The following is a 144,179-nucleotide window of genomic DNA, read 5'->3' on the forward strand; positions in this document are numbered from 1 at the left end:
AACGCCAATTCAATGCGTTAGAACTTTACATGGAAGCCAATGGCTTAAAGATCAATCTAAATCAATCTAGAATTCTGACCTTGGGTGGAAGGTGGGGAAGGAAAAATAACCGCAATGCCTGGTGTCTGGAAGGCGAGAAGATCTTGGAGGTCGCATCTTTGATCTACCGTGGCATGAACCTTAGCAATAGTGGGACGGATGTGTATCACAAGAACATCTTGCGTAGCAAGGTGAAGAACTTGGCTGAGCAGACTTGAGTGATCATGAAACGATACTGTAAATTCACACTGTTACCTGTGATCGACTTCTATCGCAGAAAGGTAACGCCAAATTTGATTTATGGTTCGGAAGCAGAGTTGGCGTTACCCCCACAATCTTTGGCCAAAACTTGAAAGGCTTTTCTGGAGGCATGTTCTTTCTTTGCCTAAATCCACACCAATCCAGGCCATTAGAATAGAGCTTGGCCTTAATTCCCTTTACATGGTTGTGGTTTGGAAGTCCTTGGCCTTCCTCAGTAAATGCCTGAGTGCTCAAAGAGACAGAGGATTCGCTATTTTGAAAAAAAGCCCTAGTTGAAAAAACAGAGCCCCTTCTAGAACAATGCAGCATGGTTTGTACCTCACACTTGTCGAGTGTTAATGCTACCTAAGACGACCTGCTAAAAAAAAAAAAAACACATTGGTGAAGCGAAAATGGATGGACCTAGATTGGATCACGTCACTGGAGGCGAAGGGCAAATGTAAAATATATGGCAAGCCTATTCCAGAAGTAAGGGCGAGGGGCAGACTCCCAGCCCACTTGGTCAAATGTTCTAGTAACCACCTTCGTAGCCAGTTCATGCCCTTCCAACTGAACCTATATCCAACAAAGGAAGTCACAGAAGAAAGGAAGCCGCGGGCAGAGCAAAATCCCTTATGCAGGCTGTGTGGCTGCAGCAATGAAACTCTCGTTCACCTAGTTTTACTCCGCCGAGCATTAAGGGATTGGACTACTGGTAAAATTCTTTTGGGATTTCAGAACATTGGATGTTGATGCTTGGTGCAATTTGTTGACTGACTTTGGGTGTAAAATTGTCCTGGGCACTCGCCTTTCTAGCCTTCCTAAAAACTGCGTTTGAAGCTTTGGAGGGTTGAACAGTCTGATGTGGGCCCTATGGGAGGCTTTATGAATGCCGGGCAGAGGCAATAGTGCTTTGGTGGGGAGTCGGCTCGTAGCCAAGTGAAGGCTGGCGCTCCCACTCAAAGTTAACCATAAGTGGAACATCTTCTGCCCTGGCAAGAATGACAGTGTTATTTTATGTTTTCTCTTTCTTTTCTGATACTGTATTTTTTCAGATTGGATGGCTTTTCTTATTCCTTTGGTAGAAAGGTTTGATTGTTAAACCACGTGCCTAATAAAATAATAAAAATAAAACCAAATTGCTGCCTTGTACATAATTAGGCCCTGTTTTGCTGGCTGTGTGGCAATACTTAATACGTGCTCCAGGGGGTGAGAAATAGAGTGACGCTTGAAATAGCAGACTTCCTCACGAGAGCTCTGCTGTGTGGGGCTAAGATTCCCTCACGTCACTGAAACATTTCATTTCCCCTCTGAGGTCCTCCTCTGGGAAAATACTGGGCTGTAGTTTGCAAATGGTGGCAAATTAGCCATGAAAGGCTCGGCATCGCGTCTATCCTCTCCAAACTTTGAAAAAGCACACAGTGAACAGCCGGTCCAATCGGAAGTCCATCCTTTTGGTGTCGCTCACAAGCAAGCGTTTCGTACTACATGTGACCAGTGGTTAGGGGGGAATGCAGTCTTATCAGTGTCCCAGCATGCATTGTGCTCCTAGAAATACAACACTTTAAAATACATGACTACCAAAGACCAGTCAATTAAGCTGCTAAATCCCCACTAATGTTGTGCAATCAGTATTAATAACTTGAATTAAAAAAAACATAAATCAACATTTAATATATTATTCATTTATTTTATTTAAAGTGCATTTGGTTAACTTGCAACCTTTTCACACTATTAAAAACACAAAGTAAAAAATATAAAAGGAGACTTCTAAAACCATTAAAACATACAGTTGCATGAGGCGACAGAATATTTAGAAAACCCTAAAGGCTTTAACTGTGCATCTTTGCCACAGAGTGTGACTGGTACCAAACAGGTTTCTTACTAATATTGTACTTGGGAGCGACTTTTGTACAAACAGCTATTTTTTAATCATCAGAACAGTGCACCAAGCAACACATAATACCACTATTTTGGGCCAACCCATCTCCAATATGACAAAAAGCCTTCTGAGACGCTATTCAGCAGTTAACCACAAGGTGGCGCGGTGTCATTCACACCCTAATGCGCTGGCCCTATCCACAAATACATTACAAAGAGCGGAAAACGTGTGCCATAGTCCTCGTTTCAAGAACATATGGGTTACGTCCCCCATTGTTCTCCATATCATTGGTGGTTTACGGGGTTCAGCCCCTACCTAATTTACCTGTGCTGCGTGGAACTGGCCCATTTCAGCCGCAGGCCCCTTTTCTGCCTTTTATTAAACACATTTCGCCGCAAATATAGATGGGGGATTAGGTTTAGGTATTTATTAAGGTGGAGGGGATGTGGAGGAGGGGGTCGCCGAGGTCTCGCCCTACATTTTCGTTCCAGTGAAATGTGTTAAAAAAAATGTATTCGAGCAAATGGACCAGAACACATCTCCTCGAGGAAAGAGTATGGATAGGGAACCGGATTTCGAGCTGGGGGTGTGCCTTGTCAACTGGGAGGCCCCTACATTTATACCCACCCCTCCAATGTACATTTGTATGTGGTCAGTAAGCACTAGTTTTCCCACATGGGTTATTTGTTAATGTATTCATTTTTTATTTATCTCTGCTTTTTATTTTATGTGATTTTATCCATTGCAATAATATTTTGGGTGCAAGGGGCGGCATTTAATTTACTGCTGTTTTTAGACTTTTCATTGACAGCCAAAACTACGAATCACTATTATCTCTGCATTTACTGTGCAGTACATTCAATAAAAGACAGAGGGGAACACGCAGAGCTAGAGAAGGGGTACTGTACATTACTGTCTGAAATGCCTGCGGCCACTGGGAGATAGGGACAGCCAGGGGGGTCAGAACCGTGTGTCTCGGGGCAGTTCTTCAGTAAAGGTATAACACATACATTTCTTTTTTCGGTTACAGATGTAGGACTACATGCCCCATAATGCATCGGGCATATACTCATGTACCACAATATACACAGAAACAATCTGCACTTCACAATGAGGACCTTCCTCCACAGCACTTCTTGAAAATCGCTTTTGAAATGAACATGTTGTTGTGCTCTGGGGAAGCCCTGTGGTGGTGCGCGGGCCTCCCAGGGTCGGGACACCAGCGCGCGTAGGCGGCGCGCAAGAACACACACCGGAGACGTCTGCTCGTTCCGGTGCTCCGGCGCGAACTGCCCGGGCACCGCCTTTATTAACTAGCGCGCATGCGCCGGCCCGCTGGGCCGCGCATGCGCGCTTCGTGTACCACGTACACAACATCCCTCCTTTTCCCACCAAACAACAAACACATTAAACAGGGGAGCCAACGTGGCTCAAATCAAACTGTACTTAACAGACTTCGTTACTCAGGCTGCTGAGTCCATGATGAAATCTTGGAACCTTTGCGGCGGACGGCGTCCTTCCCTGCGCGGGTACCTGGGCGAGCCTCTCTCGAGGTTCTCTGGTCCCCCAGGGTCCTTGAGCGGTTCACCGCCTTCCTGCGGCGCCTCTGCTGCTTGTCCTTGGGCAGGATTGGCTTCGTCCTCCGTTGCCACGGGTCCTATGCGCTTGAAGAAGGACACGTTTCTGGTTACCGTTCCTCGCGCGTTCGCAGCTGTGACCATTGAACCTTTGACATGAGTTACTCCCATTGGTTGGGTTTCGTAAGTCATCAAGAGTTTTCCTTCCGGTTTCCTGTTCCGGACTAGGACGGTGTCTCCTACTGCTATCTCTTTTCCCAGCAGCCTCCGCCTTGTTGTTTCGCTCTCGTTTCTCGCTGCTCTGTCTGCTGTCACCCATGCGCTATCGATCACTCCTGGGCGTCGGTCTCCCACTTCGGGTATCAGCCCTCTGGGTATTCGCCTGAACAGCGCCTCGGCGGGTGCGATTCCGGTGGATCGATGTGGGGTGGACCGGTACTCACGGAGAAAGTCGATTAGGTTGTGTCGCAGGTCCTCCCCTCCATTGACAGAAATACGAAAAAGTTTGTTTAGTGTCCGCATGAAGCGCTCAACCTCTCCATTGGCCCTTGGCCATAGCGGGGTCACCTTCCGGTGCTTGATGCCTCGTTCCGCGCAGTATCTGGCAAACCGCTGTCCTTGGAACGGCGCTCCATTATCTGAGCAGATCTCAAATGGGAACCCATGGGTGGCGAAGATTTTGTCCATCGCCAGGATGGTGTGATCGCTGGCGGTGGATTCCACGAGTTCCACTTCCGGATACCTCGACCACTGGTCTGTGACCACCAGGAAATATAGGCCTCTTCCGGTCGAGCCGAAATCTGCGTGCACCGTTCCCCATGGCACGTCGCTCCGTTCCATGGCCTGAATGGGTGGGCCCCTGTCCACAGGACTTGTGGCCTGGCAGGGAATGCAGGTCCTCACAAACTCGGCTACTCTGTGCTCCAGATCGGGGAACCAGACCTTCAGCCTGAGGCGTGCCTTCATCTTGGCCATGCCTTGGTGCCCTGTGTGGTCCAACTGGAGGACTCTCATGACCAACGACCTGGGGATCACGATCTGGTTCCCTCGCAGCAACAGGCCGTCCGTGGACACCGAGAGCTTGTGTCGAACTTTCCACAGCAGTTGTAGGTCCCTTTGTACCTCTGGGTTCCTCCTGGCATTGTTTAGAAGGATGTCCCGCCACTCTCCTATGGCCACCGCCCTTTTCACTCTTAGGAACGCCTCGTCGGAGTTCGAGTCGTCCGCAATGTCCTCTCTCGACAAGGCTACTGGCAGGGCTGATTCAATGACGAGATGCACGGCGTCCCCAGCGTCTGTTATCTCTACGGGACTCTGGGTGTCCCTCGTGCCTGGGTGGCGAGAAAGGTAGTCGGCTGGGTTATGGGTGCCTGGGCGGTATACTAGCTTGACGCCGTATTCAATGAGGGATAGCATCCATCTTTCGATGCGGGGAGGTGGCTTGGATGACGTTCCTGACAGGATAGGAATCAGGGGTTTATGGTCCGTAATCACGACGACGGGTTTGCCGAGGATGTAAATTCTAAAGTGTTTGCACCCCCACAGGATGGCGAGGGCTTCCCTTTCTATCTGGGAGTACCGCCTTTCCGTGTCGGTGAGGGCTTTGCTGGCATATGCTATGGGCCTCATGACCCCTAGTTCGTCTGCCTGCATGAGGACTGCCCCCAGTCCCACCGGGCTGGCATCGACCACAATCTCCGATTCCCGGCTGGGGTTGAAATAGGCCATTGTCTCCTGCTCTGACAGGGCTTCTTTGATGGCTTTGAAGGATCGTTGTTCAATCTCAGTCCACTGCCAAGCCACGTCATTCCTCGTAAGTGCCCTCAGTGGTTCCGACAGAGAGGCTAGGTCTTTGATGAAACGGCCGCAGTAGTTGACCATCCCCAAGAAGCTCCGAACCTCCGCCGGTGATGTGGGTGGAGGCGCATCCCTTATGTCTTTCACTTTTCCAGGGTCCGGGGATATGCCCCCCGCATGGAAGGTGAACCCAAAGAATTCCAGTCGGTCTTTGAGGAATTCGCACTTTTCTTGGTGCAGGGTCAGGCCCACCGCCCGTAGTCTCTCAAAAGTGTTCTCTAGCCGTTTAAGGTGTTCAATTTCCGACCTGGCGAAGACTAAGATGTCGTCGGACATGTTAATGACACCTTTCAGTCCGGACAGGGCTCCTCTGATGGCATTCTGGAAGACCTCTGCCGCGGACGAGATTCCAAAGTTTAGTCTCTTGTACTGGTACAACCCCTCGTGAGTAGTGAATGTCGTAATGTACCTCGACTCGGGGTGTAGCTCTAACTGGTGGTACCCAGACCTGAGGTCCAGTTTGGAGAAGACTTTGGCACCTTGGAGTTCTCCGACGATGTCGTCTAGAGTGGGTGTGAGGTGACGCTCCCTCTTGATGACGGTGTTTGGGAGCCTCATGTCCACGCAGATGCGTACTGCCCCCGGCTGTTTCGGCTTTGGGGCTACTACGATGGGCGAAACCCAAGGGGTGGGGCCTTCCACTCTTTCAATGATGTCCCGGTCGACCAGCTGTTGCAACTCCTCCTCCACTTGGGCTCTTAAGTGAAAAGGAATCCGGCGATGTTTGAGGGCTGTTGGCCTAACGGACTTGTCGATGTGTAGGCGAATGGGCTCTGCGTTCAGTTTACCAATGCCCTTGAAGAGAGTTTCAAACCTGTGTAGCATGCTTTTCAGATCGGCGTGGTATACCCCAAACGTGAAGTGGACAATATCGAGTGCTTCTGACGCCGCACAGCTCAACAGGGAATGTGGGCTGACGCTGGTGACAAAGAACCTTGCTTTGATGGTGTTTTGTCCATGAGAAACCGGGGCAACGAACACACCTTGGATGGGTAGGGGTGTTTCCCCACCGAATGCATATATTCGCGCCATGGACACTGACAGCTCTGGTGGGCCTGGCAGGGCCTCATAATGTTTGGTGGCTAGCACGCAGACCGAAGCCCCAGTGTCAATGAGAATGGGGGTGGGGACGTCATCGATGTTGACAGTGCATGTGGGTTGGCGCCTCGTGCCAGGACCTTTTACGATGCTGGAGATGAAGAAAACCTCTTCCTCCTCCTCTTCTTCTTCCGCGATGTCCAGGTCCTGCAGGCCCTGGTCGATCGAAGAGATGCCTCTCACTCTGCGAGCGCCTCCTCGTCCAACTCTCTCCGGTCCTCTTCCTGCCGCAACAGGGGAGGCAGCCCGGCACATCCTGGCATAGTGCCCCGGTGTGCCACACCGGCCGCATGTTCTCGACTTTGCCGGGCAATCACCACTGTGGGGGAGGTCATACCCACAGTAGGAGCACGATGAGGCGTTGCCTGGCGTGGGCGGGGTATCAGGCCTTCTCGACGCCCACCTTGACCTACCCGCTGCTGACCGTCCCACAGCAAATGCATCCTCGTCATTCTTCAGTCGCGTGGCAGCGTCCATTTTCGCACCCCTGGCTTCCGCCAGCTCATGTGCTCTTCCCAGGTCCAAAATTTGCTGGAGGGTCAGGCCAGGTTCTCTCAGTACCTGCCTTTGAAGTTTGCCGGAGCTGCACCCCTGCAGTAGTTGGTTGCGGACCATTTCTTCCTCATTGACCCATCTGCAGGAGGTCGCCAGGTGTCTCAGACGGGCACAAAATTTGTCTAGGGGCTCGTCGTCCAGTTGTCTTTCAGCACCCATGACAAATCTATCAAAATCCACGTTAGCCATGGGGAGAAAATGGTCTTTGAGTGCCTGCTTGACTGCGTCATACGTGACCACGGGGATGACGAGGGAGTCGTAGATCTTGTGAACTTCTGCCCCTGCCGAGTAGATCATAGTCGCAATTTTGGTGTCATCATCGTTCACCCCAGATGCCCTGAAGAACATATCTAGCCTCTTGACCCACAATAGCCACTTTGGGCCCAGCTTGGAAGGGGGGCCAGTAGTATCGAATTCAGGCATGGGGGCTAGGGAGCTGCAAGATCTGCGGGGGATTGGGGCAGCGGCACCCTCATCGTCAGTCTCTTCACCCATTTCTGCGTCACGTACTCACAGTTGTCTTTCTTGAGAGAAGGGCGGCTTGTCCTGGTCTCGTGGTAGTATTGGGGTGTAGAAACCCACTTCTTTCTTCTTAAATGCCACAGCCCTGCGCCTGCAGGACTGTGGGCTTTCCAAAAATTGTCTGTATCCTTCAAACCCAGCTGGTGGGTGGCGCACGAGCACCCTTTCGGGCCGCAACCACTGCCGCCACGTGTGAAGAGGGGAGCGAGTGAAATCAAAATGGCCGCCGGCGCTCCGCGGGTCCGTAATACGGAAGACTTTCCGTCTCTCCGAGGCTGTCGGAGCACGGAAGCAGTCCGTACCTCCTCGTCGCCAGTGTTGTGCTCTGGGGAAGCCCTGTGGTGGTGCGCGGGCCTCCCAGGGTTGGGACACCAGCGCGCGTAGGCGGTGCGCAAGAACACACGCCGGAGACGTCTGCTCGTTCCGATGCTCCGGCGCGAACTGCCCGGGCACCGCCTTTATTAACTAGCGCGCATGCGATGGCCCGCTGGGCCGCGCATGCGCGCTTCGTGTACCACGTACACAACACATGTAATCCCCTTACTTCACTCCTCTGCCCATAAGGGATGGCTCCTGCCTAACACCCGGGTTCACACAGCCTCCGCTCTCCACCATACCCGAGACTGGGTCATCTGATCTCCACTGTTTCCTCCCTGATTACTGCTAGATCCTTTGCAGACACATTGCCTGCCCTGCCCCTCCCCTCATTTCCTTGTTTCTCGGCATCACTCAATATGTTCTTCCCCCTATGATTGTAAAGCGCTCAGTTGCTTCCTTAAGGCAGGTTGGCGCTCAATGAGCACTCTAATAATAATAATAATAATCATTCACAGCTGCCAAGGGGCCCAGTACAGAGGTCTGCAGTTTATGGCCCGTAAGTGGCCATTAAGAGGACTTGGCATAGTAGTACTGCAATGAGGCAATGTGCCCCTCGCTGGCGGGTCAACGTTGTAGGCAATGGCCCGCCGTCCAAGTTAAGTGCCCGAGCATAGCGAGGGTCCCTTAACGAGGGTGGCGGCCCACCACCGAGGGGCATATCACCGTTAGCACCAATGTAAAGTACGCGGGTGCTAATGGTGTCTTTTAAAAAAACAAAATACACTTACCTTGCTTGCGCGTCCCGGTGCTACACGGGTGCTAAGGTGAAGGGGGGAAAGGCACCAATGAAAAAGCTCAGAATGTGGGAATTCCTTAGTGAATACAGCATGCGTTCCGAGCATTCTCATTGGTTGATGGTTCCTCCCAGGGTGCTGGTGCTCTTTGTGGCGAGTGTGAATTTGCCTTACTTTCTGCCTCTTTCACTTTAGCAGCAACACCTCCACCAGTGCTATTCAACATCTTAGAGGAGGCGTGGCCACTGAAATACACCATCAAGTGGCGCAAAGATCAGGGGCCCTACCAACCTGCCATTAATTAACCCATGGAGTCGGAAAAGGATCAGGGGCCCTACCAACCTGCCATTAATTAACCCATGGAGTCGGAAAAGGATCAGGGGCCCTACCAACCTGCCATTAATTAACCCACTGAGTTGGGAAAAGGATCAGGGGCCCTACCAACCTGCCATTAATTCACCCATGGAGTGGGAAAAGATCAGGGGCCCTACCAACCTGCCATTAATTAACTCATGGAGTGGGGAAAAGGATCAGGGGCCCTACCAATCTGCCATTAATTAACCCATGGAGTGAGGAAAAGGATCAAGGACCCTACCAACCTGCCATTAATTAACCCATGAAGTGAGGAAAAGGATCAGGGGCCCTACCAACCTGCCATTAATTAACCCATGGAGTGAGGAAAAGGACCAGGGGCCCTACCAACCTGCCATTAATTAACACATGGAGTGAGGAAAAGGACCAGGGGCCCTACCAACCTGCCATTAATTAACCCATGGAGTGGGGAAAAGGATCACGGGCCCTACCAACCTGCCATTAACTAACCCATTAAATGGGAAAAGGATCAGAGATCAGAACCTGCCTATGATCACAACAATGGGGTTAAGGTGCCAACACTGCACCATTGCCTAGGAAAGGAGCAGGCGGTGGAGGTGCGGGGAATAGGTTGGGATGATGAGGCAAGTACAGGAATGGAGGCATATTTCAAGACAGGCTGACATTATTAAAAGCCCCGCAGCTACGTGTCTGCACATGCACTCTACGCTCCTGAATGCAGACTATGGGCCTCATTACGACCCAGGCGGTAGAGGGTTCACGGCGCCGGTAGAGCTGCCGGCGCCATTAACCCTCTACGGCCTCATTACGAGGTCTGCTCGCGGGTCCCGCTAAGGATGTCTGGTAAAACCAGACGTCCTTAGCGGGTCCCGCGAGCAGACCAGGATGCTAACAACGGGCCCGTCATTAACAGGCCCGTTGTTAGCATCCTCCCCATTTCCATTGCGCCATATGGGGGCTCGAATGGGAATGGGGATGTACTGGGTCCGGGTTCCCTGAATGGGGAAATACCAGGCCCTCCAAGGTGGGAATGGCCTGATATTTTCCCATTCAGGGAACCCGGACCCGGTACCCGGTATGGAGGTAGCCATGCCGCTAAAAGCTTAACTACTTAATAAAAGCTAAAAGGCTTGTATTAAGTAGTTCAGGAGGATCCATGACCTACAGACTTGTGACCAGAGAGCCAAGCACCAGCCAGCTATGTTGGCACTTGCCAGCTATGCTGGCACTGCCAATCTGTCTGCTCCTTTTCCAATTCTCCCAGCACCCTAGAACCCTCATTCTCTCATCCACACCGACCAACCTAACTTAATTATTGCCCTCCTGTTTACACTCCTCATGCCAGTCTCAAAAGACTGATGCCACCAATCGGGTCAACGTTGATCGCTTCACCCACAGCACGCTAAACATGTCTACTGGAAATCAGGAGCCGGTAATGCTCTTTCTTGCTTATGAACCCCCATGAAGACATCGCTTCTCGTCAGCACATATCCCCCACACAAAGCTCTGAAGAAGAGTCCTGTTGTCCCCCACCCACCCTCTCATTGACCACACATTGTGAGCCCTGATCCCGGACGATGTTCAAGTCCTCAATAGAGTCTCCAGGCATTCTCTGGCCGAGTTCATAAACACACTGTTCCCCACCCCCAACATATATAATAGAACTAAAATAAAGGTAAAGGGCAATTGTGCAGAAGGTCAATTAGGACCACTATTATTAGGTCAATTAGGACAAAAGGTCCATTTGGGTAATATCGTGGAATTTCTAAACATTATCAGGAATGGTCAAGGAAAGTCAACTGTGAGGGTTGAAAAAAACAAGGCATCCTTGACTCTTGTTGTGAGGACCACCTTACAGAGCCTACTACTTCATGGGGATCGCTTCCGGCCTAATAAAAACGATAAACAAATTCACGTGAATGCTCCACCCAGCATGTCTGGAAGCTTTTGCACCCCCACTCAGGCCCACCCCCTTCCAAAATCCCCTTTAATCAGGAAAGTGCCTCTCACATCATCTTTGAGCAATCCCACTACAACTCTTTTTGACTCGCCACAAACCGCTCTCCACATAGTACTCCTCTCAGATCCATTTTTATTTCAGTTTCTGCAATATCTTCATGAGTCAACATCAAGGAATAAAGAGCACAGAAAACAAACTGTTCATTACTGTGTTTAGTTTAGTTTATTAGTTATATAGCGCCGCCTGGCCCTGGGGCATCCAGGCGCTTGGCATGGTTACAATGTAGCCAATATATTACAAGCAAGGTCAGTAGGTAAGCAATACAGGTAGTCTAGGCAATAAAAAACAGTTACTGATAATATACACATTATGACATATTTACAAGATTTGAAATTGTACAGATTATGCAGGCATCAAGTACATTTGTGTAGTAATAAATTGGCGTTTTAAGCCAGGTGTCGGGCTGCAGAGCAATGGAACAAGTGTTTATCAACTGACATTATTAAACATTACTTAACACATCATGTTTCTGGGAATCCAAGCCAAGCCTAATCTGCACCGAGAATTTGCTGCGAGTTTTGGCCAACAGTAAACGTTTTTGAGTGCCTGGTAACTTTACTGAAGTTAAAACACTATATGATTGCACCTTTGTGCATTAGACTACCTATGGCCTATACCACCATGTAAGGCTCTTTTAGCGTGTAGCTCTATATTAGATACGTTATGTGTTATTTCACTTGTATATTGTCACTTGCTCCATTATATGAATTGGATGTCTTACATGCTCATTGATCTCAATAAAAATACTTAAACAAAACAAAAACACTATATGATGCCTGCCTTTCTGTTAGTGTTGGCGGCACAGGCAGCCTTCTTCGCCTTCAAATGTATACAATTTTCGTTGCTCTCCTATGCACTTTCTGCCAAATGATACCATTTCTTGTGGTGTGCATGTGTACCTTTGTAATGTGTGCTGGAGCCTGTGAACGTCCACATGTCCTGTGCCAGGATGGGTTTTCTATGATAATTTAGCAGCCTGAGATAGAGGCGCCATGTCTGAATTTATGCAGCAATTTGCTCCTGCACGTGAAAGCACAACAATGTTAACTAATTTCAAAGAAATACACTTTGAATGGTTCATGGAGACAGGAGTGAGGAATGATAACAATATCTATTTCTTATGCAGCGCTACACACCCCTGGGTCTCTCAGAGCACTGCAATAACAGAGGACATTATTAACCCTCAGAGTGGTACTCAATTTTTCAACCTCGGAAGGAAGTCAGGCTGAGTTGACCTTGCCGGGGTTCATACCTGCCACAGCAGGCTGCGCACAGATATCAGGGGCGAGCGCCCAACTCGCTGTGCTATCTAAACATCTAGGAATACAGAATCTGTATCAAAAAAATCATTTTCCATTACTGTTTAAGGGCATTTAATCAATTTCACATCGGCCCCTTTAACATGTTTTGTGTAACAGGCTTCCTGGTAGAGTTGTTTGGAATCTGCCATTGTGGCAAACAGCGCTTCCAGTGGGGCCTCTAATAAACAGACAATGAATTCCACCTGAACATGGTACGGGCCATTTGGTGGTGTTTCAGAAGGGTTTTCTGCACTGCACCAGACATTCTGCACATTTTTCACTTTGCATTCTTTGTGATGCACCCTCGTATGCACGATGAGCCTTTGTATTGATGCTCCGACTCAACTTCACTTTTCCAATGTCTACTTACACTCAAATGAGCAGCATCAACGCCTTGATGCATCTGGGTTTTGTGCGCTTAATACATGCAAAAATAAATAAATAAATCATACACCTTCTAAGCTGCATCTTCAGTGCACACCGTGTGCGGTGGAGGTCTCATAGCGTCAGGTCGAGGGCAGACGACGAAGGCTTTTCTTTGTTATTGCCTAGCAGTACTCTGGAATCTGGCACAGGGAAACCCCTTTCTGCTCAAATGGCTCTCACGAGCATCTGTCGCTTCTGCCAGTTGATTTCTTTTAATTCGACCTGCGGTTTATCAAGAATACCTTTGTGTGAGCACCTCATAGAAAAAGACAGGTGCCGCAGCGAATGCAGATGTTTTTTCTTTCTTCTGCAGCTGTATTTTCAAAGTTTTCTGCAAGATGGTTATAATCACTGTCTTCGCACTCATTTCAAATTCTTGCAGTCTCAAGACGTTTTTCAGTAGAATTTGAGTTTTGAACTAAAACCTCCTTGTGTTGGCATTGATCCAATGAACACACATTTGAAGGTCTGTAGCACATGAGTGCTTGCATTTGGATGACATGGGTTGATCCACCTGCAATGCATCTTCTGTAACTTCAATCAAATGGATGTACCTGAAACAGTAAAAATATTAGAAATCAAAATCCCTCTAAAAATAACAGCGGTATTGGATATGTCACAATTTATTACACGGCACATGCAAGTCAGGGACCTCCTTCCCCAACTAGAAATGTGGCGCACAGTAAAAACGCGTGTCACAATGGACTAGGAATCAGGCCGGGGCGTATCAATAAGATATTTATTAATTTATTTATTTAATGTCAAACTAGAACCGACAAATTAGAACAGCCACCAATGTTGTGGCAACACAAAATGCAATGACTTCTATAAAGCTACCAGGTTAAGATATACTGTCACAAATCTTTCCTTTTTAATGACAAAACCGAAGAAGAACAATTCAACACACAATGACAGCACAATAGTTACGGACTCTCCCTGCGACACTCCAACATCAATTGGACTTGATTCTTTTGAGTGGAAGGCTGTGTCAGGGAGTAGGAATACAAAGGGAAGATCATAATTTGGGATATAGTTCACAGAAACAATATGGGTAGCAAGCAAAGAATGTGAACATTCGCTTTTAGAGCACAATGGAATATTCTGGGTTTTAATGATTTATTACAACTGCAAGGGGAAAGAATAGAAATACAGGGAAATCATTTTGCTTAAAGACAGGCGGGGCTTTTAGAGAATAGTAGTCAGCACACAAGGGGAAAATCGGTTTTAGGATATTCAACACATAGACAATGTGAAAGAAAATGCAAATAGAAATTCATTTTGACCTCACAATGGGGAAATGTTGAGCACAATTTCAATGGGAAAGAAAACACGAATGGAATTCGTATTTACTGATGCTTAAAATGACAAGCAAGCTTTGGGAAATGGGGTAGCTCACAAGAGGAAAATTGGTTTTGGATAACATATGCATACATAAAATACAGTTGCAGATGGAAATTCGTTTTATCAGGGCACAATTAAAACACAGGGACACATTCTATCTCAGATCACAATGGGATTAATTCTTTTGGGCAGCACTTTATGACTATACCAATTCACAAGACACTGGGAAAAGACGATTGATTTCGAATACACATCCCATGACATAAATACACTAAGGATTTACACAGGCAAATGGGGATTCTTCAATGGGGCAATGGCTGAAATACACAGGAAAACAGGGGAGCGGATTTTCAATCGGAAAAACTCTAATACAATGTTGAAAGAATATAGGGTGTACACAATCTATGGCTTGGGGTATTTCTACTTACAGGAAAGGTCTGGACTGGACATCAGGGAGCGTCAGGACGCTGCTGGGTCAGCACACGGAGGTCAGTCAAGGTCCCTGCTGAGTCCTCCAAGGGGTCCCAAGTCAGCTTCTCATCTCCTGGCTCCTCTGCAAGATTTGGACCGCTCACTGCTGGGATGTTTTTCCCAACTTCAACAGGAGATCACCTCCGGGTTCGTGGAAAGAGTCCTGATCTGAGGCGGGTTACGTAGTTATTGGGTAAATGACATTGATAATGTGTCATAGTTACCACAGAAGGGATTGGTGGAGTGTCACTAGTCCACTCCCATCTGCGTGCTGATAGGTCCATAAAATGTGGGAGTGTTTTGGGACACCAGGGGAGGGAAGACCCCTCCATCATCTTCCGTCGACAAGGGGGCTTGGTCCAGTTCAGGGACATCTCACTGCATGACAAGTGCCTTTATTCTCCATATTTTTACACATATGAAGGTATTTATTAACACTATATTTTTTGATGAATCACAGAAGCCTCGTCCAGTGTCTGTGCGATGTACTACTGCAAAGATACAGTTTTTCTTAATTTACTCCAGAATGATATCAGTGAAAAATATGGCCCTTCGTGGGAGGCATATGAATCATATTTTGCATGTATTAATCAACTTTTCATAGTTCTCAAATTCACACGAAGGGCCACATGACGTTTTTATTAATAACCTTTGGTATGTTGGGCCCACAAAAATTGTTTTTAGATGACCAGAAGTGGCTAGCTGACACCTTTTCAGAAATCCTACCATGACGATTGTGCGACAAATATTACCAATTAAAAAAAATGGTAAAACAGTTCTCTCATTTTATACAATGGACAGTCAAACCACTCCTTAAACCTGGTCCCCACCCTTGCTGGAGCAGATGACATCAGCAGATGGGTCTGTGTTTAGATACGCTCAGCCCTTGAAGAGCTAATGCATGTTCTATTGCGGCTTGTGTGATCTGGAGTCATAAAGGCTAGGGAGCAGACCTCCATTATCTAGTCATCCACCGCAAATCTGATCTCTAATGGAATTTAAAGTTGTATTTTTAAAGGAAGGCAGAGCTTGACAATGACATTTGTGGACTCTACTTACCTACTCACCTGAGTGGGAAAAGAAGCTCTATGTATGAATTCCAGCACATGCGCCAAAAGAGTAGAAACTAAAACCAAGCTCCCAGGACAGACATATTAGGCACTACGGGGACAGGACTTTCAGTTTCTACTTACTGGCTGCCAGTGCACTTGAGATTTGTAATAAAAGGCGCAGCAGCCCACAGTTGCTAGTGCTCAACAAACCCTGTATAGAGCTTGACTAAGGTTTGAAGTTACAGGCCGCTCTAGTTTCCAAGACAACTAAAGGAATGTAGTTTCACATTTGAAGAAATCACAAGCAGGGAGAATTGAAACCAATGGCGAGCAACCCACTTAGCCAATATTACCTTTTAACTCACATTTTCACTTTAAAATGACTCTTGAAAGGTACACAATTTTAACATGGATAAATCTCTGTGCACAGTTGTTCCCTGCATACAGTGGTTAAATGAGGGCATCATAATTACACTTTTAGGGACTTTTGATGCACATCTGGCTGTGCAGAGTGTCACTTCAGAGGCAAAATCGAAATGTCATTTTGGTTGATTTCAACTGTGAAAGGCCTTCATTTTACTGCAGTTCAATATCGCCTTATAGATTCTGTACACTGTCGTTTCCTGTGTGATGGGCTCATGATGGACAGAAATCAAATTCATATTTGAAAGTCTTGCAGACATTTTGCTGAGCATATTTTTAGTTTTAAGGGAAAAAACAGAAATCTCATTTTATGTAATGGTCATGACAGAAAGTGATCTCCTTCACTGCAACTGCTGGACACGATGCTGATATCCCATTAAGGGTTCTGTGGACTGTTGTTTCTGAGAATATTATTTCAGCTCTCCAAGAATTTGTCAAACATTGCAATGTGTCTTTCCCTTATGCAAGGCAGTTGACATCTTTAAATATCTTGATGCTTTGATGCAAAATGTAATTCCTTTTTACCATCCTTCCATAAGCCTCATGTCCCACATTATCTCAGCGCAGGCCTTTTACTTAGGGGCATGTTCCCCACTGAGTCAGGCCTTTTATTTATGGCATGCAGGGGGTGTTTCACCCCACAGATATTTAATGTAATTCATTGATTTTGATCTTGATGATGTCATTAAATCTACACGCCAAGTACCACAGAGTGATGTCACGGAAATGAAGCATTTATAGCTAGTTACTGATGACACAAAACCAGTCCCACATTTTTCTAACTTAATCTGGCACAGATCATGTTTTTCTACATATGCTTCAGTACTAAAACATTGTCTTTCAGTTGAACAATTACTCTACTCTACCTAACTAAAAACCTATGTGTGTAAGGTAGCCCAATCTATACAACATACAGGGCTTTAAGTAGGATGACAATTTAAGGTGGGGTCTAGCAAGGAGACATGGCAATAGAGGTTGCTGGCATGCTCTAGTGCTGGTCATGACCAAAGTTGGGTGGCGGGAAGTTTAGGCAATAGCTCACTGTAACAAACAATATATATAACTTTGTTTTGGAGTGGGATTTGTTAACAGTCACCAAGTCAAAAACGACAAGGTGTTGCATTTCGCAACAATCAATTATCAGCACACAGACGACTGGTTCCTCTTTCTACACCCGGTTGCAAGTTTTTTTGCAGAGCTTCTTGGCACCAGGCAGGGCTACAAATAAAGAAATGTGTTTCAGTCATCCTGGCAAATTCTTAGCAACGAAGCAGCAGGTCTTCATTGCTGAAGTCCTATTTCCAATTCCACAAATTTATATTTCTGCTCTGTGTGCTTTGGTCTTTGATGCAGATTATTCCATGACACTGGCTTTAAGTTTTCATCAAAGTGTCAGGGATGACCTCAGATCTCTGTTCCTCCTAAGAAGTGAATACACGTTGTCATTAAACTAAGTTTATTTCACAACGGCCACTTGAAGAGAGACTAGGCGACTCCTTGGAAATTGAACTAACCTGAATCTATCACTTACCCACCGAACAGAGATAGTATATATACATTTCCAGAACACTTAGACTCCCAAGTCATTACCAAAAATACAAATGGGTTGGCTCCAACACAAGGAAATCTAATCACCACAATCTCATTGGCTGCCTTCTACTGTGGCACGGTTCTTTTGGACATACAATTTTCGGGACATTGCAAATACAAACCCAACCCTCTTCTTTGGTTTCTTCCTGCAAGACACACAACCCTTAACATTGCATACAATACATTGTTAGTACAGCTTCCACTTGGTCATGGATCTGCAATGCTAAATCTGACATTTGCGTTTATGTATGGACACTTTATGAGGCTATAGGAAGCTAACGAAAGTCTCCTTTGATCAGGCACTAACTCATTTCTCCAAGCACTTCAACACTCTGGATATTTATTCTTGGCGCCCTCTCACCTTTTCATTGTGCACGACCACCAATTCAATCCACCTGGCCTCTGTTCCCATTATAATGTTTTTCCTGCTAATCCATTTATCCTTCTAATAGGCCAGCGGTCATCTCCTCCCCCAGTCACCCTGTTACACATGTAACCATAGAAAGCTTTTCCTTTTCCTTTCTGAAGCAACCGAAATTGAGTTGCTCTTATTGTTCCTGTTCTTCCACTTTTACTTAGAACTGCCACGCAGTGACCATGGCATCTCCTAATACCCCACGGTGTGGATTCTGTGATTGCAGCTGCAGGGAATGCCGGAGCTGCTACACACTGAGCTCCCTCTCTAGTCACATCTTCAAAATTCTCAAATTCCTCCTCTATTGCTGCATCCCTCTTTCTCCCTTCTTGTTCAAATCTTAGATCTAAAGTAGCACTATTCTCATCAAGGTCTACCCGAACATCCTATAAGTACTTGTCTGTATCTCCATTTCTCCAACCCAAACTCTCTTTTCTACCTGCTCCCTTCTTCCATTCCTGGCTGTTGTAGTCCCAGGACTCTGTGCGACTCTGTTTCATCCTAATCTCTTCACCTATGGTTTTTAAGTTCCCTTCTCATCTGTGGGGTAAAAAGACAGTCCAAGAGCAGAAGGGATGGAGAGGCCATGCTAGGCCCCATTGTGAGAATGAAGCTGGCTAAGTGTGTAGTTCCATTGAAATATAAAAGCCAGTACAAGACAGTGATTTCAACATGAGGCCTAGTGATTGAGTGAGAATGGGCCTCCCTCCCTTTTGTTAGAATGTATAGGTATTCAGCCAAAAACGAGTGAGACTGGAATATTGGAATATTGTTAACTGCATCCACTGGATTCCAAGGACATGTGGCATTGCAGATGCTGACTTTTAAAAAATGTTTTTTTTATTGTTTATGGTTAAAAGAAAACCTTTACATTTACAATATATTTAAATCTAGCAATTGACATATCAAAGAAGAAAAGGAAAAGATCATAAAAAAACAAATTAATTAACAACCATCTCAATACATAGCGATAATCAATTCATAGACACACAATTCATAAAAGGAGATTAAACCACAAGTTTACAAGTCACAATACATTTTACCATTAATAGATAGAGAACCTATTTACAATCACAACCATGTTCTATCACCAAAATTAAAAAGCATAGCAGCGAGTCAGCTCGAGACAGACAAAAGTAACACATATTTTGCATCAATGACAGCTTATAATAGACACATTCATGGTCGTTATTCGCTTCATACCAATTCGGACACCGGGACAACCACTGACTTTTCAAATAATTTCCTTTCTAGGACTGTCAAGAAATTGGTTAATTTTACAGGAAGAATACATGCCTCTTTCCATTCTTCATCAAGATCCAATAGATATAGATTAAACAGTACAGCCGCAAGATTGCATCCCTGCTTAAGACCTATTTCCGTAGGGATGAAATCAATTAGGGCACCAGCTTTTGTCAGTCGAACTCTGTAAGTTGTTTGTTTATGTAAGGCGGCAATCGTTGCAACCAATTGGGGAGAAAAACTATATTTGATCAATTTCGCCCACAATAACACTCTAATCACTGAGTCGAAGGCCGCCGTCAAATCAAGGGCTGCCATGTAAATTGGCCCAGAACTAGAAGACCTAGTCAGCTGATGTAAATGAGCAATTACCATAGAATTTAATTGGCAGCCCATATGATGGCGAAAACCGATCTGAAATTTAGGCAGAAGATTATAGATACTGATGTGTTGATGAATGAATTGTAGTAATAAACCAGTGAAGATTTTTGCAGCCGAGTACAAAAGGGCAATGGGCCTAAAATTTGCTGGCTCATTCATAGGCCCCTTTTTGTATACCGATATAATGATTGCAGAACACCAAGAATACGGAATTTTACCTAAGTAATGAATAGCATCAAATTTGATTTTAAAAATCGACGCCAACAGTTCTGGATTAAGTTTAATTAAACATGGTGGAATACCGTCAGGACCGGATGCTCTTGAGCCATTTCATTTGACAATAGCCATACGTATATCCTCAATATCCCAAACACAGACACCAGCAATAGGATCAGACCAATTTGTATAGGAGGGAGATAGAAGACCTTGTGGCATAGCTAACTTAGATTTAATATAACAGACCCATGTGGATGCGGCAATAGAAGGTTCTTCAATAATTTCTGACTTGCCAATCAGAGTGCGCAAGGTACCCCACACCTGTCTTGTTTTGTTCTTTAATAGTAATGCAAGGAGATTCTGGTTATCAGTGTTGATCAGCTCATATCTCATGATTTTTATTTGTCTACTATATGTCAAACTAATATGTGCTTTCAAAACATGATACTCATTTTCTGTATATACACCCAAGCCAAGTTGTCTAAGCTTGTACCATTTCTCTTTACGCAAGTTAACCACCTTCTGATTATAAAGATATCGATGGTTTGGCAAAGAATTGATTTCATTAGTGCTCATAATGCATGCCACATGTACAGCAATTCTTGTTAAGTTCTGAATCTCAGCAAACACACAAGCCTGTCCTCCCAAGTTCGTCCCCAGTATAAGTAAGTGATTATCTTGCATATTCACAATAACCTTTTTACATTTCTTTGAAGTCCACTTTACAGATAACCGATTACGATCAAATTCTATAGTAGAAAGTATGGGATCAAGTTCAAGGCTACCAATTTTGACTCTGAGTTAGTAATCATTATCAGGTCAATGGACTGCATCAACTTAGAAGAGGAAAATATATAATCAATCAAGGAGGACCATGAGCCTCTAATCCAAGTATAATTATACATTCCTAATCTAAACGGAAACATTTGGATATCCCAAGTCAGGAAATATTGTAACCACTTTTTGCCATTCACTATAGATTTTTTTATTCTGGTCATGCTGACCGGGTTTCCCCTCATTGTCCAACACTAGACAAATGGAATTAAAATCTCCCCCAATAATAACATTCAAACTTGGGTTAACTGAAAAAGCCTGTTCAAAGATAAGGTCCAGTTGGGTAGTAATTGTTACAAAAGAGGATTTAGCTGGATTCCAACAAAGGTTGATTACGAGAAAACCTTGATCTAACACATCTTTGTAATTAATTTCAACCACCAGCAATGAATCATCAGCCCACTTCACCAAGGACTCTAACCGCAAATTTTTTTCAATTAAGATAGCAAGTCCCCCTGAGGGTCGACCCAAGACTCCCCTGACAGCAGGCTGCTGGTGAATATAAAATCCATCCAAATCCAATACACCTACTGCCATGGTTTCTTGGATCAAGCATATCCCTGGCCCCGTATTATTGTCAAGTGATGAGATCCATGCCCTCAGATTGGAACTACCACAGGAATTCCATGTCACTAAAGTCAGCGCCTTAATCTCATCCTACTGTCTATTAATTGTTTTAGGCACAGCAGTTGGATTTATAGGCCCCATGCCCATCATACCCGAAAAGGAAGCTGCGAAATTCATAAATTGTTTCAGAAAATCCTCATTAATCAATGGAAAGGTTCCAGCCCCACTTGAAATTACAGGAAGTTCTGGGAGAGTGGCTATAAAAATTTCAGCGAGTTCATCAGAACTAAATAAACATGGAGTTAGACCTAATGATTCAAAATCCTCGCGTTCTTCCCAGATTAGTCTTGTGATGATATGTGAGTGGTAGCCACAGATCATTCGTGTCGGATTATTATGTGATAATCTTACCCAAACAATATCATCGCTTCTAATAGCACGCATGGCAGGGATGGCTTGTAAAGCCTTGAGCATAGCCGAATGATTTAGACTCATTTTTATGCTGGTTGAAGATTTGGATTCCCAGCCCATTACAGCTGGCATATCAGAGGTTAAAATCATGACATCAGTTTTAGGCATAGACTCATATGCACTTGAATTAAGTTCTTGTGCATGAACATGAGGCTCTGTAAAAGATCTATCCGCTGGCCTATTTGACTCATTTTTGCAATGATTTCTCTCTTGTAATTCAACCCTTGTGCCATCATCATTAGGCAAGGGCATTTCAGGTCCTTTTCCCCTATTATTGGATTGCATTTGCTGTGGTGAAGAAGTTTTTGGTAGCTCACATTCCTGAGTAGTTTGTGACTGCCTTGTCTACCTTGTTTAGGTTTACTGACTGAAGCGTTGTTCGACAATTTGACCGGACCAGCTACTTTAATTTTATTCAATGCCTTTTTTCTATACAAGGCTGGGAAGAAAGTTAGCAAGTCAGATTGTTTTTGTTTGCCAATGTAACGCTCACCTGATTCCCGTAGAGGCGCCGGTCTTGACTGGGCATATACCGTATCTTCAAAGGTGATGTGTAACACACGGCTGGCTCTTTGGGCTGGACCTCTGTGCACTGTATGTCTGACTCTAAGGGTTAGATGTCTGCAGATAGAAAATATGGGATTAAGGAACTGGGTTATTGAATGTCTCTCTCTTCTTCCCTTTCTCTTCTCCTGTAGAACCCCAAAGGTTAACGCTCTCACCTTAGGTAAGTGAACGCCGTGCTCTCCATCTGCCTCGGGGCAGGGTGCTGTAACCAGTTTCTTCACTGGATAAGGGGAGCAGGCCTCTTGACTTCAGAGGACTGCTGTCCGTCGTTTACTGCACGAACGGTAAGTTTCGAGTAATTCTAATGTCTTTAAAGTCTTTAGTAATGATGTTTCTTGTTTTGCAGGGTTCCGGCGATGGCGGATGATGGGCTGAAGTGAGTTGAAGATGGAGCCCGTGTGATGAATAGAAGCGCCTGGAAGCACGTAAGTAAGCGCTTGTTGCCTGCTTCACGATGCGCTCTAACTGTCTTTTTATTTTGCAGGTACAAGTTCGGAGCGGCTGCAGGGTGCCGGAATACCCACTGGGTTAGATGTGGAAAGGAGTAATGGCACGTGAGTATTAAAGTTCCCCAATGTCTTTAAACACACCTTGTTTTGTCTTTCAGATGCGGGATGCAGCGCCGAAGGCCTCCGGAGCGTGCAAAGAGTTGGTAAGCTTTTGTCTTTCAGATGCCGGAATGCAGTGTGAAGACCTCCGGAGCGCACGAAGAGTAGGTAAGCCTTTGTCTTTCAGATGCCGGAATGCAGCGTGAGGCCTTGGTGACAGCCGATGGACCAGGTAAGTGAAGAGCTGTCACTGAAGACCGTAATGCTAACCTGTTCTTTCTTGTCTTTATAGGTGTTGCTGAAGACTGGATTCAGGATGGTAAGCCTTTTTCCTTAGGCCTAGGATCAGATGCAGAAGACACGATGAGCGTTCTGCTGCAGAGGATGCAGAATAACGCAAAGCAAGATTCATCCATCGGGTGTGGTTTAAATAGCCTCCTGTAGTGCTTAGGTGTCTCCTTCCACAGCCACGCCTAGGTAAGAAAAGAGTTCCTGCTTTCCAGAAGAGTTCCAGTGTTCTGAATCTAGGGAGTGGCTCCTGCCCCACCCAACAGGAAAAGTAGTTCCAAACAGAAGAGGATCAGAGGCTCAACTGGCAGGCAAGTAAGCAGCATGGTCTTCTCCGGGGGTTTTGGCTTGTCAGGAAATGTTCGGTGAAATCTTTTGATTAGGCGAGGAGCGTGGACATATTCAGCAGGTTCCCAGGATCTCTCTTGGGGGCCGTAGCCTTTCCAGTCAATTAGGTAAAATAGTTTAGATTTGGAGATCTTGGAGTCCAGAATGCTTTTGACTTCAACCTCGAGTTCTCCATCAACTAGGATAGGTTTTGTAGATTTAGTTAGTCGGGTTTGAGGTTGCACGGGTTTTAATAGAGAGACGTGGAAGACCGGATGTATCTTCATGTGCGGGGGCAAGTCCAACTTGACCGCTACTGGGTTTACTATGGTAGTGATGGAATAGGGACCAAGGTATCTTGGGTTGAATGTGCGTGGCCCTTTTAGAGGTAGATATTTGGTGGATAACCAGACTTGATCCCCTACTTGATATTGAGGGGCTTCCTTCCGATGTTGATCTGCTCCTTTCTTGTATTGTTCTTTAGCCCTTTGAAGGTGAGAAACAGCTTCCTTAAAGGCGTGGGTGATTGTAGAATGCAGGTAGTCTACTGCTGGTGTTTCAAGATCTTGGAGGGGATCCAACTCCGAGGTTCGAGGGTGACTGCCGTACAAAAGAAAAAACGGTGTTTTCCCAGTTCCCGAATGGACAGAGTTATTGTAGGCATATTCGGCTATCCAAAGGATGTCTTTCCAAGTTTTTTCAGTTTGTTGCAGCATGCAGCGTAAATACTGTTCCAGAGTTTGATTGGTCCTCTCGGTTTGTCCGTCGGTCTGAGGGTGGTGACTGGTCGATAGTCTCACATCAATTTGAGCCGACTGACAGCAACTTCGCCAAAAATGAGAAATAAATTGACTACCTCGATACGAAATTAGAACCGAAGGAAAACCGTGCAGTCGGACGATGTTTTCGAGAAATTCTCGGGCCAGAGTTGCTGCTGTTGGCAAGCCTTTGAGCGGAATGAAATGCGCCATCTTGGAGAATAAGTCCACCATTACTAGAATCGTATTGTATCCGGAGCATGGAGGTAGATCGGTGATGAAGTCCATAGAAAGCGTATGCCAAGGGCGAGGTGGGATGTCAATAGGGCGAAAGAGGCCTGCTGGTCTTTCCTTTTGACTCTTGTTTTGGGCGCATACTCCACAGGACATTATAAAGTCTCTGATATCTTTTTTCCAAGACGGCCACCAGAAGTAGCGCTTGATCTTTTCTGAGGTCTTGGCCATACCGGGATGTCCTTCCATTAAAGAATCGTGATAACAAGAGATTACTTTTTTCTGTAAATCTGTGCTGGGTAGGTATAATCGTTCTTGGAAATACAATAAGTTGTCCTTTACTGCAAAGTCCTTTCCCTGCAGATGCCAATTCTGTATGTCTGCTGGAGTTACAAGTTGCCTGGCTTTATCCTTAACTTCCTCTATGGATTCTGTGGCGATTACACCCAGAATTCTTTGTTCGGGAATGATTGGTATAGGTTTAGGGTTGATCAAGTGTTCTTCCACTCCCATCCGAGAAAGGGCATCAGCTTTACCGTTCTTTGTACCAGGTCGATAGGTAATTATGAAGTCAAACTCGGCAAAGAATAATGCCCAACAGAGTTGTCTAGAGGATTGGGCTTTTGCAGTTTTCAAATATTGCAGGTTTCGGTGATCCGTAATCACAGTAACGGTGTGTCGGGCCCCCAGCAGATAATGCCGCCAAGCCTTAAAGGCAGACTTGATAGCCAGAAGTTCCTTGTCAGTAATCATGTAATTGATTTCAGGAGGTGAGAATTTGCGGGACCAAAATGCCACGGGTTGCAACTGATTGGTTACCGGGTCCTTTTGTGATAGAACTGCCCCCATGGCAAGGCTTGAAGGATCAGTTTCCACGATGTAGGGGAGTTCGGGGCGAGGGTGTTTTAAGATTGGTGCAGAGATAAATTTAGTCTTCAAATCCTGGAAAGCTTGTTCCGCCTCGGTAGACCATTCAAAACGTTTGTTTTTCTTTAACAAGGCAGTGATGGGCTGGACTATTCGAGAGAATTCGGGGATAAACCTGCAGTAAAAGTTAGCGAAGCCTAACATGCTTTGCACACCTTTTATGGAGGATGGTGATGGCCATTTGAGAACTGCATCGACCTTCTTTGAATCCATACGCACTCCGCCAGGTGATAATATGAATCCCAAGAATTCAACTTCAGTCACGTTGAAAACACATTTTTCCAACTTAGCAAAAAGTTTGTGTTGACGCAATCTTTCGAGGACCATTTTCACGTGTTTCTGATGTTCAGATTCCGATGAAGAATAAACGAGGATGTCGTCAATGTAAACAACAACACACACATCTATGAGCTCTCTGAGGACATTGTTCATAAAATATTGAAAGGCGGCCGGGGCATTGCAAAGTCCGAAGGGCATGACCTGATATTCAAATAGCCCATACATGGTGCGGAAGGCCGTCTTCCATTCATCGCCCTCTTTTACTCGTACCAAGTGGTAAGCTCCTCTAAGATCCAGCTTTGTATATATGCATGCTTTTCTGACTTGGTCCAGGAGTTCAGGGATCAAAGGTAACGGATATCTATTCTTAACGGTGATCTGGTTCAGGGAGCGATAATCTATAGAAGTTCTAAGGTCTCCTTCCTTTTTTGGAACGAAGAACAAAGCTGAAGAAGCAGGGGACTTGGAAGGACGAATATACCCATTTGCCAGGTATTGATCCAGGTATTGTCGAAGGTGAAGGTTCTCAGGCTCGGTGAGGGCATAAATTCTACTACAAGGAGGAGTAGATCCAGGTATCAGGTCTATCTGGCAGTCATAAGACCTATGAGGAGGTAGAGAGTTAGCCTGATCCTTCCGGAAAACATCTTGGTATTCTAGGTATTCGGGAGGTAACTGGGGAGTCTCTGAAGAAATTGCTGCCAGTGCAACACCAGGTGGAGGGTGACAAGTAGAGACACATTCTGGAAACTGGACCGTTCTTGCTCGCCAATCGATCAGAGGATTGTGTTTCTCTAACCAAGGTATTCCTAGAATAATTTGAAACTGAGGGGCCTTGATCACATCGAACACAATCTTCTCATGGTGTCCATCTTGACTTACTAGCGTCACCTCTTGAGTGGTATGCGTTACTGGCCCGGAGGCTATCTCTGTACTATCCACCGTAGTAATGACGTCCTTTACAGCCTTGGGACAAAGAGTTAGATTCATCCTCAAAACCATTTCATGATCCACATAATTGCAGATGGCTTCAATTGCATGTAATCGATCCGGATTATCAGGGCTAATGAGGACCATAGGTATCACGAAATGCAAGGTCACGGAACTGGTTTTCACGCTCGGCAAGAGGACCTCTATTCTTGTCGGGCGAGGTTGTTTCCCTGCTCAGAGTTTGTAACTTTGGTAACTGCAGCTCCTACTGCCTTCTTGGCAGGTTTCACCAGACAGTCTCGAAGAAAGTGCCCTGAGTTTCCGCAATAGAGGCATAATTGCAACTGTTTTCTCCTTTCCCGCTCCTTTTGTGTTAGAAGACCTTTCAGACCCCCTATTTGTATGGGTTCCCCGGAGTCTACTCCTTTGGAAGGAGTTGGCGGTTTGGAAAATACTCGAGCATCAAACTTGGAACGATCGGCCTTCCTGTTCTGCAGTCTATGATCGATTTGAACAACTAAGTCTATATAGTCCGAACAATCTTGTGGGGGATTCACTACTTGGGCTAACACATCTTTAAGCTCTCCACGTAGCCCTCTATAAAACAGCGTAATCCTTTTGTCCTCAGGCCATTAAGTTTCCACTATCAGTCTGTTGAAAGTCGCAATTTTGGCCAAAAGGTCTTGATTACCTTGTCGCAACGAAAGAAGCTCATTGTCCAAGGCCTGCCCCTGTGAATTTCTTGCGAACAGTTTTTCCATACTGAGCTGAAAAGCTTGAAAATCATGGAGGACCGGATCATCTTGATTTACTAGAGGGATCGACCAGTCTGCCGCATTGCCACTACGGTACGAAAGCACGAAAGCTACTTTAGCTTGATCAGTTGGAAAGGCTGCTGGCCATCATAAGAAATGCAACCGGAACTGATTGATAAATACTGCAAACCTCTTTGGGTCACCAGAAAATCGTTCGGGCGGAGCCAGAGGTACATTCCCAGGTAGGTTGATCTGCACTGGATTCATAGAGGATGTAGAAGGAAGATTTCCCCCAGATGCGGGTAACGGGGTCTGTCCGGCTTGTGACTGTAGCAATTGTCTAGCGAGATCATCTGTTCGCTCCTTGGACATAATCAGTTCCCTTCTTAGAGCGTTCGTTTCCTGACGGGCTGCATGCACTTCTGCCCTTAGTTCCCCAAGTAACTGGGCTAGCTGGTCGGTATCCGAGGTTTCCATAGTGCCTGGACGGGAGTTTTGTGGTAGGCTTTGCGTTCTGTAACGCTCACCTGATTCCCGTAGAGGCGCCGGTCTTGACTGGGCATATACCGTATCTTCAAAGGTAATGTGTAACACACGGCTGGCTCTTTGGGCTGGACCTCTGTGCACTGTATGTCTGACTCGAAGGGTAAGATGTCTGCAGATAGAAAATATGGGATTAAGGAACTGGGTTATTGAATGTCTCTCTCTTCTTCCCTTTCTCTTCTCCTGTAGAACCCCAAAGGTTAACGCTCTCACCTTAGGTAAGTGAACGCCGTGCTCTCCATCTGCCTTGGGGCAGGGTGCTGTAACCAGTTTCTTCACTGGATAAGGGGAGCAGGCCTCTTGACTTCAGAGGACTGCTGTCTGTCGTTTACTGCACGAACGGTAAGTTTCGAGTAATTCTAATGTCTTTAAAGTCTTTAGTAATGATGTTTCTTGTTTTGCAGGGTTCCGGCGATGGCGGATGACGGGCTGAAGTGAGTTGAAGATGGAGCCCGTGTGATGAATAGAAGCGCCTGGAAGCACGTAAGTAAGCGCTTGTTGCCTGCTTCACGATGCGCTCTAACTGTCTTTTTATTTTGCAGGTACAAGTTTGGAGCGACTGCAGGGTGCCGGAATACCCACTGGGTTAGATGTGGAAAGGAGTAATGGCACGTGAGTATTAAAGTTCCCCAATGTCTTTAAACGCACCTTGTTTTGTCTTTCAGATGCGGGATGCAGCGCCGAAGGCCTCCGAAGCATGCGAAGAGTTGGTAAGCTTTTGTCTTTCAGATGCCGAAATGCAGTGTGAAGACCTCCGGAGCGCACGAAGAGTAGGTAAGCCTTTGTCTTTCAGATGCCGGAATGCAGCGCGAGGCGTTGGTGACAGCCGATGGACCAGGTAAGTGAAGAGCTGTCACTGAAGACCGTAATGCTAACCTGTTCTTTCTTGTCTTTATAGGTGTTGCTGAAGACTGGATTCAGGATGGTAAGCCTTTTTCCTTAGGCCCAGGATCAGATGCAGAAGACACGATGAGCGTTCTGCTGCAGAAGATGCAGAATAACGCAAAGCAAGATTCATCCATCGGGTGTGGTTTAAATAGCCTCCTGTAGTGCTTAGGTGTCTCCTTTCACAGCCACGCCTAGTTAAGAAAAGAGTTCCTGCTTTCCAAAGAGTTCCAGTGTTCTGAATCTAGGGAGTGGCTCCTGCCCCACCCAACAGGAAAAGTAGTTCCAAACAGAAGAGGATCAGAGGCTCAACTGGCAGGCAAGTAAGCAGCATGGTCTGCTGCAGGTAAGTCCACCCAAGCATTATGAGCCCGGCGCTTCCAACGCTGGGACTGGGCATATTTATGAGCCTGGTGCCACTGGCGCCAGGACTGGGTCCAAAAGGTCCCAATTGGGACTGGTTGGCACTCAGAACCTGGGTTATGGATCTGCTTCCAAGGGAGTTGGGAAAACCCTGACCTTTTGGAAGCAGAGATCATGACAGCCAACCCCTACCATTTTGTCATACATTGGTTCTCTTTTTTCTTTCACAATCGATTGTTTCTCTAACACTTTCATCTTAACTGCAGAGTCCTGAGAGGCTTCGATGTTTAGTAATGCTCTGGACTCTTGATTCAGTTGCTGGAGATCAATCTTCTCCTCTTCGATTGACGTGTTTTTAGTCTCAACTTTAAACAGCTGGTTGCCATCTATTATTCCATTTTTCTTTTCATCATTTTTAAATTTTTTGCTTGCTGCACCTTACGTTTAGCCTCTCTTACCAGAAGTCTTTTTTGTTTTCTGGATAGTACCGGTTCATAAACCTGGTCCTCCACTTTCTCTGCCTTCTGTAAACCTATTAAACCATGAGTTTTCTGGGACTCATCTTCAAGATCAATTAAATTGGTTAGCGTAGATGGACTATCTGGATGTTCTTTCATACATCCACCTATCGGGTCTGGTACTGTCTCAATCTTTTCTTGTGCAATAGGCTGAGTTTCTTGAGCCAACTGCACATTAGGGGTATTCATTGTAGTCCCTAACAAGATCTGTTGGACTGCTACAGCATTTGCTGATGCCATCATTATCAACTGATCCAATAGCTTGGCTGATGGATTAGGTTAATCTTTTTTGTCATTAATAGCTGTAACAGCGGCAAAGGTTGTCATTGGTTTTGGTCCCACTGTTGAGCCAACTCGGGTTTGCGTATCTTTGTCAATCATTTGAGTATGCAGATTTTGTTTTCCTACTGTTAAGGCAGCCACAGCATCACAAGTGAATAAGAGACCTTCAATCCTATTTACCTTAGATAAAACCTCCATTAACAAACTCTGAGAATAGATAATTTGTGCATGTGTTTGTTCATGGCCTTTATCTGAAAGGTTTAAGATTCCAGTCAAAACCGGGAAATCCACTCCCAGGGCAGAAGTCCCCAATAAATTGCATTCAACTTCTTCCTGCAATTCACAGATGCTTGCCCGTTGTTGAACAGGAACATTAGAATTCTCAGGTTCAGACCCCATATGCGCACCGCCAGAATCGATGCTATTTCTAATCTCAGAAGGGGAGCTAGTCTCAACATTTTTATACCCACTTGTGGCTCGTCAAAGTACGCATGTACCTGTGCTTGGCTAGTTATCAGATTACAGGGAGCAATATGCACATGCACATCTTCCATGCCATATCTGCTTACTTTCACAGGAGTTGACGGCCCTCTTGAGAACCGCATCCTTTTATCTAATAGTGCCTCTATCGCAGGAGCGATTATAGATACATCAGAAAATCTTGGTTTAGTTGTAGTAATACCCATCTGCATTAACAAATCCCCATTAGCCGGCACTTCCCCTTGCCCACTCCCAAGACCAGCACCTTCATCCTGCTTCATCTCTTTGAGCTCACACATTTCAGGTGCAATTGAAGGGTCAGAATTCACCAGGGTTTGAATAGGCGGAATTGGAGGGGTAAACTCATTTACAGAGACTACTTCCTGTTGTGATAGTAGCCTACTAGATTCCCCTTGTAATTCTACATATATAGAGGTGCCTACATCATTGGAGAAATTAATTTCATTGTTTACTAGTAAGCTAGTATTTTCCACAATAGTATGGTTAATTGCAGTAGCATTTCTCATCTCAGCATTAGAATCATGAATCTTACATCCAATCCGTAGACCATTCACCATTTTGATTACCCGTTCTGTAAAGATCTGAGCTGTGCATATACCGCGTGCTCAAAAAATAAACCAACAATAAAACATCCCTGGTACCTGCTGGCCGCCGCTCGCCGCGCACCGTGAAAAGTCAACAGTACTTTCAAGTACTTACACAGTGCGCGCGCGAGTGCGCGGGCTGCTGGATATTGTAGAGGCAACAGGGGCGTAGCGCCCGAGGGGCGGAGTCCAAGTAATTAAGTACTTAAAGTAGAAAACAAATTTCAGCAAGTGATGGAAACGTCTACAATCACTTAGACAGCGTACACGCTTAACCCAGCGTACATGCAGCAATCACCTCACTTTGTTCCCACACGTCAGGCACAATAGGTGTTCTGATTAAATACGTCCTCCACACGTAGCTGCACGTTGCAGGATAACTTCTCTGAAGCAAAATCAGCCACGGTGAAAGTGACGAACGACCACCGGAGCTCCGTGACAGTCAACAGTACTTTCAAGTACTTACACGGTACATGCACGAGTGCGCGGGTTGCTGGGATATTGTAGAGGCAACAGGGGGTGTAGCGCCCGAGGGGCGGAGTCCAAGTAGTTAAGTCCTCTCTTTGTTTCCACACGTCAGGCACAATAGGTGTTCTGATTAAATACGTCCTCCACACGTAGCTGCACGTTGCAGGATAACTTCTCTAAAGCAAAATCAGCCACGGTGAAAGTGACGAACGACCAGCGGAGCTCCGTGACAGTCAACAGTACTTTCAAGTACTTACAGATGCTGACTTTGTCTAAAGTGTACATGGAAGGAAATAAATATGAATCGGGACAGCCGACCCAGCCCTTTAAGACGAGATAGCAATACTTTGAGATGAATGGGGATGCAGAAGATACTTAAACATCAATAATCAAAACAACTCAGGAAGTTGGCAAAGTTGACTGTTTTAATGTCAATTATCTAAAACAGGGAGTACAACAGAAATCAACTGATGTCTCATAGCATTATCTCAACAAAATTCATAAAAAACATCATCTTTATAGCAAAAACTCATCATTGCTGACGTTTAACCTACATGGTTGCCAACACCATCTTACGTGGCAAACTACAAAAACCTAGTGGCAAATGTGATAGGCTTAGAGGGAACTTCTAAGTATATGTTCCATACTAGTCTAAGAAAGTGATAGGGTGTCTAACATCAGGTGGGGCAACTAAGCCCTCCCCCAAAACAGGTCACTATGAACATCACTAAATACACAACATCCCATTGGTTACACAAACTATAGGGCCCTTAACTACACGGCCCCTTATATTTCGCTGGCACTCTTACATCCGTCAGTACTTTGCCACCCACATTAGCAGCACACAGGCTGGACTTCAAGGTGCTGGTGGGTTGGTCATAACCATAGCTTCCCACCAATTAGCATATCATCTATCATCACCTCAGTGGTCTGCACATCAATTAAGGCTTTGAACTTGGCCTTGGAAATGTTCCTTGCTCTGGAGAATACGAGGGAGTGTAGGCACGCTCTGTCTCCTTGCGTAGGTGTGGTTCATCATTTTTGTCCAGTTCCATCCCTCCATGTGACTGAAGACCACACATTTGAGCTCCGGTACATTTAAAATATCATTATTTAATGAACCTCTGACGTCTTCCTTGTTTTCGTTCATATCTTCTGAACAGGAGTTTAGTTCTTTCACACAATTATAACTATTGTCAGATCCCCCCAGCCCGACACAACCTTGGCTTCTTGGGGCTGGTCCAGCCTCGCCTTTCTGAGATTCACTTCTGTAATTCAATTGCTTTTCTTAACTGTGACACACTGGAAAAAGCCTTCCTTTCCTGGTCCAGCTCTACTGTAATACGTAGTGTAGTGGAATCACCCATACTTTACTTACTCCTATATATATATATATACTTGCTGCAGTCTATTCACTACTTAGCTAGCCTCAAGAATACTTTGTCTGCTTGCGCTTCTTTGCATCTGTACACCGGTAAATTAATGTGATATCTTTAATGTTTCTGCAGCATAAGCCTCTTCATCTCGAGCCTGAGATGTTGCTTATCTTTGATACTTATTTGATGCCTTATCGAATATCTACATCCTCTAATCTCTGCACTCGTCTAGGTGTGTCAGTATTACTTTGTGTGGCGTCACCAATCTGCTCTCTTGCTCATTTCTGACTCTTCTTCTGGGATTTCATTCAAATGCCCATCATACTGTCTTGTATGCAGGTATGGCTTTCTCAATGGGAACCTTGCCTCCAAGATTCTCCTTGGTATCAGTATTTTCACTGGTATTGCACATGTTTCACACTATGGCTTCCAACATATAGGCAATATGGGCGAGATGCTTGAGTGGAGGCTAATTGGCTCCTTCTCTGCACTCCCCCCTCTGGGCGATTCATCGAGCACTCTCCATTTCATTCTTCACATCTAGACATCCTCTGCTGAAGAAATGCTTTTTTGGGACTCATATCTTTATGACTCCTTTCAGGCATCCAGCTGATTTCAAATGCTCATCATTGTTCCAAGTTATGAGCATGCACTGTCCACTTGGACTGCAATAGATACATTTTCCCACATATTTGTCATGGTTCTTTGGGTTCCCTCAGGTGCATGGATGCTGGCTCTCACAAAATATCTGATTTCTTCATCTGTCAACTCTTTAGTTTTCCAACCGGATTCAACATCAATCATGATTTTCCTCCCTATGGCTTTCTTTGCAGTCTTCTTGCATTGTGAGATTATTATCTTGATTATACAAATTCCGAGCATGATCCTCACCAACAGGGCTCCAAGGAATTCAAACATATCTGCCATCCATTGTGGAACCCATGAAAAGAGCGATCCAAACCAGCTATCATCAGCAATGTCTTCCACTTCATCTATCGTCTGGACGTGCAGCTTCGTCAGCATCTCTATGGCCTCTGTCAGGGTACCATTTTTGTCATCATGAAAAGGTATGAATGTGCAACATGATTCTCCAATTTTGGCACAAGCACCTCCATCCATAGCTGTGATCATGTCAAGGGTCATTAGTCGTATGGCTCTCAGCTCTTTCCTGGTAGCATTGAATCCCTTTATGGTAGCGTTGATTGTCTGCCACAACTCTGATCTGGTAAACTGCAGCCACTTAGTATTTGCTGCAGTTTGAATCCTTGGCATAAAAATCAATGTGAATATCAACAAAGTCTGACTGAACAATCTGTGCTCATATGGGATAGAGTCAAAGATTTCTATTGACTTAACTGAGAAATAGTTCTCTCTTTTCCTTCGATTTATCAGCTCTACAGATCTCTTCTTTCCCAGGTGAGCATCTGCTTTTGGAAAGCTACCAATGTCCAAGTCACAATTAGGAATCACCAATGCTGGAACATGAACGTTTACTATGGAACATCGTCCTCCCCAATCTTTGGGCAGCTTCATATATGCTCTGCATCCACAAGCCCAGTAGTGATCCATGATCATTGCTGTCCCAATGTTCATTCCTGGTGCATCAAAGATTCGACCACAGTTCTGGCTCTCTCCAACTTTTCTTGTGCCATTGTTTCTGAAGCACAGCTTGGCACTTTCCAAAGGCACTATCTGGAAAGGTCATCTTTTATCCTCGACCTGTCAGTCTAGAAAAATGGATACCTCTCATGATTGACGACAAACTTATTTTGGTGGCCGAAGGCCAACCGTCTCATGCACGAAACGATAGAAATACAGGTTTCCGAGTTTACCAATGAACGGCCATTTTGATGTAACAAGGATCGCCATTTTGTTTTCTTTCAACTGCTCATTGCTTTCTGTTCAAATTGCTTTGCAGCACATTTTCTGCTTACACTGCTCGACTGTTAACATTGTTGTCTGAACGTGAAAGGACAAGGCCGCAGGGCCGCGAGGCTAATAAGAGTTCGTTGAAACACAACGTAGGCAGCGCTGAGAAGGAATGCCCGGCTCCCTCCCGAATATAGCCTTGAAGCAGAGCCACAGGGCATTTAATCATTTCACAGCTGCCAGCCAGTCTCGTTATATGGTAGAATATGTTAGAATAAAGCAGCTAAAGGCTTGAATTATGCTCTTCTTACGGCCCCCCTTTTCCGAGCCCTATAGAGCATGTCGGCTCCCAGGACACGAATAGCACCTCATAGATAGCAAGGTCTGGAATGTGACTCTTCCCCCGTATGTAACTTGCTTCCAAGAACAGAAGCACTGTGTTCTTTTCAACAAAGAAAGATGTCTCCGCACTTGCAAAGTTGCATATTGTTGCTAGAATAGACATTTGAAGGTGTCATATTTGTCGAAAGTGTCCATCATCAAACCGAGTTCAAGAAACCCAATAAAGGGGGTGGTGTTAAACATGTCACAGCTGATTGTATGATATGCATTTTGTATATATGTAACTGATGTACGTAATTTGCTCTCTTGCGTCCCTCGAGGTCTAGAGATACACGTCGCGGGGCATGAGACTGAGTTGGCCAACTGAGACTATTTGCTTTGTAATAAACCCTAGCTGGTGTATCTATCGTGTGTGGTGACTTGCCTTGTTTCAATAGACGTGAGGGACCCCTGGGGATCCCTTTCAAGATGGCGCCCGAATAGGGACCCTCCCCCACTTGTTCCATCGTGTACGTTGTAATTGAGTAAAGGCGGTGAACGACGAGGACGGGACGATCGAGCCGGGATCAAAAAGTGTTTGGGGCGCCCTGTTGAAGTGATGAGAGATTCCTTTGCAAATCTGCACACACCTAATCCCTGATTGACATATCTGGCTAGAGAACAGGGAGCCGAGGGTCCTGAAATGAGGCGGAAGCCAAGGAACGCAGACACAACGTCATTGGTTTTGTCAGTATACAGACGAATTGTGTCCTGGAGGACAAATTGATTTATCAGGTGAGTCATTCCCCGATTCAAAGTAATCCTGATATTGGTTGAGAGTTGACTTTGCAAAATCAAACGCCCTAGGTAAGGTTGATTAACCAGGGGGAAGGTTGAAACATGACTGGGGTATTGTCCACCCTAGCAGGGTTTTTCCGCTATGATAGACAATCTTTGGAAGATTGCCAAATTGCACCACCTCGGGGAACGCCGGCGTATGAGATGTATGTAAAGTATGGTGTGGGAGCGATAATTTTTTGTGAGACTTGGGATAGGCAAACCAGAAAGCAACAAGACCATCAGTGGCCAATAAATGGTAGTTTTTAAATAGCGAGAAACGATCATTTGGAAAGAGTGTTGATGAGAAAGAAAGCAAATACCGCAGCATTTGATATTGTTAAGGACTGGAGAAGGGAAGCAATGCTCTGATTTAAAAGTAGAGTGAAGCATGCGCGCAGGCATAAATCAAAAGGTGAAGTAGCGGAAGAAAAGGAGGAGAAGGAGTGGACTGAGAGTCTAAGAAGGTCAGGTAGACGTGACCAGTTAAACATAGAAAAAATAAATCCACAACGAGAATTGAACATAGCAGATGAAGTAATGGAAAACATATTGATCCATACAAAACAAGTCCCAAGATTAGAAACGAGGCCAAACACGCCAGTAACTATTGCCTAAACCCCTCCCGTAGCTCAAACTCTCCCTCCCGCAGCTCAAGCCCTCCCACAGCCACAGACCGCGCACGTAACACTTCCTATTAGCCAACCAGGCCCACAGCAGACACTCCCTGTTCCTATTGTCCCATCGCACCTCCCGCCTTCGATACAGACTCGGTACCGTCCGTTCCTCCAGGGGTGAAGTTGAAACCGCGGGGGCGAGAGGCGGGACTGAACAAAGTGGATGCACGAGGGTAACTCGCAGTGCGATCAGCAAAGAAAGGAAAGTGGAATTGCAGCAACAGGCAGAAATGTATATAGACGGGAATGATGAGACGTCAGCATTGGCTTCGATGTATGACTTCCGAAGAAGCAATGAAAGACAGGTAGTGTTGGAATGCCTGGGTGAATATTTGGTGGAGGGATGGAAACAGTTAATTGGGATATTACCGCCACAGCGATTGTTACACTTGAATACATTAGCACGTTGTAGACAAAGAGATGAAGAAGTGAGGGAACATGTGTATGAACTTTTTGAACTTAAAAATGAATTGGATAATGAATATGCTGAAATGTTTACTGCACCTGGGTACAGGGGTAAGGATATCGGGAGAAATAGAAAGGAGGCGGTGGAGCCATATATACAGCAACGACATTCGATGTCGTCAGTACAGAGGGGCGACAAATTGAAAGTATGTATACGAGAAGCATTCAGACGGATGTCGGATCCCAGTATCCCCACAATGGAGATACATGAGATATTTGATGAATATTCCATGCCCATGAAAAGAAAAGCACTGCAGTCGATGGCTGAACATATACTAGACAAAGATATAAAAAAAGCAAGGCCAGCCCACCCAAAATAATGGCAGTATATAAGAGAGCAATAGAGCGAGGGACAGGAGAGACAGCCCTATCGCTTGATCTGGGAATATTATTGCACATGAGAGAAGGGGGAGGGACAGTAAGTGGGGCATTTCCTATGAGGGAGGTCCCACCTACCTTTGTGCCAAAAACAGAGGTTCCCGCAGCGGGCAACGTAGCGGCGCAGGTAACGCCAGCCCATTATACCGCCCAGTACGTGCATGGCCCCTTTTCTAGACAGGAGGTGAACAACATAAAGCAGACGATTCCCGATATAAGAAGGAATCCTGCAGGATTTTACAAGGAAGTAGAGTCCTGCCTGCAATCATCCGTGCTTACCATGGGTGACATAGACCTAATATTCCCAGTGATCCTGCCAACAGACATATGGAAGCAAATAAGAAAGGTGGATGACGTAACGACCTATGGCGCCACATGGGCAGACTTGGTAATAGAAGACAGGAATAAAGCGGTTGGAGGGACACCAGGAGCGAACATGGTAGCATTACCAGCACGCATAATACAGAAATTAAAAGAAATTGTCCCAGAGAAAAGAATTCAATGGGACAAGTTGACTGCATGTGTGCAAGGCAAGGATAAGTTAGCAACAGATTATTTCAATAGGTTCAAGGAAGTATTCGCAGACTTCAGTGGGCAGGATGTAAGCTCGGAAGCAGGGAAGAGGCTATTTGTTGATAAATATGTGAGGGGGTTGAGACTTCCAATTCAGAACCTAATAATGACATCAGAAAGTGCATGGCAAGCAAAAACACTAGGTGAAGTATTGCACATGGCCCAATATTATGAGACGAGAGTGAATGCGGGAAAGAACCAGGAGGAGAGAGATAGAGTAAATCTCGGTGTTACTGCAGCAAGTAGAAGGACATAATAGAGGAAGAGGGAACGGACCTGGGAGGAGTAATTTGAATATGCATGGGGGGGCATTGGGACCAAATCAGTGTGCATACTGTAAGGAGGAAAGACACTGGCGAGCGCAATGTCCACATTTACAGAATAGAAATGGATCTGGTCAGAGAAGACAGCACAGAGGGCACCAAGGAGCGAATGGACCAAATAGGAATAGTATGCAGCAGCACCACAATAATGAAGGTAATCAAAACCAAGGCCAAAACCAAAGTGCTCCTAACCAGAGTCAGGGTCAGCAGAACCAACAGTATGGGAATCAGAGCGGGGGAAATAGAGGAAAGAATGGGAACATTTTCAATACGCAGCCAAATACGTATTACAGTAATAGTAGTGACTACACATCGGACGATGTGCTATTTCCCCAATAGGACAGCCCAGGGCAGGGGACGGAACCAGTGTCTATTCCCATGAATCAGAGAGGACCCTACATAGAAATAGGAGTCGGGAATAAGGAGGACCGCTTTCTTATAGATACAGGAGCGCAAAAGTGTTCAATAGACCATCACTTGGTTCCGGATATACCACTGTCAGGGCAAAATAATGTTTCCGTAGGGTTCGCAGGTACACCAGTCATAAACCCAGTGTCCCAACCAGTCCCAGTTAGTATAGGACCATTCACTGAACATTGTCCTTTCCTTTTAACAGACAATTGTGGGGAGAACTTGTTGGGATTGAACTTGTTGAAAAAGCTAGGTGCGATTATACATTGTACGTCAGACGGGGTGTTTCTAACGATTTGGCCACAAGATGCCCCTGTGTCAGAATTCATGTCAGAAACCTTGCCAGGAGAGTTAAGAGAAGTGCCAACCTGTATATGGGTGATGCATGACAACGATGTAGGATGCTTGAAGATAGAGCCAGTGAGGATCATTTTGAAAGGAGTTACACTGCCAAGAATTCCCCAGTATAAAATTTCAGCTAACGGAGAGAAAGGATTGAAAAGTATTGTTACAGATTTGGTGAAATTAGGGGTAATTGAAGAAATTACAGGCAGTACATGTAACAGCCCGATTCTTCCAGTGTTTAAGAAAGGAGGCAATGAAGTACCATATTGTTTCATAATTGATTTGCGCGCGCTAAACAAAGTAGTAGATCCACAATTTCCTTTGGTCCCAGACGTCAATACAATATTGACAATGATACCTGCCTCAGCAGAATAGTTTAGCGTCATTGATGTAAAAAATGCTTTCTTTAGCATTCCGGTGGACAAGGACAGTAGATATTTGTTCGCGTTCACATTAGGGGGACGATCATTTACATTCACGTGCATTCCACAAGGATATACGGAAAGTCTGAGTATTTACAGTAGAGCGTTAAAAGAGCAGCTAGACATGTTAGAATTACTAGTGGGGTGTGTACTATTCCAATATATAGATGATCTGTTGATCGCTGCTGATACAGAAGAGATTTGTAAAAAGAGCACCGTATTACTACTGTTACACCTAGCGGCACATGGCTACAAAGCTAGTTTGGAGAAGTTTCAATATAATCGAAAGGAGGTAGCTTATTTGGGCTACCTACTTTCGAAAGAGGGGAGAAGGCTAACGCCAGAACGCATAGAAAGTATTTCTTGTATACCTATTCCAAAGACACAGAAAGGAGTCAGAGCCATAATAGGCATGGCCTTTATTGCCGGCAGTGGATCGGTAATTTTGCGTTAATTGGGAAGCCGATGGTGCTATTAACTAAGAAGGATGCGGTGATGCCTTTGCAATGGAATGAAGAATGCCAGAGAACATTTGATCAATTGAAAACTGCATTATGTTCTGCTCCAGTTTTGGGCACGCCAAATTATGAAAAAGTTTTTCATGCGAGAATGAAAGATGTGCATTAGCTGTTTTGACACAGGAACAAGGTGGAAGAAATAGGCTGTGCGGCTATTTTTCTTCTGCGCTGGACCCTGTAGCGCGCGCACTACCACAATCTTTGTGTCGCGCCGGCTGCTGCATCAGTGAAACAAACGGAAGGGATGGTATTGGGGCATACATTAATTCTGATGGTGCCACATGCCATAGATATCCTATTTAATAGGACACAGACGCAACAGCTCACCTCCCCTAGACTGACAAGATATGAGATTATCTTGTTCGCGCACAATATCCAAATTATGAGGTGTAGCGCTTTGAATCCTGCAGAATTAATGGCACTGCCCATAAAAGAAATTGGTGACAACGAATCACCACCCCATGATTGCTTACTGGTCACTGAGGAAGAAACGAAGGGGAGAGTTGATTTAAGTGATATCCCACAAAAGGATCCAGATGGAGAGTTATTTTGTGACGGCTCTTGTTTCAAACTACCTGGTGGCACGACAACTGCCGCTTACGCTATCACTACCGTAGAGAACGTTGTAGAAAGCAAAAGAATTCCCTACAACTCGGCACAAGCCGCAGAAATAATAGCATTGACCAGAGCCTGTGAGATTTTTGAAAATTTGAACGTGAATATCTATAATGATAGTCAGTATGCTTTTGGGGTGGTTCATAACTTTGGTCGACTCTGGGCTGAGAGAGGTTTCTTGACATCACATGGTGCCAGAATTCAGCATGGCCCTTTGATTGTACGATTGCTGTCTGCACTCACGTTTCCAAAGCACCTAGCAATAGTGAAATGCGAGGCACATAAAAAGGTAACATGCAAAGTGGGAAAGGGAAATGCATTTGCAGACAGAATTGCGAAACAAACTGCCACTGATTTGAATAATAAAATGATGACAGTTCAGACTGAGGAAGTACCCTGTATGATAGAAGATGGAAGTGTCACTGTGAAAGAGATGCAGGCAGAAGTCACGGCCGATGAGATACAAGGATGGGCAGAGGGCTCCGCTAAGTTAGATTTAGAGGGTTGTTGGGTGGACAAGAAAACTAAAAACTGGATGTTGCCAAATTCTTTTGTGACTGCAATGGTCACAATGGCTCACAGCCCTACTCACATCTGTGTGAAAAAAATAATCCAGCACCTATCTACGGTATGGCAGAATGTAAACATAAAGAAGAATGCAGAGAGGTTGGTGCAGAACTGTATCATGTGTTTACAAAAGGGAACAGTGACTCCAATAGGCAGTTTTGGCCCGCCCTCTATGCCCTTTGAGGTAATCCATTTTGATTTCATAGAGATGGAGAGGTGCCAAAACTTGAAATATGTCTTAGTGGTGATCTGTGCATTCAGCAAATGGGTGGAGGCATATCCCTTAAAAGACTGCACGGCAATGAGTACAGAATACTTTTCCCGTTTTGTTTTGCCCCGTGTTATATGGTAAGATAATGGTTCACATTTTGTGGGTGCAGTGGTGTTACAGATATGTGCGGGTCTCCAGCTCCAGATTGATAAAAGATTTTATAGTTTAAGGCATCCGAGTTCGGCCGGTCTTGTTGAGAGGCACAACGGAATCCTCAAGTCAAAAATTAGCAAGATATGTGCGTGGAGCAAGTTGAGTTGGGTGGATGCATTACCGATAGCGCTATTGTGCATGCGTACATCTGTACAGGCTAGGACTGGGCTCTCCCCATGTGAGATTGTGATGGGGAGGCCGGCGAATGTTTGGTGCGCACCTTAGCCAAAGCGACTGAGTGAAGTGGAACATCCTGTACTTAGCACTTATTGTGGCCTTTTAATGCAGAAATTGCGTTTGATTCATCAGCAGGTGCAGGAGGCTCTACCCGTGAGATATACTGGTCCAGGGCACGCGCTGGAGCCAGGCAACTGGGTACTGCTAAAAAACTTTGAGAGAAAATCGTCGTTAGCACCCAGGTGGCGCAGCCCCTATCAAGTGCTTCTGCCAACGCAGACGGCAATACGGGTGGATGGGAGGAGGTTGTGGATCCATGCCACCCATGCCAAAAAGATCCCATCTCTACTGAAAGATTTGCCCAATCCAGACGACCAGAAAGAGACAGCGGTCCCAGAAACGAAAGAAACTGCTGCCAGTCCACTGCCACTAAATCTGTCCGAGTGGAAAGTGAAAATCGAAACAAAGCCTGAAGAGATCGCCAAAAAGGGGGAAGGGCAAAGAGTGCCCCAACGTTGCCCAGCAGAACCTACATCACTGCTGGCCGACACGAAATCTGCATTGCAAATAACGTCAGATACAAAACATGTACCCCTTTGGCGCCCACCAGCACTTGCCATTGCGCCAGAGCGAAAGATTGAATCCACATCACTGTTGCGGCGCCCACCAGCATCTGTCATTGCACCGCAGGCTGAAGCTGAGCCTGGATTTGGAAGTGCATCGGCACTGTTCATGGATCACACAATACCAGGAGTGAGGCGATATGATTTGCGGCCTCGAAAGACAGAGTGATCCACAGTTCTTTGGTGTTTATGTTAACCTCTGGTTCCGCTCATGGACGGAGAAGGAACTAGAGGTGGAGAGGAGAGAAGCGTGAGAATTGTGCAAATCGGACAATTCAAGACTTGCGGCTCCTTGGTGCGATCATAAAAAGTACATGTGTCCTGAACCAGAGCGGACAAGCTGGGCGCACATGGTACTAAGGCAATAGAGAACTGTTCAGAAGTCCTCTGAGCAGTATGAGAGGGAATACGTGATCTTGCCTAGAATGAATAAGCAAACCAGACTGCAAAGGGCTGGCAGACTAAACTGTTGACAATTCCTTTGAACTTATTGACATCCGGACAAGTGCGACAAAGAGAGATATCCACGATGAACGTTGTCAGGAAGAAGGACGGTGAGAAAAATGTCAGAACCGGTTTCAGCATCCTCCTGCACCACGGCTGAGAATGAGTTAGTTATAAAGACTGTAAACTTAGGGAAAACGCATGGTAAAAAAAATTGTATGCTGGCTTTGACGATAATAATGTGCTTCATGAGTGTGGTAGCACCAATAACGACAGCGTTGGTGTTATGGTATGTGGAATCTATACACCCATTGGGAATGTTTTTACCAATAGTTAATACTACTGAGAGCCCGGTTCAGGTGATTACTTATACCTTGTCCCCAATGGAAGAGAGGCACAGAGAAGGGTATGGGAACATGAATATGACGCATGCAATTCTAAAGAAAAATAATTGTTGGGTATGCGCCCATTTACCGCAGCATGCGGGGAAAGGAATAGGGTGGTATGTACAACCATTACCATTGAGTTCTGCATGCAGTGCATCTTTAAGTGCAATGTTCTATGGAAAGTGGAATAAGAGTAGTACGGGTCAATTAGACAGAACATACATGAATGAGTTTGAGGAAATAGTTATGAGGCCTGTGGGTTGTTCCATATTCCATAAAGCACAAGTGATGACCCCAGAACCTACAGAAAAAAGTACACGTAAAATAACGCGACAAAATAGACAAGATAGATTGTCCCCACCAGTTAAAATATCTGTGATGACGTTTCGTGTAAGAACCGACGGGAATGAAGATGAAATTCCCCCTTTTTACACGGTAAATTACAACCGGAGAACTGTCCCTTTTTGTCTAAAAAAGAAAGGCTCCTATTCAGTAGGAACATTTACTGTATGCATGAATACAGTGGTATTAAAATGGGAAATAGAACCAGTATATGTGGGAGATCCAGTCTATGTTGTATGTGGAGAGAAAGCATATCCTTGGTTGCCCAGAAACTGGGGAGGTACATGTTACCTGGGTCTACTGTTCCTGGGAGTATTCCTCTTAGAAACAGCAGACATTGACAGGTTATCTAGATCTAGAACTAAAAGGAGTAGCGAAGGTGTTTTGATAGTGACTGACGTAGAAAAATCATTCATTCCATTCTTGTCCCAGATAGTGAACTCCTATAACATAAGGCAGCTGTCCAGAATACTAACAGATACAATAAACACAACGACAGATATACTATTTAACATGATGTTGGAAGAAAAAGGAATCAGGTTAATGATGCTGCAAAATAGAATGGTTCTCGATGTAATCCTGGTTGATCGTGGGGGAATTTGCAAGATTGTGGGATCGGCGTGCTGTGTATTCGTAGATGACTATTCCCCCACAATTTTTGAAGCAATAAAGAAAATGCACGTCCTTAACTCTGAACTCCCTACTGGAGAAGGGGGCTGGGGAATAGAGTCCTGGTTTTGGGGGATACTGCGTTCTGTGGGATGGAAGTTGATCTCGATATTAGTAGTGGTGTTTGGAATATTCATAACGTGCTGTTGTTGCATACACTGCCTACCGTTAGTTTGCACTGAGGTAACTGAGGGATGTACGAAGGGTTGTATGCATATGATAACAGAAAGAAAACAAACCTATGGCCGGGATGACAGAGACACAAATGAAATGAAAACAGTGAAAGAATTAATGGCTATAGATATTAATGAAGATGATTATGCTTATAATAGCATGCAAGATTCAGAAATAAGTGCTTCAGACTTATCGTCATCAGAGGAGAATACAATAAATGAATGAGACGTTTAGCATACGGCCAAAGGAGGGTTTGTCAGTCTAGAAAATTGGATACCTCTCATGTTTGACGACAAACGTATTTTGGTGGCCGAAGGCCAACCGTCTCATGCACGAAACGATAGAAATACAGGTTTCCGAGTTTACCAATGAACGGCCATTTTGATGTAACAAGGATCGCCATTTTGTTTTCTTTCAATTGCTCATTGCTTTCTGTTCAAATTGCTTCGCAGCACATTTTCTGCTTACACTGCTCGACTGTTAATATTGTTGTCTGAACGTGAAAGGACAAGGCCGCAGGGCCGCGAGGCTAATAAGAGTTTGTTGAAACACAACGTAGGCAGCGCCAGGAAGGAATGCCCGGCTCCCTCCCGAATGTAGCCTTAAAGCAGAGCCACAGGGAATTTAATCATTTCACAGCTGCCAGCCAATCTTGTTATATGGTAGAATATGTTAGAATAAAGCAGCTAAAGGCTTGAATTATGCTCTTCTTACAGCACCCCTTTTCCGAGCCCTTTAGAGCATGTCGGCTCCCAGGACACGAATAGCACCTCATAGATAGCAAGGTCTGGAATGTGACTCTTCCCCCGTATGTAGCTTGCTTCCAAGAACAGAAGCACTGTTTTCTCTTCAACAAAGAAAGATGTCTCCGCACTTGCAAAGTTGCATATTGTTGCTAGAATAGACATTTGAAGGTGTCATATTCATCGAAAGTGTCCATCATCAAACCGAGTTCAAGAAACCCAATAAAGGGGGGGTGTTAAACATGTCACAGCTGATTGTATGATATGCATTTTGTATATATGTAACTGATGTACGTAATTCGATCTCTCTTGCGTCCCTCGAGGTCTAGAGATACACGTCGTGGGGCGTGAGACCGAGTTGGCCAACTGAGACTATTTGCTTTGCAATAAACCCTAGCTTTGGGAGTACACCCTTGTGTCTGGCGTATCTATCGTGTGTGGTGACTTGCCTTGTTTCCATAGATGTGAGGGACCCTTACGGGCCCCTTTCAGACCCATGTCAGTAGTTCAGCAAGTTTCGACCATACAGGTTTACACAGCCTTTCCACATTGTCAATGGTCGGCTGGTAGTCTCCCATTACTACCCAAGCTCTGCATATTATCACACCCTCTTCCCAACCGTCTGGAGATAATACTGAACCACAGATCTGCATCTGACCTCTTTCCTTCCATCTTCAGATCTCCAGTCTTCTATTGACTTCCAAATCTGATTCCAGCTCCTTTTACTCCAAGCTTGTTATATCTGATTGCGTGATTTTTGGTATGCATCTTTAGCCTTGCCTTTGTGTCCTGAACATAACCATCTTTCTCTGGAACTGTCCATTCAGTTGGCCATTTGAGATAGGCTGTTCGGCCCATGAACTGAGCCCTTGTACGGCTGAACGCTATGTGTAATAGAAAATGTACTGCCTGGACATCTATTTCAATTGCTATGAAGATTTTACACTTCTCCATGCTATAAGGCATAATTCCTCCTTCAGGTCCTCCTTCCTACTTCTTTCATATGCTGATACCATATGTTATTCCCCAAGTGTGGTGTGCTATCCAGATAATTATTCAGTTCATGATGATCCTCCCTAGCATTTCTCTTAGGTCTCCTTCTTTTCTCATGAGCTCCTGTAATCATCTCATGAAGTATGTCAGCATAATTCCTTCTTACTGGGAAAATCATAGGAACATTTGTCAGTAAAGCTGGTGTTTTTACATGTGCTACCTTTGTAGGAGAAATCTCCAGAAGCCTCATCCTATTGACATAATATGAAGGTATCAGAGAGTCCCGTATAACTTCAATACATGTCCTCCACCCAAAAGGAAACCTATATTTATCTATCATAGGACTAGGTGCCTTTGAATGTACCTCTAGAGTAGGGACAGTCGCATAAGGTCTCGACTGCCTGGTAGTTTCCACATCTGTACCCTCCTTCTGCATAGGAAGATACACAGGGATCCTGGCTTTATTTGGATCGAAATAGTAAGCAGCACGTATTGTAAGAGAGAGAAGGATCACAACAAACAAGATACATGTATAGATAACATATAGATAGGCCCATTTGACATAGCCGTAGCTTCTTGCCCGTCGTGGTGGCCTCTCGTAGTTAGCGACATTATTGTTGCTGTCGATGTTACCAATTCTGAATCATTTTTAAGGAAGGAAAAACAACCTTTATTCGGGTAACATCATGCAATATTCTGGTAATATCTGAATCTGCTCCACAGGTTCTTCAAAAGGCTGGCTGATTACAGGACAATTAAGAGGGTTCCTGATGTACAGAAAGGAGTCGTCCTTTTGCCAGACAAAATCTGGGTGCTTCTACAGTAAGAAATAGAATACTATAGACAACAGGCTCTGGATCTCTTCCCTCAAAATTCTCATTCAGGATGTTCTCAATGTTCTCTCAGAATATAGATTAACTTGTTTGATTATGTCTCGTAGTAATTCGTTAAGTGCCACTGTATTCCTCAGATCTCTCAAGAAAGTGTGAAAGTCAATTTGTCTTCAAACAAGATGTGGGAATACCTCCACTAAGTAGTAAAAGACCATCCCAACCAGTCTATGAGAGTTGTCATCAGATAGGGGCATTTGTGTTTTGCCCAATGTACTCAGGATACTGGAGCATTTGCTCTATTACGGCTGCAAGCAATCTTCTTACAATTGGGCCATTCTTAGGATCTTGCAGGAACAGATGAACGCTAGTAGTTCTCCCCACAAGTGCAGGGTATGCACAAAGAATAAAGAGAAAAACTGTAAGAACAATCCGACAAATGTGGCCATTAGACACTACCATGGGTGCCTCTGAAAAGAAACTCAGTGAGAAAGAAATTGGGGAACTGTTCCCTCTTCCAGTCATCGAAAAGGAACTCCAGATCTGGCATCTTTCCTTCTCGATCAAGACTTAAATGTGTCTTAGTCCAATTTTAACATGCTCTGTTGGCTCAAAAACAAATAACCTTCTTTCACTCCTTTTTTAGCAATTTTAAAAGATTGTCCCGAAAGAACCACAGTCCAATATACTCTTTATCTGTCTATCGAACAGTTTCTGCTCTGCATCCTTCTTCCTCGTCATGGATCTAGTCTGCATATGCTGATGCTCTTCCCCGATGCTTGCTTCCAACTGGTGTGAGGGTTAAGGGTGTTCTCCAGAGTAGATCTTTATGTCTCTGAGAAATATCCACATGTGTCTTCCTAGTACTTTCACTGCTGATGGTGTTACGTCCTCCATGATAAATGGACCGTTAAAGTGTGGCACATGCCACTTGTACAGTTCCTAATTACGATCTCATCACCGGGGAAAAGTTTGGAAAGACGTAATTCTTCAGATCTGGTTGTTTTATGGTCTCCATCTGTGTTCTGAGCCCTGCACCCCTTCCGCCTGAGCTGATCTGAAATGACAGAGATACTTGTAGTCATATATGTTAAATAAGCATGTAACTCCTTTCCTAACAATTCTGCCGTCGTCTGGGCATCACTTCTAGTTCTGGATGGAGGTGTGAGGGGTGTCCTCATCTGTCTCCCTGTCACTATTTCATGGGGTGTAAGATGGGGTTCGGAACCTGGTTGATTTCTCAACACATAAAATTCCAGTGGTAGGCAATGCAACCATCCTTTGTTCAATGTGAGCTTCAATTTGGCTATCCTTTCTTTAAGCAGGCTGTTGAGTCTCTCACAGTTTCTGTTCACTTGCAGGTGATAAGCTGATTAAAACTTGTGCTTTATAATAAGCAACAGGCTAATTTGTTCAAAGACTTCATTAACAAAAGGAGGGCCATTATCAGATCTTAATACTTCACATATTCCCCATCTAGGAAACACTTCTCGTACTAAACACTTCCCAGCGCAGGTGGAATCTGGGTGTGTATACGAACCAGCTTCAATCCACCACGAAAAGGGACATACTACTACTATCATATATCTGTATTCATTACAGACCTGCAGCATATCGACATAGTCGATGTGTAAATGCTGAAATGGACCATTAGGTCTCGAGATGATTCCTCTAATTGTAAGCAGTGTGTGCCCAGCGGTCTTATGCAGCGGTACACTTTTGACATACCATGCAGTTCACTACATAAAATGCGATGTGTTCTAGCAAGTTTGGACTGAACCAGTCCTCCGCAATAGCTGCTGCAAGGCTTTCTCTAGTGACATGCGCAGGGTAGTGCAGCTGTTCCAACACCACCCATAATAAGGCTACATGCATCACCGGTTTACCAGTACTTTCCTGTTGCCACAATGATTCAGAAGGGGATAAAGAACACACCCTCCATATCCACAGATCTTTCTCATCCTGCTGTGCTTCCGCTTGAATTTCCATTATCTGAGTCTTAGACAAGTCATTAAAACTATTGTGCACACTCATCATCACCACCATACTTTCATTCATATCCGGCGTATCAAAATTCATAATCACTTCAGAACATGCAACTCGTTTTGCTTCCTTGTCTGTGGCTTGGTTTACTCGTGAGATAAAGTCTGTTCTCTTAGTGTGAGCTGCGCATTTAATGACTGCGATGGCTACTGGGAGTTGTAGTGCTCAAATAAGTCTCTCTAATAAGGCAGCATGTTGCACTGTGGAGTGCCATCTGCTCGGTGGTAGCCCCTCCTTTTCCAATGTGCTAGCCCTGCATGTACCGTCAACGTCACATAGGTGGAGTCACTGTACACAGTCACTTCCTGGTCTGTGTTTTTCTCGAGCATGACAATCAGCACCACTAATTCTGCAGCCTGTGCCGACTAGTGAGACGGTAGTCGTGCACTATCAATACTTCAAATTCTCCATTGGCTCTGTGCTTTATCACAGTGGTACCTCTATATCTTTGTCTATCATTCTGATCGATTCTAGAAGAACCATCAATAAAGAGACTCTCCCCAGCTGCCAAAGCATTTTCTTTCACCTTCGGGATGTCACCATAGAATTCCTCATAGTTCGAGCAATCATGTGCATGCTCGTCTTCTGCCAGTGGTTCTGCTATAAACATGGCAGGGTTCACTATTCTGCATCAAATTATTTTAATCGCTGGATTCAATATGACCACCTTGTAGGCCGAAGCCCTTTGAGAAGTCAACGTACCCTTAGGTTTTTCCAAAATGGCAAACAAAGCATGTTAAAAAAATAACGTCATGGAGCATCCCATTACTATGCTGGCAGCCTTCTCAATGGCGAATGCGACAGTTTCCAAAGATTGTTTGCAGGGAAAGTGACCTCTCATTACTGGGTCTAAAATCCCACTGTAATATGCTAGGGGCTTGTACCCCAACGTAGTTCTCTGCGTGAGTACTGCTGTCATGACTGTGCCATTCGTGTGCGAAAATAAGAAGATCTCCTCAGCATAATTGGGAATCCCTAGAACTGGAGCTGTGCAAATTGCCTTTTTCAACTCATCAAACCCTTCCTCCATGTCCTCAGTCCAGACACATTTTTCTTGAGTTGCCTGTGCTTTTTTCAGAGCCTGCAATAAGGGCCTTATATATGAACTGTAATCGAAGACCCATGTTTCTCACATAATTGCATAGTCCCAAAAATCTTTGCATGTGCTTTATCGTATGTGGCTTTGCTGTTTTCAAAATAGCCTAAGCTCTTTCAGGTGTAACTTTCTTTCCCTCATGCAAAATTATCTGCCCTATGTATAACACCTCTTCTTGACAATACTGCAATTTCTCCTTCTCCACTTTATATCCTTTCTCTGCGAGAATAATCATTAGTTGAACTGAATCTCACCTGCACTCTTCCTCTGAAGTGCTACAGACTAATATGTCATTGACGTATTGCAACACAACACTTTGCAAATCGATATTGTTTAAGTCCATCTGCAGAACTCTATTGCAATTTGATGGAGACTCACAATACACCTGAGGTAATTTTGTGCTTTTTAACTTAGTCTGTCTGAACATAAATGGCGTCAGATCTTGAGAATCCTTATGCAATGGGATTGAGAAAAATGCATTTTTCAAGTCAATCACTGTGAAATATCGCGCCTCTACAGGGATACTACATAAAATTGTTGCTGGATTAGGAACTAGATGGAACTCAGCCTCTACAATCTGATTCATTAGCCTCATGTCTTGCACTAAACACCACAACACCCATTTACTTTGCTTCACAGGATACACTGACGTATTACACAGTGACTCTGACATCACTAAAATACCTTGTTCCATCATGGTGGATATCATCTCAAAAATACCTTCCTCTCGAGACACGGGTTACTGTCTTGTTCGAGTCAAAATTGCTCCTGGTTTTAATTTAATCTTAAATTCTCTAGCCCCCTTCAATAGGCATACATCATAGTGGTCTGTTGTCCATAATGAAACTGGCACTTTCACCATGTCTTCATCAAAAGATTGGGGACGCTTACATGCTAGCATAATTTTCTGAGGAACCTCGCGTTTAATTGCTCTTACCAAATAAGTAATACTCATTTCAAATACTACTTCATCATCTGAAGGATGGTCCCTCAACATATCCTCGTCAGTGACGTCAGTCAATCAGTAACCTTCCCCAATGGCAATCATTGTACGCCATGGTCTGCCTTCATAATCAACTCCATCAAGCATAGCTAATTCTCCTCACACTATAGCAGCTTGTAATTCTAAGGGAAAGACTCGTCCTCCCTCTTCATCCACAGGTATCCTTGGCCGAAATAAAAACTCATCAGGCATTCTCACAGTCTTACCTAATAACCCTGGTAGCCATGTTAACAAAATACGTACTCCATAGTGGAAGACCTCTGGTTCTAACGGTACTCGCTGTATGGCCATTTGCCCTGCGAATGCCATAATAAACTCACTCACATTTAAATAATGCATCCCTGGAGTCGAACACACTATGCCTTCATCAGTAAACAAAATCATCATGTTTAACTTTGTCATAAAATCTCAACCTAATATATTAAAAGGTCTCGAATACAATAATGGTACAGACATGTCACATTCTCCTATAGAGACTGGCAATTTTTCAGTGGAAGGAACTCTACTTGTAGCTCCTGTGAAACCTTGAGCATTCATGCCATTCCCAGATAATGTAAATTTCCCCTCTTGTATACATAAGCGTGTTGCCCCCATGTCTACTAAAAAATAAAAAGATTTGCCCCCTATAGTGATGTCAACCCTCGGTTCCTCTTGGGGATTGGGAGTCACTGATAGCAATGAACACATCAAGTCTCGCAGTGCGCGGTTTTATTGTGGATACATGCTTATTCCCATGCCGGTGAAAGGATTCCCTCCCACGACAGTGAAATCCGCTATCCTAGGAGTCATTAACTATCACGTGTTTGGGCCCTGCTGTATCTGCATGGATGAGTGCTGTGACTGCCCTTGTGGCGGATTCATTGTTATTTGGGGAGCAGCTGTAAGTGGATCTAGGTCACCTGGCCTAAGCCCCGCCCACCTGGTGCCTTCCTGGTTGCCGCTCCTTTTCACCACTTAGCAAGCCCCGCCCACCTGGTGCCTTCCTGCTTGCCGCTCTTTTCTCTACTTAAGGAGCCCTCCAGCCTCTTTTCCTTTGCAGCTGGGGAGCAGGTGTAAGTGGATCTAGGTCGCCTGGCCTAAGCCCCGCCCACCTTCTTAGCCCCGCCTCTTCCTTCCTGCTCTTAACTCTTAGATCAAGGGCGTCTCTGGCCCGGGCGTCCAAAGTGAAGGGCAGTCAAAGAAAAGGGCTATTGCTGTTTGGACCTGTTCAGACCAGGAGGATCCAGGGTTCGACCCCCTGCTAAGACAGCAGGTACCAACATGTGTTTACACCCTCTGTCCCAAAAGGCCATTCCCACCCTCTCTGGTGCCCCCGTGTTGTTCCCTTGTGCACCAACCCCCCTTCCTGCACACAGGAGTCTGTCTTGATAAATTCTGGTTTCACCATCACCATCTTGTGGCCAATGCTGCATTTTACTTTTATCGACTTCATTGATTCACAGTGCGTCACCCTTTCTCAACTCTCATACTGGACTTCCTTTGCATCTTGTACTCATGGTGGCCCTGAATCATGCTGTTCCATCTTCATCTTGTATCCTGGCTTGCAACACTATGTGTTACTACTGACTTCTGCAATTGTATTAGCTCTCCTCTCTTGCTTCTCCACTCCTTTTGACTGCTTAATCTCTGTTCTCTCCTCCCCTCGCCCCTCCCTTTTCCTATCAACTCCCCTTCCTTCCCTTTACCTTCTTCTATGCACTTACTCTATCAGAATTGTCCCTGGACCTACTATGATAGCAACCTTGTCTGTCGCTCCCCTATCCCCTTATTGTTCCCTCCTCCCTCCAGCACTATCTGAAACGTTGTCAGGCCTAGTACGATAGTCACTTATTTTGTTCCTCCCGTCCCTTTTTGCACCCCTCTCCCTCACTTTTTGTTTTCCTCCAGCTCTACCAGAAATGTCATCAGGCCTAGTACGGTAGTCGCCTGTCTGTTTCCATTTCCTTCCCACTCTCCCCCTCCCTTCCTTATCTATGTCTTAGCACTTGCACTATCTGAAATGTCTTCAGGCCGAGTACGATAGTTAATTTCACATCCTTACTGTTCATGGCCTGTAAGAATGTCGTTGTATTTTCCCTTGTTCCCTTCGTTGCCTTGAAGTGCTTTGAAACATATTGTGTATAGGTGCTATATAAATAAACTATCATATCATACCATATAATTTGCTGTGTTTGCAAATCTTGCTGCACTCTCGGAGCTTGTGTTTGCTGCGCTGTCTGATTTTGGGCGTACCCCTCTCCACTTTGTTGGGTGTATGAAGGCGGGTATGTGGACCCCCCTTTTGAGAACTGCCCATTTTGCACAAACACTTGGCTTCCACACATGGGTGCTATATGTCCTGTCATTCTACATGTTCAACATATAGGAGGTCTCATAACTTGCCCTCCCTGCATGTTTTGACTATCAATCTGCGTGTTCTGAAACCCACCCTGGAAATTTCCCTGATTATTCTGGAAGCTTCTATCTCAGAAATGTCTCCTTCCTCGTGGTACGAATCCATTATTACCTTGGTCAAACTGCCTTTGGGTATTCGCCTGTGGCATACTTGCTGCTTGCTGCGATCCTGACCCTTCTTCACTAGTCAACATCGCCCCTTCTATGGCATATTTTGACAATTGTTTCTGCACTCGTTTGCTTCCTCACCTTTCCTAGCGTCATCTTTCTTTCGATTCTTCTCCTGCAGTAATCTACAATAATGCACAATGGTCAGCTGTATTTCTGACTATGATTTTGCTTCCATACCCACTAACTTCTTGAGCTGTTTCTGCACTGAGTCTGGCAGTCCTTGGCATAGTATATGGTAAAATAAAGGTATAGATTTCCACCACGGCTCACGAGTTTCCAAAGACCATTGCTCTTGCAAATTTTGAATGTGCACAAGAGGATCCTCCCCCTCCTGCATCTTTCGTGCCATTATAGAACCCATGTCTGACATGTCCGTATACTGTCCTGGCAGCGCTTTCCAGACCGTCGCTCTGCAATTATTAAACAGCACTCCATCATGAGCAGTATTCTGTGCAGTGACACTTGAATGACACTTGAGTATCCTGTTCTCGACCAAATGCTGTCTGCTCTCTCCCCAAGAATAGCAGCTAGAAGACCTTTAATGACTCCTATAGCTAACGTATTTCCTCCTGTCATTTTCTCTAACTCATGTATCCATTTCCCAGCACTAGAAGTTAAACGCTGTAGTTGACACCTTAAATTATCCTTATCCGTTTGTGGCCATGGTATATACTATGGTCTGGCTCCTCCTGCCTCTAACAAAGTAAACTGTCACATTTGTTCCCTATCCCCCATCATCTGTCTGTCCATAGCACGGAGAATGGTTCTGTACCATTTTGTTCCTGGTAGCGGCATTAACCTGCTCACAAGTCCCCCCTATCACTATGGGATGGCCCTCTGGGTCGATCTAGTCACGCCAGAGACTCTGACACAGGTGATTTTGATAGATCGATATCTGACCATCTCACTTCTTTGTCCATAAGAGAACATCCTTCAGGACCACATGCGCTATCTCCCCCTTCCCCACGGAAGGTTTCTCTGTCCTTGTCTGACATTTCCTCTCCCCAACTTGTGTGCCTTCCCTCCCCTTCATCTCTATTCAGAGTTAGTTTGTCTAAAGACAACTCTTTAGACTCAAAACTACCCGAGCCTCCCTCTCTGTCGTACAAATGCGTACTCTCAAGTCAATAATTTTTACCCCTTCCCTTCAGTTCTTTCTTAGTCCTCATATCATGATAGACTTTATCGATTGCATCCTCAATGCTACTAGAGTTAAAATCATCCTCTAGATTTGCTCTAGACGGACCTGGCATTGGTTCATGCGTCTGGAAGAATTCTTCTATATCCTTCCATGCTATCACTGGATTAGGCTCCATTAATTCCTTTTCTATACAATCAATGTCTCGTTCTCTCTGCCTTCTCTTCCATTCTATTTCATCATCAAGCTCTCTTTGCTTCCTTGCTTCTTCTCTTACCCTCTCTTCTTCTTTCCTTTTAATTTCTCTTCTCTCATTTGCCCTCTGCCTGTTAACATATTTTCTTTGCTCCTCTGCCCTTTCCTACTTTTTCAGTTGTTCATCGTGATACAACTGTTCCCATCTTTGTCTATCCTCCCTTCTGGCCTCATCTCCTTTCAATCGTTCCTCTCTTTCTCTATCTTTTTTATCTTTTTTGTCTCGATCTTCCCTTTGCCTTACTTCCTCAATGCTCTTTCCATCAAGTTTGAGCAAAATCTGACCGCCCATCCATTCGTTCTGTATGAGCGCTCCCTCATCAGCCTTATCTTTCTCTCCTTTCCATCTCTTTATTTTCCATCCTATGTCTAAGGATATACTCGGTCAATCACTCCTTTCCTTGTCCCTTCTCTCATCCCTTGGGACTTTAGAGATCACCTATCTTTATCTTCCCTCTCATCCTGGTACATTTTCCAGAGCTCTAAGCTCGCTTGCCTTTTATCTAATTTTTTTCCCATGTATGTTGTGTGCAAGTATGTCCTCATGTGTTGCAAAATTGCCTTTGATAGCGATCCCCCTTGTGGCCATGGCATGAACATCTTATCTGCCGTGCCTTTAACCCATTCCGCACTTTACTGTTTCAGTTGGGGTGCATGTTTTGGTAACTGCTTGCATAAATATGTAAGCGGAGTAAAATCCTCCAATTTGATTCGTCACACTTGACTGTCAGTACTTACCTTTACACTTTACACTTTCAAAAATACGTTTCAGAAAAATAACACAATGTGAGCATGCACCAATCGTCGCAGCTCCAAGCCTTTTATTTCACGTTAAACCTTGATCTACTTATGCACTTAAACACCAGCAATTCAATTAAATAAACAAACAATGAACTTCCAGAATCTCGTGTCTTTCCTTTTTACGTCTCTTAAATTATTCACTATTTCTTTGTCACATATATATTATCTCTTACATAAAACAAACTGACAAACTGATGAACTCGGGCCGGCCCACGTATATCACAGTCTAGGCTCTTTGAGACTATGAGCCTCATTATGAGGTGGGCGGTAAGGGATTACCAGCACCGGTAAGGGCACCGGTGCCGGTAATCCCTTACCACCCTACTACAAGTTCCCTTTGCGGGTCCTCCCTTAACACCTGGTTTTTCCAGGCGTTAAGGATGGGACCCGCAAAGGGACTCTGGAGCTAATAACGGTACCGCAATTTGTAGTACCGTTATTAGCGCCTTCCCCATTCCCATTGAGCCCCATAGGGGCTCAATGGGAATGGGGAAGGGACCTGGTGAATGGGGAATTACCGGTCCCGCCAACCTTGGAATGGAGCAGTAAATGCTTCATTCACCAGGGCGGAGTCGGTAGGGTTTTGGAGGCAGCCATGGAGCTAGTAGCTCCATGGCTACCTCCAACCTCGTAATGAGGACCTATATTTTCATTCACGATCTTCGTGACACCCCTAAAAACACTCCTACAGAGTTTGAGTCATTCCCTTTGAACAGTCTTCAAACATGTTCATAGCCTACATCATCCTCTATTGGGACTCTGGATATGACTCCTTCTGATATGTGCTATGACGCAGGACACTGGGCTTACTCTAGATGTTCTTTGTCTCACAAGGAACCATTACGACCCAGGCGGTAAGTGATTGAAATTACCACCATGGCGTAATGAGCGTTAACGCCATGGTCCGATGGCGATAAGAGCGCCATATTACGACCCATCGCGCATGAGCATTACGCCATGACGGTAACGTAAACTACGCCATGCCGTAAACAGCCCTTACCGCCCTCGTTAACAGCGCAGGGTGACCTACCGCCACCCATCATTGCGCCGACCGTAGTCAGCGGTCACCGTAATTAGCGGTGACCGCAATTAGGCGGAACCGGAAATAGCGTAATCGCGGCGGAACGGGAAACAGCACAGCGGCCATCTTAAAAAACACAATCCATTGCCATCCTACCCAACCACACCACAACCAACCCTCAAACCCTGACATTCCCATAACCCACCCATTTCCACAGCCAACCATGCCTAAAGTTGTCAAGAAGGCATGTGACAGGCAGCGGCAGGAGCGCTTCAGTCGTGAGGAACTGCAAATGCTTGCAGACACGCTCCAGGAGAAGGCCGATGTTGTCTTCTCCACTGAGATGACCCGGACAGCCATAGGCCGCAAAAAGGAGGTGTGGGAACTTGTGGCACAACGTGTCAGTGCTGTTGGAACCACCCCACGCACCTCCAAACAGTGCCGCAAGAGATGGGATGACCTGCGGATCAGGGTCCGGGGCATTGTGTCAGCCAACCGTAACCTGGCCCTGGGAACTGGCGGGGGAGCAGACTCCCCACTGAAGATGCAGCCATGGGAGGAGACATGTGCCTCTCTGATTGGCATTGAGTGCATCGAAGGTGTCGGCGAGATGGAGAGAGGGGCCCCGACATCTGGAGAGACAGGTAGGTGCCTCATATCCAGCCTTGCAAGACACCCTGATACACTTGCACGTGACAATCACAATGTGGCAGATGCAACACATCAGCAGATGAGCCACACCCTGCGCACATGCAGCATGTACACTGTACAGTAGGCAGACACACACCTGCATGCAAAACCGAACCTAAAAGGAGGCAACCTGTATGTCACGGGCTACTAACTCCACCATCTATCCATTACACTCTTCACAATGCCTGCTCAATGTCCGCTGAACCATCAATAACAGTCACCCTCCTCTGCTCCACCACAGGCTCGCAATCGGACACTGGCAGGGACGACAGCACCAGCACCCCAGCCAAGAAGGCCAGGAAAGTGGGAGAAGGGAACCATGCATCCACCTCTGCTGGACCCAGGCCGAAACCACGCCAGGCTGAAGAGGCCAGGGCAGCAAAGTCCCCCGAGGAAGGGGTCGTGACAGCGCCTGCAGCCCAACAACACCCACTGTTGCCCACTGAGGGCAATGTGTCAGCAGGGAGCAGTAATGTTGGGGAGACTGCAGCCATCGCTGCCTGCTCCGACAGTGATGTGGAATATGACACTGGACTTGAACACAACACGCAACTGCACTCACCACACCTATCCCCAATCAGCCATCATGGAGATGACACCCAGGGCCCATCGCCACCTAATTCATGGCCAGCAACACCAAGCCCAGTGGGAGTTGTGGAAGATGGGAGTAGTCCCATTGGTCCCCCATTGGCACCCTCCATTGGGCCAGAATTCCAGCTGTCGCTGGAGCAGATTGCCAACAGGCAGGAAGCACTGGGCACACTCCTCACGCAGCATGTTGCAGAATGCGGAAGTGCCAGTGCAGCCATGGAGAGGAGTGCTTATGGCATCAGGGCTGCCATCCAAACTGCCAGCAGGGACATATGCACCGAACTTGCTGCAGTGCGGCAGATGATGAGCCAGCTCATCCAGACAATTCTGGACACATGCCGTACTGAGCAGCCCGGTACATCCTCAGCTGCAGGTTCAGCACAAGCCTCTCCCGTCCGCAGGTCATCCAGGACCCTGAGGAGCACAGGCAGGGGGGCCCCAGGTTCCGGGAGAGGGGGCAGTCAATAGTGTGTAAACTATACACACTTCACCACGGGCACTGTCACATGTTTGCAGGGTGTTCAGGGGGGAGGGTGAGGGGGGAATTGGGTGTGTTGGAGTGTTCAGGGGGGAGGGGGAGGGGGGAATTGGGTGTGTTGGAGTGTTCAGGGGGGAGAGTGAGGGGGGAATTGGGTGTGTTGGAGTGTTCAGGGGGGAGGGGGAGGGGGGAATTGGGTGTGTTGGAGTGTTCAGGGGGGAGGGGGAGGGGGGAATTGGGTGTGTTGGAGTGTTCAGGGGGGAGGGGGAGGGGGCAATTGGGTGTGTTGGAGTGTTCAGGGGGGAGGGGGAGGGGACAATTGGGTGTGTTGGAGTGTTCAGGGGGAGGGGGAGGGGTTCTGTTATACCTATTCAGAAGAACAATACACTTTTTATTTTCTCACAAACGAAATGTGTGGACATTGCTCATTGCGTATGTGTGCTTTATTGTTTTACAGTCCACAGTGTTGACATACTAGACACACACAGTGCCCCAAGTGCCATCCATATGTTACACACTCGCTGTGTGTGCTAGAAGTATCGGTCAATGACATTCTGACGCATTATATGCCCCTCCTGTGCATCGCTGCCTCCCTGAGGTGCTGCCCCATCCCCATCATCATCATCCCCATCATCAGGTGGTTGTGGTTCTGCGTCAGGGGGCAGAGGCACGTTTCGTCTTATGCACATATTGTGTAGCATGACACATGCCATGACGATCTTTGCAACCTTCTCATGGCGGTACAGGAGTGCCCCGCCAGACCTGTTGAGGCAGCGGAAACGTGCCTTCAGTAGGCCAAAAGCATGCTCTATCAGCACACGGGTACGTGCATGGGCATGGTTGTAGTCCTCCTCATGCTGGTTCGATGGGTTCCGCACTGGTGTGAGGAGCCACCTCTTCAGGGGATAGCCCGCATCACCTGTAAAATGTGAGAATAGAATGTGTCAGGAACGAGATTGATATGTGAACATGACGCACAACCATGCCTTGATTCTGACTGTTACTGTGCACCAATTGGAGTTGTGGTTATGGATTTACACTGTGCAACCAGTATGTGTTCATGGCTCTCATGTACTGTTTTGCATGCAAAAACACAATGCAGGGGGGACGATTGCCTTGTGAGTGGCCATCCACTGTGTCCGTTCAGGCCGCCATTCATGTGACCTTGCACGTGTCCTGTGAGCTTGAAGCTCACATGATAGCAACATTGATGTCTGGCTCATTATGACCCCAGTGAGCATTACTGGTGTCAATGGGGACAGTTTGTGGGTCTTGTATTGGTGCATTGATGTTCCTGTCTGTCATGTGCCTCCTTTGTGCGCAGTTGTGGGGACATGCCTTTCAGTAGTTGGTGCATGGTGACGTGCATGTTGGTGGTTTTCTTTAGGGTCAATGCGGTCACAATTTGCACAATGCACTTGCAGATGGTTGTGTCGTTTTTGGGATGCACTTTCATTCACATGTTGGGATGATTAGGTCAGGCATGATGTGTACACTACTCTGTTGACGTCAGTGCTGCCACAGGGAATGATCTGGCTACTGCTAGTTGCACCCATGTGACGTATGCATCACCCCCCTGTATCTGCCAGATGAAATATGCATTGGTACATCATTCAACACCCACTTTGCATTTCCATGCTCATGACATTAGACTCACCGAGTAGGTAGGATCTTGGGCCTGCATGTCGCTCCATGTAGCGTGGTATTGTGGAGTTCCGAAGGACCATAGAATCATGGGTTGATCCGGGGTATCTGGCAAAACAATGTGTGATTATCCTGTTGGAGTCACAGACCATTTGCACGTTGATTGAGTGGAAATGTTTACGGTTGCGGTACGGTACCTCCATGGCATGTGGGACCACCAATTCAACATGGGTGCAGTCAATGGCACCAATGCAACCAGGTATGGCGGCCAGTGCATGGAAACCCACTTTGGTGTTGGCAATCTCCTGGGCAGACCGTGGTAATGAGATGTGGTCATCTGTGTGCTTGAGGAGGGCATCGTGCACTTGCATCAGTGTACGCGAGAATAATGGTTGTGATATGCCATGCAAGTGCCCCACTGTGTGCTGGTAGCTGCCTGTGGCCAGGAAGTGGAGCACGGACACTACCTTCAGTAGGGGGGGGGGTGGCAGTGGGTGTTTCAATCATGCTGACGATGTTGTTGTGTATCATGTCCACAATAGTGGTGATGGTGTCCCGGTCCAGTCGGTACAGGGTGTGGATCTGCTCAGCGGTGAGGTTGAATGGGCTGCCTCTGATGCGTGGCATTGGGGGCTGCCTGCGTGGTGGCACTGGCTGTGCTGGTGGGGCTTGCTGGGCCTGTCTTGCCCTCCTTCTCCTCCTGCGTCTCCTCTGTGCAGCCTGTTGTTGTTGTTGTTGTTGTTGTAGTTGCTGTTGTAGCACTCGCATTGCTATCAGGTCCTCCAGCCCCAACATTGCTAGTCCTATTGGTATCATTGTGGAGTGTGACTGGGTGTGGGAAGGGGTGGGGTGTGCTCTTTTTGTACTTCCTGAGTCTGTATTGCCTTCACCTGTGCTGTTTCTGTGCACCTGTGGCAGCTGCATTCACTTTACATGGCCCTTTACGGTTGGTTTGCGATGGCGTAATTAGCACCATGGCGGTAAGGTACTTAATGGGCTGAGTGATGGCGTTAGGGGCATGTCCGCTTGGGTCGGCATTCGCGTACCTTTCCGCCATGGCGCTAAGTATGGTGTGGATGTTCGCGTGCGCGCGCCCTTGGCGCAGTCAGCGGCAGCGTTAGCTAATGACATCGTAGTTTACGGTCACGGGTCGTAATCGGCCCTAGCGGAAGACGATGGCGGTAATCGTTTACCGCCATCGTTTTTCGCTTTGCGCCTGGGTCGTAATGAGGGCCACAGTGTCTTAATTGCTTGGCAATCCATGCCTCAAGTCAATTACTTAATAACTCCTCGATGCTCATTGCCTCAAGTTCTTTTACCCCAACTTCCCTTTGTTACTTATTTCCCCTTATCCCTCTCTCTACTCACTGCCCATTCACAATTTTTCCATCTCACTCAGTTCTTACTCCCCATTCGCTTTTTCGACTTCCGACTTTCAGGATCGTCGCCTCTTCAACCAGCCTCTTCAACATTCCATCAGCTCTGCTTCCTGTAGAAATCGGGAGGGGATTCGGCCTGAAAACATGGGACCCGTCTCACATACGCTTGCAAGCCTTATTTTTTAAACTAATGTCCGCTAGCTACAGGGAGCTTCACGTCCTTTCAGCCGAATGACAGAAGACATCCAATATTGCCGGGACCCCAAGCTTACTAGGTCGATGGTTCTTTAACCACCATCTCTCTGCCACCACGTGAACCGGGACAGCCTACCCAGCCCATTAAGACGAGGTAGAAATACTTTGAGATGAATGGGGATCCAGAAGATACTCAAACATCAATAAATGATTCAGGAAGTTGGCAAAGTTAACTGTTTTAATGTCAATTATCTAACACAGGGAGTACAACGGACATCAACGGACGTCTCACGGCATGATCTCAACAAAAATCATCTTTATAGTATAGCAAAAACCCGTCATTGCTGACGTTTAACCTACGTGGTTGCCAACGTCATCCTATGTGCAAAGTAGAAAAACCTTGTGGCAAATGTGATAGGCATAGAGGGAACTTCTAAGTATACGTTCCATACTAGTCTAAGAAAGTGATAGGGTCTCTAACATCAGGTGGGGCAACTAAGCCCTCCCCTGAAACAGGTCACTATGAACGTCACTAAATATATCACGTCCCACTGGTTACACAAACTATAGGGCTCTTAACTACGCGGCCCCCTATAATTGACTGGCACTCTTACACCCGTCAGTACTTTTCCACCCACGTTAGCAGCATGCAGGCTGGACTTTCAGGTGCTGGTGGGTTATTAGGGAGAATTCTCTGTTAAGGCTAATTTCCCAAACCTAGTGAGTCCCCCAGCAGCTTTGCTGGATTTTTGGGGTTTATTTTTTTCTCCTGCTAAGAGTGAGACTCTTTTTCTCCCACTCTTAGACATGATTTGAGATATCCTTTGACTTTGTAATGTGTTTTATGGGCTATGGGGTCTTTTTACTCCATAGGGTTTCATGTGGTTTTTGGTAAGTGTGTTACACAGCACCCTCAGTGCAGTAACACAGGGGTGTCATAGTGACCCCCAAACATAGACTCCATACCCTGGGACTGACTACTGTCTCCCAGGGCATGTAAAGTCACCATTGACTTTACTAGTCTTAAATTGGGAACAGAACCAGTACAAACCATCATATTGTAAAAGTACTGGTAGGGGTAATTAGATTGTCCCTGGGTCTGTTTTTCGAGGGGGCACTGTGCAGTCCCCCCTTGTTGAGTTTCTGGCTGGTGGCAGTGGTTACCACGCGAAATATTCCACCGGAATATTTTCTATGGGATTTTCCCATTAATTTTAAACGCACCACTTTTTGGTGCAATGTTAAAGATACCGCCGGGTTATTTATTTAATATTTATTCCCCGGTTGGGTCTTTTTGCCAGAACTCAGTTTTAAAATGGCATTTGTGTTCGCCCCTGTAACTCCAACCCAAGTCGAGCCCTTTGTTCCACTTTTTGGCGGGCTTCTACACAGAAGCCTCCGAAAGTAGTGCCACTCTGTCTGGGTCTACAGGATGTGTGGGAGTGGGGTTTAGGCACCCTGGACTGAGTTGCCACGGCAACTCAAGTCACACTCTTGTGTGATTGGCCCAGTGGTGAGCCGCCCGGCTCACATCTTAGCATGTTTGAGTGACAGCTAGGACTGATGAATGGGGGTTTTCTGCATAAAAGCAGGGCTTTGGGGACTGGAACTTCTGACGTCGCCACAGGTCCTAAAGAATCCTAAAGAATCCAAGGGGGGAGAAGCTGAGCCGACCTGCAACGACGACACCACCGGTGGAGCCCTGCTGAACCGTCTCACCACTTTTCCCGATGACAGAGAAGATCTTCATCCGAAGAGTCTTCTTCCTTTGACTGGTGGGGATAACCAGTTTGCCCGCCTTTTCGCCTTCCCGGAGCATCTCGTGGCCGCATTGCCTGTGCCAAGTACCCCGGCAACCGGGATACCACGATTTACCACTACCGCGAATAAAAGGGTAGTACCTTTTAAACCGGAGAACTCCGCAGCTGGTTTCTTCCCTGGCAGTTCAACAACCTTCAACTCTCCTCCAAGTCGTGATCTTCTCTTCCTATGGATGACGCTGTGACTTGCACCCACTGCCAGGAACAACTGCCCCCGCTGGAGGATCCTCTCCATTTTAAAGGTACTGTGTCCGCCTAGCCTCCCTTGCAACGGTCTGTATCAGGTGTCTATTAAATCCTTGACTTACTACCTGGGCTGACACTAGGCTGGCTAACTGAACTTTTCTGAGCTGAACTAATTCCTTTTTGAACTCCCTGCAAGACTTTTTCGAACCTCTTAAACTGTGATCTTGGGCGCATTGGTGCTCTGCTCTCTCTAAGAGGGAGCCTGGCCTCTGAACTTTTTGCTCACAAGTAGACTTTGACTTTCCTGCCTTGCTGGGTGCTACTAAAGTATTAGTGTTGTGTGCTTTTCTAATTTCTGCCTTTTCCCTCCCTTTTTTGATAACTTATTGGAGTGCCATCTTCAGTTAAGCGCTCACCTCTGTCTGAAAATAAGTGGTGTTAACTAAGACTTGTCTAATAAGGAATAAGGGATGTATATATATTAATAGTGACTGTGTTTCAAACTTGCTTACAATAATAGCTGGAGTGTTTCTATAAGTGTGTCTTTAAATAAATAATTATATACTTTGATACCAAAGCTCTGGTCAGTGTTTGCTTGTGCTTCTGTATTTTGGTACCTATCTTGTATACTCTATATACTGTCTAACTCTTCTTGAGAGAAGTCTGGCTGCTCAGCCACAGCTACCAGGTAAATCTGGGTGGTACAGACTGCTACCAATTGAGTTTACCGCCAACACCTGTAGTCTTAAGCCTTTTGCAGCGGTCCTTAAGGGAACTGCACAGGTTTCTGCCTAACATGGGTTGGTCATAACCATAGCTTCCCACCAATTAGCATGTCAGCTATCATCACCTCAGTGATCTGCACGTCAATTAAGGTTTTGAACTTTACCTTGGAAATGTTCCTTGCTCTGGAGAATCTGAGGGAGTGGAGACATTCTGTGTCTCCTTCCGTAGGTGTGGTTCATTATGTTTGTCCAGTTAGCATTCTCATACAAAGACAATATTCAAATGTTCAACCAATGACATAAAACAAATTACTTTAAACGATTAGCTAAAACGGCACTTCAGAAAAAAACAGAGAGGTCAATCAGTATGCTTCATAACTCTATAGGTTTTTATTGTATCTGGTCAAGGAGACCAATTAGGGACAGTATCCAGGTCTGACCCTGGCCAATCATCAGGCTGGACCACACAAATTCACTGACAGTTTCCATGGATAAATGATGGCGTTCTGCACATTTTGTGAACTCACCCTTGGATGGTGCATGTCCCCGTGTTATAAGATCAGCAGCGTGTTGAGAAGACTGACCTCTGGCCTCTTTTTGGCTGGCATATGTGGCATAACTCGCTGTGTGCTTACCTGCCATTGACTGCGTTGGTGCCAGACATTGGAGCCAGAGCTATGAATCAATCCCTTCCCACAATCTAGGAATAGTAATCCCACAATGTCGATAACTAACTATGAAAAACTCCCAAGGTTCACATGTTACTTCCTTATCCCATCCATGCATTTAATTAAAGCCATGCTCAGTTCATGAAACTTCTCGCTCAGTACATCCATACATACATACATACCCAAGGAAGGCAGGCAGCCGATTCTCGATCTTCATTGGCACCATAGGTCCCCCTATCTTCCTCCATAGACCAGTCTCTATACCTCACTTCCCTATGCAATCCTTTCAATCTCTGCAGAATCTCTGGGCCCCATATCTTCTCTTTAGGAGCCTTTGTCGAGTGGCCCTTCAGCTGCGTGGCCATCCCCATATGAGGCTGGCTGACGTCCCTCTAGACCACACTCTCGTCCCCTCCTTTTCTGGACAGTTATGTTACCCCTGCGGTACCTGCCCCAACCTCTGCCATATTCACATCTCCTGCTGTTAGTTCGGATGACACCCGAAATGTGTTGTGGATCTTAACAAGTGATCCACCAAACCCCACTGATCCACTGTCCCTTGACATCCTCCAGTTATTCATAAGAGCCAACATTTTCATTGCACCCTTCTCCTCCATAATTTATCTCCCCCTTTCTTCTTCTTGCCTTTTCCATAATGCACCCTAGGACTTCCAACATGTCTTCTATGTATCCTATTCCCGTTTCTTTTTGCCCGATCTTTTACTCCACACCTTCCGGGGGCCATGTTCACTCATCTGGGCTTTCCCTAACCTGCTCCCCCATCTTAACTCCTTCTCATCATCTCCCTGCTTTCCTGTTGCCCTGATTATGCGTTCCTTCACTGCACTTGGCACATAACTTCTCGCAACTGTCTAAACTGTGGGATAGTCTTTCATTCTCAGAGGACTCCCCCACAATCCCCAAGCGTCACACCTGCATATTCCACTTTCATCACTGGACATATTATGCCTCGTAGGCGATGGAGGTGCCCTACCCTCCTCTTTCGCCAACAGACTCCATCCATCAACCTGTTCACCCGCTGCCACAGAGTTCTGGACATTTATTGAACAATGGCAAAGGCACTGTGGTCTTGCACTTTCCCCACACTGCACTACTCTGCTGAGGTGGCTGTGCACACTGCATGACTTCCCATGGTACTGCAACTGACTTTGCCATGAGTGACTCCACCCCACATACCCTCATCTCAACCCTAGCAGGCCACTGCTTTGTTCCCGTTCCTCTCTTCCCCCTGCCTTGCTACTTCCTCACACATTTCCTCCTCTAGTTCTTAGCCTCCTTTTCCCTTGGACTCACTTTGCCTCACCACCACCCCTTTTTCCTGCAACATCTCAAGGGGGTGCAGGTATGCACTGCAGCCTCCTCCCCGGCTTCTTAACTGTGCCTCTTGCTTTTTTTCCCCAATGGAATCTCGCCTCCGCACCCCTCCCAGCCCAACCTTCCTTGTGTGTTTGCTCTAGTAATGGGTCTCACTAACTCTTGACTGTCTGCCAGCTATCCTTTTGTCCAGTTTGGTGCCTCCCCCTCTCCAGGTAGGCCCCCTTTGCATTTTCCATTCCCTTTCCCCCTTTGACGGCGTGAGGACCTGCACACAATTACTGCTACCTGCACCCTGTTGTAACTGAAGCTGTCACCTGACAGCTCGTGCGGGCGTGTGTGGGTGGTCACATGTGCCACCATGTGACATAGTTAATAAAAGACGGTTCCCGTGCACCAATTGCAAGCATCAAACCAGACTCCTGAGTGTCATTGTTCGAGAGTGTGCAATTAGGAGTCATGGACCCCAGTGACAATGTAACGAAGAGGTTTGATGAGTCCTCTGTTCAGACCGTCAGCACTATGGTGCACATATCTACTGAGCAGCCGCACTGTGGTGCTCAAACTGAAGTAGGGTCATCTCCGACGACTGCTGGCACCGCCATCGAGGTCACGTAGTCTGCAGCCGAGCGCATCAGAGTTTACCGGGGCGCAAGGAGGCTCGCTGTGTACCAAGGAGAACTCCTGCTGGTTCAGGCATTGCCTGATGACTGCCGGCTCCTCAGGCGAGGCCCGCATTTCATGTGCACGTGGTGCAGGAAGGTCTCTGCTCATGTTTTGGCATGAAGGAAAGGTGATAGGAGAGTGATTGAACGCTGGGACGTGCCAGCATATCATCTAAGGGGCACAGAGTATCAGAGAGAAAGGCTGGTGGTGTGCAAGTCCTTGCCTAGCTCAACCCTTCTCATTGATGGTCGTGCAGTGTGGCTCAGGCCCTCAGGGCGGCATTCTGGCTGTTTAAGGAGATGCACTCTGGCCAGGCAGAAGGAAGTAATCCTGGTCAGCAGGTATGACCCCAGGCACTTTGCCAGAGACGTGTGTGTAACCCTGCCTGCCGCAGCTCTCACCTGGATGCTTGTGTGGTGTGGTCCAGTGGCCTTGAGGAGGCTCAGTTAAAGAGGGGAGACACCAAAGGTCAAGAATGTACACTGACCCTTGATTCAGGGGGAACAGGGGTGCTCCCAGCAGTACGTCATTCAGCACACCAGGGCCAAGTAACTTTCAGGGGACCAGTCAGAAGCAAAGTTGGGAACAACTATCAGGGCAGCAGAGGAGCAGATCTGTCCAGCCCCAATGTCCTCCGTTTCACAGCTATCCAGTGCTGGAATTTAATGTTAAGGGGAGCCCTGCGTCCCTAGGTGTGAACTGGGTACGCGGGTTGGAGCGGTTAGAAATGTTTCATGAGGCAGCAGAGATAGCAGAGGAAGTGAGGAGGAAAACTCTCTCGCTATTTTATCCTGGAAGTGATGTCCACAAGTTGTATAAGACTTTTGCCCAAGGAACTGGCGCTAACCGATTACTTTGCACCTATAGTGAAAATTTACTTTGAATGCTTCCAGCTGAGGCAGGTGACTCAAGGCCCAGATGAGTCTCTGGGCTCCTATTACACCGGGCTTCGCCTTTTGGTGGCCAGGTGCACCGTCTTGGATGAGGACGTTGCGCTCCGAGGCTAAATTATAGCAGCCTGCCACTCAACGAAGCTGTGCACTCGAATATTAATGGAGCCCGGGATGCCCCTAGCCCGGATGCTGGAGCTCGCGAGAGCCTATGAGTAGCCACTGAAAAATCTTTCTTTGGGATTTCTTTTAAATACTGCTCAGCTGGCGAGTTGGGGGCTACCATTCATTTTGTGCATGCCTACCTATCCTTTTGTTTCTTAACTGCATCATCAACACCCACCCCCTGGGAGCTACTATTTACCTCTCACCCCTCCACCCCCCATAACCAATAGGCTTTGCAATCCTGAAAGCATACTGGTGATAAGTACTTTTTGTACACTCATGGTATCTTTGCCGATGAGTGTGATGGCTGAGCAGCTCTTTGAAGCAGTGTGCCCACGGGAGAAGGTTGGCCAGCTCCTGGCTGGCACGGGATAGTGGGGACTAAGGGCCGCCCTGGTACAGCCTGGTTGCAGGAACATATTTAGTAGACTGTGCAAGCTCTGCCCCAGCTAGTCCCAGACACCTAAAGCCCTGGTAGCTTAAATATAGACTGGACCTGAGCATCACCTAGTTTTCACTTGGTGCCTAAGTGTTGTGTTTCCCCTACCGTTTGGGCTCTTTTAGGAGATGCTAATATTGTTGGGAGGGACTGACATCACAGGGAAAAGAACGCCAATTTTAAACTGCCTACACTTTTTTTCTGAACTTGTCTTCTGCTATGCTCAGGAAACTCTAATATGGCTGAAGAGGACTTTCCCAGCACTGGTGCCAGAACCATGAAGTAGTCAAGTCTTGAGATTGCGCAATGTTCATGTAGGTAGGGAGTCCATAACTCAACTAATAAGTGAAGCCCCACTGTTCCCTTTCTCTAACCCTGATCTGCCCTGGAGCAAAGAATCCAAACATCAATTCATGTTCTAGAATCCTAGTTCAAGGTACAACACATGAGGTCAGGCCGCCTGGGACTGTCCCCACCATCTTGTACTGGAGTCGTGAACCGGGATTGCCGACCCAGCCCTTTAAGGCGAGGTAGCAATACTTTGAGATGGATGGGGATGCAGAAGATACTCAAACCTCAATAATCAGATTAACTCAGGATCTGCCCTGGTGCAAAGAATCCAAGCAATCAGTGCAATCAGGGACCCTCGCTGCTCCAGGCTGTTGTGTGGCGAGTGCTCAAACTAACAAGTGCTGCTCTCGGCTAACAAGCAGCTTTCTGGTTCGGCGGAAGCATTTGCGAACCCCAAAAGACTAAGGGCTCTGGCGCATTCTCAAGTGACTCCCTCTGCATCTTGGTAATGCCAGAGCTGAGGCTGGTAGCTGGCCAAGAGATGCTGCTCACTGAGAATCTTCAGCTGAAAGGCATGTTCTAGAATCCTAGTCCAAGGTACAACACATGAGGTCTTGTCGCCTGGGACTGTCCCCGCCATCTTGTACTGGAGTCGTGTTCTGCGAGGAGAGTTACAGGTCACAAATAAAATGAATACAGCTCAGTGCTGGCTGGTGATTTCTTTCACTGGAGCGGCGTAAATACTTTCTTCAAATGTGCACGAGCAGGAAGGCAAGTGTGGTGAGGGCGTCATAACAACCGACAGGGCTTTGTGGTGGTTTGAACCACGAAAGCAATTTTAAAAATAAAGGTTCAAAATGGTTCATTAATAATGCCAATGATAAAAGACATGTCCATGTAGGATGTGCCATTACATGCCAGCATTTGCGCGTCAGAACACACACGTTGCTTTGTCCATAATGACAGTAAACATACATGTCTATGCGTTTTTAATGGATTATTAAAATGTTATCCTAATGTCAAATCCGAGTTGATGTTGTATATTGTTTCAGCAATAAAGTACACAACCTTGCGTTATGTGTATAACGAACTCTTAAGTTTAATGGTAGAAGCCCCGGGAAGGCCAACCTCTTTCAGCAACATCTTCGTGTATGATTCCCTCAACATTCTGGAACCATACACGAAGATGCCGTCATGGTAACAGTATGTTATATGCGTGTATTCACTGTAAAACTATCCTTACATCTCCCCTCCTAATAAAATAAACAAATTTGAAAACTTAAAAAAAAACTACTATCATAACATTGCTGCTATTTTGCATGTAAATTTCTATAAATCATAACTTTAAACTTTGCGGACTTATAAAGGATACAGTATCTTCATGTTACCAGAGGTGTAACATGTTAGCTGGATCCAAATACTCGGTTTTCAAATTCTCAATAATACACATAGTCTTGTTTACGGTTGCACAATCTTCTCCTGTGCCTTGGTATCGTCTGAGAATTGTCATTCCTTCCTTCATGTGGTTTTCCTTGAGTTTTCTCTTCTTGTGTATTACCTTTACACATTATACTTGTTTCCTAAACATCATCCTTGGATATCTTGTCTTGAAATGTTTCTCCATACCAGCCTTGTTCCCTTTCATTTCTCATTATCTCCCCTTCCTTTGCCAAAACTACATCATCGCATGACCATTTCCTGCCATCCTCTAAAATCACAGATTTCTTTGAACATTCTTTCACTCTTTGAGGAGGACGAAATCTTGATTCTCCTTTCATCACACGTTTTGGTTCTCTCACTCTTACCCAATCGCCTGTTTTAATTTGACTTTCTTGAACATGTTTTTGCTTGTCATAGTATCTTTTATACTCTTCTTGTTTTCTTTTTACTTTGTTGACAATGTCTTCCAAATGTATCTCTTTGTTTCCTTTTTTTGTCATCCAAGCAGGCCTAAGTCTGTTTGTAGGTGTCCTTCCTCTCATCAACGTGAATGGAATTTCCTCAGTAACTGAGTGTGGCGTAACTTTGTATGTGTTGAGAGCTTCTTTGAGCGTCTCTTTCCAAGGTAGAACATTTATCATAGCTAATTGAATAATACCTTTTATGAAACGGTTCATCCTCTCCACCAAACCGTTTCCCATTGGATGGTATAAGGCCGTGGTGCTATGTTTAATGGCACTATCCTTCAGAAACTTTTGAATCTCCACAGACATGAATTGAGCTCCATTATCCGACACCAGCTCTTGCGGTTCTCCTTCTCTGTTAAAGATTTCTTCCAAGAATTTCACCACTTTGATAGCCGATACAGAGTCCTCAACAATACCACACTCCACCCACTTGGACGTATAATCTACCAACACTATGAGGAATACTTTTTGTGATCCTAATGTCTCCTAGGGCCCAGCTATATCAATAGCTAATTTTGTCCATACTGTACTAGGAATATTCACCGGCTGCAATGGGGTTGTGTTTTTTAACTTACTCGTGTCACTAACTGCACATGCGGTACAATCTCTGACTAGAGATTCCATTTCACCCCACATGTTAGGCCACCAATAAGCAGTTCTTACTCTCCTCTTTGTCAACATTCTCCCCACATGACCTTCATGGGCAATGTCCATAATCCTCCTTCTCAAATTTGTTGGAGGTATGATACGTTCTCCTCGATATACACATACCTTATCACTAGACAACTCATCTTTAAATTTCTCCCAGTATCTTACATTGTCATCAATGTCTTTCCAACCACTCTCAATGGCTCTTCTCAACATTTCCTGTTCAGGGTCACATTCACCAGCTCTTATCCATTCCTCCTTTGAGAAACTTGGATGCACTTGAGCAATGATACAATCCATGTTTTGTTCTTCCATCAATGCTTCGTTGTCCTCACCATCACCTGCTACACCCTCACACGGTAGATGAGAGAAACAATCCGCTACTACGTTGTTTTTTCCTGGAGTATATTTTATAATCACATTGAATTGCATGATGATCAGTGTCCACCTTCTTATGCAAGGAGATGTCATGTGAGGATTTTTTGAGTTTAAAACATGTACGAGTGGTTTGTGATCTGTTATAATGTCCACTGGAATGCCCCAAATGAGACTTTTGAAATGTTCTAATATCCATTTAACACCCAAAGCTTCTTTTTCTATTGTCGAATAATGTCTCTCAGCACCTCTTAATGTCCTTGAAGCAAAGGCAATGGGAACAGTTTCACCAGCTTGAACTTGTTCTAGAACTTCTCCCAGTCCTATGTTACTTGCATCCACAGATATTCTTGTCTTGGCACTTGAATCAAACAACTTCAACACCGGTGCTCTATTGATCAATGTTTTGATTTGCTCAAATTCTTTTTCACAATCTTCAGTCCACTCGAATTTCACACCTTTGCACATTAAACTTCTCATTTTCTCAGTTCTGTCCGAATAGTGGTCAATGAATTTCAAGTAGTATTCTGTTAAACCCATGAAACTCCTAAATGTGTCCTTATTCTTGGGATCAGAAATTTTTAAAATGGTATCCACTAATGATTCTTTTGGCATTATTCCATCAGCATTTATCCGATGACCCAAGTATGTTACCTCATTTTTCTTGACTTTGCATTTTTCAATTTTTAATGTCATTCCTTTCTGCTGTAGTACCTGTAATACTCCCGAAAGCTTTGCATCATGTTCTTCCTGAGACATTCCTGACACCAATATGTCATCCTGAAAATAATGTACTCCTTGTAACCCTTCAAATAAATGATGCATCAATCTCTGGAACACCGCGGCTGCTGAAGCCAACCCAAAAGGCATTCTCTTGTACCGAAAAGCTCCTAATGGTGTTACAAAAGACGTTACATGTCTACTCTCTTCCTCCAGTACTATTTGGTGATATGCTGATGATAGATCTAACGTCGTGAAATATTTTGCCGGCTTCATGGTAGTCAACATTTCCCCAATGTTCGGCAAAGGATGGCGATCTACCCAAAAGTTAGCATTCAAATCTCTTAGGTCCACGCACATTCTGATGGATCCATCCTGTTTTTTTACAATTATGAAACTATCCTTATAGTTGAGTTTTCCAAATGATGTATGCATCCCTGTACATATACTGCCTTTTCGGAGTACCTACAAATTCTGCTATGTTTTTAGTCTGCACCTTTCAGTGGGAGAAGTGGGAGACAGACACCCTCGTGGATCAGTGCATTCTCACACATTCGCCCAAAACACGCATACGCACTTGACAGCGCCACGCCCACTCAGCAGGTCAAAGGTTAGGATTGAGACTCCCTTCATCCCTCCCTTTCCCTGCCTCGCCTCAGAGCAGGTGTGGCGAGAGCATCCTGTCTCCATTTCCGGCCTGAGACAACGAGGGCGAGGTAGGGATGAAGAGGCCTATGCCGTCTTCTATGCTCCGATTTTGTGGTGCCGCTGGTGGAAATGAAAGCCAGTGCCGCCAGGCATATGCTGCTAAGTGTGATGATATCACGTGGCCAGACAGCAGCGCTCGCCGCCGTGCCTGCTGGTTATGAATAAAGTGGGCGTTCCCAGGATCGGCAGTGCGCGCCAGAAGCCCGATGCAAGAAGTCCTGCATCACGGATTCTCATTGCAGGTGCTGGGGGCAAGGCCTTACCACGGGGGTACCAGGGGCGGATAAACAATCACACTAAGGCCTTTCACAGGGCCGGTTTTAGTCCAGATTGCACCCCAGGCAGGAAGAATCATTGGTGCCCCCAAAAATGACAACAAACATTTGATATTACAAATGTTGTAAATAGGGGCACTAAATTGAGATGGAAATAAAGCCACTCAATTTATGAGCACTCTGCGTGTCCTTCACTGAGATCCTGGTAAAATGTAGCATTGGCAAAAGACAACATTTATGGCTTGTGCATATGTTTTAAACATTTGCCAGGCACCGCTATTAGAAGCCCAGGTACCCACACCATTTTGCACCTGCTACCAACAATAGTTAATACCACTATGGCTGTGAATGGTAAGTGCCTTTCCCATGACCACACAAAAGCCCAAACTGTTGGCATTGCCAATCCTTGTTCGAGTTGTCCTAGGCTGGCCTGGGACATGTCTCCTGCGAGTGTGATCGATACCCGCTCTGGACTCGTCTCCTCATTGTTACTCTTCGGAAATGAGGGCAGGCGTTAACACCCATTCTGAACTTTAAAAGCATTCCTTGAGCGCTATGTGGTGACGCACTGCAAGGCGTGCGCAGTTAGCATATGACAAAGAGGTCTTCATGAAGTTATCAAAAGTCATATAAATTATCACATTTTCTCATAAGTGAGATAAAGAACATGCTGAAGGAGCTTACCTTTGGCACCCCATATTAACAAAACTAACAAATGGCCAGACCTGAGCTCAGTGCACACCTGCTCTTCGGACCACAGCAGTCAGCAGTGTTTGCACTCACGCGCTTTGCATTGTTCCGTTTTGCATTGTTCAGTAAGTTAACGCTACAATGTTCCATTCTAAACCAATGTTGTTAAAGCACACGGCTTGGGCTCAAAAACTAAAGAGTTAATAACATTTCCAATTTCAGTAAAAGGGCACCAGATGTGGCTGTGTTCCTCCATTAGTCCCAAGGCAATGCCTGTAAAGAGCTTCTGAAACAAAATGGCACAACTGTGAGCATATACTATTTACGTTCTATCACACGATTGATTACAGCCTCGTTTTGGTGTAAATCCCAGGCCCACATTACAGAAATGGTGCACCGATGCAAGTGCAATTTTGCACAATATTAGCACTCAGTCAAAAATTGGCCATCTGCAAAAAAAGTATTCTTACAAAGCATTTTTGCACCAGGGCAAAGTTTGCCCTAGTGCTAATACTATGGCAAGCTTTGTCCTGGTGCAAAAAGGCACTGAAAGAATACATTTTTTCATTAAGATAATAACATTGCTTATTAGAACGTGTACAAATGTTGCCCTGGTGCAAAGATTCATTGAATGAATACTTGTTTTGCTCTAGAGCCATGTTTGCCCTAGTGCTAACACCATGCACAATTGCACAAGCACAGGGGCAAAAGTTCTGTAATCTGACCCCACATGTGTTTACTTTCCCCATCTCCATGTTGCCCTCGTCAGAGGGATGAAAGGACGAATTGACTTCTCTGGGATTTGAACGCATACCAATCTCAACACGAGAAAATGATGAGCACTCTCTAAAAAGAAGGATTGAACCCAGGATCAGACTGTAGCCTTGGTTTGGAACACAATGAAAAAGTTTCCGCTAATCAATAAAGTCATTTTGATCTTTTTTTGAGAGACTGTTGTAGTGTTGCACATTGTGTATTTTAAAGTATATTTGATCCATAACACTGGTCGAAACCTCTAGCTGCATGTTGAGCCTGCACTTCTGACAATGCCCTGCACACAAGTACAAGCCTGATTGAACCCACTGATGTGAAGGTTGCTGTGGGTCGCATGAGCTTAATCAACTCAGCTATTTCCACCTAGCTTGCTTTTAACCTATGACTAAAGTGCATTCTGCAGGTCGTTCTGGGCGGAGTTTCATTTTCACTGGTTTCTATGCTATCCATTTCCTAAACGTACCTGTTTGCAATTTCCATTTGCCGTTTCTGTATTAGCATGCTGTGTTCTTACAGAATATTCATAAGTAAACTCCATTGTTCAGGCTCTGCAGTCGTACGATTCTGAAGTGAAATGTGTGTTTCTCCCTGTGTCCGGTGTGCGTAAACTAAAGCTCAGGATGAATTAGAAGGCCGAAGTTGCCTACGGTTGATGGGCAGGAACAATAACATAGTGTGTTGTTTAACATCTTGCCTGATGCATTGCGGGGAGGAAACTTACGTGCCTGCAAAAGGCCAGAGAGATGCACAAACGTGACAGAAGTTGAAGAGTGGTAGAGAGCCAAGTAAGAGAACAGGAGTTGAAGAAAAGGCAAGAAATGGAATGCAAGAGAGGGGGCAAAATAAAAAGGAGAAAAAATGGGGACAGACACGAGACAGAACAAGAGGGATGGGGAGGAGAAACAACAGGAGGCCAAGGAAAGAACAGGAGAAAGAAGGGAGGCAAGCCGAGAGGGACAAAGGAGACACACATGTGCGCGTGTAACAAGGAGAATGAAACGGCAGCATTTGAGAGGATGAGAAAGGCGAGAGTGTAAGAGGGACCATGAGTAAACAAGAGAAAGAGCAAAGGAGGGAGGTAGAACAGGTGTAAGAGAATGAAGGGGTGCCAGTGTAACAGATAGAACGACTGCTGAAGGACAAGGGAGAGGCAAAGGGGAGAAACAGACGAGGCAATGAATTAAAAGTAAATTGCCAAGATAATGGTGTGCACATTACACTGTAAATCACATGCTTAGTAACTAGGTTTTTGATGCTCTCTGGTTCAGACTGGCCTCTGCTAACCCCCACTCCATAGTTCCATAATGAAACAACCTGGGGCATGAGGTTTCTCGCACAGTCTCTGACCCAACCCTACATGCACGCAAGCAACCCACTCACTCTTGCTCATTTGAAAGTGCTACTCTTCTACGACTCTGTCTGATCTACCAACAAACTAAATAACCAATAATGGCTTCAGCGGGACCACTTTTAAAAACATGATATCGCATTTACTCTCCCGGGAGACTGAACAGGTATAATAGAATGTGAGTGGTTTGTCTCTTGGCAAGCTCCTTGCTCCCAGCTCTCCCTATGATGTCCCCTCTACCCAGGACCTCTCCCGCGACCCCAATGAACGGGAGGGGGGTTCGATTTCATAACTTCATTTTCTAGGGCTGCTTGGCATGCAAAAGTCTGAAGACCACTGCTCTACAGTTCACCCCCACATTCCCCCTCGCTGGCGTGACGGTTTAGGAAAACCTTGATTGGCCAAAACGCTGTCACACCCCCTACATCACCCCCACCCCGCATACTGGCACCAAAGTGAGAATGACAAAATGTGCTAATGCGGGAACACAGATTTGTTTTATTCAGCAACTTTGCAATCCAAAAAAGCACAAGAAGTAACATGTGTTCAAATAAAACACTTTACAAGTCGGTCGCTGCTGCATCCCTTTCGGTGGCCACTGGGGGACCGATTGGTAGAACCAAATGGTAGGACCAACTGGAAGGCAATTGTCTGGCAGCCAGTGGCAGCTGGGGAATATTTTCATTGGATGGTCCTGATATATGCATGTGAGAGTAACACATGAAAAATAATAGATGCCAAGTCGCCAGCAGAACGCAGGAGCATTTTCCAACACATTTTGTTCATGCATTTCCCCACAATATATTCCAGTGTAAGAAGATATTTTCATGCTGGCTGTGGCAATATATGACAGTAATACCACCTAAAAACAAACGTCATGTTTGTTTCCCCCCCAAGATACTAGTAATGCCACTGTAAGAAACCATGTTAATTCTGGTTGTGTGAGCACATGCCAGTATTGCCACATCAGAACACTCACATAATGCCTTTGCCCATTATTCACTAAACCCAGCGTTAGGAAAACATTTGACTGCAGGCAGCACCAGTATCCCCATACTACGCTCCTAATGCAGTTACTATACCAATGTTGCAAAACATGTCCAGCATGTCTGAACCGATAACATGCCAGTAGGCCCACCTAAAAGCACATTCACTGACATTGTTTTTGTTCATAATGCACTTATGTAACAGTTAAAAAACATGTCCATGCTGGCTCTGCCAATATATTCCGATATCTCGACATAAGAACTCGCTCATATTGGCTTTTCCCATAATGAAGTAGTAATGTAACAAAACATGTCCAAGATGGCTGTGCCAATACATGACAGTAGTACACCTAAGGACAATCTCAGTAATGTTGTTTTTGCTAGAATGCAAGTTCAACTGCTGGCGCCTTGTTCCCCTTCCCACTCTCCGTCAGAACTACTAGACTTCCCCACCCTCCCACATGCACACTCACAAGTGCACACCTTACTAAAACACTCACATGCACATACATGCCCTCACTCATTTACATGCACACACGCTCACAGGTGCCCTCGCATACAACCCCTCGAGTGCAGATATACATACAATCACAATACATACAAGTGTTCCTACACTTACCTGGTTGGTTTTGTCATGGATTTGTCATCTTAGCTTCCCTCCAAACATTGACCAAGATGGCCCACACAGTGCCTCTATGGGACTGCATGTCTTCTCCTGTTAATAACCTGGCTGATCCCATGCTCTTTGCACATAGATGAGAGATCACGGAACATCAAAACAATGCCCTTTCGCTGGTTTCGATTAGATGGGGACCCGCCAAACAAAACCTTCTACCAACCCACACCGACACAATAGTACCCACCCTAGCGCCCTGCGGCGCTGCCCTCAGGACCTGTGTACCAATCCCAGACTCAAACATGACAGTATCTTACCTCCCCCCCACCGGTACCTGCTTGCGGCATGCGCCATTATCGGGGTTAGGGGGAGCGCATTTGCCTCCTGACTTGGACTGCGGTAAGCTGAAAAGAGCAGCCGCTGCAGGGATTATTTGTAACCTATAATCTTCAGATTGCGCACGCGAGGCATGCACACACATCTCTTCAGCAGGCGCCTTAACCCATCGAGCTATCTTCTTGCAGATGCAGATCCCTTGATTTTAGTCACAAACCATGCAACACATCAAATGCGCCTTCGAACATTAATTATTATACTTCAAAAAATAGCATGACAACCACCTCTTCAAGGTAACGGTCGATAATGCATTGCTGGATTATATATACATTTGGTTTTACACTCTTATAGAGTTACAGTTACTTACCAACAACACTTCAATCTTGGCAGTGGCACGGCAGCTGGCACAACAACGGTGGTTTCTCTGGGCTCAGGCTCCTCCTGGCTGGCCTCGGCACCTGACTACCTACGTCCTGCCTGGCTGGCTGGGCCTCCCTTGATGATTCCTCATCAATTTTCACACCAACTGACACAGGGTCACAGCAGGGCAGGCTGGCTGCTCCCAATCAATTAATCCCTGTGTGACTGTCAGCGCATATGCTGAAGGAGAACACGTGCGTCCAGGCCTGGGCTCTGGCCGGCTGGCGCCACCGGCACGGGGAAGTGAAAGAAACACTGTTGCTATTGCTGCCCTGAGCTGAGAATGCTCAGTGCACTGCTAGCAATACATTAAAATCACGTGGTGCGGCCTGTCTTTGCAGGGGCACCAAAATGGAATGCACTGCAGACACTGTCTATTTGAAGTTGTATGCGCATAATTTCTGTATGAGATGTGGTCTCTCGGACTTTCAGGTGCGGTGCCGGCGCCCCCCTAGAGGCTCACACGTCAGGCAGCTGCCTGCACTGCCTGACACAAAGACCGGCCCTGGCCTTTCAAGCACTGTGTATGAGAGGGGACCTGGGTGCTGATATCCGTGGCTCCAGCCCATGCACAGCACTCTGCAGGTGATAACCAACTGCACTAATCGCTGTATTTGCAAAGAATCTGATTGTGTTCGGATTCTTTGCAGATGAAAAGACTACATTTGCACTATGGAGTGAGATAAAAAAGCACTCACTCCACAAATGCAAATGAGCCCCTGGAGGCTCGCCCTGCCCCTTTCATCACGCAGCTGCGAAAGAAACCCCGAAGGCATGGCTCTTTCATCGCTTTCTCCCCAGGACTGAAACCCCAGCAATCCCCCACAGTACTGCGTTACTGATAAAAACGCGAGCACAACGCTAGCCTCTGGCTTCTCCTGAACTCTGTAAAGCACTCCGCTGCCTACCGGCTAGGTCCGCACTATAAACAATAAAATAAACATTTTTAAAAAAGAATATTCTTTGTGCCACCAGAATTATTTTTGGGAACCACAGGGTTGCAAAAATAGGAGGGGTGGCACACTAGTGCCCTGTATTGATGAGCTTTATTTGTGCTTACTTGCTTCTGTCAACATAGTCCATAAAACTGAAAGACTCCTCCCACAGGCAAACTGATGAACCTCCCACCCCCTCTTATACTTCTTACTAGGGACGAGGAGCTTCCTAACACCTGAAGTGTGTTTGCACGCCATGGTGTGCACTGCCCTGCAGGTCATCACTACATCAACTCCCCAGGCAGGAAACACATAGTGGAATAGTAATGTGGTGCCACACCGCATTTAGTTACTAGTATCTGCACTTGCTTGGGATTTGCATAATCCTCTTGGATCTTTTCAGTTGAGTACCATCCTTCTCAGTGCATGTTTCTAATCTTACTTCCTCAGGGTTCTCACTCCTTCTTGTCCGGTCTGTCTACACTGTAGTCTGTGGGCAGTGCTCAGGGTGTTTCCTGATCTTAGCTAGCAATGTTGATCATTGTTGAGGTAGATAGATGCCACAATTTAGCCACCTTAAACTTGGAAATGGCAGAGAAATGGATCACAATATTCAGTAGTTAATAGAGGTTTGATAAACAGATACTGATTTCATCACCAGCAGTTTTCCAAGGCAGAACATGGCAGCCATTAGTGTTTTAAAAAAACAAATAAAGACAACAACAAAGCGTAAACAATTAAATCATGGCCATAATCATGTTAAAAATCTCCCATAATGCAACATCCGTGGGAAACAGAAAATGGAGGGCTAGGTTTATCCAAAATGTTTTTAGGGGTTGGTCCTATTTCAGAAGCTGCATCCTCAGGTGCCTATACTGGACCAGAAGAGGGTTGGCCAAACTGATTATTATTATAATTGGTTATTTATAACACACTTAATACTCAGAGGTTTCTAAGTGCAGACCAAGGGATTGAACCTGTGGTGCTCCGTGTCGGTTTGCTTCCAAGTCGAGCGCTTTGCCCCTGAGCTATCCTCCCGAAAATAAGGAAGGGGAAAATAATGAAAGGGAGACACAGTAATGTCGATTGTTTTCTCTATGTATTTCAATATTATTTCATAAATGATTTCATAGATTCAATAATTATTCTAAGTGCTCATCTGTTTGGCCCTTCGCGAATTATTCTTAAAGTATTGATAATAAATATCACATTAATTAGGCATGCGCGTACCAATGTCACTCTACACGCAAAACTCCTTCTTGATTCATCTTTCAAATATACTTTGACAAACTTTTGTTAAAGTATGCTTGGACGTTGAATCAAGAAGGAGTTTTCCAACATAAGGAAGGGCAGCGGTCCTAACCTGGGGCAACTGTCAGGAAATTGGTTAGAGTATCGGGTACTTGTGGATTTTCTTCGATTTTTTAGCTCTGCCATCTTATGGTGATGGTTAGTGATGGAATTATTATAATAAATATAATTATAATATATAATGGCTTAAGAACCACATTCCCATATGTAATCCATACCTTTTTCCTCTTTAAGTAGGTTTTCTGTATATTAAAAACATTTCTGAATTGCTCTTCCTTAGTCATTTTCCTTAAAAAAGTCACATTTTTACATTTCACACCATTCCTCCTTCCTTTTATGTTTTTTTTCCTTCTTTTTCTATCTCTGTTATACAGTCATATAATGGTGTAATTGCTCCTTCAATATTCCTCAGGCACACAGCCCTTCCTCTTTGAACATGTCATCTCACAAACATAAAACAATGGCTTCCCGTTGTATCAAATGCATTTCCTGTTGCTCCCGACCCCATTCTCAAACAGAAAAACAGTCAAAAGAGATCACGCAGAGAGCTCCTGATGCAAGGTGTTAAAATTGCATTTAGATTTTTATTGGTTAATGTAGAAAGGGGGTGGGCTATATTCCTCTTCTGATGATGTAAGATTGCATTTAGAGAATTTTAACGAAAGAAATTGCTCGGAAATTGCGTTTACTCTTCCATCGTCACGTCCGTTCTCCCTGCCCTCATTGCTCTTTAGTTCCCCCTTTATGTTACCTTCTCCTCCACTTTTTCCACAGCCACTTCCTTCCACCCCCCCTTTTCTTTTTCCAGCCTGTTTTCATTTTCCCCCACCCTTTTCATTTGCTCTGCCATTTTCTTTCCTTCGCTCCTCCATTTTCTTCACTGAATTCTTCACCAGCCTGTTTTCCGTCCCCTCCTTCGCCTTCTGCGATGATTTGCCATTTTTGTCTTGGGCTATGTTCTTCATCACTTCTTGTTCGACTTCGGGACTCTTGTTTGTATCTTCCTCATGATTTTGACTCTTATAATGATGGAGAACCTTATCCTCTTGTTTTCCACCCACAGGTCGATCTCCTAAAATATACAACATAAGAAACAGTGAATGAGGCACAACGTATGTGAGTCACCTTCAAAAACAGCGCTAGCAGTGCGGATGCAGAATAAGCGTAGCAGTGAAATTAACCTCTATCATGTCAACCCCCCACCCCCACACCGTGATTGCCGCCCCTCCCCCGACTAATGAAAGTGGCCATGAGGATGGCAGGCTCCTCCTGCTATCTGTTCTAGATTCCGGAAGGCTGGCTGTTCTGAAAATGGCAGGCAGTAGGAGTATGTTAGGCCTGCTTTTAGCATGATAACCTCAAGCTGTTTCCAGTCCTGTCAAGGTCCTGAGGGCAGAACTAAGAAGAGGAAAAAGGAGAGACTGAGGGGGTTAGGTAGGAGAGGGAGCTTGCTCTCCTCCACTGCTCGTATCTTGAGCTAATTGAATGTCACAAGGCCTAGTACGACCGTTACTGCTGGTTTTTTCCCTATGTTGCCCGCCCCCTATTTTGTCTTGTGGCACCTGGAAACACTGGTGGATAGGTGCCATACAAATGCCCAATAAATACAAAATAAATAAATTGAAGGCTTAAGAAAGAGCCACAGGTGGAGGAGACAGGAGGGATGCTCCTCTTCTGTGCAACCACCTCAGCCGCGGGCATCTCCCCACCCCCCATGCATCAGAGGTTTGCAGGGCTGTGATGGTGGTACAGGAGAGTAGCATTCCCACACCTTCTATTAGAAATGTCCCCTGTTAGCCTCAAGGCAGGGGGCACGGTCATGTTTCCCAGTTCAGGCCACAGCACACTCGTGGCCCTGGCTGGGCAGCTCTTGTTCTTTGGCCCAGACCATCACATGCACACGGTCTGGGACCTTTAAGAATGCTCCTGTCCTGACTGGACCCTGGGTGGGCTCACAGCCCACATGGCCTGTTGGATGCTTGGGCTTCCCTGAGCACACAGCCTGATCTCATGGGAATGATGCTGGACCAACGCTCCCAGTTGGATTATGTCTTTGGGCGTGGGGTGCATGAGGCCAAGACCCCCTAAAAAGCTGTGTCTCCTGCCTCTTCTTTCTTCCCCCTCCTTAACCGATCTTTTTTTCTTTCTCACCAGTTTTCTCTAGAATGCTTAGGCAGTGTGGGTATTGAACCTGTGCCACAATGGCGCTCAGTTGGTTGGTAGTTTCCTTTATTTTAAGGCCTTCTCTCCAGTTCTATGTCTCTATAGAAACCCAAAATAAATCCAAATGCTCAATCTTATGCTATGTATTGGTGAATTATAATAGCACAGTTTAGCCGACACATGTTTTGACCCAACCAGGGTCTTTTACAGTACGTAGTTCTGGGTGCAGGTAAGGTAGATTTTAGAAATGGTGCTCTAGGATAGAGCCTCCGACGGTCTCGACATTGGCGAGGCCGCTCCACTGATTGCAGAGGCCCCCCGGGCCTTACAGGCTACCCCATTCGGAGGCTTTATCCTAGAGCACCACTCCTAAAATCTACATTACCAGCAATGCTTCAGGCATAGTTAGTACAGTAATTACAGGTAAGGTTTTTAGAGTTCTTGGCATAAGTGGTAGATACATGTTGTCTGCAGCAATGTTTCTAGTCGGGATCTGGATCGAGCCAGAGGTGGTAAGAGATAGATGTGTTAAGTTAAGTTTAATTTTTGGAGGTCTTGTGAGAAGAGCCAGGTCTTGAGGCCTTTGCGAAAGGTCCAGTAGGAATCATCCGATCTTAAGGCCAGAGGGAGGGAATTCCAAAGTTTGGCAGTGATCACCAGGAAGCTGCTTGCCCCTGCTTTCTGTCGCCTGTATCTAGGAGTGACGAGTTGGTGCGAGTAGGCATCCCGGGTGGGTATGGCTGATTGGGCCTTAGTACATTTTCTGGAGATGTAGTTGGGGGCAGTGTTTGAGATGCATTTGTGGGTCAGTGCAAGCGTTTTGAATGTGATGCGTTCTCAGATGAAGAGCCAGTGGATATTAGGTCTGGCTGAGGAGATGTGATCTTTTTTGGGGATGTTTAGGGCTGCTCTTCAAGCTTTATTCTGAATGATCTGCAGTTTTTTAATGTTGCGAACGTTGGTGCCTGCAAAGAGGGAGTTGCAGTAGCCAATCCTGGAGAGTATGAGGGCTCTATCAAAAGTTATGCAGCTGTTGGTGGACAGGAATGGTCTGCAGACGTTGATCAATTTCGCAATGTGTGCTGTTGCTGATGCAATAGAGTTATCATGTCTGGTTAGCAGTAGCGTCAAATCTAGATGTACTCCCCAGGTCTTTACCTCTTCAGAGACGGTTATGGAGTTCCCGTCGATGGAGAAGGATTTGTATGCGTGATTTTGGTTAGCTGAGATTGAGTGCCAATTAAGGAAAGTTTTGTTTTCTCACCGTTAAGGGAGAGGCCGTGTTGTGCCATCCAGGCCTGGATGGTTTGGTATAGTTTGCTGAGTGCATTGCAGTCTGTGTTATAGTTTCCAGATTTGGGTAGGAGGATTTGGGTGTTGTCTGCGCAGCTGGTGTAAGTTATGCCCAGGGAGCCAATGAGGTTGAATAGGGGTTTGGTAAAGCTAGTGTACAGGGTCGGTGAGATACAAGCGGCTTGAGACAATCCACAGGTGACTGGGGATGGCGTAACTGCCGCGGAGGCGAGGAATACTGTCATTGTGCAGTTGGAGAGGAAGGACTCTATCCAGACAATGGCTTTGGTCTAGAAATGGGCATCTGAGGAGAGATATTGGCAAATAATGTTATGATTGACAAAGTCAAAGGCTGATGAGAGGTTGGGGAGGAGGATGGCCATATTGCCTTTGTCTTTAATTGAGTCAATTTGGATTTTTAAGTCCCGGAGGGCGGATTCCCTTCTGTGGCCAGGGCGGTAACCTGATTGGTGGATACTGAGGAGATTAAAGGTTTCGAGATGGTTTTGAATCTACAGATAGGCTGCTCTGTGAATTATTTTGAGGAGGAAGGGTAGGGTTGTGATGGGGTGGTAAGTGGTGGAGATGTTGCCGTCTAAAGTGAGTTTCTTGAGGAAGGGGAGTACCCAGGCTTCTTTTAGATTCTCTGGGACATTGCCAGTTGAGAAGGAGTTGTTTATTAGCGTCGTGATGAATGGGGAAAGCTTGTCGGTGCAGTCCTTTATGAGGGTAGCCGGGCAAATGTTTCCTTGGCACTTGGACGGTTTCAGTCCTTTAATGATCTTGGTGGTTTTAAGGGCTTTGACCAGGGTGAATTTGAACCGGGGGGTGGAGGGAAGGGTGGGGGATGCTGGTCAAGGGGCTGTTCAAGTGTTGGGAGTTTATTTTTCTTTCAGCAATTTTGTTTGCATTAGGGACATTTTGTTAAGGAGTGCGTTTTGAATGTTCTTGCACCAACTGAGATATATGGTGGAATTAAAAGGCGGGGAGCTGGTGTTTCAAGTTTGTGTAATATAGTGAAGAGCTCTCTTGTGCCAAGATAGCTTCTTCAATTCTCGTGTTGTATGTGGCACTTTGGTTTGTAGAATAGCTTGTTTGTACTTCCTGGAGAGGGCCGTGAAGGGCTGTTTGTTCTTGACAGAGGGTATTTTTACCCAGGCAGTCTCTGCTGCTCTTTTAGAGGAGCGTAGAGTTTTGAGTCTAGGGGTAAACCATGTGTTAAGGTGGGCACTTGGGTTGGGCTTGCGTAGGCTTAGTGGTGCTATTATGTTGATGGCTTTGAGGAGGGCTTGGTTGTAAAACTCAACCATGGTAGTGGGGTATGTGTGCGTGTGTGTGAGCTGTTAGCAGTAGTAGTAGAGGGAGTTTGTTGGCTGGTGATATGTTCCATGAGTTTCTCGAGAGGGAGGCCAGAGCTGGTAAGGGTGAGGCCTTCGAGCGAGATGTCTCATAAATATTGAAGGTAATGGCATTGAGGTCTGACCTGGGGCAAGGGGGCGTTGGTTAGAATTCTGGTGTTGCAGTTGAGGTTTGCTATCTAATCTAACGTGCAGACTTTATCATTTGTGGGGCTTGAAACAGGTGTGTGAAGCGTAGGGATTCAACAGTGTTGGCTAGGGCAAGTGCGTGGGACTCAGAAGGGTCGTTGAGACCTAAGTTGATGTCTCCCAAGAAGATGATTTTAGAGGAGGGTTTAGTGTTGGCTGAGAGGAGTTACACAATGTCCTCCTCGAAGGAGAGGGGTGGGCCTGGGGGTCTGTAAATTAGGTGAATTGTAAAGGTGGCTGTGGCCTACAATGCTGAATTGATAGCAGCTCGCCGGAGCTGATGGTTTGGGACTTCTCTAAAGGAAAGGCGATTTTTGGCAATGAAGGCTACTCAGTCTCCTTCGGCAATCAGTCTATCTTTCCTGAAGATGGTTTAACCATTCGGGATGGCTAGGGAGAGGGAGGGGTCAGCAGCAGGATTCAGCCATGTTTCTGTGACTGCTAGGAAATCTAGTTTGTTGGTAGTGATGAGGTTGGATATATCAATGGCATGGGCAAGGAGGGATCTGGCATTGATGAGCACTTCTAAGAGGTGTGCAGTGGTGTTTGCTTTTGTCTCAGGAGTGGGGGTAGTCTTATTTGGGGGTGTGTTTTTGGTTAGTGGGGGCGGAGTTGGGAGTGGTGGAGGCAGAAGCTCTTGCTGTGGCAACTGTGTCTGAGATGATTTTAACTTGGGTGTTGTTGCCTGGGGAGGCTGTAATGGGGGGAGCGTCCAATTGGTGTGTGGCGGCATTCCAATAGGGGTTGTTATGTTCAAGGGCAAGTGTAGTCTTTGTGTTGTTCTTGCAATGCTTGGGTGGGGGGATATAGAGTCGGTCTTGTGAAGCTCGGGGTGGTGTCTCTCGCGTTGAGGTGTGTGTTCCTCAAAATGACCGTCGGGTTGCTGTTAGTATGTGCTGATGGCATGTGATTATTCGAGACGCTAGTCTTCTATTTTGATTGTTGAGGGTACAAGGTTGACTAGGGCTTGTGATTGGTTTGTATCTCATGTCTTGTGGGATGGTGGTAAGTTTGAGAGCCTTGGGTAGGAAGAGTGATGGTGGGATATCATGTGAGTTAGGGAGGTTGTTTGACATGTTTAGGGTGAGTGTGTATTTCATGTTGGAGGTGGCATGCAATGAAAGATTGGAAGGGCAGGTGGAGGGCTTCAGAGCACCCATGGCTAGGAGGGGGCAGGAAGGGGTGGAGCAGGGCCTTGTGAGTGGGCCAGTGGTGGTGGTGGAGGGAATCACGGTGAGGGGGTTCACAGGTGTGTCTCTCTTGGGGGGTTGCAGTGGTGTAACTGAGTCAGGTGGTGGTATGTGCTGTGTAGCAGGATGTGCATGCATAATCACAAGGAGCAAGGGCTTGGAGGGCTCAGGGGTGATACCTAAGGTGCGTCAGTGGACCGCGGCTTAGGCTCATGAGTTGCGTTGAGATTAGAGTGTTTACGGCCAAGGTGTGTAGGTAAATACAAGTAAATGCAATTTATATAGGCATATCAGGTTCAATTGTGTTAATCACATCTAAGATCAACTTCGAAAACACAGATAAAATTGATTTGTAAAAGCAATTTGTGATACACAGCTAAAATTGATTTGTAAAAGCGACTTGTAACACACAGCTAATAGCACTTGTAAAAACACATCTAAAAGCACTTGTAAAAATACATCTAAAAGCACTTGTGAAAACGCTGTCAAAATTGATTTGTAAGGCAATTTGTAAGACACAGGTAAAGGCTGCTTGTAAGAAACACATATGAGATAGATTTCAAAAAACGCAGTGAAAGTCACTTTGTAAACCACACCAGGGTCAATTGTAAGAGACAAGTGACGGATGGCTTTTGTGTGGGTAGCAGTGAGCATTAGTAGGCAGGAACTTGGGTGCAGTTTGAGGAGCGTGTGGGACCTGAGTGCCAAATGTTGTTGCAAGGGGGTGGTGAGTGGGCCAAAAAAGGCTTACCGGAGCAGGTGGAATCAATCCGGACTTCTTTTGCAAATATAAAGTGCACTAGCAGTACTTTTGTTCTGAGCTTAGCCACGCTTGGACAGGCTCAGACAGGGGCCTCAGGTGTGGGCCTTTGGATGGGGACGGCGTTCGCCTGCCGGCGGGCTGATGGGCTCAGATGAGTTAGGCCACATCCAATCATAGGCCCTCACAGGAACAAATCCCCAACCACTCCGGTGCTCAAGTGGTGGTGCCCATGATGGAGCAATAAAGAGCAGCAGATGTGTCGGGTGATACAGATTTGAAAAAGCCAAAATGTATAAAATTGTCACTCAGTTTGCAGTTCAAATAAAGATGTTACAGTTGCACATTAATGTAACATGAGCTAGTGGCAAATTTCGAAATGTGCTCAGCACGGTTCAAATGATCGCATCAGAGGCATACCTTCATGCTCTCCTCGTGGTGTGGAAGAGGCTCCTGGACAAGTAGCTCCCTGACGAATGTCTGAATTCATGAGGGAGAAGAGGGAAATGAGGGAGGATGTTGTGATCAGGGGCCACGAGTGGGCCTTTGGACTGGACAGACATTTGCCTACCGGTGAGCTGATTGGCCCTGATAAGTTAGGCCACAGCCAATCAAAGGCCTTTGCAGGAACAAACCCCCATGCACTCGGATGTTCAAGAGGTGGCGGTCATGATGGAGAAATGAAGAGCAGAAGATGCATCGGGTGATACAGAATTAAAAATGCCAAAACGCATACAATTGTCACTTCGTTTGCATATACCTTGGAATCACTAGAAGTCCACTGTAAGTGAGTTTGGGGGCTTGCATGTCTCCATGAGATATCTCTTCAAAGTAATGGGTTGTAATGGTCCAATTAATTTAACAGCACAATTGTGAGAAAAATGTCTTAACAGTCATTACAATTTACAATCAGTTCTGCAGGATAACACATGAAAAAGTCCAATAGATGCTAGATCACCAAAAGTACATAGTTTTCATGATGCCTCTGTGCAGAATATATCTCAGAATTTCCACTTTAGCACACGTTCATTATGTTGTCCAAATCATATACGTCACCATTCCCACTGTAAAGACTTTTCATGGTAGGCACCCACAATATAGTCCATCTTTGCTACTGAAACACTTTCCAAATTGTCACACCCACAATATATCACAATATTTCCACCTTTAAACTTTCATGACGCTGTGCCATATTACATACACCATCATTTCCACTGTAAAAAACGTTCTTAATGCCTGTGCCCACAATATATTCCAACAATCCTGCTGTCCAATGCTTTCATTATGGTGCACCTATAATATATGCCAGCTACTGCTGCCACAGACTGTAACACACTTTCATGATGATGCACCCACAATATATGCTAGACAGCAATGCTACTGTAGCATAATTTCATGATGCAAGATTGTGTGATGCAGTGATGATGAAGTTGCATGTGAGAATACATGTTTGCACCAGTCAAAAGAAAATCGATGTGTGATGGAGATTGACTGCCATAAATGAGGGCCTGAAGTGGAAGGAGTGTCTTCAACAAATGGTCAGGTGTACAGTGGAATTATTGGATGTGTAGTCCTAATGCTGGGTTCAAAAAGAAAATGCTGTCTTTCTACTGTATGAAATAAGTACACAGAGATAGCCAGAAGGCTGTGAAGAAGTACCCTACCCGCTCATGTTGGTGGATGGTGGGGGTCACCAAATGGTCACATTGTCACAAGGTAACTATGGCTAATCTGGCTCCTTTAAGGAAATTAAGGAGCAGCGTTCCGGCGGATCAGGCAGTGCTGGTACGCTCGACTTCCCTCGAGTGGGTGCTTAAACCGCTCCCTAATGGATGGAAATGGGGAATTGAAACCTGAGGAAGCCTAAGGGATCCTAGAGACAATCACCCATTCCATAAGTCAGAGGTAAAAAATGAAAGAGGGAATGTGTAACTCAAACTCTGTGGTTGTGGCTCTGAAAGCTGTGGTCAAGACCCAAGTTCCATATACCAATCTACCATGCCTGATTGCCATTATACTAGCGGGAGGCTGGAAGGAGGTGTCAAAGCCCTATGAAACCTCAAGGACTGAGTCAGTAGGTGGTGGAAGGGGGAGTGAGAGATCATTCAGAGCTGTCTGGAGCGAGGAAGAGAAAAAGCTGAAGAAGGAGCCAGAGCATTTGAGGTCTGGGGTGACCAGGAAACCAGAGGCAGGAGGAGAGACCCAGAAAACATGGGGACGGAGGAGAATAGAGGCCTCAGGGAGGGCCCAAGAGGCAGAGTAAAGACAAACCCTGAAGGGAGGGAGGATCAAGAGAGTCCGCGGGTTGGAGGACTAATTAGGAAAAGGGCAAGGAGGTTGAAAGGAGATTTACCCGTATGACCAGGAGGAGAAGGGTCCAGAAGAGTGGAAAAAGAAGGTACCTAACAGGGAAAAGAAGGTACCCAAAGGGGTGAAGTAGGTGTTCCAAAGGAATGAAGAAGGGCAGCGAGATAACCGGGAAAATGATAGCGTAAATTGCGCTAGGGGAGGTGTCTAAATGTAAATATGTGAAAGAGGTGCCCAAAGGGGGTGAAGCAGGTGGGGAGGAGGATAGACAGCTGGTTAGAGATAGTTGTGATTAGAGATGGATAAGGAAAAACAGGAGACAAAAGAAAGTGAAGTAGACAGGACAAAGGAAGTGTTGAAAGAAGGGGAGGGTGGAGAAACTGAAACCTCATAAAGGTGAAAGATGCAGAGACAAAATTAAGTGTGTGGAAAACACTCGGTAGCAGTAAAGAGGAAGTAGAAGGAACTGAAGTTAATGTTTAAAAAAGAACCAGAGGAGGTGGTAGCAAGGGGAAATGTGGAGTGGAATGATATGGAAGACAATGTAGTAGACCCAAAAATGGAGAGGGTTCCGCCTACGAAGATAGGTAACCAGTTGAGAGGTTTTATGGGAGTGAGGCTTGAGGTAAGTCCTGTGGGAAGAGTGAGACATTGGAGTAGATGGCTGGAGGATCAGTACCCTAACAGCGAGGGAGGCAGTGAGGAGCATAGCTAGGACTCAGCCCTAACCGTAGCGCAACCTCCTGCCATCCTCTGGCTCCATTTTGTTCTGGGAGGCCTGCCATACATTGCCCTTCCTGCAGAATCCACCCTGAGGCTTTGCATACGGAGCTGGCACTTAGGACAGAGTCAAGGAGAAAATGTAAAGTGGTATTTTATATCACCCTTTAGCCAATAATGTTGGTTTTGCTCCGAGTGGCTCTGTAAGAAAGGAGGACTGGGTGTGTTAGTCGGGTAGCAGGAAAGCAGATGCCGAAATCTCAGTTGTTGATGGATGCAGGTCGGAAGTACCTGTTTACCTGTGTGTCGATATGAACATCTGTAAATTGTTTGTGGTTGGTACCAACTGGGCAGGTTAGCCCTATGGGAATCCTCCAGATTGTGAAGTGTAATAATTAACAGCATGGTTGTTGATAAAGATGGATGAATCTGTTAAGGACACTAGACCTAAGAGTTCGTCTGTAGGAGTGTGGGGGTGTAAAGATGCAAGAATTTAGTAGTGAGGTGTTTGCTGAGTGATGAAGTGGGTGGAGAGTGGGGGTCAGGGTGTTATCACTTCCTGGCTCTTGGTGGTAGATTTCTCTGAGATTAAAGGCACAGACCAGTGCCACACAGGAGAGGTTTCATGAGTCAGCTTGGTTTCGCATAAATGGTTAGTGCCAAGAGTTTCAAAAAATGATTGTCGTAAGTTAGACCAAGTTCCTGGTGCACACTTTTTTAGTCAGTTGCTATTATTTGTCTTTTATTTTAAAGTGGTTGGTTAAAAAGCCATATCTTGTGCTGTTTCCTGAAAGTCAGGTGGTTCTCCTCCAGGTGGAGAGGTTTGGGTAGGGTGTGCCACAGTTTCCTGGCTGGAACTTAAAAGTAGGATCCTCCTTGGGGCTTCTTGTGGAAGTTGGGCACTAGTCCTAGTGCAGCATTGTTCTTGCAGAAGTGTAGTTTTGAAACTTACATCTGAAAGAGGAAGGGACCCCGCCATGGTATGAGCAATGGCCGATGTACAAGGTTTTGAAAAGTACCCTTTTTTTGATGGGTAGTCAGTGGAGAGTAGGTAATGCTGGGGTGATATATTCAAATCGCTTCATTCTGAGAAGTAGTCTTGCCACTGCATTTTGAGCTCTTTCCTCATTAGGTAATCTGGGAATCTGATATAGAGGCTGTTTGATAGTCTAGTTTGGATAGTATCAGAGAAATGTTGGCGATGGCCGTGTGGGTGAATGTTAAGTAAGGTAAATTGAGGCGTAGCATGCGCAACTGGGAGAAACATCTTCTGACGATGGCTTTAACCTGTGAAACAAGAGTAAGAGTGTTGTCCATTTTCGTTCCAAGATTTCTGGGCATGTGTTAGGGAGAAATGTCAGTTTCTGTGCTAATTCCCTTTAACCTTAGAGACCCCCATCGCTTTGCTGGAATCTGAGACCTTTTTGACTTTTGATTTAGATTTTTGATTTTAACCTCCTGAGTGAGTGGGCCTTTTTGCCACCCACTAGTGCCTTTTCCCTCCAACTAAGATTTTGTGTTCCTTATGTTTTAATGGAGCTTTTTATATAGTGACACAGCACCCTCTATGCAGTGCCACCGAGGAGTCCCATGGACTCCTATAAATGTTTGAATACATTTTCTTGTGTGAACTACAGTTCCCAAGAATAGTAGGACAACTTTTTCCTTTGTGGGTCCAGCACACACCACCTTATGTGGAGTGCTGTAGGGTTACTTTTTTTTATAATATAGTCAAAAATAGCTTCAATAAAACAGCATAAAAATGACACCAAAATAACATAAAACAAAACAAACAAGAATATAGCAAAAACAGCTAAACACACCTTTCATAATTTAAACAAATCCATCTTATTAAACATTTTCCTTTGAAAAAGAACATTAGAAAAAAAGGCAAAAGGTAAACCAAGTAATACAAAATGTATGCAGCAACCACTGAAACAAAACGACTCCACCAAAATATGAATAAAACAAAGCTGTTACATATCATATAATGGAATGACTCTCTTATTCTTACGGGAGTCTTAATAAATTCTATTCCCTCAGAAGTTTTGCCACTTCAACCGTTAAGAAAACTTCATTACCCGAGGCTAGTCTATGCCAAAAGCAGTCAGTGCTCAACCACCAATTATGAGGAGCAAATCTCGCCAACCTAAGGCTCCTCAACTCCAAAGTCCTGCAGCAATCAATCAGCAAATGTCTCAGGGACTGAGTAGTTAGACCCCAACATTTGTCACAACCTCAGTTTGGTGTACCGACAGAATCTCAATATGCTTAATTTCCAGAGCTGGCAGGAGATTCAGCCTAAATCTCAAGAAATCGGCTCTAATAGCTGGATCCGGAACGTTGGTCGGGTATTTTGGCATCGTAGACCTAAATTTGTCAGTTGATATAAAAGAAGATGATCTCGCATGGGCAATTGTTCTGAATCAGTCCATTTGTTTTAAGAGCTCTTTGGCCTTATCTGGGTTTTGAATCAAAATTGCTACCTCACAATCTGCTTCAACAAAAATGTTTATGCAGATGTTTCCAGATTTTTCAAATATTGATTGGACGAACCCCTTAAAGTCACTAAAAGATCTTCATATAGGGAACTAGAAGGTGGAGTCAAGATTAGCCTATATTGAGAAATCAGCTCCATTCAAGGCAAGCCCTAAATGATTTCAAACCCAGCTCATACCTCAGGCTTGCTATGGGCACACAATTGCGAAGACTCAACACCAGGTCTGGAGAATACCTTGCAGTCCCTCCCAATCAATATAATAAGATTGGGGATTAGTTACTAGACCATATATCAAGGACAATCTTATAATTGTAGTACTTAATCAGGGGAGTCAAAGAAAATGTACAGCATTTAGTTAAGATTCTTTTCATCTGGAACCCTGGCTGCAGTAACTTTGCGTCCAAATTGGGCGTTACCAAACCCTTTTTCGGGTCAACTGTAACCACTGGACCGAGGTAGGTAATCTCTTTCACCACTACGATTCTTTGAATATCCAGTCACCAACTGAAGGACTTAATTGCCTTTCGAGGGTGCTTGAAAATCTAAATTCTTGATTTGTCCGGGTTGGTTTTCAAGTATTCACCTATGCATATGTCTGGAAATCCGCTAACATCCTCTGCAGGCCAATAGGGGTCTTGTCCAATAATACAATATCGTCGGCATAGGCCAGCCAACTGATGTTAATCGTTCCAAGTTTTGGGCCCGCCAATGCCGAGTTTTGTAACCATTTCACCAGATTGGCCAAAAACAGATTGAACAAAAAGGTGGCTAATAAACAGCTTTGCCGAACACCCCTAGTTATAGTAATCTATGAAGAGAGGAGCCCAGATCGGTCGAGTCTGACCTGCATATCTGTGTTGTTATAACGTTCAATCAGGATTGCCAATAAAATATAAGGTAGATCACACTCTCTCAATTTCTCCCCGAGGCGGTCCCGATCAAAAGAATCCAAAGCCTGCAACAGGTCAATCCATGCCCCATACAAGGGTTGCCCGCCCCTGGAAATTGCTTCACTGCTGACCGTATTAAAGACAAGGCCATTTAAAGATGTCGACAGACCTCTCCTGAAACCTGTTTTATATCTTGAGATAATCCCATTTGAGTTAGCCCAGGTTTCTAAATCTCTAAGGACTAGCCCCGCAAAGATTTTCCCATCCACGTCTAATAACGATATAGCGCAGTACTTAGAGGGATCCAAACGGTCAACCTTTTTAAAAAACATACACCCTCCTCCAAGAACTCTGGAATTGCTTGGAATCTATTATGCCTTTAAATAGGGCCGCCAGCACCCGGGCCCAAGTGTCAGAGTCTGATTTAAGTACCATATTACTCAGGCCATTGGGTCCCCGAGCTCTGGAGGAGGATGATTTATTTATTAGTCCTTTAATTGCCTCTTCAGTAAAGGGCAAAGGGCAAAGACCAACCTATATCTTTGTCAATCTTGGAACTCAATATTTGGCCGCAGCCGTAAACTTCACTAAAATGTTCGATCCACACATGTTCTTGAATAATTCCATCCTGCTCATTATGATCCGGTCTATCAAAAGATTTAACTATCGACCAGACATTTCGTGAATTATTTTTCCCAATGGCCCTAAGCATATTTTCCCCATCTAGTTGTAATCTTTGGATCCGATGGGACCTGGACAAATTCCTGAAGCTATTTTTTATGGCTTTGATCTCACTATTCACTTTACTCGCGGCCCCACCCCCATGCACCGTCTCATCTCTCTCTCTTTTTTTCTACAAGTTTGAGTGTCAAACTGATGCAGATGTTTAATCCACATTTCCAAAGCCGACTTATCTGGGGGATAGATATTCCAAAGAAAATCCACAAAAGCATGCGGCTGACAATTCCTCATCAATTCTCCTTCTGACAAAAAGTCTATCGCCCCACCCAGTCGATCTGTCAAGACTCGACCATTGTTTTTAAATCTCGAGACTCTATTGCCCCCTTGTTCCTTGACACATTTTAAACATAGCGCTGAACCGCCCCTGTCGTTTCATTGTGAAAACTGACTGCAGAATAGCACAGTCACTGGGAGATCCATCTATAAATGGCCCCTGTCTTCCGTTTTTGCCGTTTCTCATTTGGTGGGTCCTCCTGGGCTTTTACTGTTGTTTAGATCAGGTTTGAGTCCATTGTGTTTTTGCCTTTTGCGGGCTTCAGCCCTGAAGCCTGCCCCGGCTCCATTGTGTCTGGGAAGGCAGAAAGTGAGGGAGGAGCCCGAAACCTCACTGGCCTTTGTTTGTAGGCATGTCTGGCCAAAACCAGTTCCGACTGGGCGGCTACCAGTCCGAAAGGATGACCGCCCATGTGTGATTGACAGCTTAGTTATGTGAATAAATGGGATTTCTCATAGAAAGCAAGGGTTTTGGGACAGCAGGCAGTCTCGACCACTGGAACATATAATATGCAGAAGAGGACACAGAGAGATACCAGCAGCACCTTCCAGGACCGCAAAAGCACTGGTGAAGCCTTGCAGCTGTGCTGACCCCATTTTCCCATCGACAAGGAAGCTCTGCCACGGACCACATCCTCCCTCAGGCTGGTGGGACCAACTAACCTCAAGACCTGCTTTGTCCTGGGCCAACCCCTGTGTCGCTGTACTGTGTCGCTGTACCCTTCTTGTGCTGCAATTTCCCAAGACTGGAGTACCTGGACCATCGACAAGTGCAACGTCTTCTCAAGGAGGAATCTGGCTGAAACTTCGCAGACATCCGTGTGAGTTTACCGGAGCAGGAAATGTTCACCCAGAGTGGATCGAGGGACCGAGGAAATTCCAACCGGGGAGATTTGTTCCACAAAGAGCCGCTGTAATGAGTGGAATCCATTGCTGCAGAGTTCCTCTCAAGAGTGCTGCCGCAGAAGTCGACCGGACATCCTTCCTTTGGTCACCATGACTAAGGTCCAGGAACAAGGGTCTGCATCGCTGCATCAAGAAGGAAGTCAGTTGGAACATCTGCTTCAGTTCTAAGGTACTGTGCGGCTTTGGCTTTAACCACCTTTAGCCAAATCTAGTGTTTCCTAGCTTGGGGAGCGCTCCTTTCTACCCTTTTGAATCACTGTAATTCACTTGTGCAGGCCTAACAGCTTGTGCACATCAGGTAGGCCCCACTTGAGCTCCCGGATTTCTTTTCAATGAACTACTGACTGTTCATCTAACTTTTTCTAAGAAGATTGCATCAGAACTAGAACTGTCCTATTGACTTTGGCTGTCCTGGCTCCCTAAAGGCATCGCTTATGAACCCTACTGGCTTCAGCAGTGCTTGTCCCCTATAAAGGTTTTAGTTGTTCGACACACTTATTGCTGGGGAAAAGACTTCCTACATCACTATGGGATGAAAGATTATTGTTAAAGTGCTACGATGTTCTATTCTACTCTTAACACTTTTCCCCTCCAAACTCAATATTGTGAGGTGAACCATAAGGGCTACCTCTGACCTTGATTGATGTCACTCCGTGTGCTGGACATGTTTTAGTACAAAAAGAATGTACTCACCTGCTTGAATAACTTGCTTCTGAAATTCTACTTGATGTTACTATTAGTTGCTGCATATCTAGTGTGATTGTTTCACTTTCTGTATATATAAATAAATAATGTTAATATATCTTTTAAGGGTGTAAGTGTTTACTTGAATACTTGTTTTTACTGATTTCATTGTTCTGCTCTAAGGGTCACAGTACTCCCTTTAAGATACACGTGGCTGCCCACCCACTCTACCGACTTGTGTAGTGCAGGCCCATGCTAAAAGGTGTGTCATTAATACCAAGCAGACAAGTCTTGTAAAGTGTCACACCAGTATGACTCTACACAATCGTACCTAACAGTATGGTTGATGAGTTCGGGTAGGGTTCCATCTCTTAAGGCCACGGGAGTGTGGTGGAGTTAGAGCCTGTAGGATTAAAGAGCATCAGCTCTGTTTTGCTAGGGTTGAGTTTTAGTATGTTTGATGTCAGCCATGCACCCACCTGTGCAAGGCAGTTTATAATGTCTGGGGAGTTTGCTGATGGGTGGTTCACAAATGTGTAGATTATTTGTGTGTCATCTGCTTAGTTGTAGCAGGGGATAGCAGATTTATTAATAATGTCAAGTAGGGGTGTCATGTAGATGTTGAAAAGTAGAGGTGAGAGCGTGGAACCTTCGGGTACTCTGCAGGTAAGTGGCCAAGGCCAGGAATTATATGGGCTCATGATTGTGGTTTCTGTTCTGCCCATGAGGAAGGATGTGATCCAGTGTAGAGCTGATTTTATCAGGCGGATCTCGTGACTGATGTCAAAAGCAGATGAGATGTCTTGCAGAACAAATTCTACCTCTGAGATTCCATCCACATTGTTTTTAGGTGTATCCCAGAGGTTGCACAGAGCCTATTTGGTACTATTAGAAGGTCTAAAACCATGCTGTGCCTCATTAAGGAGTTGGGTTGTTTAGATAAAGTCCCAGAGCTTTCCTGATGAAAGGTGTACTTGAAATGTGGCGGTAAGTGGCTGGTGGGTCTGATCTGGGTTTTTTGAGCAACGGTCTGATGTATGCAGATTTCAACTGAACTGGGACTCTTCCGTTGCCGATGGAGTCATTGAGGAGGGATACGAAGATGGGTGCTAACTCCGGAGATTTCATGATTGATTTGTAAAGATTGAGGGGACATGGAACCCCGGAAGGCCCTGATGGGTTGCATGACTCATTGTTGCTTGTAGGTCCTCTATAGATAGAAGGAGGAACGACAAAAGAGAGGAGGTAGTGGGAGGTATTGGTGGGATTTCGGTGGAATGCGGGTGGAAACATCCTTTATTGTCAAGGTGATTCTGGATGTGTAGGAGCTTTTGGTTGAAGTATGCAGCAATCTGGTCACATAGTTCTTATGTAGGTGTAGGATTGTTTTGTTTTTTTTTTTTGTATTTGGTTTATTTAAGTAAAAACCTTTACAAAACAGTGCAATTAAACATTAAAAGATTTTCAAAAAACAGTAATTAAGAAATAGCATTTACAATAACACTTAAGAAGAAAAGTACATTCCCTAAAGGAATATAAGTAGTAAAGGAAACATTAAAACATCATTTTAAGTTAGCAAATGATGGGAATACGAAATTTCCATTTAGTCACTAAGACTAGTACAAAATAAGTACATTTAAATTAGACAAAAACATAAACACAATCAAAAGATATCAATAGACGTCATCCATATGACATTCACAGTACAAGTTTAGAATTCGGTACATAGTATACATTTCGTGAACTCATAGTATAGCAATTAATATGTATTACATTGAATACTCATTCCCACCCAAATACAAGGTCTAAATGTAGAGATTTGCTCAATTTTATTCAGCCAACAGATCTTCTGCCAACTTACACTCTATAATTGCCAGCAAGTTAGTCAGACGGAGTGTAAGATTCTGACTAAAACCTTCCATACAGCGCTTCCATAAGAGTTCTTTTGCGGTCACGGAGTTTGAGTAAAAGTGCTCGAGGAGTTGGATTCGAAGGCCTTCAAAGAATGGGCAGTTAATCGCTAGATGTTTCAAGGTTTCTGACAACTGTGCAATTTTTACAGAAGCGGCAACTAGTGTCAATGTTACTGATTGGATAACCAGTCCAGTGTTTAGATCGTTCACGTGTGTGAAATTGGTTGAGACGAAATCGCATATAGATTTTCCTTGAGCAAGCAGAAGGGAACTGTAAGAGATATTTTAGTCGAAATCCCCATCTGCCGCAAACTTCATTGTATTCTTTAAAGGAGGAATATTTGCCCATTTCATCCATCATTATACACCAGAAGAATCTTTGAAATTTAAGTTTTTGGCTTGGTAACCACATGCTCATAGATGATGGCGTTTCATTAATGAGCAAAAGAATTTTGGTTAATTTGAACAAGTAGGTATTCAGCGATTTAATGTGTGATTCACTCAGTAATTGTTTCAGTTTGACATAGAGCGTGTTTTTTGGTGGATTGTAGATCTTGATTAGATTAGTAATACTTTGCCATGTGTGTTTTACTGACAGTTGTAGTAGGTTTAATTCGTGGTAAATCATAACCTTGGGAATCGAAAGTGCTAACCCCAGAACAGTTTTCCATAATTTCCCCTGTAAGATGTTAAAGTAGGCATCTAAATCATATGTACAGATGTCCAGGGAATATAGGATAATGGGTTCCACCTTCTGCAAATAGAATTGAATTAAGGGTAGTAGAGAAAACATACAGTATTTCTGATGGATAATTTTCATTTGAGATGTCAATACCCTGATCTTTTGATTGAGGTAGTTTTTCCACATAGTAATTGAATATTGATCAGTCAGTGGATATCCCAAGTAGCGAAGCATCGGAGAGTATTCAATTTTAATATCGTTCATATTCCATGAGTATCGATGACAGTCTAATTTTCTATTAGAAAAATCAAAATAAAAGTTTTCGTAGCGTTGGGAGTAAGATTATGATTAAAAGCGAATTCAGAAAATAAATCCAGCTTTCGTAAAGACCAAAAGGGGTTCTATCAAAAAATAACAAATCATCAGCAAATCCTAACCAGTCTAACATTAATGAGCCAAACTTCACTGAATAACATTCCCCAGCAATCCAATTAACATCCAATCCTAATAAGTACAAATTGAACAGCACCGCTGCCATGTTGCAGCCCTGTTTCACCCCGGTTTTGGTAGGAATGGGATCAGTCAGGCTCCTTCCTTAGTGAGTCTCATACGATAATTTGTGTTTTTATGGAGTAAGGCAATCAAGGCAACCAATTTAGTTGGAATGCCAAGATGGATCATTTTTTTCCACAAGATTTCACGAATAACGCAGTCAAAGGCTGCGGTCAGATCCAAGCTAGCCATATAAATTGGCCCTGAGTGACTGACTGAAGAATGGGCTTGAAGATGGGAGAGGATGGTAGCATTTAACTGACAACCAATGAATTTTCTAAATCCTACCTGATAGATAGACAGCATATCTTTATCGCTCATATGAGCCTGTAATTGGTGAAGAAGAAGAATCGAAAATATTTTGGATGAAGAGTCTGTAAGAGCAATGGGGCGATAATTAGAGGGACATTCTGGAGAGCCCTTTTTATAAATTGGAATAACTAGCGCAGAAGACCACAACAAGGGAGTTTTGCCCGTTTGTAAAATCAGATCAAATTTGATTTTAAGAATGTGGGCCCAGAAATCTGGATTCGATTTGTACACACATGATGGAATACCATCGGGGCCAGGCGCTTTCGAGGGCTTTAATCTGCTGATGGCATCAATGATGTCTTCTATCGACCATAGTGATGGAAAATCTAGGTCCAATCGTTACTCACTACCCTTTAGTGAGTGGAAGCGCTTGGGCATAGTATATTTGAGTTTTACATAAGATACCCAATTTTCAGCAGAAATCACAGAATCAGTAATAGTTGTTCGTTCAAAAGTAATAGAATGAAGAGTATTCCAGATTTTCCTAGAATCGTGCTTGAGTAGATGGTAGAATAATTTTTGATTATCTGCGTTGAGAAGATTTCTTTTTAACCATTTAAGTTTGTTGAGATATCTTTGTCGCACTGCTTTGATCAATTTTTCACGAGTCAGGTAGGAAAAAAATGTTCTGTTGATTTGGCGAATTTCTTGATTTTTTTGTGTTTTTAAGAAAGCAACTTGATTATTAAATTTGTGCGCATGAACATGTATAGCTTTTTCATGCTTATCCCTTGCTTGAAGCATAGCATCTAGATGGAGTTCGATTCTAATGGAATTGAGATTATCCAAGAGGACAAGCGAAGAGCTAGATGGTAATAAAGACAAGAGAATATTAGAATCATATTCCAAATTGTGAATAAAAGTTGCACACACTTTAGGATTCCATCTCACTGTAAGGCGGTGCCGGTCAGATTCTACCAAGGATAGAGAATAATTATCATTGAAACGAGCCAAAGGGATATTTATCTGCATAGAGATTATCATATGATCTCCTAAGAATGGATTAATAATTTTGAGGGCATCAATAGTCGAGTATAAACTCGAAGAAATTAAAAAGTAATCAATAAAGGATTTATAGTTTGCTCTAGTCCATGTATATGTGAGGTCGTCCAAAGCAAAGTAAGGGGTTTGTATATCCCATTCGAGGAAGAAGGAATTCCATTTAGTCCCAAACTTTTTGGAAGTTAATGAGTGCTTATCCCTAATTGCATTATTGTGAACACCTGTTTCATAGCAATAACAATTGAAGTCACCACCTACGATAATTCTTGCCGAGGGGTGTAAAATCAGGCTCTTTTCTAGTACATCGTTCATTTCCTCAATGATGGTCTCAATAGAGGTGGACCATTTGTTCCAATAAATGCAAACCAACAGGAGTATCATGGAAGGATCCAAATCATCTTTTATAATAATAGGGAGTATGGAGTCAGAGCTACTAATCCTCTCAATGGAACACTGAAAGGCAGAGTTGACAAGTATGGCAAAGCCACCTGAAGGGTGACCCTCAATACCTCGCCTTGCGACCTGAACAAACGCTGAATATCCGTCTATCGAAAAGGAGGATTGATTCATAGTTTCTTGAATAAAGATCAAGTCAGGTCGATTAAACTGATTTAGGCGATACCATTTTTTAAAGTTATTTATACCACAAGAGTTCCACGAGATAATGTGGAGTCGGAATAGGCTAGAGTCTTTCATCGCCTTTTGTTGGTTTGGTTGCGAAGCGTTAATAGGATCCCTCCATGACATCTCCTTTAGAGCAGACATGAATGACATAAACTGTTTCATTGTGTTGGCGTCAATACTTGCAGAGGAACCCTGATTCGCACTATCTGTAACACTTTCAGCTCTCAGAGGAGTAGTTTCTAGGTAGCTTTTTGCATTCTCAAATGATGAAAAAATGATACAGTTAAGCCAATAAATGCTAAGTCATCAGAGTGATCCCATAGCATCTTCATAATGAAAGGAGACATAAATTTACAAATCATTCTGTTGTTATTAATAGCAGCCAATTTCACCCAGTCTATGTCATCAGATCTAACAATTCGCAAGGCGGGAATGTCCTGAAAAACAGTCATCATAAAGGTGCGGTTCAAGCGAGCCTTACCGAAGCGAGCTTCATCGCTTTCCCAACCCATAATTATAGCAGATTTTAAATCATTATAATTATGGTTGGTTAGTAATTCCTGATTATCCATTGTGGATTTAAGATTGGTCAATTTGGGGCACTCATTGGCTTGTGAGCGTTGTGGACTCAAAGTTAGTAGCTTGGGGCTAGTTTTTTTTCGCTCTGAGTTCGTTGTTTCACAAATAGTTAATTGATCGCTGATTTCATCATCTTTATCTGAGGTTTTATCTTCAGACTCGCTTGAGCACGCTCCCTCCAAGTTTTTAGTTTTAGTTTCAATTGGATTATTAGGACAAATGGTTGTTTTGTTTTCCCTTTGTCCATTGGCTTTACCCAAAATCACTTTTGCATTTTTTTTGGTTTTCAACATTGGATAATAATTGGAGAGGGCAGATTGAACTCGGTGTGGAGCCTCTACAGTTGAGTTGGGTACCATATCGAGATCAATGGTACCCCCTTCCTCAAAAGGTGCAGGTGTAGGTGTAGGATTGCGTTACAGGCTGTCAGGTTTTTGAATTCTGTGATGATTTTACACTTTTCCCTTTTGCTGTGATGTGCTGAATCAATGCATTTGGAGAAGTGTGCTTGTTTTGCTTTGAGTCCTTCAGCCCTGTGAAGGAGTAACTGTGGATAATAGGTGAATTTGCTAGTGTGTAGATTGTTTTTCCTCCAAATCTTCTCCAGGTTCCGATTTTCCTTTTGAAGTGAGTTAGTCTGGGGGTGAATCATTTGGCTTGTTTCTTTTTTTGGAGAGTTTATGAAAGGTTTTTAGGGGCAATGCAGTCCAATGCAGAAATCATCCAGTTGTGAATGAGGTGGAGTTTTACATCCAATATGGTGGTTGTTCCATCTGCGGGGATGGTAGATTTGGTTGCTTCTAGTCTTTCCGGTAGGGAGTTGATGCGTATTTCTTTGAACGGTTCATGGTCGAAATAGATAAGTGATCCCCATAGCAGTGGTGTACTGGGCAGCAGCCAGTGATTGTATCAATCATACCCCAGCCGGGGGGTGTACATGGTCATTAATGGCCTGCCAGCCCATGCCTAGCCAAGCGAAGTGAGGGCCTCAGCAAGAGCTGCAGGCTGTTATCGGCCTGGCTTGGGCGCGATAGCTATTTGCACCCAGGGGTTTGCCTTTTTTCTCAGGAGATGGGCTCCACGCTATTGTGCATGACCAATCTCCAGAGGAAAAGGAAAATAAAGATAGCCATTGCTAAAGGTACTTAGTCCCTTTTCCCTTTCTATGGTGGCCACGGGTGGGAGGAGCACTGTGACTGGATCACAAAGGGCGTTAGGGAACGGTGGGGATGTGGGGAAGTAACACAGAGAGGAGAAGGGCCTTGGGTGTTTGGAAAGAGCAGGCGGTACACACTGTATTTTCTCTGGCTCTGTCAGCCACCTAATCGGCTGAGCGCCCTTCCAGGGTGTGAATATATTTTCATTACGCAAAATCCCATCCTGAATGTGTCCAGCTACGTGGGTGGGACCTTTGACCATCTGGTTGAGGTTTACAGCAGAAAACACCAAAAGAACTGAGGCACTGTGGAGGAACCCTTGAACCCAGGACTGAAACATCTGGGGAAGAGGTCCAGACAATTGTGAGAGGTAGGGTTTGCAAACAAGTTAAACAAATTAAAGGAATAGGTCCCTCTAAAATTTGAATGGTCTCAAATGATGGGCTGTGATCAAAAATATATATAAAAAATGTTTTTTAAGAAAGTTCCTATGTAAACTTTTGAGCAAATGAGGCTCAAAGTACAAAATTTCAAGCACTAGGAGGCATCAATTTTGTGAAATGGGTGAGCCTCTTGTGCTTGTGTTAATCTCTGCCCTTGTGGCACTAATGAAGCAAAAGCCACCTGCTGGTAGCTTTTATTACAGCAGCTTTTTCTTCATTAATGCCAGAGAGCAGAGAAGGCAGGCAGGAAGGCTGCTGCTGGTAAGTGCTATTCATTTCATGATTTTTTTAAACCACAGCAATACAACCGTGTTGTATTTATGACTGCAGCGGCTTTCGCTTTGAGTCTCCTGGGTTCCCCCGACACGGTGCATATATGTAACTCTTATGTATTAGAATGCTGTATTCTTTGTAGTGTATCCTTTGTAACTTGTAAGCTTAGTGCCCAGATGCCCACGGGCTTGGTGCGCTCTATAAGTAAATAAAGTAAACTGAACTAAGGACATTCATATACCTCCTGAGCTTACCCTGTCCAGCTGCATCATTGCAATGTTTGAAAACGTAAAAACACTTGAAGTGTTTTTTTGCATTCCTCCCTGACCAGGACACCACCCATAACCAGCTTAGTCAACTATTTATCATTGATTGATTGATTGATATTTTATTTCTATCGCGCTCATACACAAGTGTTTCAGAGCGTGACAAGGCAAGGGAGGGGAACAGGGGAGAACAAAACAGCGATCTTACTAGGCCCAGTGACATTGAGAATGCGCAAGTGCATGGGAGATAGGGAGTGGAAAAGTGCATGGAAGGAGAGAGAAGTGGAAAGTGCAAAGCAGAGGAGAAAGAGATAAATAATAATAAATAAATAATAAAGGCAACCAACAGTGGTAATGCAGCCAGCTATTTGCAAGTGCTAGGTTTAAGGCAGCAGACAGGGTAGGTCTGATAAGTTCAGGAAGAAAAAGGGGGGTCTGTATGGGTACAGATATAGACCCCAGTGGAAGGGGTGGCCCGGAGGTTATGCAGGAGGGTGGCAGGGTGAGTAGGTACCTGGGCCCGAAGGACAGAGGCTGGCCAGGTGCACAGTGCCAAGAGAGAACAGATCAGCAGGGGAGAGGGGGAGCGAAGGAGAAAGAAAAGAGGAAGGTCTTGAGGTGCTTCCGGAACCAGAGATGGTTCTCCTCAAGTTTTAGAGTGGCAGGGAGGCTGTTCCAGAGGGAGGCCCCAGCCAAAGACAGAGATCTATCCCCAGCTTGTTTCTTTGAAAAACGACTGACCCTGATGAAGTTGGAAGTAGAGGAGCGAAGAGCTCGAGAGGGGAGGTATTTGCAGAGGGATAGCTGAAGGTATTTTGGACCCAGGCCCCAGAAAGCCTTGTGGACAATGCAGAGGGTTTTGAATTTAATCCTTGCATCCACTGGGAGCCAGTGGAGAAATTTCAGAGCTGGAGAGATACGATCCCAAGGCTTGAGGCCAAGGACAAGCCTCGCAGTCCTGTTCTGGATTAGTTGCAGAGGGCGGAGAGTAGAGGCAGGTAGATTTAGAAAGAGGTTGTTACAATAGTCCAAGCTAGAGAGCACCAGAGCTTGGGATACCATGAGCTTCTGGGGAAAGGAGAGGAAAGGCAGAGTACCTCTGAGGAGGTGCAGTCAGAAATTTGACTTTTTAGAGACCTCAGAGATGTGGGCGGAGAAGGAAAGGATGGAGACAAAGATGACCCTGAGGTTCTTAGCCTCGCAGGTGGGGGTAGGAGGAGGGCCAAGGGAGGCCAGCCAGAGAGTGAGGGGAAAGGATGGTGAAGGTGTGCCGATGAGGAGGATCTCCGTCTTGCTGGCATTCAGACAAAGATCATTGGCGGAACACCAATCTTGAATGCAGTTAGGCAATCAGAGATGAGAGGGGGAGAGGAGGTGACAGAGGACATCCTGAAAATGGGTTGAGTGTCATCAGCGTAACACTGGAAATTTGAGCAGAAAGTGGTGATGCAGTGGGCGAGAGTTGCCAGGTATTGGTTGAAAAGCCAGGGCGAGAGGTTAGACCCCAGGGGAACACCACAGGTAGAGAGGAAGATAGATGAAAGGAAGGACCCAACTTGGATCTGGGAGGGTCGATCTGAGAGGAAGGAGGTCAGCCAGGCCAGAGCCTGATCAGTGATACCCAGGTTTTCATGGAGACGGTTGAGCAGGATGGTATGGTTGATCGTGTCGAAGGCAGAAGAGAGATCAAGAAGGATGAGGACAGAGGGAATCTTAGAGTCAAGGTTGGAGAGCACATCTCCACGGATGTTCAGGAGAGCAGTTTCCATGCTTCTGGCAGCTCTGAAGCCAGACTGGTGGTCATGGAGACAGCCAACAGAATTGGAATGAAGGTTAAGCTGACAGATGGCCAACTTTTACAGGAGTTTGCCAAGAAAGGGAGTAATGAAAATTGGGTGATAGTTAGCTGGACAAGAAGGATCAGCTGTGGGTTTCTTGAGAAGAGGATGCACAAAGGAGTGCTTCAGAGGGGAGGGGAAGGATCCCGAGGCAAAGGAGTGGTTGCAAAAACCAGCAAGGGCCAGAGCAAGGGTGTCAATGTGGTCCTTGATGGTTTTAGAGGAACAGGGGTGAACCTGTTTTGACGAGGCTTTCATAGATCGGACTTGTCTGCCAACCTTGTCAGGGGTGAAAAGAGGAAAGGATGAGAAAGATGGTGGGAGGGTGGCTAAAGGAGGGTCGGCAAGCACAAATGGAGAGGGGAGGGGTGTGGGTGGAGAGGGTGGACAGGATGTCCTGGGTTTTTGAAATGAAGTATCATCCTCTGATACTCGGGCAGCTGAGACCACTTTTACCAAAGGATAGAAAATGGGCACTTGTAATGCTTTCTATGTAGTTTCTGTGTAGCATTGTGAGTCCGCCAGGGAGACCCATTGTGTCCTGAGTGAGCTCCTTCTTGGAACCAGTATATAAATATTCTGATTATTATTTGAGACCATTCGTGCAATGTATGACCAGCTACCTTAGGGATACCATGATTGGTATTAACACAATCGAGGGCCTTGATTTTGTACCTGACACCAATCTGTTGTTGTGTCTTCACATACAATCACTATATACTATGATACCCCAGAGAGGCACTCTAAAGGTGATTGAAGAGGTTTCACGTGGCAGGAATGATGGTCACCCTGTTAGCAATGGTTTCATCATGTGGTGCCCCGAGTTTGCCCTTACTAAGAATTTTTTCCAATTTTAGGGGGTATTCCATCAACAGATTGAGGGCACAGCCATGGGTACTGCCATGGCTCCTAATTTGGCCAGACTATACATAGAGTAATTTGAAAAATCTGTTATCTATGCCGACAATAATCCTTTAAACACAATCTAAGAAAGTGGTTAAGGTACATTGATGATGTATTTATCATTTGGGATTGCACAAAAGAGGAAGCAATCAATTTTGTTAACTGGCTCAACCTCCAGAATAGATTTTTGAAGTTCACGAAAAAACTTGGGGAACGAGAAATACATTTTCTCGACATTACTGTGTTCCACTATGAAGGGTGAAACCATTCAGCAAGGGCACTGACAAGAATGCATTGTTGCATTATTCCAGCCATCATGCCAAGCATATCAAGTCAAATTAACTGTTTGGTCAGTTTCTTAGGTTAAAGAGGAACAGTAGCCTAAAGTAGACTATGAGAATAGTGCAAACTTACTAAGAGACAAACTACTGGTGAGAGGCTATCCGGAAAAATTGGTGAAAGATTAATCTAAACTAGCATAGGGAAAGGGAACAGGGGAGAACAAAAACAACAATCTTACTAGACCCAGTGACATTGAGAATGCTCTGTCCGTGGTATGTGAATTCATATATAGTACAGACTCACATCTATTATTGTGATCGTTGTGTGGCAGGGAGTTATCACTGTGCCGAGATTTTCAATATTGCGGCCACTGTGGTTGTTGCAGGAGACTGGGCCTGTTAAGTCCCTTTTTAGTGTGAAGTGGAATAGAACCGCTGTCTTAGAACATGGTGGATCAGCATTTATTTCAACTATTTGACGCTGGTCTTGCAGTGAGATTTCTGTACACATAGAAAAAGCTTTGGCCTTGTCATGAGAATGTATATCTAGCATAGACTTACATCTATCATGGTGATCGTTGTTTAGCATGGAGTAGCTACTACGCAGAGATTTCCAACATGGCGGTCCCTGTTGTTGATACAGGGTACCAGCCATGTTTAGTCCCTCTTTAGTGTCAACAGGATGTAATATAGAGCCGCTTTGTGGGCTGAACCGAGTGCTATTGCAGAAATGGTTGCCAGTATGCCGTCAAGCATTGTGAACCAGGTAAAAGATTGAATCAGGTCAAGCTTTGGTAGCCTGTTAAGAGTATACATGTTAGACTACTTGTTGAGTATGGTGACTTGTTTCTATCTAGAGCATGGCTACTTGACCATTAGGTGATTCCTAGGAGAAAATTGTCACGCAGTGTTTGAGGTGGGTCCTATAAGTTTTGGGCCACATTGTCTTAAGCTTGACCCGAACGGTGATATGTTGTACACTGTTCTAGGCTGCACGCCATGCAGAGCCATAGCCTTGTAATTAATATTATGTAGCAATTCATAAGTAGGCACACGCTGACCAGTATGTACACCCAGGGAGTGTGCACTGGTCGTTAGTATTGAATGGTGTTCTTTCTAAATTAGAGAATTGGCTCATGTGACCTGTACATTCATTTGAAGAAGTATCGTACATGAACAGACCCTCAGACACCGGAGGCTTAAAATATATTTGGCTTTCAGTCCATCCCAGGTAAGATGTGTGTTCTAGCTAGCTCGATTGTAACACTTTTGAGCAATGTTTATTGATCAAAATAGATGTGTATGTTAAATATACAACATCTGATTTTTAGATCGGATACAGGACATTTATTGAAAGGTATACTGTCTGTGAATTGAACTAGATGGAACTAAGTGCATTTGGTCTGCGATTGATCCAAAGGTAGGAAGCTTGTGTTGGTAGATGTGTGATGTTTTCAAAAAGATATGTGTGTCAGACTATTCGGGGACTAAACATGAGTTTGATTGGTCCTCTCTGATGTTTTTCGAGGGGCAGATGAGCTTACGTGCTGCCTGGGAGCAAGTTTAAGAGAAGAAATTCCCATTAATTTTCAGTCCGTTGAACCATTCCACATGGTCGAAAGAAGTATAACTTACAGGTACTTCCCTTAGATTTAAATTGGCTGTGTTGTATGTGCACATAGAACAACACCTTGACACGGTATTGATATGGGTTAAGTTGTTTTTGAATGTGTTAGTAGCATAGTCAAATTGGTGATTGGGTTTTCTTTTTTCTTTCTTTTTAGAGTTTTTAAATGGTACAGTTGTTTCTTGAGAGTCACTCACAGCACAAAGTGTTGGAAAAAACAAAAGTTATACACGAATGGACATCTTCTGATGAATGGTCTACCAACATGGTGCGTTGAACAGAAACATGTTGGGAGTTTGATATAGGGACACTTTATTTGTGTTCTAGTCAACTTTTTTGTAAAATTGTGTCTGATGTACTGTTATTGTTTGTGTATTTTTGATTGTTTTGCTAATTACTATTCATTTATTTGATGCTTTGTGTTATAACATGTATGTAATTGAGGTTTTAATAATTTGATATCGATAAAATAAATTACATTATTTTCAATATAATATTATAGGGTTACTGTGCCCAATTCTTCTTCTGGACATACAGTGAAAGACAAAAGGGACCTATCACCAATTATGAGAGAGTTATTTCTAATCAGGATTATCTATGTGTATCTCACAACATGGAGGAAAGGTTGCTACCTTAAAATGAGCAATGACAGAACTAATTTGTCTGGCTTTGTAAATGTATATTTTCTATGACCTGCTGTGCAGCCCAGGTTTTACAGAAAAAGATGAAAAATAACAATGCTCATGTAATAGGACACAAAAGTGAAAAACACTTCAAGCACCAGGAAAACAAACCATGCTTTTAAAAGCATCGTTCACAAACCTCTACCCAACTTAGAAAGCTCCACTCACAATCACACCTACATAATGGCTGCCAGACAGAGTTTTGACCAGGGTGCATTTGTTCTGCATGACAAAGTAGCTGACTGTCACCAGGTCCCCTCTCTACTGTGCATCTTCAACAGGGGTGGACTGGGAACCCAAAGAGGCCCTGGAAATAATTTTTAAAGTGGCCCCATATTACACATTTTCAGCAAGTCCAAGCAAGTCCAAACATTTGGGAACATTTGGAAATAAAATAGGTTACCACACAAAAGAGGCTTCGAGTGCAGATGCCTATCAGGAAATCTCCAGAGGTCGGCTGGGATTCCACAGGCATTGTTGCCGTCGGAGGCGTGGCAGCCCCTCAGCCAATGAGGAGGCTCGAAGCTAGGCTATCCCCACTCCGAGCCTCCACACGGCTGAGAAGCTGCCATCACCCCCTGCCGGGGACTCAGGTATGTTTTTTTTTCCTTCCCCACCCCCAACCCCACTTACCTTCTGATTTCTCCTTTTTCAGGAGTGAACGTACTGGGAACAATTCTGTTCCCAGCGTGTCTGCTCCCTAAGGCCATTTTCTTTATGATTTTTTTTTGTTTTCCGTCCGGAAATGCCACAGCGTTTCAGGACATAAAAAATGCTTTTAGTACCCCAGTCTTGCGGGCCGGGATACTAATAGCAATAGGCCCACCACGGCGGTGGCATTACCGAGTCTGGTAATGTCCCGGGGCCTTCGTTAAGGCCCTCGCTTCGCTCAGGCCTATAACTGAGTCCCGGGGCATATTGCTTAACTAATGACTTCCTTGCACACATGTTGACTTCGGCAGCAGCCTAATAATCAACATTAAATACACTGGGCCTCATTACGACTGTGGTGGCCACGGAATGAACAGTGTCAGTAAGGGACCGGCACCGTTCATAACGGGCCGCCACATTACGAGTTCTGCAGCGGGTCCCGCTCTGGACGCCTGGCCCAGACCAGAACGTGCAGAGCGGGACCTGCCAGCACACCAGGATGCTAACAATGGGCCTGCTCTTATCGGGCCTGTTGTTAGCATCCTCCCCATTCCCATTGAGCCCTCTTGGGGCTCAAATAGGGATGTATCGGGTCCCGCGAAAGGGAATTACTGGGCCCTACAAGGTCAGAAGGGCCCGGTAAGTCCCCTTTTGCGGGACCCGGACCCAGACCCGAGTTTGGAGGTAGCCATGCCGATAATGACGACATGGCTACCTCCAAACTCATAATGAGGCCGACTGTTTTGTTTTAGTTTACCACAAAGTGCTAATAACCTTATCACCTAGGATAATGCCCTTGCCCAAATGAATGCCCTCTGCTATGCCTGCGGCAATAACTTGGTGTGCGGCATTAACCCACAATAAAAACACCTCCCCTGGTATACAGGGCTTAATGGTCATTTCAACCTACAGCAAGGACGAGACGTTTTTTTTTATTCTAAGATTTTGTTTTTCTAATTCCACCTAAACCTCTAGACAATTTTTATTTCCTGTTTAACTTCATTGTTTATTATGCTTGACAGACCCTGTTGTGCAATTGCTGAAATGAGCGTGTCACAGATGGAAGAAGTTAGGCTGGAAAAAAAAGACTGGTGATTCAGTCGGTTCTCATTTATACCAGCCATCCAGGGCATTGCACCATGGATTGCAAAGAGCAAACTTTTTTGCAACAGAGTTACACTTATGTGGCATTTTGCGCATCCCTGTTGATTAAAATGTGCAGCTTTCAGCTGAAAATGGAACTGCTATGGTGCACATAGCGGATACGAGGTACTGAAGCACGGCATATCAAAACACCCTCCACCGCCCCCCTGTCACCACCACCAGCTTCACCATTATAACCTGAACTGTCGTCCTGGGAGAATATCTCAGTGGCAACGTGCTCGCCTTAGAAGCAAGACGACACGGAGCAACACAGGTTCGATCCCCGGGTCCGCGCTTAGAAACCTCTGGGTATTTAAGCAGGTTATAAATATGCAACTAATACAGACAACTCCTGTAACAGCGCCTCGATGCCCCTGTGCTGTGAGTGCTTTAAAAATGCAAAATAAAAAATAAATACCTTGTTCATGGCATTTTAGGACATCAATTTACCAAAATACAAAGGGTAGTGAAAATGACATCTTACACCTGATGACTTGACTGGAAGGGGCATCAGGCGCACCTTGACCACCCCACCCACTCCTGATGACCCTTCAGGAAGTGATGTGACAAAAGTAAAAGTGCCTAAAATATGTGTGCACAATTAGTAACAGCAAATATATCTAAAGCAGATAAAATGGTATTTTAGTTGGCAGCTTGATGTTACCGTATGTTCCCACGTATAAGATGACTTTTTAACCCAGGCAAATCTACTCAAAAATCGGGGTGGTCTTATACGCCGGGTATCGTTTTATAGGGCAGGTATTTCCCAAACTCTATATTTTAACTGGAAAAGTTGGGGGTTGTCTTATACGCCCAGTCCTCTTATACTCCGGAACACACGGTAACTAAGCTGCTATAGGGATATCCCATGAGTGCTGTCAAGATATGCCAAGGGCACACCTAGGCAAGCAATCATATGCCATTGGAGCTGACTTCATACGCTAGTCCTGCTGCTGTGCCCGGTTACTCAGATGCCAGTTACAGTCATAAAATGCTAAATACAGCTTCACCTGCCCAGCTGCTTCCATAGTATGCTAAATGTAGCCTCGGGCAGTGCCAGCTTATAGTCATCTTTTACAGGGTACCTTCTCGAATCTTGATGCTGTGTAGCCATATTTGCCCATGCAGCTGTGCTACTGGGTCTACCATGGTTCAACATCACTAGCATATGCAAGATAAAGGGCACCATAGGCAAACATTGTAAAAATGGCAAGGGCGTGGAGTTGATAGGAGTGTGTTTAGGGCGTGCAGAATTTCGGTGGTCTGAGGTGTGACAATGGTGAATTTAGCAATAAAGAGTTTAGGGTTTTTTATATTGCAAACTGAAATTAATCACTTCTCAGTGATCAATCTTTAGGGTAAAATTTATCACACAATTTAGCCAAGTCTGGAACCTGGAATTGTATACACGGTGTGTGGGTTTTACCAGTCTCCAATGTTATCCAGCTATGCACATTACCTCCCATCCGTCCATGAATTGTGCACCAACATATTATGTCTTCATTGTTATCTGTCAAGACTAGAACCAGGGCTGTGCGTTTAATAAAGCTGATTTGCAGAGCACAAAATCACATGCTAAATTAACCTGACAACATAAAACATTAGGAAAAACTGTTGGTTGAAAGGAGACCGATTCATTCGATTGTTTTGTATCTAGTGCTTGCTACTGCTTCTTAGCACTGTAAAATCCGATCTTACTGTTTTCCAACATAATAGTACTAAATTTATCAACATTAGAAGGATGGGCGTTTGAGTCAGCCCTTCTGGCATTCAAGCTAGAGGAAGAACAATGGATAGCACCAAGCATTCTTGAAAAGCTCCCTCCACCCGACACACTGTACGAAAAGGGAACATTAAACAACACAAAGGTAAATGCTGTGCACATCTATATAAATAAAAATGTAAATGTTTGTTCAAAATCTTAAATCTCTGAAAGTTCTTCACCGATTGCTTTGAAATATCGACACAATGTTGCATTCGAATAGGCACGTGTTTTTATATAACTAATATACATAGATGTCACACCTGTGAGAGGTAAAAACATGCTTTTTTGAAAAACAATGCTATCTGTTGGACGTAAAAGCAGCTTCAGATCAGTTTAGTTCTCAACAGAATGAACGCGACAGGCTGAGAGTGACTGAAAGACGTCAACGAGAAACAGCAGATCAGCGTCAAACACGACTCTGTGCTCAGCATTCACGCGATTACAATCGCCTTGCATTCCGGTACAACCCAGTTGATGATTATAGTTTGAGCCAACATGTTCTCATCAGCACCATGACTGAGGTGTGCCCTTATTGCAAGGCTCTGAAATTTAATGGAGAAACGACAGGAATGTGTTGTGCCGCTGGGAAAATTAAACTGCCTCAACTTGGAGAATCGCAAGAGCCATTAAAAACTTTGCTTGCCGGATATACCACCGAATGAAAGCATTTCCTATCTAACATCAGGAAATACAACTCATGCTTCCAAATGACGTTGTTTGGCGCAGAAATCGTAACAGCTCAATTCATGCCAACACCATCAACAAAGCTCAAGGCCAATCATTAGAATTGTGCGGTTTAGATCTAGACACGGGTTGCTTCTCACATGGACAATTATATGTTGCATGTTCTACAGTCGGCATATCTGCACAGACAATGGAACAACAAAAAATATTGTATACCTACAAGCATTGTGAGATTAAACATATTAGAAACGTGCTCTTTCTCTTTTCTTTCTTTTCCATTTAACCAGATTGAGCCACAGCAGCACGTGGCCGGGGACAGCTATTTTGTAATAAAGGGACACACAGATTATGATTATCATTATTTTTTCTACATAAAATGTTAAATCGAATGTTTTCTTTTAAAAAAACACCAAAAACCCTTTTTTAATGAATGTGAAAATGGGTGGAAGATTGCAGAGTGTCTCTGAAGGGCATAGCAAAAAGGGGAGTTAACACACAAAGGCTAACAGATCACAGGCTCGGAGGAGAGGGAGCACAATGTGAGTGAAATAGAACATGGGTGATGGCTGCTCAGGGCCTTGGGGCAATGTATTTGATTTCCATCTCGCTAGCACCCACCCTCCCTTTTGCGCACTCCCCCTTTAATGCACCTACTCTCCCTCCCATGCACTATCTTCCTTTTGCATCCAGACCCCTCTTCCTCACGTACCCCTGGCTTTCGCTCAGCCCCTCTCAAGACAGCACCATTTTTATCACCCAGAGCCCCCCTCTCCCTCTTCTACACCACCCACCTTTCCCGCACCCTTCCTCTCCTGTTTGTGACTTTGCTTGGGCACACCCTCTCACTCGATAGCACCCTGGCTCTGTCGTACCCTCGCACACTCACACTCTTTCTTGCACAAGGGCTCTCTCAGTTGCACTCTGGCTCTCTTGCACCTTTGCACACACACCCTATTTGTTGCACCCTGGCTCTCTTCCACGTTCATACACAGACTCCTTTTCTCACACCCTGTCTTTCTCTCTTGCACCTTGGCTCTCTTGCACCTTTGCACACACGCCCTCCTTGTTGCACCCTGGCTCTCTTTCACCTTCGTGCACACCCTGATTTCCTTGCACCCTGTCTTTCTCTCTTGCACCCTGGCTCTCTTGCACCTTTGTACACACACCCTCTTTGTTTCATCCTGGCACTCTCCCAGCTTCGTGCACCCTCTTTTTCTCGCACACTGCCTCCCTCTCTCTTCCACCCTGGCTCACTATCGCATCATCGACTCCATGAAAGACGTGCAACCAAAATCCTGCAAAAATACAGTTTTTTGGCACAAAATGACCCATTCCATGATGCATCACCACCAAGTCATGAGAAAGTCACTTAAGCAAACAGAATTAAACACCCACTGAAAGTATGCAGGCCAGCACAACTCCTAAAGTAATAATAGTTCTGAAGATAGAAATGCCAGATTGAGGAGCATGCTTCATTTCCTTGTGCCCCTGGATGCAGCCGCCCTGCTGCACGTGTTACCTGTGGCTCCCACTTTGTAAAAGTAACTTTGAAAATGGGGAAGCAGAGACCACGCAGAGTGTCAGAGCTACTGTGATCGATTTCAGGCCCACATATGTTTCGCACCGTTTGACAGTCCCCCCTACACGGCACATCCCCCTACTCTTGCACACAGCTAAACGTTCTTTACATAGCTGAGCAACATAAAGCGGGTCTAATTGCGCAAGCCAGGGCCAAGTGCTGCACGTTCGGCGTTGACTTCTGGAAAGATTGATGAGTAACGTGCGTGAGTTCAAGTGATCTACCGTTCTGAAGATCAGCCCAAAATAAAAAAAATATTTACATTTTCTAATAGTAATCCCACCTGAAATGGCAGCGCCTATGCCCTCCGGCACTGAGGTCAGGTCGGCCTGGGCTGCGCTGCACCTGCTCATGTGATACGAGCGCAGCAGAGGGCAAGTGCAGTTGATTCCTCTCACAAAGGGACAGGCGCGAGCCACGGGGTCAACTTGTTGGCCCCCGGCAGAAAAGAAATGCTGCAGCCAGTGGATAGTGAACTCCCCAGGCTGGCGTGGATGTTCGCTCCCAGTCATTTATTTATGTATCCTTCCCCCAAAAGAGGCCCTATGACCCCAAGGCCCACCGGGGAAAGTCCCGGTGTCCCGGTAGGCCAGTCCAGGACTGATCTTCAATAGCTTTGGTGGAGAGCTAGAGATTTCTGTAGCAGTATATAAAGCAATCTTTGCAAGTTGGGTAGAAAAAGGAAACAGTACTTTGGCAGAGACATTCGACACATCACGTGACAAATGCATCATACCCCTGTAGACACAAAGCCAAGTGTCCACATGGTCCACGGTCTCCAACAAGCTAAGTCCTTTATCATTTCATAAATGGATTGCAGATCCGAGAAATATTCATATACTCAAAGTGAACAGTGTTTTGCAATAAAGATATAATGGTAAAGGCATGTATTTTATTACATTGATTAGTGAGAAGGGCCATGGGAGGATTTCACTGAGATAAGCTTTTTTCCAGTGTTGGTTTTACGAGTCATGCAGTGACATCATGTTGTAATGTTTGTCTATTGCAAGGTTTATGATTTTCTTTTAGGAACAAAATAACAAAGTGTGGAGTAAGATTCTTGTTTTTGGAAATATTAAAATGTTGTGAGTGGGTTGTTAAATTACCCTGGATAAATGTTGTCCTGTTACAATTCCCTCAAACTCTTTTCTTAATATTTGACATGTCTACTCTGACTGACACTGCCCCAGGCATAATCCCTTCATAAATATCCTGTATGTAGAGGGCTGGCCAGGCGGGTAACTAATTAGTGGCAGACCGAATACCTCATCCACTAACCCTTAGCAGATCCAGCTACTGAGGCATGCAGATGTAAGGAAGCAAGGAAAGTGCGATAGTTTTCCAAACTTCAGAAGAGTTGATCCCTGAGAAGCACAGTGAATGGGTAAAAACCATATAGCCAGAGACAGTGTGAAGTGCTGCCAAACACAAAACAGCAACAGTACTGGCAATAACAGCAAAAGATTGGGAGCACCACTACCGAGAACCAACACAGCCAAATAACCCTTGCTATGGGTAGTGCCTTTCTCAGTAGGGTCTACAACTACATTTGAGCTTACAGTGACTTTCATAGAGGAGAAATATCTATTTGCATATATCTCTGGTCCCACCAATCTTGGGAGTCCAGCACCGAAATGCTAGGCATTTCTCCTCTGAACAAAGGTACCAACTGCAACCCCAGACATGTGTTTCGGCCTTGTTGGGCCTCATCCGTGAGTTGAAACTGTGCCGCCCTAAGCACAATTAGGAAGGAGTCCACACCTGGATTACACTGGCTAATTTAGGGTTAAAACCCAATTGGAAAAGAAGCAAAGGTCTGATATGCAAATCACTATTTCTCCTCTGTGAAAGGTACATCGAGCCTGGCTTTTAACAGAACTTCGATGCAAGGAACATATGCAATGACACACATACTGCTTATAAATCATGGTGCTGAAGGCACACTTGGTTAAGACATTTATATTACACCAGTGGAACATTTACATCAGCGATTAGGCCATTGACTTTCAGATGTCTGCTTTGAAATAAGACTGGGAGCCCCATTTCATCACCAAGTTTGATCCAAGAGGTCGCAGAAGGATGTGCTTAGGATGGGGAGGGGCATGTAGTGGCTGGGAATGACCATAGTGATTAGCAAGGCCAGGGATATTGAATTGGGTCGGGGGCGTGGGGGCTGGTCACGCAGGCCTGGTCATGGCAGGAAGCAGCACTGAGATGCAACTCATGCATAATTGGTTGGAGCAGTGTATGCAGCAGCCAAGGGAGAAGTGTGTAGCAGTGGAAGGAGCAATTGTGCAAGAAGTGGCCATAGAACACATTCTATCTCTGCCAAAGACTTCCATCTACCACTACAACCTCCTCCCCCATTACTTGCTTACCCTCTGGATCCCTGCCCTATGCCTGGGCCTGTCAAAGAAGCTCGGCTGCTTACAGGGGCAAATATGGTGCAATTCCCCTGACATAACCTTGCCAAGAGATAAAAGAGATTGGAAGATAAATAAAGATGCAACATTTGTACAATTCTCCTGACATGAGATGTCAGTTGGAGGACATCTGGAACACACATTGCCAAGAACCAAAAGAGTTTGAAAGAAAGGTTGACAGACAGTGTTTCAACAAACAGAGTTTAAACAAGTCCTCTGATGTGAGATGTCATTATTGGGGGAGATTGGCAAAAGTAACGACTGAAGTCAACAAAAGTGTGTTAGTGGAAAAAGCTCTAATTTGAGATACCTAAGGAGAAAGTGAAAATTTCAGAAAAGACTGATAAGGGTATCAGGAGTTGAAATCTTTTCAGATGCAGATACCTTGCAGGAGAGTACACTAGGGTATCTATGTGAGCCAAAATTGGGATATTTCCTGGCAGGAGAGTAAACCAGGATATCAAGAGTTTTTAGTTGAAGTTGAGAAGTTTCCTGGCAGGAGGGTGTACCAGGACACTCACATTGAAACCTTTTTGGAAGCAGATACCTGGCAGGAGAGTACACCAGGGGATCTTTGGGGATATTCCTGGCAGAGAAGTAAACCAGGATATAAAGAGCTCTGAGCTGCAGTTGAGAAGTTTCTTAGCAGGAGAGTGTACCGGGAAACTCACTTTGAATTGATGTGTTGAAAAGAGACTTGGTCATATTAAGTTCTTGGCCCTCTTGAATATATTAGAAACTGATCCTGATATAAGATCTCTGTGAGTCACTTACTGAAAGTAATCAAGGGGAAGGGAACCAGAGCCTGGATATAATAATTGTTGTGGTGGTTATGTTTCAGTTATTGACATTTTATATTGAGTTGAACTTTGAAACATTTACCTTGCACTGTTTGCATGTATATGTAAGTGTCAGGGTCAGATTGAGCTTGGACACACGGTTATCCTGCTTTAGTTTTGGTTTCATAGGAAGGGACATATATGTTTGGATAGGGAAAGTTAGTCATTTATCCAAACCCCTTTCTATAAAATCAAATAGATAATGTTGAACACATTACCTCTTTGTGTCTGCCTATATTTTCTGACCCCCTCACACCACCCATTGACTGCCAATGGTCATGTTAATCCCTATGGCCAATCACACGCAGTTCCTTTCCCTCTCCACCCAAAACAGCTCCTCGTGGGCTCACTTTCAGCTGGCTTTATTCAAGCGGCACCACCAAACTTTGCACTGGACTTGCCTGCCAGTGATTTTTTTCAACACAGTCTTCTGAGAGTTAATGAATTAACTGGAGATGTAAACCCGCTACTGATGTAATAAAAATGTCTTAACCAGGTCTGCCTTCCGGCATTCGATTAATAAGCACTCTGGTGCCCTTTACTGAAGTCCTGTTAAAAACAAGCATTGGCAAGCCACCAGCTTTGGCCGCTGTATACGTAGTAGGCATTTGCCAGGCACTTCTACTAGATGTCCAGGTACTTGCACAATTCTACCGCTGCTACCATCAATGATCAGCTAATATCACTACGGCCATGCCTGGCAAATGCCTTTGCCATGACTACACAAAAGCCAAAAGTGTTGGCATTGCCAATGCTTACGTTTTATGGGTGGTGTGTACTTATGAATAAAAGAAGAGTTTTTTCTCCTGATATCTTGCTTGGATCTGCTGTAATGATTAGTTCAAACACTCTTGTAGATACGAAACAATTCGTTTTTATTGGTGATTTTCTTGGGTGGCTTTTGTTAGTACAATTGTTAGTGTTTCCGAAACACTGTTAGGACTTATGTACCTATTCGGTCAGCCGACACGTGTTTCGACTCTGGGGGTCTTTCTCAAGGCATGTGTGAAATTGCTGTGAGCCCTCATTGGGGTCCTGGTTCCATTGTTTGAAGGCTGTCCTTTTTGGCAGTCTTGGCTCCTGCTGGGCCCTGGAGTCAGTGGAGAGCGTCCTGGGTGCTCTATGCGGCTCCACTTATGAATAAAGTGTATCTCACTGTGTGACTCTCAGTTTTGATGATTAGAAACATTGTTTGCACCCTTGCATTATTACGTTCTGATGCAATAGGGACAGTGCTATGCCTACGTTCCCTCACCCAGCAGGTACTCACCTGGGAGGGAGGTTTGCTCCCCGCTGAGCCTGTAATCTGCAGCTCGCTCAGAACGGCCATGTTTCTCCTTCTTCATCCTGCCTGACAGCTTGCTCTTCAGACCTAATATACAACTGTATTTATTATTGAGGCCTTGGCTTCGAGATCTTTCTGCCAGTCACATAGCTATTCAACAATAATAATACAATTATAATAACAACTATACAAATTAACATTTCAATATTAAATGTTTGGTATAGCTCCATTAAACATTTTTTTGCATTGTGTTCCCTATCATATCTTTTTGTAATCCACAGGGGAATCTGTATCCAGAATACGCCACTGGAATACGTGTGTGGAATCCGCATCTGGAGTCCACATCCAGCATCCACATCCAGCAACCACTTAGAAATTCACCTGGAATACACCTTCAGAAAGCACTACTGCAGACACCCTAAACTAAGGCACATTTCAACCCTAAACTAAGGCACATTTCAGAATGGCATAGTTGATCATCTCAGATAACTCAGTGTCTTGCCTGATCCAGATCCCCGAGGGATTGGGTGATGCCATGCATCCTGACAATTGAAGCTGACAATCTGAGATATTTGTTGTTTCTTTGGGTTTATGGGAAATTCCATTCTATCAAAAGAGAAAAGATTGGTATTTTTCACACTGTTTTTAAATTATGAAAACCTCCATGAAATGTCACTAAATTTAGCGCACATACTCTGAGGTTTCATAGAGTAGGGTTGGCCATATTTGGTGCATCTTTTTTAATGGTGATTTATACTTCACCAAAAGGTAGAATGACTCAAATCCGGATGCTCTAGGGATGTAAAGGGGATGGGGGTTATACTCAGGACGGCAAGCTAGAAGGGTCATGCAGTAGTCTGGGCCACATGTTAGAGAAAGTCTACTTTCCTTAAACTCTAGGTGTGGAGGTTACAAAGATAACCCTGGATGTGGCCACGGCTGAGAGTAGCCGCTAATGCAGGTCAGAGGAGGGAGCAGAGGGTCCCTCCTCATAAATGCATCAGGGCCATTGCTTCTCTTTGCACTGCCTTCTTAGGTGGTGGGGGTCTTCCAGATCTTTCCTGCCAGAGTGCATTGCATTCCAGAGGTGAGGCCCCTGAATTGACAATAGCCTTGCCCCAGATCTGGCTTTCCATGGGGTCGGTGGAAGGAGATTTGCTACTGTGAATGATCTCAGAGTTCCTGTTACTTATTTCTGGCTTGAGTGATATTAGGGTTTGATATTAGGGTTCCTGGCACTTGGTTGTCGGTCAGAGAAAGTCCCATGGGCGACAACAAAAGTCACATACAAAACTTTTCCCAAAGTTTCTCGTGTCACGTAATCTTAATTCTGGTGTTGCTACTGTGACGCCATAATATTCATATGACACAAGTAAACCCATTATTTAAAAAAAACAGCAGAGGCCATGGGCATGCATAATAACAGATCAATTTCTGACTTCCTTTCTGCAGCTAAAAGAATGGAGATGACTTGCTGCAGGAAGATATTGTCGAGAGACAGATGAATGCGCCATCTATGACGTCAACCCCTCCCCTACCTCTATATAGCAGCATGTCAGTCCGAACAACTTCCCCGCCTCCACTGCCATACTGCAGAAATGACACTAAGACGACCGCATCGACCTTACTCCGGAGTGATCAATGAATAGATGAGCCTAACAGATTTTGCATTCATGGATGTGCTGTAACCAATGAATGACGATAGCGAGTGATGTCATCCCGCTTCTGACACCCGTAGACGCACAAGACACAAAGTAGGTTTACATTCATCATTAAGTTACATGAACATTAGGTTAACCTGCATTTCTTCATGAAGAACTTATATTACACTCAATAGACTCTAGGAAAACATATACTTCGATATACCCGGTGTAAGACAAGACGTTTAAGAATACATGTAATGCTTGCCTAATGCAGAAACGCAACAGTGAAGAGCAGACATTTTGGATGAAATGGACGCCGCTGTCATGCTCAAATGAATCGGAGAGCTTGAAGGGGCATCGAAGCCGCAGGAAAAGCAAACCCGCTGAATTAGCTAAAAGGCACAGAGATTAACAAATTGGACAGTAGCTGCACAGGTTACCGAGAACTTAAGGAAGGTCTGAACGTTACAGAGAAGGCACGAGATAAGGATTCCGAGGACACAAGAAGTATACTCCCAAACTAATTAAATTCTCGAAAGCACAACCCACTGTTGTGAGACAGGTGGCAGGATAATTATAAGTTAGAAGACTCTATGAAAAATAAGCCCAGGAGTGACCCCCGTGGTAGAGGAGACCATAACACTTGCATTAATATTGGCTAAAATACTCATAAATGCAGGGCAAAGTAATTCCAAACATGGTTCTCTCACACGTGACCCACAATTAACTAACACTGTCTATTCATCAGCTCAGGACACAGAGAAACCACGACCTTCACTCCCTCCGAATTCTCAAAATGAGAGATACAAGATAGACCACAGTTCAAAGCTAAAGCCCTGGCCTAGGAAATTGGAGGTGGTGGGTTAAAATTGGGAAAGGCGGCACCTAGATGTCGGCCCCCTGCCATAAAAATACTGCCCATGCGCTAATGACCTGCCAGGCAATCAAGGTTGGCGAAGTCAATGCCAACCAATCATCGCTCTAAAATAGTGTTGATTTTTAACAAGTTGCATTAACCAATCAAGCAGTATAGAGATGACGTGCATTCACCTTTATCAATTTAGAGATGGTCCCGGGCGGAGCCATCATAATGATTATATACTTAATGATACCACTAACCCAATCCCACCTTCCAGTAGGTTTCACTAACTCAGATAACATTGTGACATCAGAAGTGACGTATTTTTGCCTTTTAAACCACTGCTTTGTATTATGAAATTAGAGAGCTTCGAGACTTGTGCACTTAGCTACGTCCCCTTTGTTTAATTAAAACAGGCATTTGCCGTTCACTCTGACTCTTCCATTTCCCGCCTTACCCGGTCTGCGCAGGGCTAAGATTTAGGGTCCTCCATAACAATACGGACGCTTACAGCCTATCAGATGATGAGCCTGTGATGTCAGTCTTCTGCGTGTTACTGACATTGCTGTGCTATAAATCTGGGGGAGCATCTCATGGTGTGGGAGCGCAGTCAACCAGCCATCTTGTCTTTCTTCAATTTCATGGCAGCGCTTAAATGGTTCCCATTCTTGAAAATATTTATTGGCCCTGGCGGCCAATGGAAAGTTACCATTAAAACGTTGAGGGTCTTTGCCTTCCCCAATTGATTTAAATACATAGATGTGTCTGTTATTACATACCTTATTGCTCATCATTGGTTAATACTTGCACTGATGATACGCAGCTAATTACATGCCGAGGGAAGATGCACCTGCTCCATGCGACACGTTGACTACGACTCTACATAAACTTCAGTCATAATCGGACACCGGTGGGCAGCCTACACATTCCATGCCTCTGGGGTAGCGAACGTCCTTCTCGTTTGCAAAGGAACCATCTGTCCTAGCGTATTTCTTTATCTCTTATGCCGAGCAATTCCAATGAGACCTGCCAGATATCCATACCTAGTAAGGAGCTGGCGATCCTGCAAATACCCAGAACTAGTTTTGTGGGATTGCCGTCGTATCCCAGCCCTCCGCCTCCACTCTTCAACCTACTTCCTTTCACTGATAGCATTCTTCTTTTTCCCTTCCTGCAGCTTGGACACCCCAATTAGTCCATGGAGTGCGATGCATTCAGCATTGTGCGGCACCGTTCATCTGAATAGCTCCTCATTTCATATCCCTCCGCATGAAGAACCCAGTGCAGGGTTTCCGCTTCATTCGGGGCTACAAGCTATGGAACTACCGACACACCAGGTGAGAAACCACAGGCGATTCTGGCACTCTGCCACCTTCACCTGACAAATGCCTGACACACTGCATTTTCTAGGACAAAATACTCCCAGGCCGAAACACTAGACCATGGCCCCCCATGCTACCCTCATACCTTAAACCTGGCACTGCCCTCCCTCTTTAACATCATTGCTATTTAAATAATGTTTAATTGACTTGGACTGAAAACTAATAAGTGGACAAAACATAGACAATAATGTTACAAACAGGAATTCTCGTTCACTAACCCATGTACTTGTTAATTATCAACTAAATGAAGGGCACTTTCCTAGATCTTGCTGCCACAAAAGCATCTCTTGCTGCTGCGTGATCTATTTTTCCAACAATGTTGCACTCAGTTGAAAGTGTAGCAAGAGCTCTCGGCTCTCTTCAGCTAGTAAACACACCACCCAGGGGGCGTTTCTTATGCTCCATCAGAAGAATGGAAGGGGGGTTACGAGGGGCGGAGTTATTCAGTTATGAAAAGGAGGCCTTTCCAAGCTATATTAAGTAAAGTTGTGTTACATGGTTGGGGCCAAAGCGTCCCTTGAAGCTTCTGCTACGCACTATGTGGAAAGACAATAGAAGATGATAGTTTATGAGTTAAAGTAGTCATGTTGGCCACAAATATACACACACTCACACACACACTTGTGCACGCATGCATGCACACACACACATGCACACACACACACACAGGCACGCAAACACACACAATTGCTCCCAGGGGCATACAGCAGAAAACAATGTAGTTATCCCCTTAAGTGCAATTCTCTCAGTGTTTAAACCTCCCCTTCTTCCAGCACATCACCCTTCCCTTTTCTCATGACCTGGCCCCTTTGCCTAAAACCTGAAGAGCAACAACACACTTAATTAAGCAATATGCCCCGAGCGGCGGGGCATTATCGACTCAGGTAATGTCCTGGGTCCCATAGTTATAGGCCCGAGCAAAGCAAGGGCCTTAACGAAGGCCCTGGGGCATTACCAAAGTCGGTAATGCCCCCGCCGTGAAGGCCATATTGTTATTAGTACCTGGCCCACAAGATCTGGGTGACCCTGGCACTAAAAGCATTTATTTTTTGTCCCAAAACGCTGCAGCGTTTAGGGACAGAAATAAAAAAACAACCAAGAGAATGGCCGCCGGTAAAGGGAAAACGGAGTCCATTTTCCCTTTACATGGCGGCCATCGGGAGCGGACACGCTGGGAACAGAGGTGTTCCCAGCGCGTCCATTCCCAAAAAAACGACAGAGAAGAAGGTAAGTGGGGTTGGGAGGGGAAAAAAAAGAAAACAAAAACGTACCTGGGTCCCCGGCAGGGGACGATGGAAGCCTCCAGCTACGTGTCCCCGCTTTGAGCCTCCTCATTGGCTGAGGGGCTGCCACGCCCCCCACCAGGGACAAAGGGATGGAATCCAGGGATTCCCGGCCGGGTAATGCCCTGGCGGTCCTTTCATTCTGATTCGCCCTCCCCAGGTACTATTAGACACAATATTTCTTTTCCTACTTGCACAAACTTTAAAAAAATATATATATATATATTAGAATTTGTGTTCAGCACTGGTCCCGCAGAGGGCCTTGGAATGACTTACAAGGTTCAAAAGTTAAAAAGGTAGGAGGTGAAACAGAAGTTACAAAATGTTTTCAGGATAGGATATAAAGATTCAGAAACACACAAGTAACAGGGGAAATGGACGGTAAGGGTTATGTGTGGGGAAACAGGCATGTTTTGGAGCTTGTGCAGAACGTGGTGTAGGAGGGTGAAATGTGGATGTGAAGAGGTAGGGTGCGTCATGCCCTGGGTGCCCAGTGAGTACATGCTTGCTCTTGTGGTGTGCATGTTAGTTTGCAGAGTGGAGTGTGAAGGAGATGCTGGCTTGCTTGTCTGGTGTTTGTGTGATTGATGGGTTTCAGCTTATCGAGAAAGTAAGATAGGATTTTATAGTGGATGACTCTTAAAACAATGCACCGTCCTTTAAAGGCAATTCTTTGGGGTACAGGAAGGCAGTGGAGTTGGGGTGATGTGTGAAAGGTTGGGTAGGTGGGGGATGAGTCTGGCTGCTGCATTTTGTATGGCTTGCAGGGGGCAAGGGTGCTGCTGGGGAGTCCGCGCAGGAGAGTATTACCATAGACCAGCTTGGAGAGAGCCAGCACTTGGACTGTGGTGCAGAGGTCATCAGGAGGAAGGATGTGTCTAATCTTTTGAAAGAGGTGTAGTTGTAGATTGCATGTTTTGGTGGCAGCAGCTATGTGGTGAGTGGAGGAAAGGTGGGGGCGATGGTGTTGTCAGGAGATTTGACAGGTGTGGAGAGAGATGTGTGTAGGTATATATGTATGTATATGCAAGTTGTCCGTAGCAAGTTCTGTGTTCCAGGGGGTGAGTCTGCGGTTTGTGTTGTGGAGGGGGGGGGTGTGAGGAGGTATTCCGTTTTGAAAGGGTTGAACTTGAGTATATTGGTGGCCATCCAGTTGGTGATGGTGGAGATTCAGATTTTGAGGATGTGGAGTTGTGAGGGGGATGAGATGTGAATGTATAATGTTGTAGGTCATCTGCATATTGGTGGAAATTAATGTTATGTTTGCTAAGTGTCTGTCCAAGGTATTCAACATAGAGCAGTGAAGACCAGGAGGAGCCTTGTGGCACGCCATACTTGATCGCAGTGGGGTCAGATTAAAAAGGGTGCATGGAGACAAAGTGTGACCAGTCAGTATGGAAGGAGGTAAACCAGTTGAAGACAGTGAGAGTTGTATCCTGTGAGACAAGATGTTGACTAGAATGCTGTGTTGTTGATGCTAAAAAGTGCAGAGAGTTTGATGAGTATGATGAGTGTGAGTAGTGCTGTGTGTGTGTGTGTCATTTGTCAGTGATGTTGTGGATCTTATTTAGGATGTAATGTGTAGCAGTGTCCATGATGTGTCTAGGTTGAAAACCAGATTGGAAGGGGTTTAGTAGGTAAGATGATGTTGCAGTCGTTTAGTGGCAAAGTGATGCATGATTTTGGCGTGGTATGGCAGGATAGTAATGGGGAGGTAATTTTCGGGGAGTGTGGAGTAGAAAGATGGCGTTTTGAAGAAGGGTGATATTTGCCTGTTTTGAGAGAAGAGGGGATAGTACCATGTGAGAGACAGGAGTTGATGATCTTGAACCAATGGGGAGCGAGGTTGGTGATGCAGTCTGATGCAGCTTGAGGTTGGTGTACAACATCTAGGAAGTGTGTAGGTTTTGTTTTGGTGGTAAGGGTGATGAGGGTGCCTGTGTTTCTGGGGTGGAAGGTGTCCCATGGTTGGAAAGTTAGGGTGTGGGGGGTGAGTGTGGGAGAGCAGAGGGTAGGGCTAGCCTGCTATTTTGTATTTTGGAATTGAAGTAACCCATGAGGGAGTTGCATACTGCAGTGAATGGGGGCGTGGAAGGTGTGAATGGTTGTTTGGTGAGGGATTTGATACTTGTTAAATAGTTTCTGTGTACGACTAGTGGTGGATTGGTGTTCTTGGAGGCAATGGTTGGCTTTGGCAATGCCTATCGCTGTTTTGCATTTGTTGATGCAGAATCTGAGTGGTGTTCTGGTGGCGGGCATGGGTTATTTTAGCAGACTCTTATTAGGCATATGGCTTCCTGCGAGGAGGGAGCTGTTGAACCATTTGTATTTGTATTTATTTTATGTGTATAGCGCAGACCAGGCCCGGAGGCTACCGGGCGCATTTCTTAAGGCAATGGTTACATAAATTGCATACAGTGATAATATATCAAACAATAAATATGGCATAGAAATAGACATAGGTAGGTAGTACAGCGATACATGGTTTGTCAAGTAGTACATCCCTACATAGGTTATTGCAACACGTTTTCAGAGTGTAGCTTAGGCATTGGAAGAGGCAAGCCAACGTTTGGCTCTATGTTTGAAAAGGTTGAGGGAGGGGAGGTTTCTGATAGTCAAGGGGACGGCATTCCACAGTTTGGCTGCCAGGACTGGGAAGCTAGAACCACCAGCTGTTTGGAGCTTGTATCTAGGTATCCGTAGGCTCTGGTTGAGGGCAGATCTAAGTGAGCGAACTGGAGTGTACAACGTGAATCGTGAGGAGAGATAAGTGGGGGCCAGGTTGTTCATGCATTTGTAGGTAAGGGCAAGCGATTTTAGTGAGATCCTTTGGGTGACTGACAACCAATGAAGGTTCTTCCTGGTATCCGAAATGTGTGCGGATCTGGGGATATTGAGGGCTGCCCTGATGGCGTTATTTTGTATGATTTGGAGCTTGTCTAGGTTACCCTGATTAGTGCCCTGGTACAATGCATTGCAATAGTCTAGTTTGGACATGACCAGGGTCCTAGCAAGGGTAGTACAGTTGTGCGAGGAGAGGAAAGGGCGACATGCTGTGATCAGCTTGCAGGTATAGGCGGCGGCCGCCGCAACTGCATTAGTTTGTCTGTGAAGGGAGAGGGTGGAGTCGAGGTAGAGGTGTCTTTGGAGACTTTTATTATATTTCCATCGATGTTAAAGGAGCTGAACATAGGGTTCAGCTTGTTTAGTCTTTGCTGAGTACCTAGGATGAGGAGCTCTGTCTTGTCGTCATTGAGACAGAGCTCATGTTGGGCCATCCATGTTTGAATGACATGGTAAACGTCATTCAAGGCTTTTGAGTCTAATGTGTAATCGCCCGTGATGGGGATGAGTATCTGGGTGTCATCCGCATAATTTGTGTAGGTGACACCCAGATAGTCGAGCACATCAAATAAGGGTTTAGTAAATACATTGTAAAGGGTCGGGGATACACACGATCCTTGGGGGACTCTGCAAGGGACTGGTGCAGGGTCAGCCGCGGAGGTGGGCGAAAATACCCTCATCTGTCTGTTATCCAGGAAGGATTGAATCCAGTTTGTGGCCATGTCGGAGAAGTGTGCTGCAGTTTTCAGGTGGTGACAGAGGATTTGGTGATTAACCAGATCAAAGGCAGCAGATAAGTCTAATAGTAGTAACAGGGCTAGTTTACCTTTGTCTTTGAGATCCTCAATTTGGGTCTTGAGATCGAGGAGGGCTGTCTCCGTACCGTGCTTCGGTCTAAAGCCGGATTGTCTCGTGCCTAGCAGGTTGTTTGATTCCAGATAGTTCTGTATCTGAAGGCTGCTCTATCTAGGATCTTTTAGCAGAAATGGGACCGTTGTGATAGGCCTATAATTGGTTGGAACCTCCGGGTCTAAGGTGTTTTTTTTTAGGAGAGGGATAACCCAAGCATCCTTTAGGTTATTGGGGACCACTCCCGATTGAAAGGAGGCGTTGATGAAAGAGGTGATAAAAGGAGCGAGGTTGTGAGCAGACTCTTTAATGATCGGGGCTGGACAGGTGTTCCCTTGGCAGTTTGAGGGTTTTAAGTTGCAGATGATTTTTTCAACCTCCAGAACGGTGAGTGGTGTAAAGCTGAACGGCACAAGGGAGTCAGGGGTTGTTAATTTAGGTGGCCTGGTATTGCTAAATGTAAGGGTGTGGAGGGTATTTTGTTTGGCGTTGATTTTGGATTGCAAGGTGGATATTTTGTTGAGAAGGGCATTTTGTATATTGTTGCACCAGGTGCTGTCCTTGGTGCACGTGTCCGGGGCAGGTGAGGGAGATTCTAGCTCTTTGAGGATTTTGAATAATTCTCTAGTGTTCGATTCTGCCTGGGATATTCGTGAGTTGTATGTCTCCTTTTTGGCGTGTAATATGGCCTCCTTGTAGTTAAGAGAGGTGATTAGAAGGGAGGCTTTATTGGCAGCATTGGGGTGGCTTTTCCAAAGGGCTTCAGCCTTGCGCTTTTCTTTGCGTAGCACGTTGAGCTGCGGGGTGAACCAGGTGTTCAGGTGGGACTGTTGTTTGGCTTTACGGATTTTTAGTGGAGCTAGGCTCTCAATGGCATTGGTCATTAGGCTGTTATAAGTGTCTACTAGGACAGTGGGGTCCTTGTCCTTCTGCTGTGCAGCAAGAGTGTTCAAGCAAGGGAGGATAAGAGGAAGCAGTTTCTCCCTGGTGATATCTTTTTTATTTCTGGTAGGTATAGCGGGGGCTATGGTAGGTATGGGCTGGGGGTTGGTGGCTGGCAGGAGGAAGGTAATAACATGATGGTCAGACCACGCGCATGCATCATTAGAAGTGACATTGGTGTTACGGTTAAGGTCGGCTAGCCAGTCGAGCGTTCTTCCTTTGATGTGTGTAGGATCGCGAATACGCTGCTGGAAACCTAGGTTGGAGATGGTGGTGTCTACTTCAGTGGCCATGTGGTCCTTGGGATCTGAGAGACCTAGGTTGAGGTCTCCTAGTAGCAGTATCTGAGAGTTGGGCTTGGTGTTAGTCGACAATGTGGATGCAACATCATATGTGAATGAACCCAATGGGCCTGGAGGTCTGTGTATAAGGTGGAGTGTAGCTGTATTGGTAGGAGAGAGCGATAGTTTCACTGAGAGAGATTCTGCAGAACTAAGTTGTATGTGGGGAGCAGCTCTCATAATGATTTTGTTGCTATGAATAAAGGCAACTCCTCCTCCTTTCGACAAGTTGGAATGGCGGTCGTTTCTGATGATGGTATAACCCTTGGGTAGGGATAGAGCAAGGAGTGGGCCAGAGGCGTCATGTAACCAGGTTTCGGTAATAGCTAGGAAGTCAAGGTTCTGGACCGTGATGAGGTCAGCGATGTCAAGGGCGTGCGCCGTGAGGGATCTAGCATTGATAAGGGCTCCCTTGAGTGCTGCGATGGGTAGGGTGGATGGTGGAGGACTAGGCGTTATGGTAGAGTTGGGCAGTGGAAGGGCAGAGCGATTGCGCAAAATACAAGGTGGTCTGGGCAGTCTAGTTCTAAGTCTGCTATTCCTTTGTTGTAAAGTACATGGGATGTTTGGAGTGGGTTTGGTGGCAAAGTGCTTGATTTATGGTGGTGGCTGCAGGGTTTTTGTGATTTGAGGGGGCAATGTTGTCGAGTAGCTGTGTGATTATGCTGTTGTAATTGTTGAGGAGAGTGGAGGGATGTGCATGTGGAGGGGATAGGGGTGGCATGAGTGGTGCTAAGGCTGTGTCTGTAATGTGTTTGATTTGTCTGGCCGGGGTCCCACCAGGACTCTGCCCTCCCTAGAACCCCTCTCATGAACTCCCACTGTTTACAATACGTGCCAATCTCAACTTAGTACCCACTGCTGCATTCACCCTACACCTTCCACCCCTCTGTGTGCCCTCCCCACTTTCACCATAAACAAGTTACTGCAAGCTTTCCACTACCAGCGATACAGTCCACACTAGGGAGTCTCGGGATAATCTGTACCTTGCCCGTACCCTAAGGGCAGCATTGCAGAGACATTGCTCAAGATCAATGCTGATTCCCTGGTAAAATAACTGAGGGAGGCCACGAGGGAAACAACTCATTATTCTCTCCACCAGATATCAATCAAGACACTGACACAGGATGGTCCCGGTCAATGTCATCACTGTCCCACACCCTTCTCACCCAAGATCATCCCCATAATCTTTGCCCAGTATGGTCCTATAAACTCCCCCGCCAACCCTTTCACAATATAAACAATTGTTGAACTCTATTTCCCAGAACTAAATATCCATGTCAATGGTGCCAAAGTGAATACAATCTGGCATCATTTTTGATCCATGAACCAGAGTCGATTATTGCTTTTCAGAGATCATTGCAAATACAGGCTCACACCCGCACCGCTTTCAAAATAGAGGAAGGCAATCCTTTGGTATACAAAGTGCGGTCTGTTCCCGATTCATGACACCAGAGCCATAACTTGCAAATGCTTTCCTAAAGTAAGAGTGCTTTCCCTGTGCAGCCCTTGCAGCAAATTCCCAAAATGTAGTAACTCACCTTTCAGAGGGCTTTGCACGTTCTTGCCAAGATTCCCAACAACATTTGATATTTTCTCCTTCAATTTCTTAATCCTTGGCATCTTGTCCTGCCCATCTAAAAAATAATATTTTTTCTTAATACATTAGGTTCAAGACCATCTGTCTGCCACTGAGGCATCTGCATCTCATAGATATTCAGAGGTCACCCAGGTCTTTAAAACAAATCTACTTTAGATCTTGTGGTTATTCAGTATGTGCTTACAATTTCAGACCACCATTTTGAGTTTAAATGAAGCAGCTGATCCACCTTCAGCATCCATGTTCTGTCTGGAGGCTACAATGTTTGGTTTCAGGTCAGTTGCGATGGTTCTGCTCATGATCAGGAAAGAGCATCTCCTACCAGGGAATTGGGGGAAAGTAGCAATCTTGCCGGGACTGGGGAAAGAATGCCTGCTACCTGAGGTGGTGGGCCATCCGACACCCACCCTCTATTGACACAGAACACCTAGAAACATACCAGCACGTAGATCTCAGGGTAATTCCCATCTCCTTGCTATGAAGGAACAAACTATCTTCTGTATTCCCCTGTACTCGCTACCTTAAACCACACTCCTCTCTTTCAAATCTACACGAACACATGGAAACCATGCACATTTCAGCTGCTGGGCACGTTATAGCTCCCACTAACTTAGCATAACATAACATCACTTTGGGATACCATTACCTTCCAATCCATTATCCCCTTTATATCAGGATAAACATTGCTACAAGATCAATGTGGATTCCCTGGTAAAGCAACTGGGGGAGGGCCACATAGGCAACAACTCATAGGTCTCTCCACCAGAAATCAGTCAGAGGCACTGGCCCAGGATGGACCCAACCAATGTCCTCACTCTGTCCCAAGAACCAGACGAGGAGTGAGGCCCCATCCACCCCAGATAATCCCCATAACTTTTGCCCAGCGTGGTCCCATTAACTCCCCCACCAACCCTATCACAATAACAACTAGCATTACCACCCGGCATTGCACAGGTCTGTAGCTGACATGCACCTGGGGGTCTGCTATAGCCTTGTGTATGTTTTATTGTGTCATAACATCCTATTTTTGAAAAATCATAAAATCGTCAATCTCCCGAAATCGGCTATACTAATAGCACAGGGCCGGACCCATCCTGTGCAGGGCGAATGGGTGGGGTTGGTCAGATTTCACTATCACCAGTGCACCCAAGACTGATATGCCGACCTCGGGCCAACATTTCAGCCCACCAACTGTTATGGGGCTGGAGCCAACACCGAACATACAAATACGCTTTCACAAATATATATATATATATATAGATTGCTGAACTGTATCTCCCAGACAATGTGCACCACTCTGCTGCAAAGGCCATTAAAGAAATTAAGTGAACTAAACCGCCATGTCAATTGGTGCCAAAGTGAATACAATCTGGCATCTGTCCTATTTTTGACCCATGAAGCAGAACCCATGCTTGCTTTTCGGAGATGATTGCAAATGCAGGCTCAAATCTGCACCGCTTCAAAATCAAGGAAGGCAACCCTTTGGCCTATAAAGTGATGTGTGTGTTCAGCGCAGTAAGAAGGCACAAACTTATCATCTGCAGGATTAGCCGACTAAAAGGTGAAGGGGAGCATGTTGATATTCACACAGCTTTAGGCTGGAGAATGCCCTAAAATAATTATGTTTCAAACAAACAACTTATAGGCGATAAAGGTTTGGTCACAGAAGTATACAGGGCTTAACATTAGACCGAGGCACTGTAAACAGGCCTCACAGCAATGAATTCACATTTATTAACTTGCTTAATATCCGCATAATCTGGCAATACTTTGCAAACTACACATTGCCAGGATCATTTGGTAAGAAATGAACAGTCTTAGATACTTTCGAGGTCAGGAACGAAACTCATGGGCGCTAGAGAAAAGCAGTGAATGCACAATCATTTTACAGGGAGGCATATTAATTTATGAAACCGGTCTACTGACGGTTTCAAAATGTCCCATGGCGGTTTCAAATTGCCCCTTAGCACATCTCAGCCTGGGAAGCGGTTCAAAGAGTTCCTAAGAAGCAACATTAAAATGGTAACTTGGTAATTGTTCAAGGCTCTTGTAGTGTCACAATCGGTTGTATTCCCATGTGAAACGGATGGAGATGACCGGCGGCAGATGAATAAAGAGCCGCTGGTCATCCCAAATGTCTCAATGTTTTGGCAATATGATGTGGGAATTGTGGATTGGACTGTGACATCTCAGGAGTGATCGAGGGTGGTGTGGCATGGTTTGCGGGACCCGATCATTTCATGATAATGTATGTCCCATTATAGTCCGCCTCACATGAAGGATTAACAATGTTGAAATATGTGTTGATGTTAATTAGTTTGAATGATTATAAAAGCTTTCGTTTTAGGGTCATCCCTTTGACAGCGCTTTCACACAGTTCTGTTCCGCATTATGTAAGAATTTAGCTTTCCCGGCTGTGACTGGACCCAGAATCAAGTGCGTTACTTCTTGGCCGGCGTACACTCCCTTTCAGATTACTTTTGTAATTTGTATTGATAAGTTCTGAGGCAACCCGCTGTACAACACCAAAGAAAAAACTTGCTCGATCTTTCCCAAAGTAGTAGTGCTTTCCCTGAGCACCCCTTGCAGAAACTTCTCAAAATGCAGTAACTCACCTTTCTGAGACCCCTGCCGTACCTTCTTACCAAGATTCCCAGCAAAGTTTGATATTCTTTCCTTCAATTTCTTCATCTTTGGCCTCTGGTCCTGCCCATCTAAAAACATATATAACTTTCGATCATTGGTATATTATCTTGAAGAGGGCAGCTTTGTTTCATAGATGCAGTGCTGCCACCCCAGTCTTAAAAACAGCAGCGTTGCTGCTTTTCCCCTCTGTTGTCTCTCGCTCTCCATTTCCCTCCCTCCTCCCGCATCCCAGCCCTCCCTCCTCCCCTGATTGGTCTGATCACTGGTCATCACTGACCATCCCTGGGCAGCCCTCTGCCGGGCATCATCTGCGGCAAAGGGCCCCTAGGCAAAGGGCAGCTCCTTCTCAGGCGGCTCCTGGTCGTGTCTGCAGGTGTCAGCAGGGGAAGCAAGTGGCCAGCCGTCAACCAGCAGCAACTAAGGAAGGTAGGAGAGGCCTTGGTCAGGTACATGACCTCACTCTACCCTGAAAACCTGTCCACTTAGCAGACTCTCATCTTACGTGTGTGTTTCTCCTGTATCTAAAATTGCATTGTGTAAGTATTTAAAATTGAATTGTGAAAGTATTTAAAATTGCATTGTGAAACCTAGGCCTTTTTCCCCACTATTCAGGACTCTCAAACTTAGGTGTGTTTTTCTCCTGTATTTAAAATTGCACTGTGTAAGTATTTAAAATTGCACTGTGAAAGTATTTAAAATTGCATTGTGAAACCTAGGTGTTTTTCTTCACTATTCAGGACTCTCAAATTTAGGTGTGTTTTTCTCCTGTATTTAAAATTTCATTGTGAAAGTATTTAAAATTGCATTGTGTAACTAGTGCCATTGTAAGAAGCCACACTACCAGCTGCACCTCCTCAGAGATATTCTTCTGTTCCTCTCCTTCCCCCAGAAGCTCACTGTCTCTCTAGCCCCGGTTCTCTCTAGGCTGGACTACTGCAACAGCCTCTTTCTAAATCTGCCTGCTTCTACTCTCCGCCCTCTGCAACTCATCCAAAACAAGACTGCGAGACTGGTACTTGGCCTCAAGGCCAGGGATCCTATCTCTCCAGGGCTGAAAAAGGATTAAGTTCAAAACCCTCTGCATTGTCCACAAGGCCTTCTAGGGCCTCAATACCTTCAACTCTATCTTCCTAAATATCTTCCTTCTCGAGCTCTTCACTCATCCGCATCCAACTCCCTCAGGGTCAGTCACTTCTCAAAGCAACAAGTTGGTGGTAGATCTCTTTCTTCTGCTGGGGCCCCCCTCTGTAACAACCTACCCACCTCCCTGAAACTTGAGGAGAACCATCTCCGGTCCGAAGCACCTCAAAACCTTCCTTTTTGCTTCTGCTTTCTCTCCGCCTCTCCCCTGCTGATCTCCTGGCTGAACCTGAAACTGCACTGGTTACCTGGCCACCCTCTGATCTCGGGCCCAGGTCTCCTTACCCGCCATTTGCACACCTGTACTGCCTCCCTGGCAACCCCCGCACTTGGGGACTGCTTTCTGTATACCTACAATCCCCCTACCAGCACTTGACACCTGATATTTGCACTTACACTTGCTCTTGCCACCAGCTGCCCGTAATTCTTTTACTTGTTTTATTTATTCTATTTATCCCATGTACTGCACTTCCCCGCCCCCTTCCCCCCTGCACTTTTCCCCTTCCATCTTCCCATGCACTTACGCGATCATAATGACACCTGGCCTAGTAGGATTGTTGTCTCTGTCTTCCCTCTGTCCCCCCCTTGCCGCGTCGCGCCTTGAAACACTTGTATATAGGCGCATTATGAATGCCATATCATATCATATCATAAAACTACTTTAGATCATGTGGTTAGTGAGCTTGTATTTAAAGAGTAATTTCAGATGTGCAATTCCACTAAGAGCGAGTATGCTCGTCTGGAATTCCCATAAGGAGTAAAGTTAGGCTGCGACCCTCCCGCGCACTAAAGCCGCTGGCCCTCCTGCCACATTGAGGGAAGCTTTGCTCTCAATTTAAAGTGTAGAAATAGCCATTAGCTTGCTTCAGCCAGTGAGCACACCTCTCAGAAGCTATTCCAAATGCCCCGGGGTAGGAATGGGACAGGGGTTGTTGAAAGGGGGCTGTTCCCAGCTACATTTAGCAAGGTTCAGGTACATGGCTGTTTCCAAAGATTCCCTTGTAGCAACTTCAAAGCGCTATACTACTTTTACCTAAACCTCGAAGAGCATCAACAAACCTACTGGGCAACAATATTGCTTTTTTTCCTTCTTATTCAAGCAATTGTTTTTCTTTTTGACTACCAGTAAACAGCACAGGTTGGCCAGGTGGCACCATGTCACCAGGACATATGTTTTCATGCCCTGGGCTTTAATTGAATAATTAATGCATTCTGCGAGTACTCGTGTTTTTTGATTTTCACTGGATGGGCAATGAAAATCAACCAGTCCAATTTTCATGGAAACCGCAATGCTGCCCCGATGACATGGCTTGGATTACTTGAACCCAAAACAGCGAACACTCAGGTAATTAAGCTTGGTCTTCTGCACAAGGCCATAAACCAATGCTGATGTGTGTTTCCTCATACAATATGCCCTTCTCTGCCAATTTACATCTGTCTTCCATCGCTGCACCCCAAATCATCTTGCTCTTTCAGGCAGTCTCTGCTCCTTTTTATTCTCTGCTTCACTCACTGTGCTCTTCCCCCTATGATTGTACAGCGCTCCTTTGCTTCCTGGATCTAGGTCTGCGCTTAATAAATACCTGAATAATAATAATAATAATAATAATAAGATAACAGCAAAAACAAACTGGCTCTCTATCCCACCCTAGGTCTCCCCCCACCCTGTATTATGGCATGTCAGTATATTTAAGAGGTAATTATCACACTAAGTCCATGGTTGTGTGACAGTTTTAAGGCTATTCAGTTTAAGAAAGAGATACTGGTTTTTGAGACCTGAGCACAGAAGGTAAGGCTTTGGCTTAATCATTGGGATACATGTATGTGGGCGCGACAGGCATCCCTCCTCTGCCCCTGTCCAGGTGTTGCTGCTGCGTATGCTCTCTCCTGTCCCAGGTTAGAGAATTAACAGGCTGCCTCTATGGTCCCCCTCTCCCTGGGCACTCGGGGCCTTTGCCTGATTCGCCCGTCCATTGAATTGGGCCTAGCCTGTTAAATGCCATTTGTTACCTGGCGTGCATTATCGTGACAAAAAAAAGCCTTGGCAGGGTCCACTGAGTGCAGCATCGGGGCAAGATAGGGTGAAGTTTGAGAGTGCATGTGGCCTGCCAGCCAACATACTAAAGAAGCTACATTGTGCGTTTGGGGTTCTCAAATCTCAGACAGGTCTTTCGCTGAACCAAAAAGTTCATGCCATCCAATACGCTTAGGACTTGGCTTAGATTGATAGGTTGCACTCCCAGCCTGCCCCTTCCCTTCCCCGAAGCAAACGGTGCACAATGTATCAATTTAAGAGGATACAAGAAAGAGAGAGAGAGACAGAGAGAGAAAGAGAGAGAGAGAGAGAGAGACAGAGAGAGAAAGAGAGAGAGAGAGAGAGAGATGGAGTGGGTGAAAACAGCGATCCCGGCAGGGGCCTGTCGCAGAAGTTTTTTTGCCATCTCACAGCATGTCTTGCTATTCTGGTATCTCAGCAAAAGCACCCGCAGAATTTGCAGCCAATTCAAAATCCTCAGGAAGTCCATCCCTTCCTATAGCAAGTGCGGTGGATTCCCTGATTTATGACAGCTATACAATCATTTGAAAATACTTTGCAATGATGAGCGTGTGTCCCTGTGCACCCCTCACCGAAACTTCTCAAAGCGCAGTAACTCACCAATCTGAGAGTTCCTTTGCAGGTTCTCTCCATGCTTTGCAGAAAACAGCGAACGTCTTTCCCTCAATTTCTTCATCTTTGGAACCTTGTCTTGCCCGTCTAAAAAAAAGTATTAATTGTTGTGAAATTAGCTTCAAGATCCTCTGCTTCCCAGAGAGACACTGGTATCTCGTACATAGGCAGCGTCCACCCCATGGTTTAGATCATGGGATTATTGGGTATACAATGAGAGACCAATTTCAGACATCCCTTTGCACCATTCCACCAATGAAGCAGATGGTCCTTCTTCAGCATCTTTGTGAACTTGGTGTCCTACTGGATGATCGAATGTTGGGTTGACGTCTACCCGTTCAACTGCGAGGATTCTGATGACCATCAGTGAAGAGCGTCCACTACCAGGGAATTGGGGGAAGCCAGTGATCTTACCAGACTGAGTCAAGGCATTATGATGGTTCAGGCCATTATTATCCATATCCTCCACGAAAAGGTGATAGATATCATGCTATTGGCAGTCGTATAGTGATACATGTCCTACTCGCCATTACATTAGGCATACTATGTTCCATAGATTGAATTTGTTGCATATGTTATACTTTTTACATTTTCTACACAATGGAACCTACCCACATGCCACATTTCGGGTTTGTAGCATGCTGGGAAGGATGCTGAACATTTCGAACAGTCACACACACATATCCACACATTTGCCATGTATATACAGAGAGAGCGAGAGTATTGTAATTGGATAACAGTGGAATTATTATTCAAATGTACATAATAGATAATTTCTTTTATGGATAATGTAGATTCTTAATCTGTATTATAAATTAGTTTTTATGATGTTTTTGCAGGATTTGATAAAAACCAAAGGCAATAAATAATAATACTACTACTAATAATAATAATACTAATAATAATAATAATAATAATAATGAGATGCTGAACCTGGCACCGCCTGATGCACTCAAGCCTGTTTCCTAGTATTGCCCTTTATGACACCCAGCCTCTCTATTCGTTGACTTCATGGTGGCCTTCAAGAATTGGATATCACCATGTTCTGCTCCCAGTTTATCAAAAATGTTTGGCCTTCCAGGACAAATGTAGAGCGGTTTCACTATCAACTAAGAAAACCCAGTCATTCCCCTATCCTAAGGTCATAAAGTATTACAGGCTGGTAGATGCGGCCTATAAGAGAGTTAATTCCATCCCAAAGGTGCACACCCACAGGGGGTATACTTTGAGAAATGTTTGCGATAACGGATGTGTTAGGGACATGGGCTGAATATTACTGAGCCCCTCCGGTTGCCTGAGGTTGAGAAACAGAAGCAACTCACATTGTTGGTGTTAGGATGGTTTTACAAACTCTCTGCCTAGGGTAGGACTTGGAGATGACAACCTGGGGAAACAGGCCTGCCTCTACTAGAGTTTAACGTAACCACTCTCTTTTTGGTAGCAAGGCTGAGCAGTCAGGCTGAACTATGGAGGGAGGGAGTACTCTTGCGTAGTAGAGGCACAACCTTACAGAGATGATTAATAAAAGGCACCACCCAGGTTAGTACAGAAGACTTTATTTTACTATATGACTACACCCAGACACACTTGTATGAAAATAAAGGTAACTAAAGATAAGTACATACATATATATAAAGTACACATTTTGGCAACCCGCTATGGGGTGCCCACTACTGTAGGATTACACACTGATATCTATCACAAATAAACAGTCATTTTGAAGTAAGGAAAAGCTGTTAGAACATCAAATACATGGCCCTTACTTTAATAAGGTAGCCCCATGCACCACATCGCTAGCTAACAAAGTCCAAACCCTATCTAATGAATGTCTCACAGAGTCTTTGAGTTGCCCCAAAATGTTCATTAGAGTCACAGGTGAGAAGCACCAGGAGGGGTCACCCTGATAGGGAGTCCAGGACAACTAAGCAGCAGGTTTAGAGCCACAAGCCAGTAGTCAGAAGGTGAATTAATGGACTTAAGTCAAAATGTAGATGTTTTGGGAAGAAGCTACCACCTCTGGGGTCCTTTAGGAGTTAGTATAGAAGTGATGGCCCAGCCACCACGGACCTGGGTCAGCCCCATACAGTGCTAAGGTAGGCCAGACTGTATGCTCAATGCAAACCTAATGAGGGTTTGAGGCGGTTCAAAAGATATAAGTGATCTCAGCCCCGGAAGCCCCACAATGATAGGAGCACCCCCAGTTATCAAGAATCACTGAAAAAGACTGCCTCACTGGTGTTGTGGCTGACCAGGTCCAACAGGTCACAGGTTGAATAGCAACCATGGTCAGTTGTCTTATGGATCCGATGGAGACCTCGGTCAGAGATGGGCACACCCTGGTTCCTAGATGACTTGACAAAAGCCTGCCTCGCATTTACCCTGGACAGGGTCAGCTGGCCTTCGCAGCTCAGTGGTTGGAAAGCCACTCTTCTAGTGAAGGTCAGCACAGCAGGATATTAGTGTCGCAGCATAGAGCTGAGAATGTCCACGAAGATTCAGTACCCAGGCTGGATAGAAGTCCTTGCAGCGTAGCAAAGCTGGTACCGGGAGTTGCAAGCCCATTGCCAAAATGCAAGCTCCAATGACCGGGTTACAGTGATGCCGGCTGAGCAGGATAGCTGAATGATTAGACCGGCAAGTCAAAGGGAGGGAGGCCTTTTGCCAAGGCCTTCCTTTGTCGAGCAGAAGGTTGAGGTCCGAAACACAGTGGTGTTGGATGGGCTAATGCTGATTCCTGAGCACTCCTCCAGGGTTCCTCTGTCATCTTGACGTCTTCTTCAGATCGCTTCCAGTTCCAGTGGTTGATTTGTTTCCTGGGTCCAGCCCATCCAGTTATATCCATAAATTATGCTGTGAGTTAGCACAGCCCTCCAAAAGTAAAATTTTCCTGCCAGGGCTTTCCAGGGGAAAGCCTGCAAAGATACAAGGAAGGAGACCCTCCTCCAGCTGGACATCTAGAAATTCAAAAGGACGGGAAACGAAGGTCATGACTTCTTGAACAGGGCTTAAAACATGAGGAGTAGCCATTTTGAGGATATGACCATCTTAAATTCATTAACACAGCTAAAATGGCAGCAAGCAAGGATGCAACCGAAAAAGCAAAACGGGATCAACTGCCACCTACCTTTTCAGGCGAAGCTGAAAAGTAGCGAAATGTTACATCTGACAAGATAAAGGTGACACAATGGGCCTCATTATGAATTTGGCAGCCAATGGATAGTAAATCTGTCAAATTACTTCCAACCGCATTTACCGTTACCGCCACTTGGCCCTGTGTGCTTACCACAGGTTTATGAAAGGTGGAAGGGTAGTTTAAAAGCCCTTTTTCTGGAGTCCATATGACTCAATGTGGATTTTGGAGGAAATCCTGCAAGTAGTAATTTTGCAGAAGTAATTCAGTAGATTAGTTGCTCGAAACTCGGAATTCGGTGGTACGGTAAAAACAACAGTAATTCTGTTACCACCAAAAAAGGTGATACCAGAATGACTTCCACTATTTTACCGCACCGCCGACACAGCCCTTCATGGATAATGGCTTATGCTGCACAGGAAAAATAAATATGTTATTAAAAGGGACTGACATCCCCTGCGCTGGGAGGCATTTGGGCTACATAACACCTATGATAACAGGCCCCCTGCAGCACTTCCATAAGGAAAGCACTGATGCTAAAGCACTGGGAGAGGTCTCCCAGTATTGGTAGCCTAAACAGATGGCCACGTGCTCCAGAACAAAAATAAACGCAGCAGGAGAGTGAGGGGGGGAAGCTCACTCACTTTCAAACTCAATGAAAACATCCAGAAAGTCCAGCAGTAGTGTTGGGGGGTTTTAAGGGAGTCAGAGGAAGATGAGCAAAGAAAGACCCCGGTATGATATGATGATTGTTTATTTATATAGCGCCTATACACAATGTGTTTCAAAGCGCTTCAAGGCAAGGGAGGGAACAAAGGAAAATACAACCACATTCTTACAGGCCATGAACAGTAAGGATGTGAAATTAACTATCGTACTCGGCCTGACGACATTTCAGATAGTGCAAGAGCTAAGACATAGATAAGGAAGGGAGGGGGAGAGTGGGAAGGAAATGGAAACAGACAGGAGACTACCGTACTAAGCCTGACGACATTTCTGGTAGAGCTGGAGAAAAACAAAAGGTGAGCGAGAGGGGTGCAGAAAGGGAGGGGAGGAACAAAACAAGCGACTATCATACTAGGCCTGACGACATTTCAGATAGTGCTGGAGGGGGGGTGGGGAGGGAAAAAACAGTAATGGAAGGAAGGAGGAGACAGACGAGGTTGCTATCATATTAGGTCCAGGGACAATTCTGATAGAGTAAGTGCATAGAAGAAAGTAAGGGGAGAAGATAGGAAAAGGGAGAAGGGAAGGGAGGTGAGAAAAGAGAGTAAGCAGTCAAAAAGAGTGGAGAAGCAAGAGTGGAGAGCGAATACAATTGCAGAAGTCAGTAGTAACACATAATGTTGCAAGCCAGGATACAAGATGAAGATGGGAACAGCATGATTCAGGGCCACCATGAGTACAAGATGCAAAGGAAGTCCAGCATGAGAGTTGAGAAAGAGTGACGCACCGTGAATGAATGAAGTCCATAAAAGTCAAATCCAGCATTGGCCACAAGACAGTGATGGTGAAGGAAGGCACCAGGTGGGCGTGGCTTGCTAAGTGGTGAAAAAGAGCAGCAGGCAGGAAGGTACCAGGTGGGCGGGGCTTGCTAAGTGGTGAAAAAGAGTGGGAAGCAGGAAGGCACCAGGTGGGCGGGGCTTGCTAAGTAACACGTGCACAGGTCTTTGCTGCTGAGCAGAACTCTGTCGTAACTGGGGCTGAGGGTGTTTGTTTTTCCATCTGGTTCAGAAAGAAGATGTGTGAAGAACTAGGTTTAACCCTTAAGTGCTAAGGACGAGTATGCGCGTCTTTTTTGCATAGACTTGCATGATAGCTTGGCAGTTAAGGGCTCTCATGAATCATTAGATGTTAAACCATTGAAGTAATGACCAGTGGCACTTTAGAGAAACATGCTAAATTCTCCCAGCATGTGGCTCCCGAGGCAGCTCTATTTCCCTCTGCTGTGCAGGCTGCCAGGCAGGGGTGTTGCTAGGTCTGGAAAAGATCAGGGGCTAAGCTAATGTCGGGACTG

This window comes from Ambystoma mexicanum, chromosome 3p (assembly GCF_040938575.1).
Source record: "Ambystoma mexicanum isolate Mex_15411 chromosome 3p, UKY_AmexF1_1, whole genome shotgun sequence".
In the NCBI taxonomy this organism is placed as follows: domain Eukaryota; kingdom Metazoa; phylum Chordata; class Amphibia; order Caudata; family Ambystomatidae; genus Ambystoma; species Ambystoma mexicanum.